This window comes from Sinohyriopsis cumingii, chromosome 1 (assembly GCF_028554795.1).
Source record: "Sinohyriopsis cumingii isolate HCF-2022 chromosome 1, ASM2855479v2, whole genome shotgun sequence".
Classification (NCBI taxonomy): domain Eukaryota; kingdom Metazoa; phylum Mollusca; class Bivalvia; order Unionida; family Unionidae; genus Sinohyriopsis; species Sinohyriopsis cumingii.
Genome location: NC_142961.1, coordinates 67808592 through 67918308, shown reverse-complemented (window position 1 = coordinate 67918308; position 109717 = coordinate 67808592). Strand labels below are relative to the sequence as shown.

Genomic DNA, 109717 nt, shown 5'->3' with positions numbered 1-109717 from the left:
ACGTCACCGTACTGACGATGAGCAACAATGTTGCAAGGGGTTGACCCAAATCGGAACAAACAGCGGCGAAAAAACAAAACAATAGAACGCTTGGCGGGAACGGGACTGGCGGGACAGAGACAGAGATAACTCAGATAACAGGCACGGAAGTGAAGGAAAACATCCCGTACACTAATTTCACATATTATCTGCTATCCACACACAGGAAGAAGAAACAACAAATCCTTACTATACTATCCACATAACCATTTTATACTATCCACACACGGGAAGGTGCAATAACAAACCACAAATATACTATCCGCACACGGGAAGGTACCATATCGAAACACAAATATACTATCCACACACGGAAAGAAGGAAAAAAAACCCACAAATAAACTATCACACACGGGAAGGTGCCACAGCAAAACAAAGATGAACTGTCCACACTCGGAAAGGTGCCATAACAAAACACAAATATACTATTCACATACGGGAAGGTGCCATAACAAACCACAAATATACTATCCACACACGGGACGGTGCCATAGCAAAATACAAATATACTATCCACACACGGGAAGAAGAACAAAAACAAACTCAAATATACCATTCACACAGAAGGTAAGCTAAAAACCACACTCTACTATCCACACAAACGTACGTGAGCTTATACAAACACAAACACACACACACACACTCACACACACACACACACACACACACACACACACACAGACTCTTTCTCTCTCTCTCTCACACACACACACCCACACTATCACATCAGTAAACGAGTTAGTGTTTATAATCGCACTACTTCACATACACACGAATAGGCAACTTGAATAGTTTCTTTTTTAGAGTATTGGGGTAACCCTGAAAAGGGCTGCTTTTAAAGTTTCAATTCTCTCCTACTTCTTCTCTTTCTTTAAACCTGAGGATGTTGTGGCCAGCGTGCTTCGAGCTGCAACTCCCAATCCCAATTCTCTGCACGAGGCACCGTGAAGACTGGCGGTTCTTTCTTTCTTGTTATTGGCTTGATATGACAAATCGGCCTCATCAGGAGGATTATATCATTCTCCTTCTCCTTCTCTTCTTCCATCTTCATTTTTTCCTCCTCCTCCATACGTATCTCCTCTAGGAGACTCCTGGCACTCTCCATTGAAGTTCCAGAAGCTTCGTTAGTCTGCTGCTCATTTTCGTAGTTCAATTGTCAACGATGGGTAGCCAGACTGACGAGCATTTCCCTTTATATTTGTCAAGCGCGGACGTGAAGGAAAACATTCCCTGGCACCAAAACTTACATAGCCCATATCATTACCCCAATAAGCATGGATCGCGCGGACTTAAATGAAACACTCACTCACATTTTACTGACAAACATTGTTTAAAAGTTTGACAAGCTACCGAAAACGAAGTGCTTATAGATGCACTTCGAACAAAGATAAAGAAATGATGTGCTTATAGACGCAAAGATAAAGAAATGATGTGCTTATAGACGTACTTCTGTTTTTTCTAACTTACTAACATACCATTGGCAATTGAATTAGTATCTCTTTCCTAGAGTATTGGGTAGCCCTGAAAAGGGCTGTTTTTTGTGGACGAAGAGGTATGTCAATCTTGTATTGTCTAAGATTGCGTCCCCTTCTGGCGGCAGGCTTTCCCACAGGATAGGGTCTGCTTCTTCGGAAAGAGAAGGAGAACTCTCACGATTCACAGCAGAAAACTGCTTGTCAGCTGCTGAGATTGTGCCTTAGCTGTGGACAAGGCATACGTACCAACAGTGCCAAGTTACACGTATGTTCAGGAAAGAAACGATGTCACATTTGTCACCAAATCGTGGACCTGGAACACGAATGCTACATTGAAAAATAATAATAACAACAAGAGGAAGATGACCAGAAGAAAGGCAATTTAATCTTTTTCGATTTCGAATGCATGCAAGAGACTGGCATTCACATTCCTAATTTCTGTGTGGCTCATTGAGCGTGCGAGAAGTGCATCCAAGAACCTATCTTTAGTCATTGTGCTCATTTCAGCAAGATTCCTGGAGGACGTGAAAAAATATTTCGAGGACCGGACACGCTAACTGATTTTGCCCAATCGATCTTAGACCCCATCGGCGAAACGTGGAGCCAGGAGGACTTCGAACGTTACGGAGATTGTCATCGCCATGCCACAGTAATGGCTCACAATTTTCGGGATACGAAGGACAGTTTCGTTTGAGATAATATACGGAACAAGACACCGAAAGTCCGAAAGTGACTTTGAACAGAGCCAAAATAATTTCCATGCAAGTGGGACAAGTACAGTTTAAAGATTTAATGAGCTACTTGGCCATGCCTTTGAGAAGAATGCCTAAAACGTTTGTAATGACAGAAATGGCCAAAGGCTACTTTCCACATTTTTTTCAATACCGAAGCCAATCAACACGCCGTTCTACACCATTTGCCTGAGGCTCACGACTACGACCCCGACAACATGCGTACCGAACAACGAGAAGCTTTCTACGCTTGGTACCAGGCTCACGCGAAGGACCGCTTCGACTTTCAGGAAGAAATGTTAAAGTATTGTCGTTCCGACGTGGACGTTTCACGACGTTGCTGTGGAAAATTTCGAGAATTATTCATGGAACACGGAGGAATCGATCCTCTGAAAGAAGCCTGCACTATTGCCAAAGCGTGTTCCTTAGCATACTGCAAAAGATTCATGCTGAAAAACACCCTGGCTTTCATCAGCCCTCAAACGACGAACTTTGTCAAACATCAGTACTCGGTCAAAGCCGTACGCTGGCTACATTACTTGTGTGATAAGGAAGACAAATGGATTCAGCACGACCGCAACGGAGGAGGCAAAAAGACCATCGGAACGTATTCAATGGATGGCTAAGACTTAGAAAACCCCAAGATCGTGTACGAGTTTAACGGATGTTTATTTCATGGATTTCCCCTCTGTTCCCCTGAACGTGGTATTAAAAATCAGATTTTACAACGGATCATGGAAGACTTGTACCAGGCCACTTGTCAGCGGCGCTTGAAATTAGAACAGCAAGGATGCCAAGTAGGGGAAATGTGGGAACACGAGTACGGTCACCGTTTGAAAACTGATCCGAGTTTAAACGCACCGTCTAAGATAACAAGCTGGTGGACCCACTGAACCCGCGAGACAGTTTGTATGGAGGACGGACGAATGCCACGTGTTTGCTGTACCACGCTGACGAAGAGAAAGGAGAAGAAATCAAATACTTGGACGTGTGTTCGCTGTATCCTTACGTGTGCAAATATTGTCGCTTTCTTGCAGGGCACCCGCAATTACTGACCAAACACATCGAACTGGACAACATTCGACAATACGAAGGCTTGATCAAGTGCAAAGTCTTGCCTCCCACGGACTTGTACCATCCCGCGTTACCTCACCATTGCCAAGGAAAACCGTTGTTTCCCTTGTGTCGTACCTGTGCCGAAACGTGTAACGAAGACCAGCCTTGCCAGCACACCCAGGAAGAACGTGCCTTAACGGGAACGTGGGTTAATGTGGATTTGTTCAAAGCTCTGGACATGGGATACCAACTGTTAAAAGTGTACGACATTTACCACTTTCCCAAGACAGAAAAATACCACAAGGGCGACGAGACTCAGAAAGGCATTTTCGCAGACTACGTCGATGCCTTTTTGAAACTGAAACAAACGTCAGCGGCTATCCTTCTTGGTGTCACACTCCCGAAGATCAAAAGAAATTTCAAGAGAAATACTGGGAGCAGGAAGGCATCACTTTAGACCACATCGAGAAAAACGAAGGAAGGCGATCGTTTGCCAAAGTGATGTTAAACTGCTTGTGGGGAAAAATGGCACAACGACCGTGTTTACCCAAGACGGAGAATTTGACAGAACCTTCCACTACTTCCAGATGATTCTCGACAAAACCAAATACATGAAAGACGTGGTCGTCTTTCGTGAGGATTTGATCTTAGTCAATTACGAAGAAGATCTGGACTTTGTACAAGCCGATGAATTTGGAAATGTGATCATTGCGGATTACGTGACAGCCCATGCTCTCTTAAAATTGTACAAAGCTTTAGAACTGGTAGGAGATCGCGTCCTGTACTTTGACACAGACAGTTGCATCTACATCGAGCGCCCGGGTGAACGTCACCCTAACATCGAAGGAGATCGTTCAGGAGCCTGGACAGACGAACACCCCGACGCGAAGATTTTAAGTTTTGCTAGTGCGGTCCTAAAAATTACGGCTACGAATACCGGGATAAACAAGAAGTGTACACCGAATGTAAAGTGAAAGGATTGTCTCTCAATTATCGCACCAGTCGAGCGATGAACTTTGGGGTATTGAAAGAAGCCTTGCAGTCTGGACATAATGGAAACGTTAGAGTCACCACCTACGATCCGCATAAGATTGTACGTTTACTCACTCACCAAATCGTCAGTCGGCCTTTTGAAAAAAGTGTATCAAATCGTGTACCAGAAGCGAGTGCGACTTCCCAGTCACTTCACTTTACCGTACGGACATGTCAGTATAAAACAATGGTTCCAAGAGGATAGTCACCAACAAGAAAGATGACTTCGCCACAGCAATAATCGAGTGAGAGACCCAATGAGAACTCCACGTTCAAACCATACCATGTTCCTGTCTTCTTGCCTGACTATTGTGATTGTGGCCGTCGATTGGAAAGTTTCAAAAATGGCACACGGATAGGGAATGATTACCTACTTCGAATGTTTTAGCTAGAACAGGATTTGTCTACTTGGGACCTGAGACTAAATTGGGATACGAAGTACAGTGTTTCAGTTGTGGCCTGAAGTTGCTAATGGATCAATGTATCTATAAAAATTCAGCTATTCGGGGACACACTCGATGGTCTCCACACTGTCCTTAACATTATATGGCCTTTTCACCTATCACACTGCGATACATTTATGACGGTATCCTAGAGAAGGTAGTACCGTTGTCCAGGAAGAAAAAAAGGAAGTCTTCCAAAACTAGACACAAAAAGGTAAGATGTACAAGCTCGAGACTTCATTACGGCTAGTAGAAAAAGGGACAACGTACAAGATCGATAGATCATTGTCACTACCAAGACCAAGCCAGAAAGATGAATCGTTTAAAACAAACATCATTCAAGTTCGGTGATTCTCAAGTGGAGTGCAATGATGTACCTTACCATGACAGCGATGTAGTAAAGCATTATGGGAACTTTGTTATTACTACTAAAACCACTACGCCTACCATGGCAAGTGACGCTGTGCATGTCAAACCTGACGGATGCGAAAGTGATGCCACTCGTTATCGTGGACTCTTTACTGGATTTTATTTTGGATGATCCACCTTCATGCGAGGCCATGTGTCTACCACCTACGGATGTCATCCAAAACTGAGCAAACTCCTGTCGATGTCACCCTGCCTTCATCGAAACTAACCAGTGAAAGACGAATATTCGTTCCCTGTGTGTTTGCCTGAATATTGCGACTTTGAAAATCGTCTTCAAACCTTCCAAGGAAAATGGTCTCAATATCAGGGATTACCTACCCCAGAAGAATTAGCCAGAGCCGGAGTTTTCTACTTGGGCGAAGGGGTTAAGTCAAGTGCTTCAGTTGCGGTGTGTCACTTCACCAGTGGGAACAGAAAGATTCGGCATACCTGGAACATGCTCGATGGTCCCCGAATTGTCACTACCTACCATTAGTGGGATGATATCAGTAATCCCTGAATGGATACTTTATAAGAGAACATTCGTGGTTTACCAGTGGAGTTGAGAGAACGCATTTACCGAGAGCCGGTCAAAATACAAGTGAAACGCATACTCAAAATCATTTCTCGAGTTTTAAATTATGCTCTTTTCCAAAGTAAACGAAGACTGATTATGGGACGACACTAATTCAGTCACAAATATAAATCAGGCTATTTGCCACTATCCAGTGATTCCTGATTCTTGGAGGACATGATCATGGATACTTTACAAGAGAAGATTCGTGGTTTGCCTGAGGAGTTGAGAGAACGCATTTACCGAGAACTGGTCAAAATTCAAGTGAAACGCAAAGAACAATTGTATCCGTTACGTCACCGATCTTTAAATCACTGGTACCTGAATGCTATAAGAGGACTGATTCAGATGAAAGTGTTCCAGTGGTCAGACATTGTTAAACTCTTCGTGGACGAGAAGGATCGATATGTTAATATTTTTTTTTACTATGAGGTACACATACTGCAACGAATTCCAGAAGAAGAGTTAGATCATTACCAAAATCTTTTACACAACGTAAACCTAGTTGAAGAGGAAACCTCTGAACGAAGTGTAATGTGTATGTTAGTGACCGAACCATTTAGATTCGCTACTGAAGTACGGTTATCTCTGTGCTGAAAATACATTTATTGCCTCCGAGAAAAAAGATATATAAAAACAGGCTACCATGCCACAACCTTTATCACTCGTGATACAACAGATTCCGTAGAGTGTAATCAATGAGACTATTTAAACAGTGGAAGATTACCAACACTTATTACGAGGACTGTGTCCATTCAATTGGGGTCGACGTGTGGTTTGTGTCTTAGTGACTTGTTTTCTGGGATTTCGTTTACCAGCTGATTCCTTGTGGACTCTTTACGAACATTACTTGGCACCAAATAAAACATGAAAGTGGTTCCATTAAATGTCCACGAGAGACTCATTTTGTTCAAAGCCTTGCGTTTTCATCTGGATACTTCTCGACCTCTACGGGGAAAAATGAATCGTCAACCTTTAGGTACCAAAGATATGTATGACGATGTGTGTGTGTAGCTTGTGACTTACACCCTCATTGGACAGATTCACATGACTGGAAAAATTGGGGCTTTGAGGCTTGGACCAAAGAAGTGTCTCATTATACTCAAGAGTTGTGATCCTCTATTCAAACCTCCAAGGAAAAAGGTCACTTTTAAACCTGTGTTAGTGACAGTGCTAGAAGAACCCGTCACTGAGGACAACCACTCCCTTCAAGACAGGACTGTCATGGACATTCCCATAAGACCATTCCGGGAGGACAACTGTGTGACTGTACCCCATATAGAGGCTGTAAGAACATTACACAGTAACCGTAGGACATCTTGGTTACCATAAATATGTTGTAGAGTGACTTTGTTACATTCCACTTTGATCGTTTTTATGTGTTTTTTTTATCGTTGTACTTAACCATTTGGCTTTTATGTATTTTTGTCTTTCGTGTTTATTTTTAAAAAATCAAAAAACGTGTCCTAAAAAAACTATAAAAGAAACTCTTGTCTTGTCTGTCTTCGTGTCAAAAGTGACATTCCTTGCACTGTGGCTACCTCTGTTGTCTCTGCTCCCTTTCCCTCGACTTTCAAAGTCATTGACGAACACTTAGATCGTGCCAGTTGATCGAAAATAAACATCATTTGATTGATCGTCCACCTCAACGAATCGTGTGGTGTTACAAAGAGGGGCAATCGGCGTTCAGACGCTTGCGAGAAAGTCAAGGCGATTCCATCGTGTTGGTGGAAGGCATTAGAAGCCAGTCTGAAAGAAGTCTTACGATGGTTTACGGTGACAGCACGTCAATTACTGCAAGGCATCATTCAGATTCCTCATCAAACCAAACGCTTTTTTGACAGAAACAAAGTAGCCTTGACACAACTGGCCAATCGCCTCATCGACACTCACACCGAAAACAAATCATTTTGAAACCTGGAGGGAGCGGTTCTCTAGGAGGTGTCATCATTCGCTCCCTCTTAAAATGGGATCCTAATGCCCTCAAAGTTCTCCCCAAGAAAAAACCCACTCCCAAAAAAGCCAAGCTAAGCCCAAAAAAGAAAAAGAGCAACGGTGTCAAGACCATGTCACAACCCCAGAAACAGAAAAGCCCACGGAAAAAGAAAAAGAAAAGTCCTCACTGGCCAGGACGCAACCTTACATTCGCAAACCACGACCTGCAACGACGGTGACCGCGTCTCCAGTAGCCTCAAGTTCTTCCACTTCTCCGTTGTTCGTGATGGCATCGCAACCCAATTTGACACCCGTTCTTCCTGAGTTGACGAAACAATGGAAACCCGCGTCTCCAAAAACTTTTCCAGCGGTGACACCCTCCTCCTCTTTAGCTGCAGTGGCAGCTGCTCACAAAGTACCTGCTCCCAAAATAAAAGTCCAAAGTCGGGCATGTTACAGAGTTCACTGGATTTGTCCAAGCAGAAACTGTCCCTATTTAGTCCGTTGAGAACCCCTCCACGACGCGTGATGCCTGTCATCAAGGTGATATGAAGTAAAGACAATCAGTGGCGACGCGTTCCAGTATAAAATAGGCCTGAGACAAAGCATTGGTATCAGCGTTTTCGTGCTCCTGAAAACCCAAAGATGTCACCCCCACCCCCAGAAAACAGCCCTCTTCTAAACCCAAAGGAAAGAAAAGAAAAGGACTGCCTCCTCGTTTAGTCAAACATGGGGACATGTTGTCCGTCCTGTCCAAAGCTTCTCCAAACCTGCGAAAATTTTCTAGAAGTCGCACTCGAGTGGAGGACATCGATCATCAATGGCAAGCCGATTTAGCCGATATCTCTCATTTGTCCACCTACAATCATGGCTACAAATATTTGCTTTGTGTCATCGATGTCTTTTCCAAATTTGCCTAGGTCGTGCCATTGACTTCCAAATCAAGCAGTGAGTTAGTGCGAGCCCTCCAACTGGTGTTGAAACAAAGCGGTCGTCACCCTCTTCGATGACAAACTGATAAAAAACGAATTTCTGAACCACGCTTTCCAAAGGAATTAAAGAAACGTGACGTTCATTTTTTAACCCCCGAGAATCCCGAAACAAAAGACAGCATCGTGGAACGTTTACAACATACCTTGAAAGAACGCACGTGGAAATATTTTACCACACTCTGAAGTACATCGACGTCTTACCGCACCTGGTTCAAGCGTCCAACCACTCTTACCATCGAAGCATTGGACGTGCCCCCAAAAGAAGTGACTCCCGACAACAAAGTGATCGTTTCTGAACGTTTGTTCGGTACGTCCCCGACGGTGACTGTCCCCAAGAAAAGTAGACTGTTGACAGTAGGAGATTGGGTGCGCATTGGCAAACCAAACGTACTTTCAACAAAGATTACTTACCCAACTGGACCAACCGAATCGTTTCGTGTCACTGGACGAGTGCGTGGTCGTCGTCCTACCGTCTATAAATTGGAAGACATGAACGGGGAAGTGTTAAAAGGAACGTTTTACTTGCTCGAGTTACAACGTGTCACCAAAAAGGAAGACGACGTTTACGACATCTCAAGCATTCTCGAACTAAAAACCCGTAAAGTGGGAAAACGAAGTGTCAAAGAAGTGAGATTGCGTTTAGAAAGGATATCCTCCCAGTTTTGATTCTTGGAACGACGCTTCGCAACTCATCAACTATAAAAAGAAGTGACCATCATGCCCTTCCACACAGCCTCAGCTACCGCTATCACTACAGCTACCAATCCTTCACCCAGTTCTTCTGTGCAAGATCTACAAAAGCATTCTTGTGGGTGTGGTGTGGAGAACGTGTGCATGAAACGCAAATCGTCTTTTTCTGACAAATCTCTGTGGTGTATTGTGTCATCGGTGCGGCCATCGCCAATTTGAGTTTGTAACAAGGAGACAAACAATAGTAGGCCATTTTATTGAGCAGTTACATCGGTTACCTTCTTCCAAATCCTTCCATGATATACTCCTCGAACGGGAATCTTGCATCCAGTATCAGTCACCACTCCAACAACAATCACATTTTGGGCGGGGACACTCCTCTTACTTCCAGTGACCAATTTTACTTAACCTTACCCAGTGACAGTTCCATGGAGGTGTTTCCCCATAACACTTCGTGTAGTTACACGGCCAAAATACCTCAGGTCATCCAATTAGATCACAAAGCCCATTGGGAAGTGCCTTTGATGAAAATGATTTACCCTACACAAATCAAAAAATCACTCAAAAGCAAAACACTTTCCAGGTCGAAATCCTGAATGTACAATTGCAAGAAGAAATAAATAAAGTCGGGTTTTCGGGTGACACCAAGTCAGCAAGCAATCCATCGTTCATCATCTACACGTTGAAAATTCCGTCAGGCTATTATTTTATTGGTGAACATTTGGTGGACACCATTGCGGACAGGTTCGAGTTAGCTTTTGGCAAAGCCCTGAACAGAGCCAAAATAAGTGTTGAGTATCATAAAGCGGCTCGTCCCTAATGATCAAATTTCAGGATACCGACACATTGTCCCTCAGGTTTAATGGTAGTTTGTTTGAAATTTTGAGTAGACATCCACATGTGGTAGCACAGAATTTTAGTCCCAAAATCAAGAGTAATGAGAATTGTTACAGGGCTGTACGAAGGATTCAATTTGATCTTTGTGTACTCCGATGTGGTGGGGTTTAACGTGGTGGGACACACTTCCGTACCATTACTGCGTGTCATTCCTTTCAGAGTGGATAGTACCACGAGCAATGACCAGGAAGGTGGAAATACCTATCACGTACACATGGAATTTGTACATCCTCACTATTTACCCATCAGTAAGTCGTATTCGGACACTGTCAACATTATTATAAAAGGAGATCTGGGACAAAATATTCCATTCTCCAAAGGAAAAGTCACGGTGAAACTCCATTGTCGAAAACGATTCTACAAGAAATTGTAAGTCATGTATCCAGGTTACCGAGAAGTCGCTCAACAGCGAGGACATGGTTTAAGAGATATGTTAAAATCAGCCTTCCGTTCGGCGGCTTCGATGTTGAAACCGATGGTGACACGAGGATTGCACGCCTTGAAAGATACCGCATTGACGCATGGCAAAGACTTTCTCCAAAATGGCATCATCGACAAACAAAACCCTAAAGAAGCTTTTTTTGAGAGCAGACAAACATGTTTTGCTTCAAACCGGCAAAGACATGTTGGGCCGACGAGAAACTCATATTAATGGCTTGAACGCTACCGAGTCAGGCATTCACGCTTCCCTGAAGCCACAGAAAGGACAAGGCAGAGAGAGACCACGAAGAAAACACCCCTTCAGAAGATTTCACACTCATGAAGCTAGAAAGTCTAAAAAAAAGAGGAACCGTCCGAGCCTTAGACGTTTTTAATTGTTAAATCATAGAAACAAAAACAAAATGATATACCGAGAGTCTTGCCCCTGTTCCAAGTCGGAACTGGATCCGTTTGCCATGCCACCTACTATAATGGCAATGCAAGAATCCCAATGGGCCGAATTTCATCCCATCTCCTCTGTCAAAGACTCAGTGTCAGCTCCCATCGAGTTTGAAATCAAAGGGCAGCCCAAAGATTACATCGATCTGAATAGCAGTTACTTCTACTTGAAAGTACAAGTTAACTACACGTCATCGGACGGTCGTAATATCAAGGACGAAGGTAATGTAGACCCCGTCAACAATGTCATGGCTTCTTTGTTCAGTGGAGTGGATCTTTACTTGAATAACAAACTGGTCAGTAGCAGCATCGAAACGTACCCTTACCGAGCGTACCTGGAAAATCTCTCAACGTACGGAAAAGAAGCCAAGAACACCTATCTGTATGCTTGCGTGGTATGGAAACCTAACACAGCGCGGGCAGGTTTGACGATACCGATTTGATTACAGATAAAGACACCAACCACAATGTGGGATTCAATGCCCGACGAAACAAAACCAAAGGCCCTAACAAAAATTCTGAACTGATGGATCGTTTGCATTTAGACATGTGGTTGCAAGAGAAGTATTTCCTGAAAGCTGTGGATGTTCGCCTGAGACTGAATCGTTTCAGTGCCGCTTTCCATTTGATAAGTGAAGTTGTCTATTGCAAAACCATCATCCAAGACGCCAGGCCCTACGTACGTCGTGTGGAAGTGTTATCTAAAGTAGGAAACGACACCAGTCACACTTTGAAAACTTTCATCATTCCCGCTGGACATCAATCCATGATCGAAGATCATCTGTTCCAAGGGCATTTACCCAAACGTTTGATCCGTGGTATCGTCAAAAATACAGCCTTCAATAGAGTCTTTGAGGAAAATCCTTGAGTTTCAGCACTACAATGTGTCCAAGATCGAAGTCAGTCGCGATGGCACAGCCTTGTGTACCAGACCTTTCGAACCTGACTTTAGTGACGAGAAGAAGAATTACTTGAAGTCGTACTTGTCCCTGTACAAAGCCACTGGTCAGTTAGGAACCAACACTAGTCCCGTCATTACGTACGAGGATTATGCAGAAGGTTACACTTTGTGGGCTTTTGATTTCACCCAAGACAAAGGCAGCGACGAGGGACATTTCCACCCTATAAAATCCTGCCAGATTCGTGTGGAACTTCAGTTTGCAAAGCCAATACCTGTAAACAACACAGTGAACGTCATCATGTATACAGCATTCGATAATACCATAGAAATCAACAGTTTGAGAGAAGTCATTCTAGACTATTAGAAGCAATGGAGGACTGTTATCCCTCTTTTAACAGTGGAGAATCTATGGGCATGGAATGGGAGGAGACCATGGAAGTAGAACCCCAAGACAAAGACGAAAAGGACATAGTGATGAAGTCCAGATGGCCAGAACAAGAACAACATTTAGTCTCCTGTTTTGCCAAACATTTGATCGAAAAAAATATGGAATTGATCAAGAAAGATTGCTATGGATGTCACAACGATCATCCCATTCAAATTCAACAAGATAAATGTCTGATGCTGAGTCAAGAAGAAACATTGGACGAGTATCTGGGCGAAGCTTGGAGTCTCATCTCAAAAGAAACCGTGTTGCATTAGTGGTATAAAGGCTTGCGTGAACATTCCTTTCCTCCATTAATGACTCTAGAGATCTATCGCATCGAAGCTCTCTTGGCTCAGAGTACAGAGAGAAAACGAAGAAATGGTTAATAGTCAGGCAAATTCAAAGAGAAAATCAGGATTGAATTGATCACTTATCATTACCTGTGAAGAAAAACAACACAAAAATGGATACCTGGGAACTTTATTACCTTTTGAACCACAGTTCGTATACTGCTTCTTGGAATTCTGTCGTGTGTGCTAAAGATGAACGATCTCATCGCGCACCTAAAGACCATCAAGCTTATGTCATCAACACGGACGACAGTCATTTCCCAGGAACCCACTGGGTAGCCGTCTACGTTCCCCGTGATGGTTGTGTGGAGTATTTTGATTCGTATGGATTACCACCTTTGGAAGATGAGATCATAGACTTTATTAGAAGAAATGCACAGACAACACGATTCATTAATGTGGAATTACAAGGCACAGATTCCATGGTGTGTGGACAATATTGTATGTATTTTCTTCATCAAAGCAGTCTTGGATATTCTTTAGAAAATTTAGTGACTTATTTTGATCGTCACTCTAGAAACGATGAGGAAGTAGATCGATGGTCTTGTGACCATTATGGTTATCTTTTGTCTTTAGCTAGGAAACGTAGTGTACATCAATGGCCCAACCTTGTCGAAAATAGATTGTTATTAGAAAAAAATGTTGGTTGTTTATTTAATTGTTAATTTAAAAATTTGTTAATTGTTGGTTGTTAGTTATTTGAAGAAAAAATGTTGTTTTAAAAAAAATGCGTCTTTCGTTTGTCTTAAATTTTTATCATGAACCATGCTTTTTGACTTCCCTCTATCCCTCAGATCTAACTATTCTAGCGTAGAATGTAGGAATGTTTTCTATCTCGTCCGCGCTTAAACAATTTAAAGCGCAGTAGACTCCAGTCTGACCATTGACTGTTGACTCATCCTCCTATGAAGATGTGCTCAAGACTTGCCAAGTCGAACGAAGCTTACGTGAATTTACATCGTGTCAGGCAAAGCCAGCAGAGATAGAGAATGTGAGAATACTAAACGTAACCGAAGACCTGATAGAAGAGCTCATCAGAGAGGAAATCAAGAAGGAGAAAGAAGAATGGACGAAGAAGTACAGACTTCAGAAACAGCAGAGAGAGCAGCAACAGCAACAGCAGCAGGAACCAGACAGATGTTTTGTTGACTGTCGTGTAGACACCAAAGAGTTCACCTTCTCTTTCCGAAGAAGCAGACCCTATCCTGTGGGAAAGCCTGCCGCCAGACGGGGACGCAATCTTGGACAATGAAAGATTGGCATACCTCTTCGTCCACAAAAATAGCCCTTTTCAGGGCTACCCAATAATCTAGAAAAGAGATAATAATTCAATTGCCAATGGTATGCCAGTAAGTTAGAAAACAAAATGAAGTGGGTCTATAAGCACATCATTTTTATCTTTGGTCGAAGTGTGTCTATAAGCACTTCGTTTTCGGTAGCTTGTCAAATCTTTAATTAATGTTTGTCAGTACAAAAGTGAGTGTTTCAATGGCATCTGGAGAGTGCCAGACGTCTCCTAGAGGAGATAAGCATGAAGGAGGATGAAAAAATGAAGATTTAAGAAGAGAAGGAGAAGGATATAATCCTCCTGATGAGGTCGATTTGTCATATCAAGACAGTAACAAGAAAGAAAGAACCGCCAGTCTTCACGGTGTCTCGTACAGAGGATTGGAATTGGGAATTGCAGCTCGAGGCACTCTGGCCACAGCATCCTCGGGTTTAAAGAAAGAGAAGAAGTAGGAGAGAATTGAAGTTTTAAGACAGCCCTTTTCAGGGCTACCCCAATACTCTTGAAACGAAACTATTCGAGTTGCCAATTTGTGTGTATGTGGAGTAGTGTGATTATATACACTCGTTTACTGATGTGATAGTTTGTGTGTCTGTGTGTGTGTGTGTGTGTGTGTGTGTGTGTGTGTGAGAGAGAGAGAGAGAGAGAGAGAGAGAGAGAGAGAGAGAGAGAGAGAGAGAGAGAGTTTGTTTTGGTATACTTGCGAGGACCTGAGTTTGGATGCACACCAACATCTTGAGGACTGGACTACATTGTGAGGACTTACACACCAGTCCTCGAAATGTTTTGTCGGCAAATGATTGAGAATGATCATAAGAGATGAATTACGCATTATTGTGAAAGTCCTCACAAAGTCGGTAATGTCTGACAGATACTTACACTCCGTGTGTATAGTTCACACAATTTGCGACCTTGCTTGGGCTGTAGACTGGTGTGCAAATGCTTAGCCAATCAGAAGGCGCGTGACTTCTGATTATTTGTCATCGAATGAGAACATCGCTTTTGTGCAGTGTCACTGTAAATTTCGTATACCTATAAATACGACTCATAAAATGATCACTAATATTATTAGTTACTTTTAAAAAGAAATAATTTTGTAAAATGTTTAACTGGTGATGCTAGCAGAAAGTGCGTTATTTTAAGCCCGGTGCGGCTGATATAGTGCGGTATTTGTGGCGCGTGACTTTGAAGTGTAAATGGATTTTACTGCTTCGAGACTTAATGCACCGAACTCTTGAGTCTTGGAAGATGGTAAGACGTACTAGATCAAACTGTTAATGATTAGTTATTATATAGTACGTGTATGACAAGTCACTTTTAAGCAACGATACGAGCCCTTGTGGTTCCACCAATGAAGCACAGGCCCTCATATCATTGCTTATATTTAAAACTGTGAGTCATACACATAGGATAAAAAATATTATGACTGACAGTGAAATTGTAAGCAACGATACGAGCCCCTGTGCGAAGGTCTCGATTATTATATTCCCATGTCAAAACAGTTCACATTGATATCATAAGAGTTGGTAAAAGAAGAACCGGTTCTCTCTCTCTCTCTCTCTCTCTCTCTCCAGTTCATTTCAAGTTGATTGTCCAGAGAGAAGCTGCGCAAAATGAACTCTATAGTACAAGAAGAATATTGTGCTTTTTTGGGTTTTTGTATTCCAATAAAGACCAAAAAAGAAAAAGTATTTTTTTTAAAAAAAGTCAGATATGCAAGAAAGGAAAATGGAATACCCCTGTGTCAGTACCTGATACCCTTGAGAAGTAAATGGCTGGTCCCTTTCAAACTAGTATATTTCTCACTCTTGATGAAACAATATATCCCACAACAGAAAATAAGACTCTGTACACGACAGACTCGTTGATAAACTTGGTTACTATAGTCTGAATCCTGACTTGGTATCGCAGGAGTGTTCCAAAATCACGTTCTAATGAACTAGTCAGCTACAAGTAAGACCTAGTGATTCTCAGGACTATGCTAGTTGGAGGTCCTTCTCTCATCGCTGCTACTGTAGCCAGATTGGTATGACTATTAAGGGGCGAAAACATACACTGACACTATTTACTTATTTCTGCCCTTCCTATCATTACTCTTCTGGCTGTCCTATCACTTCCGTCTTTACTTTATCTTTGATCACACGCCATCCGTTGCTTAACAGCCAAGTGTGACTGTGTCGGCATATTTATAGGTGGATAGAGCTTCCCGTTTGTTTGTACCCTGTCAATAGCAAATCTTTAATGTGATAAAAATTGCACAGAACTTTAGTCATTTCATTCAGTGAATTTCTATCCTGACTGTGACCCGAGTGGCAATAACAGTAGTATCCTCCGCACCTTTCAAGCTTAACGGTCTTTCCATACTATCATGGCAGCATATTGCATACACTATGGGTGAGTCTCTTTTCCTCAGACAGCATGGTGATGTAGTTCATCCTATTCGGTAACTGCCGGATAATTCCATAAATTACCATAATGTTGAGAGTTTAGATTTATATCTTTTTCCACTCATGAATATAAAAATTGCACCCTTGTTAAATCCACAGGAAAGGTAAATTTGTATTTGTCATTTTTGTGTGTGCTTGTTTTGACTTGTAAATATCGGAAGCAGACAACATAGTATTTTCCTTCTATGCATATACATGTGTAGTCCTGCATATACCACTTCAATGAAAATGGACTTGTCCAGGAACCAGAAATGACTGACAATCATGGTCGTCTTTTAAACTGAAAACTTCGTTTGAAGTGAAATGCTCAGAAGATACCTATGTTAGGGCCACCCTTGACATAATCAGGTTTGAAATTATAAATCAATAAATGAACTGATTAAGTTCTGAGCATGTCTGATCTCATTTGTACCTTTTGCTTTTTATATTGGAGGGGGGTTACAAACAAACGGGGAAGTATATTTAGACTTTAGTTTTAGCTCGATTTAGTGGAACTTACTGTTGTTATTGAATGGGATGGCCATGTCAGCATGTGATATGTCAGAGCACTTTCACATCAACACGTATATTCCTGCAGAAAATTAATTCTCAAATTTGGAAAACTCTGCATATTGCTATTTATACTTCTACACTTCCACACTAAGCCTTAACAAACTTTAGGACTATCCCATACATATATACAGTAGTCAGCAGCATCGCTATTGCTATGAGTCAGCTGTGACACTGCAACTCTAATTAATGGCCACCATATTGCTTACATCAGCGTACAGTGTTGACAACAGCTTTCTTGGGCAAATAAGTCTGTTGTAATATTTGTTTCACTGATTTTCTGTTACAGTGATGCAGAGTTATTGACTGTTATTGTTAGCACATGATTAATAGTTGGCCTAGATTGGACATCAGAAAACGTCACTGTCCTGTGCCATAAACGTATATACGTATTATCCATACACATAGCTAGGTGATATTTGACCAAAAATATATCCTTCCCACATACAAATCTTGGTGACGTCATCCATAAATATATGGCTCCCAAACTACCCGAGTTAAGATTTGTCAAACTTCGCACCTTCACACAAGTCTACTGCTACCCGTGCCACCTTTGTAACATATGCTCCAGTAGAAAACAGTGTTTTAAAGTAACAACATTAGTACATATAAAACTAAAATTTACCAGAAAAATGAGACAAAAAACTCACTTTAACATTCCTAAAGGTTTTCTTATATTTATCATAATTTTGATTGTGGAGAGATTTTGTCTCGAAAGGAAAAATAATAAAATTTGAGGGTAATCATGATGGTATTATAATAAAATTGCTTACTTATTAGTAAAAAAATAGCCTAGAAGATTTCACTTGTGACCCGTTTTTAAAAACATTAATGGGCAGTGGGCATATGCATCCATCATAACTCATTCCTCGAGAAGTGCAGATAATCACAGACAAAAGACAAAGTTACAGGAGAAGATTTTGATTTCAATTTATTATCATTCTTACCATTATCATGATTATCTTCAAAGGAACTAAAGTATATATGTCAGATTAAGTTAAATATCAAAATTCTGTTAAATGATTATTGGAAATTGACTTTTAAAGTAAATTTACTTTTATCATCAGATTTAAGATCATAGTTCTTTCAGATCTAGCAAATGTTGTTTTTGAAGGATTTAATGCCATTTTTCAGCACAAGATAGGCGATACATGGCGGCAAGTGTAACTCGTGGAGGAAGTACCCTGGAAAACCTTAAGAAGAACCATCGACCCAATGTGAAATTTGCCCTGAAATCTTTTCAAAGAAGCTTAAGTTAATAATTCAATATAGGATTCCAAGGATTTAAAAGAACCATCAAGAACTGAAGTAGTATCAACATGAAACTATGACAGTGAATATTCTGTTTCCTGTAGCTTGACACCTATATTTTTGTTATATTACGCCTCTATAGTCGGAAAATGAGTAAATGAGAGAGAGAGAGAGACAGAGAGAGAGAGAGAGAGAGAGAAGCAAGATGCTTTGTAAATTTTAAAAAATAATTTATTTCCCAAGAGTACAAAAGTGAAAACTGTAAAAGGAGCTTACGGTATTGCGAAATAAATCTCAGATAATCCAAGAAGTACGGACAAAAGTCCTAATGATTAATTTTGTAATAAATTTAGTAGAAACCCAAACTAAATCCAACGCTGCAAGTGTGTTTGTCCCTGTGGAGCCCCGTTTTGTGGTGTTGTGCCAACATTCTTTTGTTGACTTATAATAATACAATCTAAAAAAGAAACCCTTATTTAAAATTTACTATAAATTAAAGTCTCTATTTCCAAGAATTTTATTTTTGAACATTTTGTATTTCCAGAGAAGAATCACTTTAAAAAAATAATTTGAATAAATAATTTCAGACCTAATGAAATACTGGACACAACAATAATACAACTGATTTTGCCTCAAGATCTTATAACATGAATTAATAATTTCTAGATAAACAAGATTATGTAGTCCTCTAATTGACCTCCGGTCACAATTAATATTTTCTAACGAAAACTTTTATCTAATGCAAACATTCATTCTGGACGGTTCCCAAAGTGTACTAAATAAAACCTTAGTTATAATTCGAAGGCCTGTTACTAAAATTATAATACAGAATGTGGAATAGAGCAGGTAGACCAGGTATATTTATAGGGCAAATTCAATTCTCCAGACCCATACCCAAATAAGATATGTTTTCTTTTAATAATAATGATCCTAATATTTAATCCATACTCATAGAAAAAAAAACATTGGCTATGTATTAGTTGTTTCTGGAATGTAAAAAAAAAACAACATGATTCAGGTCAGGTAAAACATGAACTTGATTTAAGATAAGGTAAAGTCCAAAATACAATTATCCATAGCATATCATGAAATTCTTATATGTTTGTATCAAACTCTTTTTCAAATTCGATTAATAATGCATACAAGGAATGTGTAACTCTTCTGTAACATATGGCATAGTATCATAATATCATACAAGATCCTTGTATTTTTGCCAATGTGTCTTCCTTTTACAAAACCAATTTGATCGTCCGATATTTTTTCATTCAGTATTGACCTAATTCTTCTAGCAATAACATCCTGATTCTAATTTTTGTATACAACATTAAGTAAAGAAACTGGACGCCAGTTCCTCAGATACTGTTTTGGTTTATTCTCCTTGCCTATGCAAGTTATAATGCCTCGTCTCAAAACAGATGAGAATGATCCAGTTTCATATGCTTCATTAATTGTTCGAACAACAAATTCCCCAATGTCAATCCAAAAGACTTTAATCAATTTAACTGTAAAACCGTCTGATATTAGACATTTTATCTTACACACTTTTCAGTGACTGAAATACATCTGTTTTGAAAAACGTTGCTCTCTAATCTTAAAGATTGCTCTCGGTTATGCCTAGAAATTTGATAGTTTTTTCATGATACAGATTATTATAATATATTTTTTACTTCGATTTTGTACAATTGCCGATTAAATATTACCATAAAATGTTTTGGTTCAGTGCCTTGGTCCACAATGTAAACAAGTTAGAACATTGTGGTGAATTTCCACAAAATTGGATAAAATAAGAATTATTTATTTCAGACTACATAGTCCATACATCTAAATTAAAGTATAGAAATAAAGTGAAAGCATTCTAAACATTATATATATATATATATATATATATATATATATATATATATATATATATATATATATATATATATATATATATATATATATATATATATATATATATATATATATATATATATATATATTATGTACAAGGATACATACACTACACACCTACAACAATGAACAGTGCCCTGCATTGCTAAGGATGAAATTATGTAGCACATTTAAAGAGTAATTTGTTCCATCTACTAATAATACAAGAATTTATATAAATGTCATAGTTCCACATAGATTTCAAGATACAGTTCGTACTATTAGATATTCTTGTTATCGTTGAAAATATAAATTTCTCATTAATTCATCAAAACTTAATAAATTATAATTTACAAACTTGTTGGAGACACTGTTCCATCTAGTAAGGCCTAATAGAAAATGAAGACTATTATTATAACCAATAACTAGTTTTCTTTTCATACATTCACTAAAGCATAAAACAGTGTGCAGCAATAAGATTTGAATAATCTAATTTTGATATTCAATGAACAATTCTTAAATTTACGTAGAAGCATGTTTGTTCGAATACACAATAATCTGTAATGTCTCATCGTTTCTTCATCATCTGACCCATTGGATATTTAAAATATGGTTAATGGTTTGTAATCAATAAAATGGTGGAAAATATGGCTGAAGGTTTGTGATCAATAAAATGGTGGAAAATATGGCTGAAGGTTTGTGATCAATAAAATCGTGTAAAATATGGTTAATTATTTGTGATCATTAAAATGGTGTAAAATACGGGTAATGGTTTTTGATCAATAAAATGGTGATAAACACCACGTATACATTAAGAAACTTTACATCTAGATAAAGAAAAACATCAGTGATTTGATATATGCAAGGAAATATCCATTTAGGACTCCCTCCATAATGGAACCGTCTACGGTGTTCAAATACATACAAAGAAATGCACCTCAAAAAATATAAACCTAGAGGAGTGTAATGATTTGCCATGACGATTTGGGTGGTGGGAATCCCAGTAATTAGAATTATCAGAATACCACACACAAGGGGTGCACATCCTTTTTCAGCCAAGGGCCAGATTGCATTTTCTAAGACCACTCGAGGGCCGCAAACACTAATTTCTTTTACATAATTACTGTTCATTGGCCAGATTTCTGGGTTGTTTTCATTTGCCCTTAAAGCCGGAAAGAACAAGTTGTACACCCCTGCCATACAATTTAGTTTTGGATACCAACGTATACTAGAAAACAAGGGTGAATACGCGTTATGATAAAACCTTATTCTATGATAACCTAATTCATACCTATAAATATAAAAAAATATTAAAGTTATTGTGTTAATGGTAATCCATATATGTACATATGCAAATATATAAGGTTGTACAATTATTTACAGGTATTTTTCTATTCATAGAAAACCTCTAATATAGGTCAAGTTACTTTGGTAGTAAGTGAAAATAAAAGCAAATAAAGTAAACCCTTTATTATATTGACCTGTTTGAAGCTGAGATTGCTCTTCTCAAACCAACCAGTAACATGCACAACACGAATTTCTTACCCACTATCATAGTACCTAAGACTTAGAGCTATTAGGTGCATTGAGCTGTCTTACTGTGTTAACTGTCAAACTAACTTTCCGTGTAATATGTATAGATTATTGCTCTTCAACATTTCAAGGAGTTATCGACCTTGACTATCAAGAGAGCCAAGCTAAAGCTCCAGGGAATCCGCAAGACTGAACATATATATATATATATATATATATATATATATATATATATATATATATATATATATATACACACACACACAGAGTAAATATTGGTACTATACAAACAATTTTGAACATGTCGCGATGTGTACCAAAGTACCAACGTATACAGGAATTACACTAAGTTTTGCGAATGTTAAATAATATTTTTAAAATATTTTTCTAATTGATAGCAAATGACACCATGTTATATTCATTCCATTATCTGAAACAAATTAATTATCTTGAGTTAACGGAAAATAAAGTATCTGGGCAAGAAGGAAATCACAACCTCCTCAACCCCATTCCACTCCACCCGCCGAAAGTAAGTATTTTATAGTAGAATAATGATAACTGTTCTTAAAGTTGTCATCTGAAAACTCATATTAGAAACCTTGTTGATAGAAATAGGAAATGTTGACATGAAGTCTGCAATTTGCTAGCTACATTTTGATATTATTGGCAGAGAAACTCTGGGTGGGATTCTAACATCCGGGCAATCAGAGATGGCCAGTAGACATAAAACATGATATAAATAATATGAAAATTCAAGCATAAAAATTGCTTTCCTAAAATTCTTAGAATGATCACCGGTCTTACAAAAGGAACATGTGTATTTAACAAATTAACATACGCTAGTAAATAATTAATAGTAATGACCTTTTTCCCCTTTTTATCTTGAACTATTTCGAAAAGTTGAATTTCAACCGGATATCATTAGCATCACATTCAATTTCCATGACAACATAGGCTACACTTGTCAATTGAAAGGTCACAAATATAATTATATTTGTACTTATGTTTCAAGTTTCACAAATATAATTATATCTCTAATTTTTCTAATAATTTTTGGAATTATTTTGTTGTGAAAAATTAGAACATGCTTTTAAAGTTATTTTATCGTCACCTGATCCCTCAGGAATTTCCATACGTTCTTTACTGATGTTGTATCTGTACAGTGAAAATGTACTGTGGTACGTACCAAAGGGAAAAATACAGTGGTAAATCGGTGTACCACTAATACAAACCACCATCTCGCAGTAACTCTGTAACAAATTATTCATCTCTCTCTCTCTCTCTCTCTCTCTCTCTCTCTCTCTCTCTCTCTCTCTCTCCACAATAAACAATATGTATCCTGTCCAATCAAGTCTTATCTGCCACTATTAATACGATATAGAATGATGGCTCTAAACTTGTATCTTTTTCTGAATCAGAATTGCTTTTCACAACAAAAGATGATTTCTTATACAGTGGTATGTGTCTTTGAGGAGGTTCATAAAAAGGATTTAAGAGACGACAAAACATCCTGCTAAAATCATCCTTGCTTTAAATGGATTAAAATTTAATAACCCTTTAGCACAAATATGAAACTGCATTGACACTAATCTTCACCTTTAAGCATTGAAAAAATATAAAGTTACCTACTACAATATCGGTGATCGAAGTGAACAAAATTGTTCAATTTTGTACCAAAAATGTCTTGTATTTTCACCTCAAACATCCTCCTTTTGTATTTAATATCTAGATTATTACTCACGTGTCTTTATTGTTTTTAGAGGGTAAAATCCGGAAAATGATATAGTTGGGATTATTATTGATTTTCATATTCCCAAAATGTCATACTTGGTATGCTGTCTTTCCCTTCCAGTGGACCATATTTACCTGACATCTGAAATATTTAATAGTTTTGAGACGAAAAAGGGTATCCAAGGCGCTGTTGGTATTGGTCATGATTGGAACTACGCATCTGAACTATGTGAAAGTTTTCTCTGTTCTGACACGTCTGTTCATGATTTCTGTTTTCTTTATCTATGATTTTTCCTTCCCGAGAATGTTCAATATGACCTTCAGAACTATGTTGAGTTTGACCTTTTGAACAACACTTATGGATGCCTAAAGCACAGAGTTCAATTATGAGCTGAAATATTTCACAGAGAGCAAGAACAGAAAGCCCGATCCAGAGTCCAATTGCTCCACCCACATCTGACATAAACTGGGCAAACTGAAATAGAACAGCAAACATTTTAAAGATGCATTTGTGATTTCTGACACAGATTTTGGGAGCTAATATAACTATTGTACTTCTATTGTAACAAATATTGTGATCATATAAAGAATAAAGGACAATGACAAATTATGATGACTCCACATGCTGTAAAATATTATGACACCGACATAACCATATGACGTTACTGGTACTGTGCTTCATCTCTGCAAGTGAAGAATTTTTAGGATTGGGAAGGTGGTTCTCACACATCTTTTAACAATCTGAACACAATCTCCATAGTAGTCAAAATATGACAAAAACTTGGTAGCATAATGATGGACACTTGACGCTAAGCTCACCGATCTGGTTCTACACCTTCTATACCACATGACTTTAGTCTTTTTCCACTTGTGAGTGTAGCGGGCATTTGTGGGTACATGTCCGTTGTAGTGAGGCTCGCATACCACTCCGTGGCCTAGTGGTTAGAGCGTCCGCCTCAGATGCAGGAAGTCGTGGGTTCGATCCCCGGCCAAGTCATACTAAAGACTTACAATAATGGTACTAACAGCTGCCTCGCTTGACACTCATCATTAAGAGGTTAGTGTTAGGACTGGTCGGCCTGGTGTCAGGATAATGTGACTGGGTGGGACATCATGCTACATGTCTGCGACATGATGCCCCAGTGTTAGGCATCACTATAAACTGTTACACTGCAGACATCATAGCGGAATGACTGAAAAATTGTTAAAGCTACGTTAAAAATCCAAATCACACACACACACATACACACGCGCACACACACACACACACACACACACTCACACGAGAGATACTCTGTTGCTCATCGGACTTGAAGCGAAACGTTTCAACAGTCAACTAGAGTTTTACTTCTGGCAAATCACATTGTTACGGTTCTCTCTCTTAACGAATGTTTCAGATTCATCGGAAATTTTCCATTTTGGCCAGCACGGTTTTGAACTCAGTTGTGGTAATGATTTTATCTTCATTGGCCATCGAGTGCAGCTTTGTAATTGTTTTGAGACTGTTTTGTACGACCACATCAATTTATCAATTTATTATTCAATGCGTACTCATTGATACAGTTGTAACAACAATATTTTACCAGCTTCGACTGCTCACTAATTGCTATCAATATAGCCACGAAAGCAAACTCGACTGGTGTACCTATAATGTTTTCAGCAGTTGCAATTCCTGCAACAGCCAGAACAAATGGGGATCATAGCGGCGAATCTGCATATGCATCCGGACAACACACTTGCATTTATATTTCGTGAGTATTGCGGTTCTCTTAATGATTTCATCAAGCAGCTTTTGATCCGCTTCAGTCATTTTTGCACGTCGGTAACTTTGAGGTGCATAACGCATCTTCTGTTACAGATGTGACCGCATAGTATATTGCTGTACATTTTGTATATGCTAAGCGTAATTTCTAAGTGCAGCTTCAACAAGCTCTTGATGTATTCGTGAACGATTGAGTACATGAAGTACTTCAACGACGAGGTGTCCCCTCATTGCGTCATCGGTCGTCTTTCGTTTGCAAGGCAGCGTTGAATATGATCAACGACTACACGACACTCAATCAAGATAAAGGAGCAGCGTGTGGATTCCATCTCAATCAAGCTGATTTTTAGATTGTTGTCAGTAAACATCGAAACTCTTACTTGGAACTCAGTTGAACCACCATCTGTCGAGAACACTGGAGAGTTATTTGTTTCATATCCTTCCAAAAGGTGATAATTGTTTATTAAGCGAACTGTTAATACACACACAACGATGCTACATCAATCTCGATTGTGCAGAATTACATCGTGGTGGATGGCGTCAGAAAAAACACGCAGAATTTTGGTTCCATAGACGTAATCATTGAAGGGACAATCGGGGTTGTATTGGCAGCTGAATTGCGATGCTGATTTTGCGTAAGACGCCTAGGGTAGAGATTCCTTCAGTACTCATAATCGATGTTGTGCACCATTGACGACTTTAAGGATTTCACGTATGAGTGCGCGCAAGATCTTCGCGTTAATAATATAGATGAATACAACTACGGGCACATCAATGCGCACTTACTTGTGACTTCGAACGATATTGATGTCAGCGTGTACTGACCCACGAGGGTTTCCAACCTATCTACAAATTATCTACAGACACAGATTTAAGCCCCGAGCCATGTGTGGTGAAAATAGCAAAAGACATCTCATGTTTGAGTCCACCATCATCGAAACATTTTCCACATGTGGGTGGTTCCTGCCGAAGAACCTAGTGTGAGGTGTCTTTGACGTCAGCATCCACATCCACCGAAGGCAGATCGTTTTTGGGAGGGAGATCTTCCTCCACAAAACGAGCCCAGTAGATTATTTGCAAACATCTTTTGTTGTTTTTTTGCATCTACAGAGAACATTATTACAGTATGGCTGAACCATTTATGCACCTATGATTGTATCTACCAACTATTTTATCAATATCATCCCACTTATTATTATAATAGTGTTTTAAGAATGAACCACTCACTTTATTCCCATCTGGGCATTTCCCTTTTGATATATCTGGATGTTCCCACGACCTCAGCGTTGGTTTCTTCGACTGTCTTCATCTGTACCATGGTATCCTTAGAGGACGTATACGTTTGTTTCGAAGCCAACTGTGAGGTCTTAACATCCGGTCAAACCTGACCTCAACATATGCTTGACATGTGTGAGGACATCTATGTGATCGTAGAGAAGTTTCAGCTGTTCATTAGTTCTGTTAAGGCATCGATCAGAATTCTCAACTATAACATCGCTGACGGCTTGTTCTATACATCACATGTTAAATTGCATTGTCAGACAATTGTGTGATAAATGTTCATGCATCAACTGCGATATTTCCCACGGTGGAGCTAGTGAAGTAAATTGTGAGGAAACTGTATGGGTACCGGGTGACTTCCGCAAACATATTTTGAAACACATCGCACGTGTGGTTGGCGGCACATCATATTCAATGAATCTTTGTGAGATCGTAATCATCAACAATTATGCGTGAGTGCCTTACCGGTTAAGTATAACATCGTGGAACACGACAAGATTATTGTGCTTTGCATCAAGGTTGTCAATGGCGGGGGCTTCACCGATTGTAGGAAAGAACAGGATAGCAGGTTCTCCACTGGCAGCTTTGCGTCAAGTGTGTCTGCAAATTCTCTCAGTACTTTATTACATGGTAGGTCATTTATCAAGATCTGGCTGGGCAAATGATGAGTGTGGAAACCGATCTTGAAAACACGGAATGGATTCCATTGCCTTGCTTTGACGGCTGACCCTTTTTCCACCCCCAGAGATCAATTACCATGAAACATTTCACGTTGTTTTGTTTTATTTTATTTTATTTTTCTGGTGGGTAGGTGGGTGGGTGGTTTTTTAATTTCATTTTAAGTTCAGTAGCAATTGTTGTATAAAAATAATCATGGTTTTATGTTGTGTTGTAATGCCGCGCACGAAACAACTATCATTAATCTTACCTGGGTTCAAACACGTTATATTCCAGCGCAATTGAGGAAACTTGTTGCCGGTGTAGCGTAAAGACGTTTACGTTGGAGAGAACCGTCAGGCTTAGAAAAGTCTCTGCTATAATATCGCTCCTGCTTTGTCAAAGATACCAAGGGCACATCGGAGTAAAGACTCTGACCAATAAACGTACCTTAAATTGATAGGACTACTTCAGACCTAGGACACGGTTGGATATACGACTGCACGATATCCGATGGAAGGCAAGGAAAATAGTTGTGTCAATGTCATATGTTACAATGATCTCGCTTTTAAAATATGAAGTATAACCATGCGCATCAATGCACCTACATGGATCTTATCAATGACTTTAATGCAATTAATCCAATACTCAGAGAAAGAATCATTTGATGAATCACAGTGTGAGGCATGAAGGCGAAGACTGTACTTGGAAGCAAAACCTCGATATAAGAAACATAGAAACCAAGCATGGTATTTTGTGCAGGAAGAATTGCTAGTCATTAGCAAGAATATGGAACTGCTAGCAGAAGCAATGCTTAGCACACAATCGTGTGGAACCTGTACGTATAAGTGGTGAATTGTTTCTAGGAAAATTTATTTAATTGGTGTCCAATGGTGACAAGCTTACCTTGGTGTAAAGGTACACGCAATACCTGAATTCGCACCGGTCTCGTAGAAATTCCATGTACATGCTAATGCAGTGATCCTTTTGTGCAACCATGTGTGGGACTCTTTTTTCTTTTTGATGTTTTTACTGGCTATACATCAAGTATAATTTCAGTCAAAGGTCCACGTATTCCTTAAAAGACTTGCCTGCATATTCTTTCTTGAATTTCTCCACAAAATTCTTGTTGGCGTTAATGAACAGATGATGGTTCTGTGGGTATTTGCTGGTATCAAATTCATTCACAAACGATGTGTCAACCAAGCCCGCATAAACATCACCGGTGGTCGCCCATTAGAAACACCCGTAGTCGTTTTCACGTTATTACTGCCATCAGTTAAACATACGAAGGTGTTGCAATAAGTTGACCCCGCGTAAAGTGGTGCATGTGGAAATATGATGATTAACTTCAACACATCTGAGACGAGTGCATCTGAAACATGCTCGAGTTTGTTTTTGCAATGATTCTAGAATCTTTGAAAAAGCTTTATCGATTTTATCATTGACGGCTTGTTTGTCTTTACGCTTCATGATCACAAGTGCGCATGATGCAATGTTGATATTATTCCCAGACGCATGTTCAAGAGAAGCTTCACAGAGTCAATGCCTGGTTGGTATGTGAGTGGAATGATTTCCCGATAATTTTTTGGAATCACCGATGCAACTTAAACTGCTAACTTGATCTCATTGATGAACATACGTGGAATCCCAAGCGGCGATAATGGCTACGATCCAGTGATGGTCCAGCTCATATGGGAACAAAGGTATAATTTCAGCTGGCTTGGCCTGTAGAAGACTTTTCATATGCATCTAGCTGCTGTTACAATAAGCTGTCTCCCGGGTGGATGTGATTTCTCTGGAGAAAATCCAAATAGGACAAGTATGTCAGCTTTTCTGTTATTTCTTGGTATCATTTTCTCACAGTTTGGACGAATCATAAAAGCTGATACACAGTTAGCATTGCAACCAGACGTGGTTCATCACTACTAGTCATGGTTCAAACACGATTCCTAGTAGTGCAAGTAAATCTACTCTTCTTGAAACTCCTGATATTTGTATTTCACTGTAGTGAAAATGGTTTGAGCTGGTTCTTGGTACAATTACATCTAATAATAATTATGTATTAATTGTTTCTTCGGCAAAGAAGTTTCCTTTATATAAAATTGTAAAATTATTTTTACTTTATCAGGATTTAAAACCACAATCGATTCAATCCTGAATAATATTTAACTGTTTTCTGTCTTTTCAACAGGGTTAACATCAGCAACATTTTCCACATCTGCATTGTAGAGTCTTTGCGTAAATAACACTAGCGTACAGTTCCGTATGGTCTGCACAGCTGATTACACGACTTGGCTACGGCACCGTATCGAGGCTTGGTCTAGTGCCACCAGCAACACGTAATGCGAACGCGTATAACTTACAGTATTCGCAACTGAATGTTCTGCTGCAAAGGTTGTTGTTGTTGTAGGGTTTTACGCCATTTTTCAGCACAAGATAGGCTATACATGGCGGCCTGTATAATTGGTGGAGGAAGAACCCTGGAAAATGCTGCAAACGTTACTTTATCCAAAGTATACGCCTTTGCATCGACTGCGTACTTGTGCCCTCAAATGTCATATATATATATATATATATATATATATATATATATATATATATATATATATATATATATATATATATATATATATATATATATATATATATATATGAAGATTCTTTAATATTAAATACTGTTCGTCAATCCTCAGTTGGTGTTTCTATCCAAAACCTGCAAGTTATCACATCATACTGCACTGGATGGTGAGATCTTATGCCATTCATAAACCATAAAATGTTGCATTGCCAATGGTGTTATTAAAAGATAGGAATACATTTCTAAGCAAGATATTCTACCAAGTGGCAGCCTCCGCAGATTGGTTGAAACAAAATTTTCTTCAAGCGGGTATTTTGTCAAATCACTGCACAATTACTGTTAAGATAATGCACAGCAACGACTCCGTAAACACTGGCTGAGAGAGATAACCTAGGTGTAGGAATAAGATTGCAGAGGATAGTTTTGTAAATTGGCCCCTGTCAAATTTCTTAAGTCTTTAATGTGACTTTTGAGCTGTTATTATTTAATAATTAAAGACATGGCTATAAGGTATTTTGGGCTTGTACTGTTCTCGAAATTGATGTGATGTATGTGCAACTCTCATAGTTACTTCGCGGTACGTACTAGACAGTGAAATAACAATAGATAGCTGTAGACACGTAAGTTCAAGACATGTAGAATATCTCAAACAACGGGTTTGATAGCAGCTATTTGGAATCAAGCTTTCTAGTACACAGTGTTTTCCTTTTACAGAATTATCACCTAGGAAAGGGGCTCTTGTTTCCACTGTGAGCACCACCTGGTGTCAAAAATGACCTTGACGTAAACAAATGCATGTATAAATTTGGGATTGGAGTGCAATTAAACATCGTTTGCTTTGAACTGCCATTGACTTCTCTAGCCAAATGATTAATATTCTTATGTTTTATTTTAACATAGTTTTCCATTTTATGGATTTTTTTGACCTCACTTGTGTATTTGTTGTGATTGTTTTATGTTAAGGGGTGGATGCATCATTAAATTTGTACATCAAAACTGTCCCTTACACATTAAATCTTATTAATGTCGATGGAAAACACTGTTGAAAGGATTGTGTAAGATAATAATAGCTGGACAAGGATTTTTGTATGACTTCACACAAAATGAGTTCTTAAATTCATCAAGTAGCAATAATCACATCAACCGTCAGCTCTGTTGCTAAAATTGTGTTATTCGAAAATAAAAGAGGAAACAAACAAGACAGATTTGACACAGGGGTCATTATGGACCTACGGTTACTCAGCATCACTAAAATCAATTTCCACCAGGCTATTACGATAATCTAGTGAATAACAACCGACATCATAGGAGCTCTGTATTCACATAATTCTCCAGGTAGAAAAATGAATTGCCCGGGCCGTTTTTAACTTTTCAGCATGATAATAACATCATGTAAAAGTATATTTATTCCAAATGCAATGAAATTAACAATACTAGTCAGGATTCAAAGACCAAAGAATTTGAGCACTGACATTATTCCGACTTTATTTGGAGCAAAGTAATTCTATGCAAAATGTCTGATTTTTTTTTTGTGCATGTTCATTTTTGTTTGTTCCTAACAAAATCGTTTACTCAACAGAATGAAATATATAGATATATAGATAAAGCATATCGGGTACTGAATGGACACATAGATTGTATAGATATATAGATAAAGCATATCAGGTACTGAATGTGTAGATGTATTGTATAGATATATAGATAAAGCATATCAGGTACTGAATGTGTAGATGTATTGTATAGATATATAGATAAAGCATATCAGGTACTGAATGGGTAGATAGATTCTATAGATATATAGATAAAGCTCATCAGGTACTGAATGGGTAGATAAATTGTATAGACATATAGATAAAGCATATCAGGTACCGAATGTGTAGATAGATTGTATAGATATATAGATAAAGCATATCAGGTACTGAATGGGTAGATAGATTGTATAGATATATAGATAAAGCATATCAGGTACTCAATGGGTAGATAGATTGTATAGATATAATGATAAAGCATATCAGGTACTGAATGGGTAGATATATTGATAAAGCATATCAGGTACTGAATGGGTAGATAGATTGTATAGATATATAGATAAAGCATATCAGGTACTGAATGGGTAGATAAATTGTATAGATATATAGATAAAGCATATCAGGTACTGAATGAGTAGATAGATTGCATAGATATATTGATAAAGCATATCAGGTACTTAATGGGTAGATAAATTGTATAGATATATTGATAAAGTATATCAGGTACTTATTGGGTAGATAAATTGTATAGATATATAGATAAAGCATATCAGGTACCGAATGGGTAGATAGATTGTATTGATATATTGATAAAGCATATCAGGTACTGACTGTGTAGATAGATTGTATAGATATATAGATAAAGCATATCAGGTACTGAAAGGGTAGATAGATTATATAGATATATTGATAAAGTATATCAGGTACTTAATGGGTAGATAGATTATATAGATATATTGATAAAGTATATCAGGTACTTAATGGGTAGATAGATTATATAGATATATTGATAAAGCATATCAGGTACTGAATGGGTAGATAGATTATATAGATATATTGATAAAGTATATCAGGTACTTAATGGGTAGATAGATTGTATAGATATATAGATAAAGCATATCAGGTACTGAAAGGGTAGATACCTTGTATAGATATATAGATAAAGCATATCAGGTACCGAATGGATAGATAGATTGTATAGATATATTGATAAAGCATATCAGGTACCGAATGGGTAGATAAATTGTATAGACTTATAGATAAAGCATATCAGGTACCGAATGTGTAGATAGATTGTATACATATATAGGTAAAGCATATCAGGTACTCAATGGGTAGATAGATTGTATAGATATATAGATAAAGCATATCAGGTAATGAATGGGTAGATAGATTGTATAGATATATAGATAAAGCATATCAGGTACTGAATGGGTAGATAGATTGTATAGATATATAGATAAAGCATATCAGGTACTGAATGGGTAGATAGATTGTATAGACATATGGATAAAGCATATCAGGTACTTAATGGGTAGATAGATTGTATAGATATATTGATAAAGAATATCAGGTACTGAAAAGGTAGACAGATTGTATAGATATATAGATAAAGCATATCAGGTACTGAATGTGTAGATAGATTGTATAGATATATAGATAAAGCATAGCAGGCACTGAATGGGTAGATAGATTGTATATATATATATATATATATATATATATATATATATATATATATATATATATATATATATATATATATATATATATATATATCGTTATGGTAAAATAATTACGATATGGCTTTAAGAACCCAAATAACATGGTTTAATATTGATAAAAAGTGATATTTTAATGTTATCTAAATTCAAGCCAAGGTCAACATTAGAAAAGATCTAACAGCTTGAATTAATAATTATGTTTTGAACTTAAACTTTGCCTAGGAAAACCAACAGAAGAATGGAAATTGCTTTCTTTTTTGTCAAAAAAATATCCAGCGCGGACAAATATGTTGATGGTTTATTTGAACACAAGCTATTATAATTCTGCAATTGTCTGGTCGAATGTGACGAAACCCGGATAAAGTCCCAGCAACTGGAAGAATCACTGATTAGATAAATAAATAAATAAATCAAGGTAGGCTATTTTCAATATTATTTTACAATGTAGAAAACCATCCCCTAGTCTACTGTATGGCTACATAGTCATAAAAACTAGAAGATGTAGTCTGAGGGTACATGTTCTGTTGAAAAAAATTAATGTAATAGATATATCAATATATCATCTTGCTTGTGATTTGTACGGATTCTCTTACACTAAATGTCTCATCTCTAGAGTCTGTTCTCACTCTAAAATAAAATCTCCATATGCCATATAAATATCTACAAAATCAAGCTGTGACAGTCATCTGAACTTTAACATTATCCATTATCGTCTTACCCTTATGTGTTTCAGTGTGAAAAAAAATGTAAAAAGTTTTAAATATTTCTGTTTTGGGTGCAAAATCACATGTGTTTATGTTGTTTTTTTACAACATTTTTTAAATAAAAGAATGCTATCCATTTACCCATAGGTTGCGCTTATCCCGCTCCTAGCTTAAATTACAACGAAACCTGGTTGAAATAGATATTGTCCTACATAGGTTCTTCCGTTTTGGCACGTGTATTTACAGTGTGTGTGTGTGTGTGTGTGTGTGTGTGTGTGTGTGTGTGTGTGCATGTGTGTGTGTGTGTGATTGTGTGTGTGCATGTGTGTGTGTGTTTGTGTGTGTGTGTACGTGCGTGTGTGCATGCGTGTGTGTGCGTGCGTGCGTGCGTGCGTGCGTGTGTTTGAGAGAGAGAGAGATATGTACATACCTCAATCTCTGGAGCTTCGTCAATCCTTTCAAAATTCAAATCTTCAAAGTACACATTTAGTTTCAAGAAATTGTAACTGAAATAGATATTGAAAGAAGCAATCTATCAAAAAAAATCCAACAGAGAGAAATTTTAAGCGATGTTTCACTAAAATATTGCTACTTTGGTTGAAGAAAGGTATCATCAGGGGTTTAAAAATTTACAATGTTTAAGTTTTCGGAATGTCATATGTAACTAAACGTTTCATACAATCCCGGTCTTCTTCCATTCCCTTAATAAATATGGCCACAATTTAAACAGTATGTTTAACAAATACTATGTTGGCACTTACATCTTGAGTACAGATAAGATGTGGAAATGCATACGATGTGAAATGATCTGAATAGAGCTTCCATTCCAGCGCTAGTTGTCAAGGAATGACCAGCTTTGGTGTTCAAAAGACAGTGAAATAACTGCATTATTTCAACAGGAATTAGAAAGGAAAAAGTAAACGAGCTCCTTTATTTCAATAGGAATTAGAAAGAACAAACCGAAATAAGCTCTAGTAATTCTTTAGGAATTGCACGATCTTTAGAAAACTATTTTGTGATCATCCTTCCATTTTTCTTATTCATATTTTATTGCAAAACTGAGCCACATTTCTCATCATTATTCCTCTCTGCTATTTACAATTGATTGCAATTACACAATTGAATTACCAGGATGCATGTCTAGTCTAGTGCTGTATACAGCTGAATTAACAGGAAACAGTACACAGCTGTATTAATAGGATGCATGTACAGTCTAGTGCTGTATTTTGTATTACCAGGCCGCATCTCTAGTCTAGTGCTGTACACAGTTGCATTACAAATGCATGTATAGTCTAGTGCTGTACACAGATGTATTACCAGTAAGCATGTATAGTCAAGTGTGTACACAACTTGATACCAGGATGTGTATGGTGTAGTGCTGTACACAGATGAATTAGCAGGATACATGTCTAGTCAAGTGTGTACACAACTGTATTACCAGGATGTGTATGGTCTAGTGCTGTACACAGATGTATTAGCAGGATGCATGTCTAGTCTAGCGTGTACACAATTGTATTACCAGGCTGCATCCCTAGCCTAGTGCTGCACACATTTGTATTACCAGGATGCATGTACAGTCTACTGCTGTACACAATTGTATTACCAGGATGCATGTATAGTATAGTGATGTATCCAGTTGTAATACTAGTATGGATATCTAGTATAGTGCTGTACACAGTTGAATTACCAGGATGCATGTACAGTTTAGTACTGTGCACAGTTGTATTACCAGGATGCATGTCTAGTCGAGTGATATACACAGTTGTATTACCAGGATGCATGTACAGTCTAGTGCTGTACACAATTGTATTACAAATGAATGTATAGTCTAGTGCTGTACACATGTATTACCAGTATGCATGTCTAGTCAAGTGTGTACACAACTGTATTACCAGGATGTGTATGGTCTAGTGCTGTACACAAATTAATTAGCAGGATGCCTGTCTAGTCTAGCGCGTACACAGTTGTATTACCAGGATGCATGGAGAGTCAAGTGCTGTACACAATTGTATAACCAGGACACATGCATAGTCTAGTGCTGTATACAGTTGTTTTACTAGTATGCATGTCTAGTCTAGTACTGTGCACAGTTGTATTACTAGGATGCATGTATATTTTAGTTCTGTATGCAGTTGTATTACCAGGATGCATGTACAGTCTAGTGCGTACACAGTTGTATTAACAGGATGTATGTACAGTCTAGTGCTGTACACAGTTGTATTACCAGGATGCATGTCTAGTCTAGTGCTGTACTTGATTGTATTACCAGTATGCATGTGTAGTCTAGAGTTGTATGCAGTTGTATTACCAGTATGCATGTCTAGTCTAGTGCTGTACACAATTGTATTACCAGGATGCATGTATAGTCTAGTGCTGTATGCAGTTGTATTACCATCATGCATGTCTAGTCTAGTCTTGTACACAGTTGTATTACCAGGGTACATGTACAGTCTAGTGCTGTACAGTTGTATTACCAGGATGCATGTCTGGTCTAGTGCTGTATGAAGTTGTATTACCAGTATGCATGTCTAGTCTAGTGCTGTACACATTTGTATTACCAGGATGCATGTACACTCTAGTGATGTACACAGTTTTATTACCAGTATGTATGTCTAGTCTAATGCTGTACACAGATGGGTTACCAGGATTCATGTTCAGCCCAGTGCTGTACACAGTTGTATTAGCAGGATAAATATCTAGTCTAGTGTATTACCAAGATGCATGTCCTGGCTATAGTGATGTACACATTTGTATTACCAGGATGAATGTCTGGTTTAATGTGTACACAGTTGTATTATTACCAGGATGACTGTCTAGTCTAGTGTTGTACACAACTTTATTACCAGGATGAATGTCTAGTCTAGTGTTGTACACAACTTTATTACCAGGATGCATGTTTAGTCTAATGCTGTACACAATCGTATTACAAGGATGCATGTTTAATATTGTGCTGTACACAGTTGTATTTTCAGGATGAATGTCTAGTCTAGTGTGTAAACCGATTTCTTACCATAATGCATATTTAGTCTAGTGGTATACATTTACTATCCCCGGATGCATGTTTAGTCTAGAGCTGTACACTCTCTGCAGATAAGGTCACATGGAATAGTAGTCTATAGTGTATAATTTGATGTTTATTTTTTACCTGTCTTCAATTTTGAAATTCTAGTTTTAATTATTTATTCGCACATTCAGATAAGTAGGCGAATTAGTAATTATTTATTTTAGTGACATTTACTACGACAGAACAAAGGTATAAAATCTTCACAACAATACACTGATAACATGAAATATGTCACAAGCATCCGAACAAAACAACACACACACACACACACACACACACACACACACACACACACACACATACATACATACATACATACATACATACATACATGTTCTAGGGAATTTTTGCATTAACTGTTGCAACTTTAACTCAGATTCATTTTTTCAACATAGTAATCACTGGTATGTCAATAAAACTGTAAGTTATCTTTAGCGAAGTTTAATCATTGTATATCATACATAACGACTTTATCATTACATATCATACATAGTGACTTTATCATTGTATATCATGCATAACGACTTTATCATTACATATCATACATAACGACTTTATCATTACATATCATACATAACGACTTTATCATTACATATCATACATAGCGACTTTATCATTACATATCATACATAACGACTTTATCATTACATATCATACATAACGACTTTATCATTACATATCATACATAGCAACTTTATCATTACATATCATACATAACGACTTTATCATTACATATCATACATAACGACTTTATCATTACATATCATACATAGCGACTTTATCATTACATATCATACATAACGACTTTATCATTACATATCATACATAGCGACTTTATCATTACATATCATACATAACGACTTTATCATTACATATCATACATAACGACTTTATCATTACATATCATACATACCGACTTTATCATTACATATCATACATAACGACTTTATCATTACATATTTTTCAAACTCAGTTTTCTACTTTTTGCACTTTTAATTCTAATGGGAACAAGAGTATCCTTAATCTAGGATAAAATGGAGCCTTCATGTCTATTTAATTAATCTGAAAGACGTGTATGGATGTCTTCTGAAACTAATGTGTTCTATATATGGGAGTCATTTCCTCTTTTCCTACATATGAGTTTGTGTAATTGCAATAAAACTGTTGTCTGCAAAACTGTACATAACAAATGAAAAGTTAATATGTTTGATGTTTTAGAAAATTCAGATCATATTTTATCATTGGATGACTTTAATGTATCTGCATTATGATCTGTGACATATAAATATTTTTTGTTAGTCTAAAACATACCAACAAGACGATTTAAACATATTGTCATATTTGTCCAAGGTTAGTGAATTGGTAACACAGACTTAGATCACCATTAGTTTCTAAACTCAGGGCCAATCTTTGGACGCCTAAGAAATACCGTAAATTCAGTGCTAATCTCTGGACACCAAATAAATACCGTAAATTTGGTGCGAAGCTGTGAAGACCCTTAAGAAATACAGTGAAGTCCGACTTTGGAGCATGTCATTACAATAGCTATTAAATATGTTTTAAACGTTATATATTCAGTGTCGTTAGTTGAAAGAAGTTTTGATATAATTGCTCCAAGTGTGCTCAGGAGCCTGATTTAGCAAAATCATCTGCAATACAAACAAAATGGAACATAACTCCTAGATACTTGTATTTATTAATGTAGACTATGTTATGATTACCCACATCAGAATAACGTCCAGGAATATTTATCTATTAGTGTAGTCAATGATACGAAAACAAGTCCTAGGTATTTGGATGTATGTTACGATGCTCCACTTTAAAACAGCTCATGGGTACTTGTATTATTAGTGTACTGTATGTTACAATGACCCACCTCAATACAACCCCTAGTTACCTGAATTTATTAGTGAAGTCAATGGTACAATGACAGACTTCAAACACAAGCCATACCAAGGTTTTAGTTTCTGCTAAAATTGCATTGTCTTTGACTTCAAGTTGCTGACAACAAGTTACTATTGTTGACACCATTCACATATTATGTTTTCAAATTATTGCATATCAGTTTCGCCCTCAGAATGTAGTACAATATCGTCCGCATACAGAATATTACAAACGTTGTCACGTTTAATCAGAATACTTTTACCTAGGTTTTCAAACATAGCGTAGTTTGGAAAGGCTGGAAACAACTTGCAATCTTGATTAACCCCACACGACTGAAAAGTCACGGAATTTTGTGTGCTCAAAATTTATGCATTATTCCTAAACGAAAATGTGCATGGGATTTTTTGCCGCGTACAGCATTACTTAATGGTGTTTAATTTTCCTCTTTTTCTAAAATGTTCGAGTTCTAGTCACCCAATCACGCATAAGAAAAGTACTTGCAGTAAGAAAACCAATTACGTTAATCTCTCTGGCCGTAGATTTCACCATAATCAGATACTTGTTGAGTCAATGAGTTGTATCAAGTAGCTGTACACATTTTGGATTGCAGCCTCACCAACAAATTATTTTACAGCGGGTTCAGCCCAATCCAACCAGGTATTAATTGTGTGTTGAAATGACACACACCAATAAATGGTACATGAGCAATATTCAGCTGTAGAGTGATATGAAATAAAAAAGACTGCATTCTTTCTCAGTATCAGCTCTTGTATGTGATACAATTGATTGATATATTGGATGTTGCAGTATTTATTTTAAATTTTACAGAGAGTCAGACCATGTTATCGTATAGACTATAACATCAGAGAGAAGAGCCTCGTAGTAACAATAGTAGAAATGATCCCGCAGAGCCACCGAGCACACTTCTAGACATAAAAAGAACCGACCTGGAAATACGATGTTGCGAAGAAAGCCGAATCCTGTTCATCTCCAGAACGCTGCTGAATACCATATATGATGTACAAGACATGTCTGAAGCTTTTGAAACGTTTGTAGGAAGTTTTTCTCACTGTGTGGAGGAAGGGAAAGTTTCATGTTGTTGGCAACTGGCTGAAGGTTGCTTGGCACGAAAGGAGAAAGAATCCAGATCCATTGGGCAATTCAAGACAATCTCACTGTTAAACGTAGAAGGAAAGATCTTCTTTTCCATCTTGGCAAGACAGATGGCAGCATATATGACAGATAAGATATATGTAGACACATCTGTCCAAAAGGGTAGAATTCCAGGATTTTTTAGTTGTGTTGAACATACCACCGCCTTGACATGGCTGTGTCAGGAGGCTAAAATAGACCTGACAGCCAAACGGAAGTCCAGGTGTTTGGTGGTTAAAAAGGGTTGTGTCATAAACTAGTTCAGACTGACGAAAGAAGGCTAAGACTTACCTACATTATCAGATGATTCCATCAAATACCCTGGAAAATGGTCCGACTCAACACTGACAGACAGGAACAATTCAGGTAGACTCAGAAAGCAGGTGGAGGTAGGTCTGCGGAAGATAGAGAAATCAGGAATTCCACGGAAGTTAAGGGTCTGGATCTACTAGCAGGGCCATTTCTTGAGGGTCATATGGCCACTGGTAGTTAACGAGATCACTACCAGTGCAGAAGAGAAGTTGGAACAGGTGACAAAGAGGCATTTACGAAGATGGTTTGGTGTTATTTCATCATTTACCATCATCGAATTATATGGCGAACTAATAAATTACAGCTGCCCCTGACGTGGTAAAGGAATACAAGGTAGCAAAAACAAGACTTGTTGTGACCTTTAGAGATTCGAGAGACAAGTAGTAACTCCCCTGTGCTGAAATTGTAGCACAAACTGAAAGAAAATGGCCACTGAGCCAAGCAGTGAACTAGGCAGAGAGCAGTCTAAGGCATAGGGACATTGCAGGCTCAACAAATTTTGGGAGGGAAGAACTAGGGTTAAGAACAACGCAAACATGGCAGAATACCAACAAAGTTGACAGGAAAATATTGTCTAAGAGGACATCCATAAGGCAAAAGAGAAACCAAGATCAGCCAAGGCAGTACAAATGGGGATCAAAGCAAGTTGGACTATGTGGTCAAGCCAGAAAGGAAACACACATGGACAGATATATGGCGATATGAACCACTGCAGCTGCAGTTTCTGCTATCATCTGTACATGACCTCCTACTGACACCAACCAACCCAGTGAAGTGGAAACTCATAAAAGATCCATCATGTCAACTGGGTCAAGGAAGATGATCACTAGCTCACATATCATCAGAATGCCAGTTTGCACTGGCCCAAAGTCGCAACAGGTGGAGAAATGACAGAGTACTGAGACTGATATCCTTGAAAGGGAAAGGGGGAAAGAGAGAGTCCATAAGAAGACAGGTCACCAGTTTATCAAGATTGTTAAAGCGGAACAACATCAAAAGACCGTCATGGCAGATCTGCAACAAAATTTGAGAAAAACGCGACTGAGTCTTATCCCAATGGAGACTTTTCTGAAAACATTAAAAGAAAGATTAGATAATTTAGATATTACATCAGTGAAAACGACTGAGCCGTCGACGTTGAGTACTTTACGCTTGGTGACACGTAGAAGGTGTCAGGTCAAGATCGAATATCATGGCATGTCCACCTGTTGATATTTGACAAGCTTTTCGAAATTGTCTTTGACTCCCTGCCTCCCACATGTGGGCTTGACATAAGTAACATGAACATTAGGTCAGGATGCTGCAAAATTCCCCCATAGCAAAATAGGAATGTAACACAAACATTACAAGGTCGACAAATTTCTACATAAACCGCACTTTGGGGGGGGGGGAAGCAGAGGCATTCTCAGTTGGAACGCAATCATGGGACGTATTCCTAGGCTAAGATGCTGTATCCGTACCCTTTTAGCTACTTAACTCTTGCCTGGAAGTAAGTAAACATAATTGATGTGACGTTCAGTGCCATACATACATGCATACATACATACATACATACATACATACATACATGCATACATACATACATACATACATACATACATACATATATACATACATACACATTACATACATACATACATACATACATACATACATACATACATACATACATACATACATACATACATGCATACATACATACATACACAGACATTACATACATGCATACATTCATACACATTACTTACATACATACATACATACATACATACATACATACATACATACATACATACATACATATAAACATACATACATACATACATACATACATACGTACGTACGTAAGTACATACATACATACATACATACATACATACATACATACATACATACATACATACATATCACTTCTGACTTAAGCATGGTATACTGGTCAGGTAATTCTTTAGAAGTGCAAAACATGTTCTATCCTACAACTCCATCCTGGCTAATCATTGCATATAATCAAAGACCTCTCCTCAGGATTTACATTATTAACATGTTGGCGGTCAAGATCTACAGGTTGTCGATTCATCTAATTTAAAGTTGTTGAACCTTGAACTCACAATTGAAAAAAGAATTAAATGACTTGAGATCTTGGTCGAATGCTTTCACATTACTGTCATGTATAGGAATTGATAATTAAATTAAAACCGAACAATTATGAAATCGGAAACTCGGGGAAAAAACAAAAATACAAATCCAGTCTACCTGAGTGATCTGTTTTCTGTGCAACGTTGTCTCAGTGTTGCACACGCCTCTAGGTTATCCTTACATAAGGCGTACAGCAAACTTTTCTGCCAAGAAGAAATGAATGCTTTGTGAAGGGATACATACTTTCGGGTATGCTCTATGAGGTGTACTACATATTTTGTGGTATGCTCTACTAAGCCATACTACATACGTTGTGGTATACTTTATGAAGCGATACCGCAAATTTTTGACGTATGTTGTAATGAAGCGATGCTACATATGTTGGGGAATGCTCTATGAAGTGATGCTAAATACTTTTGGGGTATGCTCTGTGACGTGATACTACATAATATGTGGTATATCTATTGTTATAACACATACCTTAACCTATGCTATGAAAAGTGATGTTAACTACTTTGGGTTATATACTCTGTGAAACGATGCATCATAGTTTGAGGTATACTCTATAAAGCGATTAAAAATAGTATGGGGTGTCCTCTTTGAAGTGATACTATATACTTTGGGGCATGTTCTATGAATTGATACTACATACTTTGGGGTATGCTATGTAAAGTAATAATACATACTTTGAGGTATGCTCTCTGAAGCTATACTACATACTTTGCGGTGATTCTAAATATTTGGGGGTATGCTCTAATAAGCGATATGACATACTTTTGGGTATGCACTATGAAGCTTCACTACATACTTTGGGGTCTGCCCTACGAAGTGATTCTTCATACTTTGGGGTGCAGTATATGAAGCGAAACTTCACACTTTGATGTATGCTCTGTGAAGTGGTATTACGTACTTAGGGGTATGAAGGGGTATGCTTTATGAAGCGAAACTTCATAGTTTATTTTATGTTCTTTGAAGGAATACAACATACTTTAAGGGTATGCTCTGTGATGTGATGCTACATAATTTAGGGTACGCTCTATGAGTAACATTTTTTATAAAGTGATACTACATACTTTGGGGTGTCCTCGATAAAGTGATACTTCAGTACTTTGGGGTGTCCTCGATAAAATGATACTTCAGTACTTTGGTGTGTGCTCGATAAAGTGATACTACATACTTTGGGGTGTCCTCGATACAATTATGCTTCAATACTTTGGGGTGTGCTCGATAAAGTGAAACTTCCATACTTTGGGGTGTCCTCGATAAAATGATACTTCAGTACTTTGGTGTGTGCTCGATAAAGTGATACTACATACTTTGGGGTGTCCTCGATAAAGTGATACTGTATACTTTGTGGTGTCCTCAATAAAGTGATACTTCATTATTTTGGGGTGTCCTTGATAATGTGATACTTCAATAATTTGGGGTGTGCTCGATAAAGTGATACTACATACTTTGGGGTGTCCTCGATAAAGTGATACTTCAATACTTTGGGGTGTGCTCGATAAAATGATACTACATACTTTGGGAGTATGCTTGATAAAGTGATACGACTTACTTTGTGGTGTGCTCAGTAAAGTGATACTTCAATACTTTGGGGTGTCCTCGATAAAGTGACACGACATACTTTGGGGTGTCCTCGATAAAGTGATACTTCAATAATTTGGGGTGTGGTCAATAGAGTGATACTACATACTTTGGGGTGTCTTCGATAAAGTAATACTTCAGTACTTTGGGGTGTGGTCAATAGAGTGATACTACATACTTTGGGGTGTCTTCGATAAAGTGATACTTCAATACTTTTGGGTGTGGTCAATAAAGTGATACTACATACTTTGGGGTGTGGTCGATAAAGTGATACTTCAATACTTTGGGGTGTGGTCAAAAAAGTGATACTACATACTTTGGGGTGTGGTCAATAAAGTGATACTACGTTCTTTGGGGTGTGGTCAATAAAGTGATACTACGTTCTTTGGGGTGTGGTCAATAAAGTGATACTACATAATTTGGGGTGTAGTTCTTCATTTACCGCTCTTACTGATTTACAATTGCTATTTTTTAATAGTTCTAATTATTTGGACAGCATGTAGGCTTTTATGGTGAACCTTTTCCTTTGATAAACTCGAAATGGGGGCAAACAAGTAAGGACTTGAAGCAGTTGAAGGCTACTACTACTACTACAACTACTACTACTACTGCTGCTGCTGCTGCTGCTAGTGATGTTACTAAAATTACGATTAAATGTATGTCGTAATGTATCATCAATGCAAAGTGTTTAGTTAATTGATTATGTTTTAATACATAAATGCAAAATATTTAGTCAATTACTTCTATTGTATATATGTATGTTTTTATCTATCATGAATGCAAAGTCTATAGTCAATTACTTATATTGTTTATATGTATGTATTTATATTTCATGACTGCAAAGTATATTATCAATTATTTATTTTGTTGATACGTCACCGTAAATACCATGTTTTAATATACCATGAATGCAAAGTCTACAGTCAATTACTTATATTGTTTATATGTGTGTTTTAATTTATCATCAATGCAAAGCCTTTAGTCAGTTACATTGCAAGTCTGAAGATTATCAGCTGCAAGACAAGGTAAATATACTAATGTAAAATGAGCGAGAAATTCAATGCAACAAAAGCAGAACATTTTGACCATCTGATTGTGCTTATTAATATTGATGCATTTTGAATCTAAATTATTTGATTAACTCATAACTTTTAACGTTAAGCACGCGCATTTCCTTTATAAATTGCCTAAGAATAACAATCCGGTTTAATAAACTTGGTATAGCATCCATAAGGCAATGTCTCCTTTAAATTTAAAAAAATTACCGCGTATTCGTCAGTTGGCCACGGTCTGCTGGACATAGTCTTGACATAACCACTCTCGCTGAAAATGAATAAATGTTAATTATAAATAGTACAAAGTTGGTTATATATATATATATATATATATATATATATATATATATATATATATATATATATGCATGCCTAAGTATTTTCACTTTTGATATCGGATTTATCTTGATAGTTATAGTACTCGAAGAAGGTTTGATGGTGGCAATCGGAACCAGCTGTTTCCTTCTTTTCAGCTTGGGATGCACAAGAAAATGAGACTGAAAGAGAAGAATTCACAGGTTTTGCGCATAAAGTTAATAAAGTCTTCTAAGGCCAAGAGTAAAGTTTGGTTTAAACTACACCGTGTTCAGTGATCGTGTGTTTTCTTCCTTGGGTGACTGCTACCTTAAAGAAGGCGAATGCCTTTAGATAGAAACATGGCAATTTGGCAACTCAAGAGCAACTTTATCAAAAGTGAACATATGGTGTCGAATTTTGATATACCTTTCACATCATTAGGCGCAAAAGAACTAATCATTTAGATAGGTGAGAAATGAAATTTCTGGATAATTTGGCAAAGTTTTGTGATATTCTTTTGAAAGCATTACCATTTATAAATAACACTTCTATTTCATTCAGTTTTCATCGTCTATTTCATCTGGACATTTAGATGCAAATTTTTCACCAAGAGCTCTTTTCTGCACTATAGAACATTCACTGCTGTAATGCTCAGATATTGTAGATTGCTGACTTCCATTACCTCGTACGAAGTCAGGTCAGGCTACATTGGCCACCATACGTAACAGTCGATGGTTCTGCCTACGAATGTTGACATAGAGGGGACAGTTACATCTATCTCCCTCTTACAAATCACATGGTGGATCAGGCTGATGAGCAGACATGCTCATTTTCCCAGCAGTGAATGTACAGGGGATCAGTCCACGTGCAGTAGGACCTGATAGCCATCCACTACATCTAGACTCGTTGTTAGACGTATCAACATTGTCGTGCCAGTGGATTCAGACAGGACAGAACAAGAGAGTGTGTGACTCGACTCAGGATCAACTCAAGACACTATTTCCCTTTTGATGCATTCAGATCCTGTCACAATGTGCTTACGGTAAAGTATGAGGCACCGTAGCGGACAAAAGCTGGTCCAATCAGAATGTTGCCATAGAAATTTTAATGTCATATGTCCAGAATTCCAATTTCACATGTTGTATCAAAATGCTTGTTCTTAAAGTTCTATTTCCTAGGTCGAGATTTTAGATTATATCTGTTGAATTAAACAGTAGTTGTTGAAAGTTATATTTTCTATGTCGAGATTTTAGATTGTGTTGTTTGAATTACATGGTGGTGGTGGAAATTTTAATCTCATATGTCGAGAATTCCTAATTTTCATATTGGTTCAAAGAGTTTATGTTGTATGTTCCATTTCCTATGTTGAGTATTTAGATTTCAGCTGTTGAATTACACAGGGCTGGTTGAAAATTCGATGTCCAATGTCGAGTGTTTAGATTGTATCTTCTAAATTACATGACGGTTGTTGATATTTTAATGTCATATGTCGAGAGTTTCAGTTTAACATGTTGAATCGCATTGATAGTGCTGAAAGTTCCATTTCGTATGTTGAGTTGTTAGATTGTATCTGTTGAATTACACAACGGTGATTGGACATTTTATTGTACTTGTCAGAAATGTAACATTACACAATGTCCACTTTAACAATTCCAAATAATATCGAGTATTAAGATATATCATTCGTGTGTTCAGTTATGAGGTGCCATTACAGTTCATATATTTACAGTTTGAAAATTACCATTCACAGGTAGAGACTTACTAGACTTCCCTAGAAGTCGCTCTCGTTAACAGACCGCGTTAATTTTAAACAAGGAGGCTGCTTTTCGTTTCTGTGAAATTCAACAGATAAAACAAATAATCCCCATACGAAATGGAACGTTCGTCACAAACAGTTGCATACAACGTGTGAATTAGGGATTCTCGACATGTGATATTGGAATTTCAACCACCGCTGTTTAATTCAAAATATACACTGTAAAACATCGACATAGGAAATAGAACTTTAAACCACCGCTGTATAATTCAACATATAAAATCTAAAATCTCGATCTAGAAAATGGAACTTTATGGACATGCAATTTGATCCAACACGTGATATTGGATTTCTCGACATATGACATCAAAATTTCAACAGCAACTTTCTCATTGGACCAGCTTTTGTCCGCAATGCACCTCATATTATAACAGCAGGTGTGTATACACTGAGAGCTGTAGCTGCAGGCCTGCACACAGTTAGCTTAGGGCACGGGGTCACTTTTTTGCTGGACGGAAGCAGCAGTGGAACTCATCAGCCATATGAGTGACTAAACAGGAATAAGTTTTTGTTTAAGAAACCAGGGACTTTATTGTGAACACATGTATATTTAAAATTATATTTATTTCAAGTTATATATCGTAGATAATGTAGCCATAATTAATACATTCTGACCCCAGACATCATAACTGATAATTTGCATACTTCATAGAGTCGTAGAAAATTGCTTTTAAGTTCCAAAATGTCACATTGTATATAGTGCCAATTTTGACACTCATGTTTCGGGAAAATCAGTTGCGAGAGAGAGAGAGAGAGAGAGAGAGAGAGTTCTGTGTTCATCTGGATGGAAATTGACATCGTTATTTGTTCTAAACTCTGTCTCCAATCCCACTGTGTTATAGTTAAAAATCTGACTTACTTGCACGGATTTAAACAGTCACAGGAAATTTCTTTATCCCTATAATCTTGAAGGACTTTACTATAGCATCGAATCTCTGTAAATAAGATAGTGGAATCAGTAATTTACTTCAAAGATAAGACAAACAAGAGAACTATGAATAAAGGTCAATATTTATGAGTCTCTACTTTAATTTCATTACAGTAGTTAGGCTTGTTTTGTCAATTGCTAATTTGCAAGTCCCAAGTTGACAAAATGTTTTGGAAATGTAATTTTTGAAGAAGCATAACTCAAATGAGCAATGGATATGCATTTGAAGACAAAACCAAGAAACCTCTTCCGACAGCAAAGATACACCAGACATGTAAGAAATGTTTAATGACTAATTAGGAGGGTTCATATAATTAAGAGGCTGAAATTTGCCATATCTTTGATTATTAGAAAAATAATGGCTGATATTTTTGGAAACGAGTAAAATGTACCTTCACATACTGATTCAAAATTACCCTAAGACAGAAAGTTCACAAAAAAGAAAGAAATCTGAGATAATTAAAGTTTCCTTTGTAGAGACACCCATATAAAGTCACATGCAAATAAAGGTCAATATTTATGAGCTCTTTTTCTTAATGTGATTACCTATTTATTTGAATTTTCGTCATCTATTGTAAGAACACCTGCCCATAAATGACACCTTTTATTATCTGATGAATGTCATTATTAGCAGTTTCACTGCACATTCCACTTCACTAAATATGTCCACAAATTTAAATGTTTTTAAAATATACATCCGGAGGAAGGGTCATTGTAGCTGCTTCCGATCTTATTGCTTGAAAGCATTGTGAGTAGGAAATCTATATCACCAGTAGACCATTCGTCATATCCCACTGACCACATTAAAAATGAAAATTAGGAACACAAGTACTAAACTAATGAGACTTGAGGTATTATGAAAAAGATCAAAATTTGCTAGACAAGACTTTAAAAAGCATTAACGTAGTGGAATGGTGCTGTCGACAGAAACTAATAATTTCAAATTCTTGGCACAAAATACACAAAAGCACCAAGCCATGTTACAATGCCTTCAGACATATTTAGAAAAGTGAGAGCAATATTTCACAAATTCAAGATGATGGCTACAATTTCTGTGAAGGGAGAAAATTACCGATTGTTTAAAACTGTACACAGTAAAAAATATGGTCAAAGGTGGATGTGTTGACAGGACATCAAGAAACTAAGTATTAATTTGATGAATTCCAACATAATAAATACACTTCAATGTTTCAAAACTTTGCTAATTTACAGATAACATCAAAATGTTATCACATAGAGATAAGTAGAAGTAGCCTTGAAAGTTAGATGATTACAACGCGATGCAAATTATTATTTGATGTGAGTAAATAAAAAAAATATATCCTCTGCTTCATGTACAGTGCAACTTTAAGATCTCGTCAATTTTGCGAGGTCAGTTTTGAACGGCTTGATCACAACAGAAGTACAATTTATGAAAACTAAAATTAGAATAGTAAAGAACGTATAGTGATTCAGCATATGAAAATACGTAACTAAAGTTAGAATAGTAAAGAACGTATAGTGATTCAGCATATGAAAATACGTAACTAAAGTTAGAATAGTAAAGAACGTATAGCGATTCGGCATATGAAATCATGTAACAGAGTCTGCACAAAAATGACAATCTTTTACAGTAAACTAAAATCATTTTTACTTTTGAAATAATTAAAGAAACGTTAACAGTTTGCTGAAGCTATATATAACTGCTGGGATCTTCATCATTTTGGCGTGTTTATAACACCTAAAGCCATTTTATCAAGCATTCATTGATGTTTTCATTTTAAATGACAGACAACGGCAGGATTTAAGACAGCTTTACTACAGAATGAACAGGCAAAAACAGACAAAAACAGACTGAAATGATAAATTGATGAACCGAACAATCTACATACATAATAAACAAGCCACTGACAAATACAAATGCACACAAAACGTTGTATGTATGCTAATGAGCATTTGCAGACATATATAGTTGATATGAAAGCATATGGAAAGGACAACTATATATGTACATGCATTTTTGAAAGTGATATATCTCTACTCAAACACTTATGACTGAAATGTGTAAACAAGACATACATTATACATTTAGTGGAGCTTTACACGAAAACATGAAAGAAATTATATAGCTTAAAATTAAAGATATGCTGGAAAACGTAATCATTGAATACTTTCACATTTACTCTGACAAAAAAAAGTGTTGGCAGTGGAAAGGCTAAACAGAACCATAAAGCCTAGATTTCGATCATTTTTATCCAGAATGAAACTAGCCAATGAGATGATATTTTACCAAAGCCAATTGAGAGTTACAATAACAGTAATCACAGACTCGAGCTCGGTTAAAACGTGCAAAGAATGTAACCGATGAAATGACCACATATATATATATATATATTTGAAAGACTTAAATGCAAAATAGATGACATAGTTGGAACTTCAAGATACAAAACATTGGTTTTAAAAGGACTGTATTATTATCTTAATGAGAAAATATTTAGAAGCATGCAAATTGTTTTAGATGATCGAGTTATTTTCAGACTGGAGGACTTAAAGGGAGAAGATACCAAAGGAATGCTTTACAATCGAGCGTTATCTCTGTGTAAGAGCATGATATATACAAAGTTGAAAAGATTTCATAAATAAAAAGAATGAAGGAAAAGGTGTGTACCTAAAAAAGGAAAACGTCTTAATAATTTGAAATATTTTTATTACCATAAATGGAAGAAGCATAGTACATTTCTGAAAGTATCCAGGAGCATGCAAACTTTGAGGTTTCAAAACGCTAACGAATTCACAGACTGTAACATGGATGTCAAAGAAAACTGAGTATTGGAGCCAGACATTATCAAAAGTTGTATGATATGTGAATGAGTCTTGATAATTAGAACAGATGGAGGTGGCATACCCAAATGTATCAAAATATTATACTTGAAAAACTAGGTATGACAAGTACATTCTTCCTCGTAGGAAATAAATGACATTTCAGAAGAAATAGATAGAAATAACATTCAAGAAAGAAAGTAAAGAAAACAAATCACAAAAGAAACAGATGACGATGTTTCTAACTACATTTTCCCAAATCTAAACAATAGATTGAATATAAAAGAATGGCAGTTGCGCTATAAGCTTAAATAAGACGCGATGGAATTCACATAAAGGTTGATGCTATAATGAAGATATTTACTTTTCTCTTGAATTTAATTTAAAGAAGGTATAACATACAATGCTACAGCATCCGCTATAAATTGATCCTGTATGTAGTGTTTATAATTTGAACTGTAAAACCTTCCGGTAGTTCCACAAATTCAACTAAAGTCAGTTAATGGTTTCTTCATAGCAACGATGTAATAAAATCCATTATAACCTTTATAGTGTGTGGATAAAAAGATCTGAAAATAGCATTTCACAGAAACTTCATTTTAAATCAACTTCATGAAGTTAACCTACAGTATACAAACGGTAGAATGAATACAGGTTCTGCAACAGAGAAACACCGAGACATGTAATGGAAATACAAAATACCGGTACCAAAATTGTGTATATTGTTGCAATTACAACCAACTTCAAAATAACTATTCCACATAAAGAGAATGCATTTAGTTGATGTGCTGGATATATATTTTAATAGGCATTCCATGGTTGATAAAAAAATAAATATATAATCTCAAAGCTCATTTCCATATTGGTACAATGTGCAAAAACAATTACCAATATTTTAAATGAAATGGAAAACTTTTGCCAAATTTAATAAAGACCAGTTCAAGTTCTTGAAATAGATTTCAGATTGTTTTTTAAAATGAAGGGTACCTGACCTTAATATAGTGTGCTTGACTGTAATAAATTTGGTAGCATATTTGAAAACTGAATATACATTTATGAAAATCAAAATCACACACTGAACGTTCGCTTGATGTTGAATTTTACAACTTAACTTTCTTTAACCATTAACTATATCGATTTACCTAGATTGTAACATAGTTTGTCGTGTCATGCTAAGATTCCAAGTGTACTGGAAAAATAGGCTTTCTTCTTTTTCCTTTATTTGCATGTTTATCAGTGCAGATATTAACCATGACAATTTTTTTTTTCTTCTTTTTTTATTATATAATTTCACTCATTTCTGATGCCTTGCCTTATTATATTTTATACACATTTATGGATACGTCAGATGTATTTTCAAATTTTCCTATGTCCTCTTTTTGTACAGAACATTTATTAAATTAATGACTTTATATAACCCGTATTTTGACGGCATATTTACTACATCACTTGGGGCATATAACACATGTTCGATAGCATAAAATAAATATCGTGTTTATTTTACACACTGATAAAAACTGTTACTGCCAATGTCAATGAGTACCACGGTGATTTTCTAAATGTTTCTTACCTACTGTAACATCTTCATAACTAGCCCGTACATGAAAGTGTATTTGAAAAATATGCCCACACGGACACATTTTTTTTGTTTTAGCTAAATAATCGCATATTTATGCACTATTTAAGGACAATCTAACTGGTTACCTATACCTAACAGTTGTTTTTTTTTTAAATGTTATTTCTCGAATCAACCATACTTTACGAGGAGTAATTTAAAAATAGCAACCAAGTGTAATTATAGTGTTTTTACAAACAATTGTTTCGCGTAAAATTCAGTAACAATAAGTGTATAAACAAGTGTTTATGCTTAACGGAGGTTATAAGGAACTTTCTTTCATTAAGTGACTCGTAATAGTAAAATAAACAAAACACAGTGGTTTATCTCCCTTGACAATCTCGGAGGATATATTGTGTCACCATTTATAACGAGCCAACATTTTTAAAATTGTTAATTTTGTGCTGTCTCTGCTATTTCGCTGCGCTAAGTCTATTCAGTGTGTGACACGTATACTAATTTATAATGGGTTGTAAAAACACTAGTTAGTCGTATTCGTTAGTACCGTTTTAATTATATGCTACGTATCTTTGGTAGCCTATACGTGTGTAAAAAAAAAAAAAAAAAAAAAAAAAAAAACATGAGTGGTCTAAAAGCATTATATATTTACTGCCATATTTGTATCTCTGCTTACAACTGGTTCAACGACGCCCCTTTACTCCAATCAAATTCTCTCAGTTTGGATAAAGCCTTTCAAACCTCTAAGGTATCATCTGTCTAAACTGTGCAAACGTGATTAAATTATTTGAAGTTTCATAAGAATTTTATCCAAAGAAAGTACCTGTTTTAGTTTGGCATCGCCGTGTTGTCTCATGCATTATCATGACCAATTCTTCATCACTGTCACCATAACAGCCACAAATGCGTATGACTGTAGATGTGAGGCATATTAACTGGCAAGACTGCAAAGTATGAAATGGCAAGACTGCAAAGTATAAAAGGCAAGACTGCAAAGTATAAAATGGTAAGATTGCAAAGTATAAAATGGCAAGATTGCAAAGTATAAAATGGCAAGAATGCAAAATATGAACTGAAAAGACGGAGAAGTCAAGGCATTTTCGATATTCATATTCCTACCAAAATGTGTTCCTTAAATCGGCGCAATTTTGAAATATGTTATTTTTTATATAGCAACACTGATCTGAATTGTCATAAACCTGTTTCACTTTTCCGACATAAACGTATTTCTGGTATCATATTTCAAGGTCACACAAGTGAAAGCATCCTGTACATCAACGTTTAAATTAAGTCATTTAACCATTTTGTTAAGCCAAAACAATTTATTTTTCCTTGGTTTATTGAACATAGATGATGTTAAAATTATGTACAGGACTGGCCAGACGTAAATTGCACTGATATAACTTCGGTCTGGACTTATGATGAAGTCTTGAAGAATCTAGGAACCTGACTGGCTCTAATTTATATCTGACTTTAAAATCACAAAATAAATGTATTAGACTTAACTTCAAGACCGATATGATTAAACTGGAACCAGGTAGTAGTATATGGGGTCACCCTAGCGTCAACTGGAACCAGGCTGAAGATGATGGTAAATTCATTTTCGGCGTAGGACTGATAGACAGAAGATAACGATATTTCTTGCAAAGATCGTCAATATATTGACTTAAGCACGACATTTTTCTTATTTGGAACAAAGGGGCTTCACCTCGCTTTTATGTGGACAGGCGGAAATCTAATCGAAAGAGTAAATTTTTTGCAGGTAGCTCTGGTAGTTCGGTTGATATGGCGTCAGACTCGTAATGCAAGGTTCGGTGCTCAATAAATACCATTTCCCAGCCTGGGTCGGATGCCTGGACATGTCATTTGGAAAGACACTTAGCTCTTATTTCATCGGCACGATATAGACAATAATGTTTAAGAGTGCGGTTAAACCCAACAAAACAACCAAAGAAAGAAACATTTCTGCAGAAGTGTCGATGATAATAGTGTTCATTAAATAAAATTGGTATTCATCATTAGTTTTATTTGCACTTGGTAGGTTTGAAGCCTCTGTCTTATTTACTAACCTGTTAAACATGTGTGCCTGATCAACCCTCATACTAGTGAAAAGAGTATTTCCAAACGGAAAACATTAGTGGTTATGGCTTCATGAAAGTTCTCACTGGAGATATATTCTGGCAGCAGTAGCGTATTAACAGGGGGACGGACGGAGTGGTTACCACGTGTGTCAGGGGTCCTGGGACGCCAAAACCCCTCTGAGCCATCATCGTCACCCCAGGCGCCATTTACCCTTAATACGCCACTGTCTGGATGAGATCAATATTAATACCCATCTATTGTTAATATACATACATTGCATCATATTTGATAATATACACAGTAAAGTAATCTTCCTTTTGCTGAAGACACTTGTCTTTATATTAATATTGATGGTACTATTTTGATTTCGAAATAAATAAAATAGTGGTTTAAATGGTTTGTCAAAAATATACACCTCCACCAACCCCCTCAAAACTGAATTAATGCTTATTCTTAGAAAACGCAACCAACCAGTCTCTAATATTAAACTCCAAAGATTGTTTTCAGTCTGAAATTAATGTGAAGATTCTAAATTACTAAGTTGCTTTATGTTGCACACATAATGTTTTTCTTGGAATCGACCTGTTCTTTAATATGTTCATATAATATTTGATTGGTTAAAAAGAATACCAATTACAAGAGATATTTACTTTATGTAAAAGCAGCAGAAATGGCCATTATGGCAACTGGTCTACTGACTTTTTGCTGACTGGAAAAGGGTTGGGATAAACTTTAATTTGGAAGGAAGAATCTCATGTATATTCACGTTATAAAACTGTATCATGAAAGATTCTTTCGTATGTGCATATCATACTAAATCAAATGAGGTAACAATTAAGGCAAACGATAACGTGTAGAAAACAGTTTTGCAATTCATCATTTCTTCCAACAATCGTTGTCGTTTTCTTATGACGACACTTTTAATATATTATTGGCTACATCATGGGATTGGGAGCTAAATGCCTTTAATAAGGGTTTAAACACATTTTGAGGCCAAAGTATGATACAATAGTATTGGGCTCAAGATCTATAAACTTAAATTAGCCCTTTTCCTAAATAATACAAGTAGTGCAACATATTTCAAGAGTGACTAATGAAAAATGAAGTGAGTGAGTGTGTGTGTGTGTGTGTGTGTGTGTGTGTGTGAGAGAGAGAGAGAGAGAGAGAGAGAGAGAGAAGCACACATTACGGTAGCCGTGCCGGGATGGAGGGAGCGGATATTGAACCAGCAACCCTTGGATTACAAGTCAGGCAGGGCCTTTGCAAGGGTGTATGGTGCCCCATGTGAACCTTCCACCTTGCGCCCCCAACCAGCCTCAGAGGGCATCGCTTGTTATAAACTGTCCATTAGTATTAATACACGTTCGGCTTGATAGTTTATTAACTTCATTATTTTGTCTACAAATTGAATAATAACACTGGTCTACAAAATTTTTAGAAGTCGTCTGCTTCTGAGATAAAATGTGCTATTTGTTATGGATTTTGATGTGCCTAATTCAAATATGACAGTTAAAACAAGTGATTGGCTACTATTTCCAAGATATTGAAATTTTTATAGTTTACGTCTATGTATATTGTGTAGAATGTAGATAGTAGAATTTTAACCAGGAAATGTAAATCTAGGTGCTTCATGTGTTCAAGGTTGTTTTACATGATAATATTTCACCTGTCCTGTTTATGTAATACTCTGAAAACCAGCAAAAGGGTAATATAAATAAAATGTATTATGAAACAAAAGGCGAAAAAACTATTATGTATATATAAGTACATAGTTTAGTCCTTATTCAGTGCTACTCGGCGCTTCTTGGCTTATCTCTTGTATTCGTTAAATGGATCATATCTTGTCACTGCCCAGCAATAGTCTGCAAGCATTGATTGGCTCCATTTGCCCTGATAGCGTTTCTCCATTGTTGCAATGTCCTGGTGAAATCGCTTCGCTCGCCGTACTTGTCGCTCATTGCTCCGCAGTTCAGTAGAACAAAATCTAGATGAGAGTGCAAAAAATGTATCTGTAGTGACATGTTGCAGCCAAGGCTTTGTGTCATGAGGTTTTCCACCAACTGCCTGTAGTTGTCTGATTTGTTACTTCCGAGATAAGTTGTTGCCACTAACTGGAAGGCTTTCCATGCCGTCTTTTCCTTAGCACGTAGGGCACGGTCAAGTGTATCATCTCGAAGAAATTCATGAATCTGAGGACCAAAAAGACACCCTCATTTATCTTAGATTCGCTTAACCTTGGAAAGGCTGCACGGAGGTACTTGAAAGTTGCTTGTGTTTTGTCCATGGCCTTGACAATATTCTTCGTCAGACCCAGCTTGATGTGCATTGTGGTAACAAAATCTTCCTTGATTAAACAAGTGGTGAATGCTGAACTGTTTTTCTCCCAGGCTCCAATGACTGTCGGAGTGGCAAATCTCTCTTGATGTAGTGAGGTTCTCTCGCACATCTATCCCATTCGCAGAGAAAACAGCAGTACTCTGTGTATCCAGCCTGCAGACCAAGCAAGAGAGCAAGAACCTTCAAATCGCCACAAAGCTGCCACTGATGTTGGTCATTGTTTATGGACCTCAATTCATGTTTTCATAGGTTTCCTTCATTTGGACTACATGATCAACTGAACTTGATGGCAAAACATTACCATAATGCAGCAAAACAGATTTAAGACACGTTTTTGATGAATCAATGAATAGTCTCCACTCATCTGGATTATGAACGATGCTGAAGGCAAGTTACAATATCACCTTCCATAAAGAAGAATGGGACAACATCCTTTTGACTGTCACAGAACATGGAAACCCTAATATCACCCGCTAGAGATTCCGGTGCTGTAGTCTAGAGCCCAACAGCTCTGCCTTACTCTTGGATAGTTCTAAACCCTTGACAAGGTCATTCAGTTCACCTTGTGGTATGATGTGTGGTTCAGAGGAGGAGAATGGGAGAAAATATGGGTCATGTGAAACTGATGGTTCAGGACTAGAGTTTAATCATCTTTCTCTTTCTCGTCTGACTCAAGTGTGAATGATTCCGGTGCTTGTCCTGATCTATTTTGCAGCCAAAATAAAGGTTATAGGCTTTCTTAACAATAGTGGTAATACTGCGCTTTTGTGATGAAACGTCACTTCACCATAAACATAGCAGACGTTATCTGCATTGTTCACATAAGTACGAGAAATATTCAGACTGCATCTTTCATTGTTTTGCCTACAAAGCAAGTACTGTCCAAACCCATTCATAGATTTATTCATAGATCCAGTCAAAGATGTGTTTTAGACATTTCTGGTTATAACTGAGACCCCTTCCCTTTATAACTCACTTATCCTCCGCCATTCCCAAGTCAAGGGTCGTATATACTAACCCAGTATCATATATTTAACACTAGAGACAATCAACAATTTTAAGCATCAAGTTCGTTCTTAGTGGCCCAGAATTAGTAACGTTTGACTACATTTATTTCAGACGCATTTTAGTTGCAGACTGGTATAATAAACGAATAACCTGACAATGAACTTCGTTATAGGCTGCCCACAAATCTTGCCCCGGCCCCATCCCCCACCTCAGGCGTCAGCCTAGTTCACCTAGCGGATAAAGCGGTCCTGAAGTCAGGGGCTCTATCGACTGGATGTACATTCTATTTTATATTTTTTTTTGTTGCTATTTCTAACAATACTGGCAAGTGATTAAAATGTTGAGACAATTGAAAAGTAGGGTGAGTCAAAAAATATATATATTTTCTGATCCCACTTATCCTGGACAAGTGGGCGGAAGCAAAAATTCATCAACCCTGCATGAACACCACTCAGAAAGTCGACTTCTTCATATATATTATATAGGTACTGATAGTATAATACTATGAACACCAGCCAGATAATCAACTGCTTGATATATAAATCTGAATGAACTTGACAGTGTAATACTATGAACACCAGCCAGATAATCAACTGCCTAATACATAAATCTGAATGAACTTGACAGTGTAATACTATGAACACCAGCCAGATAATCAACTGCCTAATACATAAATCTGAATGAACTTGACAGTGTAATACTATGAACACCAGCCAGATAATCAACTGCCTGATACATAAATCTTAATGAACTTGACAGTGTAATACTATGAACACCAGCTAGATAATCAACTGCCTGATATATTATTCTTAATGAATTTGATACTATGAACATCATCTGCTCCAGTTCTCCATATATATTACATAAGTTTTGATGGTACAATACTTTGAATAAAAGGCAGATAAGTTTTTCACGCACTCTCTTGGAATCGTCATTTTGTTGACCACCCAGTTCTCTATCTTTTCTTATCAATGACACTGAATGGTTTCACTTGGATTTTACACTTATTTAACTAGTAATTACTAATAATGACATTTAACAAATACAGTCCTATCTGTAACTTAAGTTTACTAAATTATTAGAAGAATATATCACTTTTATGTCACAATATATGTTGATGTTTAAGGTTCGTGTACAATTAAATCAACCGTACATATTTTAACCCACACCATGGCAAATGTATGTATGTGCTCAGTGTGTACTGGGCGTTGATTTGCACACATACGGTGATTTCAAACTATAAAGAGATTAAAAAATACACATGTACTATGAACACGTTTCCAAATCCTACACTGAGTGTGGGGGTGTAGTGGTTGTTTAGGGGTGGGGTTCTTCTTATAGACTTTAACGAATTATGAGAAGTTCCCCTGGTCCTTATTCAGAAGGTTAATTCTGGACACTATATTATTTATTGACTAAATATATTTTTGGCTACGAGCCCCCAGTCAGCAATGCCGACAGTTAAATTAAAAGAAATACAAAGATGAAATTTAACAATAACAATTTAATAAATGAAATTTAAAAGAATTTAAAGTAATCAATGTCTCTCTTTCACCCAATGATCCCTTTGATCATCATTTGAGTTCACAGTGTGATGAGATTTTTCCCTTCTTGAGTGCTACTCATCTAAATCTCTTCGTTCCCTTGTCTTTCTCTCCTTTCGTGATCTCCCCTTCCGCTTCCTCTTCTATAATCCTTGTTCCTTGCCGTTATCTTGACTTCCGGTTCCTCTTCTAGTATCCGGAACCCTTGACGGTATCCCTTGAGGTCACCCGAAATTCACTCGGTATCTCTCACCGTCCCCCGAAATTCTCTGAACTTCTCTCGTCCCCCGAAATTCTCTGAAATTCTTTCGTCCCCCGAAAGCTTCCTGATCGAAGCTATTTCATGAATTTCCTAAATTCCGCCAATTTTTACGAATGGCTAACGGAGTGTGTGTCACTGCGACTCTTAAACACCAACTGACGAATTTCAGGCTTGTACAAGTCTTATGCCAGTTTCTCGAATCAAGTCCCACCTACAACGCATCCCGATTGGATGGCGACGGACTCTGGTCATTTGATCGAACTGTCAATCATAAAAATGTCAGTCTGTGTGTCCCCATGTACTGTCCAGCCTACCATTGTCGGCTTCCGGCTCTTTGAAGTTGTCTACGTCACGTGTTCCCATGTACAAAGATTCCCGCCAGATTTCCACTCAAGAGCTCAAACAAAGACTGGGTTACGTAAGAGGATTAGCCAACTTAGGTACTTGGAAAAACAAAGCTTACCTGGCTCCACTTACAGACTTATAAATACATGTATAATACAAGGGGTTGGGGAAAACATCACATCCCCCCACGCTTGAGAATAAAATCAGGATTTTATTCACTCAAACTAAAAAAGCGAAAGTGTTACACGATATAAAGAACAAAATCAGCAAAATGAACTAAATGCTAAACTGAGTATGAACACGAAAATATAACAAATGATCTATATCATTTCGGCGCTTCTACTCATGAAATCTGCGCCTACGTTTTCAGATCCTTTCACGTATCTGATCTGCATCTGGTACTGCTGTAAAAACAGCGACCATCGCATCAATCGACCATTGGACAACTTTGCCTGCGCCAGATAGGTGAGTGGTTGGTGGTCGGTCTCCAATATGAACTTACGTCCATATAGGTATCGCTCGAACCGTGATATGCCGAACACGATTCCGAGACATTCCCTCTCCGATACTGAGTAATTCTTCTCGGCAGCAGACAACTTCCGGCTGCCGTATGCGACAGGAAAAAGCGTCTTGTCATGCTCCTGGAGCAGTACTGCTCCCAGTCCCGTGTCGCATGCATCGGTGCGCAGAACGAATTCTTTATCCAAGTCCGGTAGACGAACAACTGCGTCGGATGTAAGTCTATCCTTTAGCGTTTGGAATGCGTGCTCACACGCATCTGTCCAAACGAACTTACTCGGGGTCCGTTTCTTGGTTAGGTCAGACAACGGGCCCGCAATCGCGCTGAAATTAGCGACATACCTCCGGTAATATCCGGCCAGTCCCAGGAATGACCTCACTTCCGTTTTCGTGGTGGGGCGTGCGGCGTTTCTCAACTGCTCCACCTTCGACTTCTCTGGAGACAGCGTGCCTTGGCTCAGGGTATGTCCTAAATAGTCTAATGTCCTGAAACCAAGGTGACATTTGGAAGGGCGGGCTGTCAAGCCCTCCTGACGTAGCCGCTCCAAAACGTCAGCTAACAGAGCGAGTTGTTCACCCCATGTCTCTGTAGCTAACAAGAGGTCATCCATGAAGTTGTGGACACCCCTATCGCGCAAGGGCTCCAACAACTTCCGCATCATTCTGGTAAAGACGCTGGGCGCGTTTTGTACCCCGAACGGCATCACCAACCATTGGTATGTCCCGTCGGGAGTAGCAAAAGCAAGCTTCGGTCGGTCTTCTTTCCTTACCGGAATTTGCCAATACCCCTTGGACAAATCCAGTTTGGAAAAATATTTCGCTTTCGAGACCGAAGCGAAGATATGTTCGGGGTCAGGTAGCATTTCAACTTGAAATTCTGTCACCTGATTCAGCTTCCGGTAGTCGACGCAGAACCGATGGGTGCCGTCCTTCTTCTGCACTAAGACTACTGGTGAGCTGTACGGAGAGTCGGCAGGTTCGATTACTCCCAGAGCAATCATCTGCTCGATATCTTCCCTTACAACTTGTCGTTTCGCGTGGGGCAAGGGGTAGGGTTTACGCTGAACTGGTCGGTCGTCCACCATCTTTAACCCGAACTCGACAAGCGTCGTCCTCCCGGGTTTTTCTGTTAGCACGTCGGAATATCCGGCCAGCAAGGTCTCTATCTCGTTCCGCTGCCCTTCAGTTAACATGGGGTCACACTCCACGTCCGACGGAGTCTCGGCCCTCGTTAATGGACAGCTCGGGACAGTGTTAGCACCTTCCGTATCGCCTTCGATATCCTCGGTGACTATCGCTGCGACAACAAAATCGCTGGCGGTCTCCCTTTCCCGGTACCTCTTGAGCAAATTGGCATGGTACAATTTCTCTTTCGTCGGTAGCTGTATCCGGTAGGTTTGCCCTCCGACCTTCTTGGTGACGACGTATGGACCCCTCCAGGAAACTTGCAACTTGTTGTGTTCCTGGGGCAACAACAACAACACTTTGTCCCCTACCTCAAACTGACGTGGTTTTGCGCGCTTATTGTAATTTTTCGCCTGTTGCGCCTTAGCTCGTTTGAGATTTTCTTGCGCGAGAGAACAAACCTCTTCCAGTTTGTTGCACAAGTCCGCGACGTACTGGTAGGTAGTGCGTACTTCCTCTACAGCGTGGTCGTCTGTCCACAGCTGTCTCAGTACGGCGATTGGGCCGCGTACGGTTCTCCCGTACAAGAGTTCAAAGGGAGAGAACCCCAAACTCGCTTGCGGTACTTCACGGTATGCAAAAAGCATGGCCGGAATATACCGGTCCCAATCCTTGGGGCGGCCTTCGCACATTTCTTGAGCGTGTTTTTCAAGGTCCCATTAAACCGTTCGACCAATCCGTTACATTGGGGGTGATACGGTGTAGTCGTGAGGTGTTTAATCGACATGAGACGATTCACCTCCGCCATCACACGACTCATAAATTGTGTTCCTTGATCGGTCAAGATCTCGTCGGGCACTCCGACTCTTGACCAGATCGCAAACAGAGCTTCCGCGACGGTTTCCGTGTCAATGTTACGCAACGCAACGGCCTCCGGATAGCGTGTAGCATAATCGACAACCGTTAAAATATATCGATTTCCGTGCGCAGACGCGGGTTTTATCGGTCCGATTAAATCCATGGCAACACGTCTAAATGGTTCATCGATAAGGGGCGTACTCCCCAAAGGGATGGGTCGCTGATCCGTTTTCGGTACCATTCTCTGGCATTTGTCACAGGAGAGACAGAACCGTTTTACGTCTCCCTGGACCCCTGGCCAGTAAAACTCTTTTACAAGACGGTCACGCGTCTTAGCAATTCCCATGTGTCCACCCATGAGACTCTCGTGTGCAAGTTTCAGTACTTCGCAACGCTTTTCCTTTGGCACGACGACTTGCTTGAAGTGTTCGTTGTGTTTCCTGGCGTGGCGATACAAGATTCCCTTCTTGTAGACAAACTTCACCGCGCCGTTCGGAGTTTCCCTTTCTGTTCCCGCTTCTGCGTGTTTGTGCAACTGCGTCAGAGTTGCGTCCTCCTGTTGAAGCTTCCTTAACTCCGCTGGAATAACATTACTAACCGGTGTCGATGTAACTTGGATTGGCTTTTGTTTCGGCTGTCGACTCATGGCCCTGGTTTCAACAGCACTCACTGGCATAGGTGTGCAGGTTTCGGGGTTCGGCTGGGGTAACACATAACGGCAACCCAATATGACGTCATGTGATAGCCCCTCCAAGCAAGCAGCTTCAATTTTCCCCTTCACGTATGGTGAATCGAGGTCAATGACAGCTACTGGTAATGAGTCACGCGCGCAGTTCGCGTACTGAACTTCTATTACCCCCCCTTTATAGTCCTCCGGCTTGACATATTTCTTGTCGACAAGCGCGGGGACGCTGCACCCAGTGTCATACAAGATGGTGGCGCCTTCACCATTGACAGTTGCGGCCGCAAGGTTGGCTGGGTCGCGACTCGCTTCCGGCACACATTCCTTCTTAGCTACGACATTCACCTGGGTCTGCCTGCCCTTGGGACAGTCCCTGGCAAAATGCCCCAGGCGCTTGCAATTAAAACATGTCGGCGGCCCTCGCCGACTTGCAAGTCCTGGTTTCGTGGGTGAGGCCTGTCCAGGTCGATAGGCGGCAGCCCTACCTGTAGGTGCCCCTCCGACCTTCCCGTCGCCCTGACGGTTACGGACAGCCGGCTCAACCTCCCCCATACGACGCGACTCAGAGGGTCGGGGTCGGTCAGCAACCCCGGAACCTCCACTCTTCGAGTGCGCCTGCTCGTATCGCTCCGCCATGTTAGCGATCTCTTCGAGCGTCCGGTGTTCTCTTTCTGCTAAGAAAACTGTCAACTCGCGACGTTAAGTACCCAGGACATGTTCCTTGAGTATTACCTCGCGTAGCCCTTCGTACGTGCGTTCGACTTCGGCCATTTTCATCCACTTCTCAAATAAACCTCGAACACGGTTGTGGAATTGAGAGTGGGTCTCTGTTACCTTTTTCACCGAGTCCCGGAAAAGTTTCCGGTAAGTCTCGGCGGTCAGCCGGTAATGGCAGAGAAGCGCCTTCTTGAGGGCAGTGTAGTCATCAGCCTCTTCTGCAGTTAAGCCGTGGTAGACTTCCCGAGCTGCACCTTGCAAAAAGGCTGAGACATTAATGGCCCAGTGCTGTTCAGGGACCTGATGAGCACGTGCGAGTTTCTCAAACTGGACGAGAAAATCGTCAATAGCCTCCTCCCTATCATTGAAGCGTGACATGTTGATCTGGACTATCCGGTGGTCGACGAAAGGTCGGCCGGTTGTTCCAGAGCTTGTACTGGCGTCGTCCCGTCCGTTGGTCCTAGCTTCAACTCTGACCTTTTCCATCTCCAGAGTGTGAGCGAGTCTGGCTAGCTCCAGCTCTTTCTGGGCGTCTCGGTCCGCTTCTATCTTGGCTAACTCTTGGTCCGCTGCTATCTTGGCTAGTTCTCTCTGGGCTTCTCGGTCCGCGGCTATCTTGGCTAACTCTTGGTCCGCTGCTATCTTGGCTAGTTCTCTCTGGGCTTCTCTTTCCGCTGCTTTTTCGGCCTTCCATTCCTTGATCCTTTCTTCTATAAAGGTTGCCAGGCGATCTCCCTCGTATCCAAGATCTTCCGACCCCATGGCGCGGTATTCCTTTATCATTTGTCGTTCGGTAGCCATTATACTAATGTAAAGTGATACCTTGTCTCAAAATTCAAACAATATACAGATATTTGTAATACCAGTTTAAATACTTACCTGTCGACAACAACTAGTTTCGTTCAGGTAAGATATTTGTTCGATATCTGCTTCACACGTACTGCTATGAATGGAAGATCTACAAAGCCTGCACATATGACAATAAAAATACAAGATGAGAAAATCACAAATTTTCAAATACAAAGAATGGAAAATATCTCACACTGTTCACTAATACTTCTACCAATAACTTTAAGTCCCAAAATAATATATATGTCTAATTCATATCCCGGACGAAGCGCCCACTGTGGGGGTGTAGTGGTTGTTTAGGGGTGGGGTTCTTCTTATAGACTTTAACGAATTATGAGAAGTTCCCCTGGTCCTTATTCAGAAGGTTAATTCTGGACACTATATTATTTATTGACTAAATATATTTTTGGCTACGAGCCCCCAGTCAGCAATGCCGACAGTTAAATTAAAAGAAATACAAAGATGAAATTTAACAATAACAATTTAATAAATGAAATTTAAAAGAATTTAAAGTAATCAATGTCTCTCTTTCACCCAATGATCCCTTTGATCATCATTTGAGTTCACAGTGTGAGGAGATTTTTCCCTTCTTGAGTGCTACTCATCTAAATCTCTTCGTTCCCTTGTCTTTCTCTCCTTTCGTGATCTCCCCTTCCGCTTCCTCTTCTATAATCCTTGTTCCTTGCCGTTATCTTGACTTCCGGTTCCTCTTCTAGTATCTGGAACCCTTGACGGTATCCCTTGAGGTCACCCGAAATTCACTCGGTATCTCTCACCGTCCCCCGAAATTCTCTGAACTTCTCTCGTCCCCCGAAATTCTCTGAAATTCTTTCGTCCCCCGAAAGCTTCCTGATCGAAGCTATTTCATGAATTTCCTAAATTCCGCCAATTTTTACGAATGGCTAACGGAGTGTGTCACTGCGACTCTTAAACACCAACTGACGAATTTCAGGCTTGTACAAGTCTTATGCCAGTTTCTCGAATCAAGTCCCACCTACAACGCATCCCGATTGGATGGCGACGGACTCTGGTCATTTGATCGAACTGTCAATCATAAAAATGTCAGTCTGTGTGTCCCCATGTACTGTCCAGCCTACCATTGTCGGCTTCCGGCTCTTTGAAGTTGTCTACGTCACGTGTTCCCATGTACAAAGATTCCCGCCAGATTTCCACTCAAGAGCTCAAACAAAGACTGGGTTACGTAAGAGGATTAGCCAACTTAGGTACTTGGAAAAACAAAGCTTACCTGGCTCCACTTACAGACTTATAAATACATGTATAATACAAGGGGTTGAGGAAAACATCACACTGAGACTATGCCCTTTGTTTATTTGTCCCAATATGTGTAATATATACGGTTACACCAAATTATTTTTTCAACTTCTTTTATCGCAGTACTAGTACAGATGACTTTACTCAGGTCAACGGATCCATAATATAAGAGTGTCAGATTAAATTTGAAATATATATATATATATATATATATATATATATATATATATATATATATATATATATATATATATATATATATAAAATTCCTAATAAACTCGTTAGTAATAATTGTATACAACCGTTTTAAGCAGTTTATTGAGTTTCTAGCTTACATCCTCCTCCCACTGAAGTGATGACCTTCTGCAAAACGTACGCAGTGAAGCCCAAAGTGCAAAACAATTAGTGTGGTTATTTCTTTAGCTTCACCAATTCGGCTGACAATGCGAATTACCGAAGAAACTCGGCTGAGAACTCCATTGTATGTTGATGGCATTTGGATCACATCAGTTTCTTTGTATTATCTTCAAACTTCAGTGTATTGAAACAACTGGTGACCTTGATAAGGCGATAAATTTCTAAGAAGCCGAAGCCACTGAGACAAGAAAACCATTTTTGATATTAAGTTGATTCATTAATATCTTTGGTGTTTTACATCAATTAAAAAAACTATTCAATGGAAAATTAGGGATGGGGGACGAACCTTTAATAAAATGTATTTTTCAAATCGATGGTTTCGATTTGAAGTAAGTATTGCCAGAAAATGTAATGTAAGCAAGATTTCTTCAAACAGATGATATAATCCAAGGACACTAACATAGTAGCTATTTGTCCCGACTGTGTTTCTTGTCTGAGCGGATTTAATTTCTTCAAACTATGCATGCAATTGATGCGATTAGTTGACACACACAACCTATGCCAAAAATCCAGAAATATTATGTTGGCTTGTGACGTAGGATGACAAAATTATTTTATTTACCTGTCTCGTATATGTTACTCCATAGCGTTCCTGAAATGTTCTTCCATCGTCACATTGTGAATAAGGCTCGCCTAGACGACTGACGGCCACCTGGAAAGATATAACAAAAAAACTATGTAAAAATATGGATTTTGTCATATGCGAAAAAAAGAGTGGCAGATGGACAGACACAAAATTGGTGAAACTAACAGAAAAATTAGCTTATAAGAACGATCTCAGTTTATGGGAATAAAACCAATAATTTGGTATTTGTATAAAGACGTGTCACATGAATGTAATACAGGATGTGCTTTTTTAGTTGTCTTGTAAAGATAATATTTTATTTTACTGATTTATTTTATTTAATTGAAGATCAAACCTGTTGAACAGGCCTTAATTTTACATGGTTGCTAAGAGATACATGCTTTGCCTTTCTTAATTTTCTTTACTTAATTTTAGCCTTTGCCAACATCTGTTATTGAAAAGTAGCTTACATTAAATGTTGTTCAGTTGTTTTTTCAGTTACCATAGAAACAATAAGTGCGTTGCAATGGAAATATTATTTTCTTTCTCTTATAATTATAAAATCATCTACAGTATTGAACAATTGCAACAGTGTCCAAGTAGGCTAAATTGTATGTTAATATACATACCCTACGAAGTCCTATATTTGTCTCGAAAGAAGACGAAATAAAGATTCCTTCTGTCGAGGGGAAAGGAATGGTTCCGGGTTCATGAACTACGAGCCTGGCTCCATATCCCTGCGATACTCCTTCCAGAATCTCCCAGTTTTGCAGATTTAACGTGAGGGTCAACCCTAATAAGCAGGTGCATAATAATACATTTGTTACATTTCAAAAGAGGCGCCAATTAAACAGTATGTCTCCAGCATTTATGACTCGTTATACACTTATACACATATAAACATGATGTATCCTGTATATATGAGGTTATACGGTTATACACATGATGTATCCTGTATCTATGACTGGTTATACGGTTATACACATATAAACATGATGTATCCTGTATATATGACTAGTTATACGGTTATACAAATATTCACATGTATCCTGTATATATGACTGGTTATACGGTTGTACACATATAAACATGATGTATACTGTATATATGACTGGTTATACCGTTATACACATATACACATGATGTACCCTGCGTATATTATTGATTATATGACTATACATTTATAAAAATGATGACTTGATTCAGAACACATATCCGGCAATTAATATCTCCATTATTCTTCAGCGATTGGAATGGAAGCGAAAATTTTGGTTTCATTCAGTAAGGAAGTAATCGATGAAATGGACCTCTTTGAATAGTCAGATATTCTTTTGGTATAAGAGAAAGGATTAAAAATGGTTGCTTAATTAAAAATAATAGTTCTGTCCCTACTTGTAAAAGCTGTACCCTCATCTTCCTGGCCCATAGAGATAATTTCGAATATGACCACTTTCCGTACTACTGAGTGAAACAAAAATAACAAAAGCCACTCGAATCTCCAAACCTTTGTGCGCACACACACACACACACACACACACACACACACAGACTGAAAATCCAAGCACAATCAAGACATCAATGCCGAGATAAGTCTGAATGTGTTATTTATCCTTGTACGAGTTGCATCCCTTGTCAATGGTGTTTTTTTTTTTTGTAGCAGTATGAAATTTCGATTAACAGACCACGGTTTTCTCTCCCTTACATGTTATTTAAATTAAAAAACGTATAATGTATTTAATCTCCTCTTTCTTATTTAACTGAACTCTTTTTTAAAAAAAACATACTGAGCATATACGTATGTATTTAAATTAACCTCAAGCCATTTTAGTAATAAACAATGACGATCACGGTATATAAGAAAACTAGCATCCTAATGATTGAGCTTACCTGTACTCTTTTTGATTTCTAAATACTCATATATGGTATGAACGTAAACGGAAAAAAGATAAATAAATTTTTAAAAAATATTTTCAAAAAGCTATGATGTAATTGTTCTACAAGAAACGCACAGCACATATGTAAATTAAAACAAAGAGAGCAGTGGTGCCACTAGGATATTTGGGTCTCTATGCCAAGGTTATCGATGAGCCACTGCCTAATATATTGTTAGGTATATTTAATTGATTTTTTGTTTGTTGATTTTAATTTTTTTAAATTTCATTACATGTTATTGTAATTTAACATTGTTTGCTGGACTTGATCTTGTCATAAATTGAGTTCGTTTCTGCTTGACCTGATTGACTTTTCAAAAAAAAATTTTTTTATTTTATTTATGTAAACAACTAATAATAGCTTAATTATTCCCTATGTGTATGAGATTATTATCAGGAGTATTATTCAGGTAAACAAAGAAGGAGTAAATTCGTTGATCATCGTCAGAGGTTTGGAGATTCTTAAGTGAATTTTGTAGGCTATTGTGTTGTAAATAAACAAGGCTCATTCGATCAGTTAGAAGGTTAATTTCCATAAGTTAATGGTTGTTTTTAGAAAATGTTAATTGTGACCTAAGGTCAAACAGAGAACTATATTATCTTGTGACTGTGAAGATTTTACCAGTCGTGCTTTAACATCTAATATTTATAGTTGTATTATGTTGTGGCCAGTTTGGGCTGAATTTTATTTTCTTCAAATTATTGAATTCAAGTGATTATTCTCTCTGGAAATACAAAAGTGCTCTGATAAAATTCTTGGATAAAGACATTCATTAGAATTTATACTGAATTCAAACATGTAATAATATTTCTGTGTTTCAACAAGAGACTGTTGACACATCAGTACTTCGTAGACTATAACAGACACGTCAACGCCTTCAGTCTTGGATCTCTTCACGACTTGAACTGAGTTTTATTCCGGACTTTGTTTTTACTAGGACTTGTGTCTTTAATTCTTTGATTATTTTTGGATTTAATTAGCGATACCATAAGTTCTTTTTCTTCTCATTTTTTTACTTTGTATTCTATGGAAATAAATTATTTGTTAAATTTTACCAAACTTGTGGTCTTCACTCTTTTCTGTTACTTATTTTAAGAGTATAGATTCGTAACAGTATAGTGTACAAAAACAATTCATGGGCGTCTATGCTTTGCATACTCTTGCTATGTACTTCAGAGTTAGAGAAGCCTATGTCGTAATAAATAATAGTACAATGTCAGCATTCTCCGGGATTGCCATTTTCATAAAAAATGCTATAAAAATTTTAAAAGGTAAAAATCTACAAATTAAATTTTAAATTGGAAAATCATCCACATAGAAACAAATGAATAGCATATGATACATGTGTAGTTTCGCATCGTAATGGTACATTTTAAAAACAAGTTACTGAAGATATTAATAAATATATAAAGAATTATTCAAAGGAAAACATGCTTAAAGGGAGACGACTTTAACTATGTAGACAGAGGAAGAGATATAATGTGAGGCTTAAATAAAGAGTATAAGTCACATTTGAAATGACTAAATACATTTATTAAGGAAAACAATCTAAAGAAAACATATTAGGGACATAACTTATTTCTAGTTTCACTTACCATTGTCAATATATGCCGTGGTTGAACGTCTAAGAGACAAAACATATTTTGCTAAGAATATGCAGATAGGATGATGCTGTTGTTGAGTTACGTATACATTCTGGAGACTGTCACTCAGCTCCATGTCTGTATAAGGTACTTATACCAAAGAACACTGAGTTCTACGTGTACTATTTATCGCAATGAATGTCGTATCTCTTCAACATGTTAAACTTTGGGGCAAATAGTCAGATAAAGCTCGTATCGTTATTCTAGACTATTAAAAATTATGGAAGCCTGTAATCCCTCTTTGAATAGTGGAGAATATATGGAAATGGAATCGGCGGATACCATGGAAGTAGAACCCCAAGACAAAGACGAAGATGACATAGTGATGAAATCCAGATGGCCAGAACAAAAACAACATTTAGTTTCCTTTTTTTGTCAAACACTTGGCAGAAAAAAATTACAGAATTGATCAAGAAAGATTGCTATGGATGTCAAAACCATTAAGTCAAATTCAACACGAGAAATGTATGATGCTGAGTCAAGAAGAAAACTTGGACGAGTATCTGGATGAAGCCTGGAGGACTCACGGTACTAATTCCACTCCAATGGTAAACATATGGAAACACTATCATATTCAAAATTCAATAACTTAAAATTTATGGGTGCTGATAATGACACCTATAATTTTTCGTGCACATCTAACCTTGGTGCAAGCTTATGTGTGGGGAACACCATATGACCCGCGGCAATTTGTTTACATACAGGTGCATGAAACACATGTTATTGATTCTGCACCAAATGAATCAGGTGCTACTTTCAGTATTGAGTACTCCTGAGTCAAGCCTGTAAAAATGCTAAAATTGCATCAGTAGAAATTTGTCAATATTTTTTTACATTACATATAGGATAAGCTCTCAAAAGATATTTTTCCTAAAATTTTAATTTTCATTATTAACCAATTAGGGACCACCAAACCTGTAAATACTCTATTATTTCTTCACCCATTTCTAGACTGGTTCACAGTTCTTCCGTATAATTAGTACCGTGTGTCCTGGAGTCTCATCTCGGAACAATCCGTGTTGCATCAGTGGTATACAGACTTGCGTGATCATTCCTCTCCTCCATCGATGACTCTAGAGATCCATCACATCGAAGCTCTCTTGGCTCGGAGTGCGGAGACGAAACGAAGAAACTGTTACTTGTCAGACATTTTGAAGCAAAAATACAGGATTGAATTGATGACTTTTCATTACGTGTGGAAAAACAACAACACAAAAAAACAACACAAAAATGGATACCTGTGAAATTTATTACCTTTTTTTAACACAGTTCGTACACTTGTCTTGGAATCCTGTCGTGTGTGCTAAAGATGAACTGCCTCATCGCAAACCTCAAAACCATCAAGCTTATGTCATCAACACGGACGACTGGTATCATCCAGGAACCCACTGGGTAGCCGTCTACTTTCCCCGTGATGGTTGTGTGGAGTATTTTGATTCGTATGGATTGCCACCTTTGAAAGACGACATCATCAACTTTATGAGAAGAAATGCCCAGACGACACGATTCAATAATGTGAAATTACATGGAACAGATTCCATGGTGTGTGGACAAACTTGTGTGTATTTTCTTCATCAACTCAGTCTTGGATTTTCTTTAGAACATTTAGTGACTTATTTTGATCGTCACTCCTCTAGAAACGATGACAAAATCGATGGTTTTATGATCATTATGGCTATCATTTGTCTTTAGTTAGGAAACGTAGTGTACATCAATGACCGAATGACTTCCATCAGTGGAAGACTAGCTTCACTTCATAACGCAGTAAACCTTGTCAAAAATAGTTATTTGAAAATATTTGTTAATCATTAACTGTTGGTTGTTAGTTATTTGAATAAAAATGTTGTGTGTTGAAAAAACTGTGTCCGTCGTTTATTTTCTATTTTTATCATGATGCATGCTTTTTGTCTTCTCTTTATCCCTAACATTCAAATCAAACTATCATAGCGTTCCGACTCTAAACATTGTATGTATGTTTTCTATCACGTCCGCGCTTGAACCGTATAACGCGAGGTAATCTCCAGTCTGATCAAGAGAGCAGCAAGCATCACATAACCACTAAGCGTATCAGATATGGATGTACGTATTACCCAGCAAGCCGTGAATGCGATACGAGGGTCAGGCTTGAATATCGTCTCAGGATGGAGCATACGAGCTCAAGCAAGGCGGACTACGCTCTTGTTAATATGGGAAGACGGTTCACACATCAATAACTGGAGAAGTGGCCCTCAGAGACGATCGACGTACAGGAGACCAACTAACATTCAACATAGCTAGAGAACGAGGGATTCGCAGAACTAAAGTGCTAGTAACGTCGATACCACTAGAACCCTTACTAGAGTTGCAACAACAGAGACGCAATATATCAATGGAAAAACAACTATGGAGGCTAGCCCCAACTTGCCAATAATAACATCAACATTAACCTACTCTGTGAGCAATACTCAACACGCAGAGACACCCCAAAGAGACAAAGAGGTAAAACAAACAGAGGCAACTAAGGGGGCAGAGACAATGGAGGTTTACCTGATCGAAGGAAACACTATGGACAATAAAAACGAAAATCCGACAGACATTAACAAAGAATCAAGGAAATTGTTTTCAATAATCCCAGCTGTAAGTTTACCCATTCCAACACCACCACCACCATCATCATCGATTGAGATAAATCAAATCATCGCCATGGCAAGGCAAAACTTACAAGAGAAACCAAATGTCAACTGGAGGGCAACAATGCTACAGTCACATATGTACTCAACAACAACAACATCAACAACAACAACACCAGTCGTAAATGTGGCACTAAAGAATATCAAGGCACTTACACCAAGTAAACCTTAAACATCAAAAACAACAATGAAGCTAATGAATCTACTGGAGCCACTGGAACTACAACTACTAAGAGAAGGCAGCAAAAGAAAAAGAAAACCCAAGAAAAATTGTCTACCTCTCTAGATTTTCTAGAACAGGCCATACCAAGACAATTGCAACATCATCAGCAGCAGCAACAACAACAACAGCAACAGCAACAACAACAACAAAGACGGAAAACCCGACATACAGCCAAACAAGGTGCAAAGGTGGTCAACTACATATTTGACCAGGCAGAACAAATTGGAATTGGCTATATGATGGCTGACCGAATTGCTGCACTAAACTTCGTTGAACACCTAGGACGGGTGGTGGACAAATACCAAAAGACAGAACGCCAGAGAAAGTTCATTACACCACGAGAATTACCTTTTCTTAAATCAGCATGCACCCTCCACAAACTAAATGATGAATTTCATCTGAATCCGATGCGACTATTGATATTGATAACCAACGAACTGAGGTACATAGCATGTCAATTCCAAAATTCAAAGTAACACCTGAATCTGAAAACCTGTCCAACGGGGATATCATCCGCTTGCATATCATCGAGACAGAAGAAGAAGCCAGATGGAAGTTTGCATCACACAAGCATCTGAAGGGACTACTATTCCCAGATAAGGATTAGCCTCAATCCTTTTTAGGGCTACCTAATCATTGCCTCTCATTAAGAGATTTCAATTTGGCTTGAAATCTCGACTCGATAATAATATTGTAAACCTAATACGATCCTTTGGCCACTGTTCAAAATTAAAACCATAATTCCTAACTAGACTCTCAAAACTTTGTAATGGTCTCTTAGGCCTAAATTTCTTTTGATTTAAATAAATTAAAGCACACTATGTGCTTTCGGAATTAAACTAAGATAGGAAATTTTAAAACTTAAATCCGAGACTCTAAATACGATTGTGGCTAACACAGAATTAGTAATAGGGAATACCCAATATATAACCAACTGGGTTGAATTAGATATTATTAATTTTGGCGTTTTTTCCGGCGACATTTGGTCCTCTCTTCCGGGTTCTTCTCCTCTCTGCCTGCTCGAGCATGAAAAGACGAGTGTGTGGGCTGATTCCCACTCGTCTATGGATCAGGTGCCTCGATGAGCTTGTACGCACGGAACCGGAGTGACGTCATAAGATCAGTGCCCAATCCCGCGAGATGACTTATCCGGCAGTAATACAGACACACAGACATTTATTTACCTTGAGTGCGCGTTAGGTCCAATCCCACTCAAGATAACCTCTCATACAGGTCGAAAGGGGCTTGTTGTCCCACGACCTGTCAGCTAAATCAAACAGCACTCTATGAGTGCATTAATGCGTTGGGGAAGTAACACCATTCCTTCCCCCCCCCCCCGAAAAAATCAATCAGCCCCATTTGGGGCATTAACTAGTCGTATATGCCCGTATGGGCGAATACGATTCTAATTAAAACGATCGACCGATCAGACTGACCATCCATTGTTGACTCATCCTCCTATGAAGATGTATTCAAGACTAGCCAAGCTGAACGAAGCTTACGTGAATTTACATGGTGTCAGGCAAAGCCTGATACCGAAGCCTGAAGAGGAAGAAAATGTCCGAATGTTCATCAATATATGTCTTTATGTTGTATGTGTTATATATGTCTATGTCTTTGTCCATAAAGAAGTTATATGTGCCGCCAGTCCCGCCCCCACCAAGCGCTGTTTTATTGGTATAGTTTATGAACTAGCTGAACCTACCCGCCACCCGCTACCCCCTGAAATAGCTGAACTTACTCGCCACCCGCAACCCGCTGAACTTGCTGAACTTACCCGCCACCCGCTGACTAGCTGAACTAAACCGCTACTCCCTGCCATTGTTTGCTGTTTGGCCCGATTGAGGTCAGCCCCTTGCCACATTGTTACCAATCTTCAGTACCGTAACGTCACCTCACCTGTTTTATTCCTATTGGCCCTATACAACAACCCCACTTTCCCTTGTTCGTATAGACACCCAATATTCCCCATGTTCAATTCCCATTGTCCGTTAACGTGCCCAGGATGATCTGAAAAGTCGTGTCCGTAAACGTGGGGGATTTGTAATGTATTTTCCCACTGTCCGTAAAGTGCCCCTCCTCCCCCCCCCCTTAACTACTATTGTTTGCATTTGGTAAACGAACAGAATGTACTCTGTTGATTGTTTGTTTCTTATTCAACAAGACATGATTGAAACATAACAATGAAATTTAAAAACATACTCTCTTTTGCGTTACTTGTGCTAGTGGAATCGCCCTGAGTGTATATAACTGTGGACTGGGAGATATATGAAAAGCAATATCATACCTCCCATATCACCAGACCTCTTGGCAATCATTTTGGTTGCGTTCAACTCCCAGCAGTTTCCATAGTCAGCCGTCTGATGTAGTGTGAAGGCACTGGTGATAGTAGATAAATACACATTGTAAAAACAGGTCAGTTTAATATTGATATAACTTGACTTGATCTGTTTTCAGTAGTTTTATATTACACTACTACATTTACGATAAACTATTACCAGTAACTATTTTTTTAGCTAGTATTACTACTTCTCAGTTCCTCGATATGCAGTTTGCCTGCATATAACGACCATATACAGAAAAGCATACACTGTATGATTCGCCACTCCTCACTACTTTACAATACTATTACATTACTCTTTTACAGTCATGTCTGCATTTAATACAATTTAAAGACTCCTTTACAGTCATGTATGTATGTAATACCATTACAAGACTCCTTTACAGTCATGTCTGTATGTAATACCATTACAAGACTCTTTTACAGTCTTGTCTGTATGTAATACCATTACAACACTCTTTTACAGTCATGTCTTTATGTAATGCCATTACAATACTCTTTTACAGTCATGCACCATTACAAGACTCTTTTACAATCATGTCTGTACGTAATACCATTACAACACTCTTTTACAGTCATGCACCATTACAAGACTCTTTTACAGTCATGCCTGTATGTAATACCATTACAACACTCTTTAAAGTCATGTCTGTATGTAATACCATTACAACACTCTTTTACAGTCATGTCTGTATGTAATAACATTACAAGACTCAGTCATGTCTGTATGTAATACCATTACGAGAATCTTTTACAGTCTTATCTGTGTATAATACCATTACAATACTCTTTAACAGTCTTGTCTGTATGTAATACCATTACAACACTCTTTTACAGTCATGTCTGTATGTAATAACATTACAAGACTCAGTCATGTCTGTATGTAATACCATTACGAGAATCTTTTACAGTCTTATCTGTATATAATACCATTACAATACTCTTTAACAGTCTTGTCTGTATGTAATACCATTACAACACTCTTTTACAGTCATGTCTGTATGTAATACCATTACAACACTCTTTTACAGTCAGGTCTGTATGTAATACCATTACAACACTCTTTAAAGTCATGTCTGTATGTAATACCATTACAACACTCTTTTACAGTCATGTCTGTATGTAATAACATTACAAGACTCAGTCATGTCTGTATGTAATACCATTACGAGAATCTTTTACAGTCTTATCTGTATATAATACCATTACAATACTCTTTAACAGTCTTGTCTGTATGTAATACCATTACAACACTCTTTTACAGTCATGTCTGTATGTAATAACATTAGAAGACTCAGTCATGTCTGCATGTAATACCATTACAAGACTCTTTTACAGTCATATCTGTATGTAATACCATTACAACACTCTTTTACAGTCATGTCTGTATGCAATACCATTCCAACACTCTTTTTCAGTCATGTCTGTATGTAATACCATTACAAGATTCTTTTACAGTCATGTCTGTATGTAATACCATTACAAGACTCTTTTACAGTCATGTCTGTATGTAATACCATTACAAGACTCTTTTACAGTCATGTCTGTATGTAATACCATTACAACACTCTTTTACAGTCATATCTGTATGCAATACCATTCCAACACTCTTTTTCAGTCATGTCTGTATGTAATAACATTACAAGACTCAGTCATGTCTGTATGTAATAACATTACAAGACTCAGTCATGTCTGCATGTAATACCATTACAAGACACTTTTACAGTCATATCTGTATGTAATACCATTACAAGATTCTTGTACAGTCATGTCTGTATGTAATACCATTACAAGACTCTTTAACAGTCAAGTCTGTATATAATACCATTACAAGACTCTTGTATAGTCATGTCTGTATGTAATAAAATTACAACACTCTTTTAGTGTCATGTCTGTATGTAATACCATTACAATACTCTTTTACAGTCTTGTCTGTACGTAATACCATTACATGACTAGTGTACAGGCATGTCTGTATGTAAAGACAAAATGCAATTTTAATAGTCTCATAAGAGGCGATATTTTTAGCCAGTGCAAGTTACTAAGCATTATGTTCTGTAATTAACTTCGTAGTACTTGATAGTGGCTAAGTGATAAGTCAATGGCATATAATGTACAGACGATATAATCTAGTTGTAATCTTAATATAATCTTGTACTGTGAGCAAGAGAGTATACATGAAATCACGAAAGAGGCAATATATATATATATATATATATATATATATATATATATATATATATATATATATATATATATATATATGTGTGTGTGTGTGTGTGTGTGTGTGTGTGTGTGTGTGTGTGTGAAAATCAACGCTAACACGCATTGCAAATGTTTTTCATAATTGTTTACATAAAGGTTTGAGGACAAATGTAATTTACATATAGTTTAGTGTTAACGTTTTTGATCATATACTTATGTACAATTTGATTGACCCATACCTCACAAAAAATAACGAAACAAGAAAGCCTTAAATGTGAACATGTCAATTGGAAAATAAATATTACTTCGCGGTGCATTCACGGCCAGCAAAACTGCAAGACACGATCATGTCGCTCATAAAATGGCCAGCATCCTTGCGGACTTCCCTGGAATAACACAGAAATTAATTTCTTGAATGAAAGCCAGACCAAATAGCAAATAGCATATACGGAATATAAGATTTTTAGTGATCACGCCAGGATAGCGTTAAATTAGTTGTACTTCTATAATATATAACTATATAACTATGTAACCTATTAACGGATGAAAATAATGATAAAATTCAATAAAATATGCATTAAAAACATTTGGATCATCTCCATCTTCATCAGCTTTAATTATTACGTCTCTTAGTGTCACTATTGTAGTTACAGTTAGTGCTATTTCATCTGCAGCAGCAACAGCAATTAAAAAAGGAAACAACAGTAATAAACTCAGAGTGAATCGAAAGGTATTATCGTCATCATCAGCAATAAATAATAATAATAATAATAATAATAATAATAATAATAATAAAAATAATAATAATAATAGCAAGAAGAAGAAAAAGAAGAGAAGGAAAAAAAACAACAATAACAGCAATAGCAACACTAATGTTAGATGAGACGAATGGAGTTTGCGAGAGAGGAAGTAATGTTTACTATATGAATTTACCTTGGCAAGTCCATGTAGGTATATTTGAAAAGTTGGTCGATAATATAACCATTTTCATTTTTATCTCCATACTCATCTTCATAATAGTAACTTTCATCATAGTAATACTCATCATAATTCGAAATATTGATATCCGAGTTTCCGTCTACGAAACGTTTTCTTCTTTCGGACTAAAATAATGAAAATGAAAACAGACTTTAAACAGCACGTCTATTCAGTTGGTATTCATTTTACACCAGTGTCGAATATCTTTGTAGCCTCAGCTATGAAACTGCGAAATAAAACATTCATATAGTTGGCTTACGAACTCCCATAAAGTGACTACGTGATATAAATGCTCCGGGTGGAAAGCAGCAAACACAAAATGTTATACCCACCCACTTACTTACCCATCTAAAAACATCAACCGACATAAACAAAAAAGATCAATATAAATTTAGAGATCACTTCCTACAGACTTCCTCTATGTTACGCCAACAGTTGATGAACTAAGAGAACAGAAGAATGGGATGAAGAGAGCGATTAGAAAAGGTAAAAAACAATTGATAAATGGACAAAACATAGAATCAGTGCATCGCCAAAAGTGACCAATAATAATAATAATAATAATAATAATAACAATAATAATAACAACAACAACAACAATAATAATAATAATAATAATAATAATAATAATAATAATAATAATATTATTATTATTATTATTATTATTATTATTATTATTTTATTGGCTAGAAAATTAAATATATCTAATGCAGATTTCAACGGCTCAGCACAAGTATATTTCTAGCGAGGTATGGGGAAGACGGTTAGAAGCCACAGATATACCCTCACCAGAATTATTGGACAATTTACAATGAGCGGTTTATTTATGAACCTACAGTATACAACGAAAGTGAAGAATCGCGCGCACACACACGAGGAGAGAGAAAGAGAGATAGAGAGAGAACACACACACACACACACACACACACACATACATACATACATACATGCAGGAAAAAAAGGCTAAGGCCATAGATATGTACTTTAACCATCGAAGTAAGGTTAAATAATTATACTATAAAACATTTTGACGATGGCCAGTGTTAAACTTTCTGAACAGTAGCTTGTCATAATGCTAGTAAAAATTCTACTTGCTCGTCACACTATTTACACACACAAACAATCCCAAAAGGAGCCAGCATTGCCGAAAGAGGTGAGATGAAATTCAAGGATGTCTGTAACCTTCCTCAAGCTATGTATAACTTCAATTTTAAGTTTATTACTCTAATAATTTGAAGCAGTAGAGATACACACAGACAGAAGATTGTACATAATCCCAAACTGCCAACCTTGGGGAAAAAAAGCGTGAAAACAAAAACAAAATAAAATAAAAACATTAATACAGATTCCATCAACATGCTTAAGTTAATTCGAACTTGGCTCTCTTGTATCTCGAACCGAACGCTAAACCATATAGCGTTATGTAAATAAGATTTTCATGGCTTAGAAGTCGCTGAGTTTATGAACTCTAACTTCACAAAGTCAAAATTAGTAACCGCATTTAAGTGAAATGTATTGATAAATAATGGTAGAGAAAGATTTCTCGAGAACTTAATTGAATTAATATAATGCAACCATAATAAAAAGCTAAATAAAAAATTAATTTAAAGCAACCACAGTAAAAAAGGTTTATTGACATCTAAAGTCGTGTTTCCCTCTGGACAGTAACTGTCCTTCACCCGAGTAAGACGTTTTACTGATTTGGAACGTGACCACATTTTCTACTGAACTTAGGCATGACTGTCTGTTTTATTTATGGTCTTGTTATTTGTGTCTATTTAAAGTTCAGAATAAAATTGACAGCGTTAAGTTCACCTGATTACATGGCTTTTTAAGTCAATGTACGTATCTTATGTAAAGACAATACACTTCAATTTGTGGTGATTTTTTATGCTACTGTATGAGTTTTATTATTAATTGTAGGACAGAAAGTTGAACAGGTGATGCCACTTAACCCAATTTTTAACAGTACCAGTAAGCAGTTCAATGTTTGATTTAAATCTTTCTCACGGACAAATTATCTTAGTAAGATTTTTCATAAGCAGGCCTACTTTCTTTAATATAGGTCGTACTGTTAGGTCTAGATTTGAATGGACAAACTTCGATTTCAGCAAAGCAGATCACTTGATTACAGATTTGAGTTCTATGTTAACGCTCTGTTTGCGAAATTCAATTCGAACAAACAATTAGTAGCATCCGCTTTTCTTCTTTGGTGTCACTAATATTCAGTTGCGAATGAGCTACATATATTGAAGAACAAGTTTTACCTGTTTCACCTTCAAGTGCATGTTAAGGGATCCGTGGTGAATTTAACGCACATGATTTGAACCAACATGACTCTTTACTTTCCTGTTCGAGCATCACATCACCAGGCAATTATTTTATTGTATTTGTATTATTATTTATTTGGAGTTGGCCGGGAGCGGATATAGAATGACGCTTGTCATGTAGGTAACGCAAACGCATGGTAAATACTGAATAGGAAGATTCCTTATTTCATAAGTAGTTTGAAACATATTAGTCATGGACCACTTAGTATCTTCTTTCTATATTAAAACAGTTAACAAGTTTTCATCCACTTGAAACTAGTTTTTAAACCAATATTTGTCTTTCCGCCATATTTTAGTTTTGAAACACCTTAGGCTACCCACATCTTCATAGTCTCCAAGTTTGTATGGAAAACTTTAGCGCCTTGTCTTTCAGGACTTTCATTAAAAGTCTGGGTCACGGGTCCGCAATATTGTTATGAGAAAGGCCAACCCGTTGCTCTTCACAATTTTATTAACAAACACAGGTAAATGATCGTCAAAATAAAAAGCAACGTAACTAAAATGCCTGAGCCATAGATCTTCGAAATTTAATTAGAAACTTTATTTGGTCCACCATTAGCCAAAACTTTGCACAGAGCCTGGGTAACTGCACATCAAATTTTACCCAACACCTTGATAGCTAGTCTTCTAAATTTTGCTAAAAACCCTGGGCCATTGATCTTCAAAAATCACTGCCGCTGACAATTTTTTTATAACAGGGCCACACACACCAAATAACACGGAGAATAAAACTTTAGCGCCTATTCCTAAATTTTATATCGAATAATCAGGATTTTAAAAAGTAAACAACAGTATCTTACCCGTATCCTGCAAAGCATTCTAATTCACCAGCTGATGCACGAAAAGCAGATCTATTTAACTAGACAAAAACAGATTGTACAAATAAAGCCTTTCCGTTACACCGATGACATTAGATACTTTCCAATTAATACTATTTTCAACTAGATGATGATGATACACTGAAATGACATAATGTAACGTGGCAAATTCAATTAAATTGAGCAGTCTTGCGTGCAACTGCAAGGTGTGAAATGAGTTAAAAGAATGTATATCTTGCACATGGTTTGATAAAATCAATATATAAGTTTCGCATTTATTTGTAGATAAGAAAACGTTTAATCATCAATATTATCTCCATATAAAAAAAAACACTTAATCGAACAGTCAACAGCATAGATCTAGGGAAATTTCAGTAATTTTTTAACAGCTTTAATAACTTATGTAAGTATAATTGGAAATATCTAAGAAAGAAGGTTATAGCCGATGTTTCTAAAAGATATTGTGTAAATCTAACAGGTTATAGCAAAGATGAAGCATGAATATAGTTGAAATAGATAAATATGTTTTAAGAAGATAATTATGACCTATGGTAATATAGGAAATGCAATGCAAAGCCCGATCATGAGTTTCAAAACATCCAGTCATTACAAGAATAAGAGGCAAATGAACATGCTGTATTAATGTCAGCAGCGGACGAAGAGAGGATGGAAAATTATGCCTAAATCTGAGTCCGTTGACGTCTATTTTAGGTGATTAAGTAGAAAATAGAAAATCTGTTATTGGCTCTGTTCAAAATGCCGTAACAATAATTTAAATATTTTGCTTAGGTGAAGCCGGTTGAGACGAAAATGTCACGAGAACATTTTAGCAATAGGTAAAAGTTCAAAAGTTAGAATAAACATTGCAGTTGGTGGGGATGATTCATTTTTGAAACCCATCGATGTGGTGATAAACGTTGATACCATACAAGATTATGCTAATTTACTAAACTTTGAGTACACCCGGACGAAATTACTTGCTTGCTAACCTTTACAATAAAACAAAATTGGAAAATCGCCAGTAAGAATTCGTCAGCAGACATACAACAAACCTATTTTTAAAAAAACCCACTAAAAGGAACAAAACCAAAACAAGAACACAAAACACAGTGTGAAATTAGATTTCGTGATGTGTGGTCATTAGGTGATTAAGAGCCCATTACTGTAGTATTTGCACATTTAAGAACCTTTCAGTTGATAACGAACTTGGTAATAAGGTAAGCATAGACAATCACGCCACGCTGATCCAGGTATGTGATTCCCTCGTTATAAGACGCCCTGTGTGTATCAGTATTATGTGAATAATACTGAGGATCACATAAATGCCTAAAGCTAACAGCATGCAACGCAGATAACAATACATCTACAAGACAGAAAAAAATGTAAAAAACCAAACATTAAACAAAACTTATTTCATACTGCTAGTGTATGAGATGCATGACGCAAAATCTCGTGTGTGCAAGTCAAAGAAAGCATAATCCTGTACTGCTGAAATATGCACAGGATGGTACAAAATCTCGTATATGCAAGAAAGGGGAGACACATTTTAGATTGCGGAAAGAAGAGTGAAGAAAATAAGCATCAAAAAGAGATCCGGTCTCTCTTCTATGGGCAAGGATTTTCTTTCCTATATCTAACCACAGGGTAGACACTTTCCGCAGTAGGGCGTGAATTTTGCACGAAAAAAAATCATAGCTATTTTTTAGTTATCAAAACCGCTTGTGACGGAGGCAGGAAATGCATTGATTTATATTCTTTATTTTTGTTGTATGTAGGTGGCCCATTTTTTAGCTCAGGACACAAGTTTTGAAGGTAACAATAGTCGTACTATTTAATAGGCCAATAGCCAGAAATTAGGCGGCTTTTGGGGGGGGGGGGGTGTGGATTCTGACGATCTTTGGCCTCGGATATTTTGTAAACGCTTTTTACAAGTGGCCTTAAGTTATTTAGTACCATTTTGGTAAACAGTGGCGTTGGTTTCTTTTGCCAAATTTTGCTGATCAATGGCTTCGGGTCTCGAGTAAAAGTTTGGTGAACAGTGGCTCCGCACAAAGATCTTACAAAAGGTTACCTAAAATCCACCTAAATTTGGTAAAAATTCAAATCTTTGGAGAAAATATATTTTAAAACGTGTTTTCGTATAATGATTTAATAAATCTAAATCTAGCAAACAGTGAGACAAATTCCCCAAAAAATCTTACAAAATAGCTCCCAAAAAGGAAGCATTGTGATAAAAAAATATTTTTTTAAATGTGTGTTTTTGAAATGTTTTCAAAAACGACTGTAAAAACTAGGCATAATTTAGGCAAGTTCAAGAACTCACGCCCTTTACTACTTTTATAGTTACAACGGTAAACGAAAAACTGATGAATTCTACCAAAACAGGATACCTCAAAAGATACTCAGTGTCATTGCATTTTAGAGATACTTGGGATGCGTTTTTCCAGCAATTCTGAACAATTTTGAAAAAGGTCCATTAATTGATCCAACTGTAGCAATCCCCAATGATAACATATTTATAATCTTGATTTTAAGCTGTCGCATGTGTTGATGTTGGTAATTGGAGTTATATACATAATATTTTGGAAAAATTCGGCATTGTTTCAATATACTCACAACTGTTTTCGGATAAAAGAATTATTATTACGTAAGCAAAGCAAACTTTTTGGTATGCTGTGTTTTCCTCGCTTTTAATAGTATTTTAATCACACTACTATCTATATAATATAGAGGAAATGGGACCTAACTGTTCTACCCAAGGATACACTGAGGTAACGAACCCAAGTTGGCCTTGGAGGTTCAGTGAAAAGAAAGACACTGAAAGATTTGGACCGAGAAAAAGATGAAGAACCAAATAAACATAAACATATACATGAGAGAGAGAGAGAGAGAGAGAGAGAGAGAGAGAGAGAGAGAGAGAGAGAGAGATACATGATCGTCATCCAATGGTTTCGGTGCCATTTCGTGTACAAGGTTTCTCAGCGTCTCCATTTCTGTTGAATTTGTTTCATACATCTTCGATTTGCGTAGGACATTTACATTACAAATGGTCATTGCGGGTAACTGCAGATTGCTAAACCCCAAAGATACCTTTGTCTGTACCGGATAGTCATAGTACTGACTCATGATATGGTACAAATGGAATGTCATAGCCCCTATTGCTGTAAGCGTCAGAATAACCCAGATCAAACGGGACCCCCAAAAGGTAGCGGCATATATGTATGGAATCCCTTGCATTGAGCACAACTCTGCGAAGTTCACAAACACTTCTCTAACCGACTTTCCCTTTCCCATTGAATCAGTGCTGGCCATCCTTCAAGACTGTGTAGTAAATTATTCTGAGAAAAAGAGAAAAAAATAAAGTTAAAACTTCAACCTTATATCTTGAAAAGATGTAGTAATCATCAAGTGAAATCGGTTTTGCACTAGAAATCAATCCGAAATCACTACGATTAATACAACACGTTTAAACGACGCTGAGATACATGTATTTTAATGTTTTGTTTGGGTCTTCTCTTTCTTGCATGCCTACATTGGGCAACTTTGAGAAGTATGACCGTTGCTTGAGATTAGAATCCTGATAAAACAAAATTATGGACATCGGCTTGAATAATGCAGCTCTTTAAAAAAAAGATTGCGTACACGACGAGAAGGCCAACCGGATTGGTCCTTGTCGCAAGTCATAATGCACTAGATTTTAAAATAGATATTCCAAACTTTGCCCCAAGTCTAAGTAGATATGACGTCGAAATTGTTACTTTATTTTGAGAGTTTGGAATTGGATCCGCTAATAATACTTTGCAATGTTAGCTGAGCAATGACTGAGTCATGCGCGCTCACTCTTCGATTCAGGTCTATACGCTATTTAGTTGTTGTATATTCCTAATTTTGTCGATCATCTTGGAAATTATTAATTCAGCAGGTCTGCAACTAGACCAGCTTTGAGTATGGAAAGCCGCAGGTAAGTGAGTAATAAATTCGGACACTGTCTCTACAGTGAATCTGATTTAACGTGAAATAAACGCACCTGTGCTGTAAGTACGACTTTCATTCCTGGGATATCTTGACTTTTTCGACCATAATGGTAATGCACTGTCTCATCCTCGAAATGAACAGGATGCACTCGTAGGAATGCTGCACTACTCGTTTTTAATACATGTAGGATTATTTTAAGTTCACCGTTTGGGAGTAATAGGTAATGTGTAGTGGGCGACGTCCATTAAACAATCCACAATTCTCTCAGAAGTTACTTCTGATTTTGTCGAATTTTTTAAGAGTTTTTTTTTTCTTCTAAAATTGTTCGTTTTCTTTAATACTAGTGGCTACGACTGGTAAAGGATGTTCACGTGTTCTCACTAACCGACATAGTAAGCCAGTAACAATAAAGGTTCCGTGTGATTTTTCCGTATGTGTTTGTTGATGTTGTCGACTTGAGAACAAAATCGCGAGACATTTAAACTGATACGTCGTCAATTTCGGTGGATTCATTTTCATTAGTATGCGCGTGCCTGTCTGATGAATTATTTTCATTTGGATTTACGCGTAGGCCATAGCTGTGTGATGTATCATTGCTATGTGACTGCGATTCGTTTTCTCATGCATGTGTAATGAAACACCGCCATGCATGTACGAGGGAGTAAGTCATGACTGTGTAGCCTTTCATTTCCATGCTTCTGACTGTGAGTGTCATCATTGCGTGTTAAATCACTGGTATTCATACCAGTTCGAGTACCATCAATATGTGGTGTTTTATTAATGTGAGACTTGAATTATGGGTTTCAAAGTGGCAAGATGTATTATGCAACGTTAGGTGTCGCCGTTACACATGCGATCAAGTTACAATACTTATAAAAATTGCAACATTTGTTAAATGTAATGTTCCTCATGAATATTGTGCAAATAACTTTAAAAACTAATAAGTAATATCAAGACGATTTATTAGTACATCCTCATTGGCTATATCGTTGCAATATTTTAACTGGATACTGTATATTTCTTCTTGTATACGGAAAATTAAAAACAAAATCATTTGAAGATCCTTTGTTCTGCAGCATTTTTCCACTCTGCATATCGATTTGTGCATCAAAATTATTGCATATTATTATCATGACGTTTATTTTAGCAATGCCGGTACACGTATTCATTGATTTAATTTTAATGTTCACCACAATTATGTGATTTCCTAAAAAAGTATTAATTACATGAAAGAAAGCGTTACATTGGTATGATAATGCATGATCACAACGAAATTTAAATGAAATTTATGCATGTTATTGTAAACATTTTTCAATAGAACAATGTAACAGTATAAACATTAAAAATATTTCATAATAGTTATTTTCTTCATTTCTTCTGCATTATTAACAATACGGACTTGAGGGAGGTCCTTTTCGGTAATTATATCCACTGATCAAGTGCACATTACACGAAGCATCAGTTATAGTGTCTCTGTTTAAAAAGCATATATTGTGGTCTCTAAATTTAAATCTAACAGCAATATTTATGTTTAAAAAGTATTTTGTTATTGGAAAAATGAAAAATATTGTTTTGTTCAGGTAATCTCATCTTTGTTCCGGTAATTATGTTTGTTTTGGTTTGTTCTGGTAAATCTAACAGCCTATTCAGTGTATGATTAGGCTTTCCACCAAAGGGTGCACATAATAATATCTGTCAAAATTCTTCCATATCTGGCGATATTAGTAAAATATGTGTCCTTCAATGTCCCGAGTGTGTAATTATGGGTGCTATTCGCCCATTCAGCAGTTACCGGTCTTGCTGGGTTCCGGTTAAGGTACATAAAAAAATATTGAGAAAAAAAAAAAAATCTCAGTTCATTAAATATAATAGCAAGGTAGACTAGCTACTACCAAAAAAAATGTACTATTCTGGGACATTAATTAAACACGACCGTTTGAGCGTGTCTTCTCTCGACAAATTTCCGACCACTGGTTGACGATACAGTGTTTTATTGATACTTTATTTCTAAGACACGCTAACAGTACTGACAATAATAATTCTCCATGTAGTTTCAGCTTTAGCTTTCTCCTAATACCCTATATAAGTTTCCACACATTGATTCAACTGAAAACACTCCTTTTGTCGTCATCAACGTCGACGTTTGCTTACCACTGAAAAAATCTGATCCCAATGGCCATGATCAAGTTTCAAGCTCAGATGGCCCAAGTGGTCAGAGCGTCCTCTTCGGATGCAGGAGGTCGCGGATCGAACTCTGGGCGAGTTATACCAATGTCTTATTAAAACAAATGGTACAAGAAGCAGCCTCGCTTGGCGCTCAGGATTAAGATGTTAGTGTAAGGACTAGACAACCTTGAATCAGGATAATATGACTGGGTGGGACATTATGCTACATGTCTGCGGCATAATTTTGCAGTTCAAAACATAACTATAAACTCCCCTCTGCAGTAGCGATATGATTGAGATTGTTAAAGCTACGTTAAAAATCCTCAACAAATAAAACACAAATGTCTATCTTGATTCTATTTTGCACATTGAAATAAAAAAAGTACCCAGACTATTTTTATATGTATGTCGATTAGTGCGAATCTACCTGCTTGGGGGACACTGTAATATCAACCACTGCACACTTTAGTATATAAAAGTGTTGGGATACTATTTATCTTGCTTGTTGTGAAAAATTGTTCAAGGGATGATGCAGATCAGAGCGTCTGCTACTTAGTATGCACTATGGTCGCAATAGACTCAAATAGTCCACGAATTTGGATTAAGGCACGTCTTAAAACCATCTATTAAGATATGTAAAATACCTGTCGTAATACAGACATAGAGGAGTTGTACTAATTTGAGGCTGTACAGTAATGTACATAATGTTTAAATCTTAATCGTATTCGTGAATAGCACCTCTTAAAAGACTATCATCTAACACAGCACAAAGAATAGAAAATATCCACGTCTCTGGTTTGGGATCATCCACAATACATACGTTCGATCAGAGATGAAATTCTATAGGTGGAAATTGATGACATTTAAAAATATATAAAGTACCTGTGATGGTATCACTTTCAACGACTCCAGTGACAATTGAACTCGATGATACGAGAGGTTAAATCTATATCATTTGAAGAGACTAAAGAAGATAGAACATTAATACATGTAAATGCTGGATTTTTTTAAAAATAAAACTGACGGAATTGCTGAGTCATTACAAAGAATTGTTTAAAACTGCAAAGGTTTGTTACACTTCCTACAATCTACTATTTAAAGCGCTGTTTGAAGGTGTTAACGAAAATGTTACACTACTAACGATGATTACGACGCATGTTCGTGTAAACATCACGAATTAAAACTCTTCATACGCTCATGTATGTCAAGTCAATGAAGTGGACATCACGGACGTCACCATATTGAAAACCTAACCGGTCAAGTAACACGCTTTGATTAGTTAATTCATTTTGCTTGCTATAGATTTTAAAGTCGGAATATGCCAATTGTTCAAAACAATATTTTTGGTAGCTACATGTATCAAGCGTCGATGGGAAACGAAGTGGATGGATTCTCCTGGCAGACAGAGATCGCGCCACTAGGTTAATGATACATGCCTAGACTTTGTATCGTTTTGACTCAGTCGGACGAAGTTCCAGGCCATGTTAAGACTAATAAGACTTGAACGAGTAGCAACATTTAAACCATGAACCAAAATTATAAGGTTTGCACGTTGTTAAACCCGATATGAATAAGATATTTTTATTTTTAAAACAAACAACAAAAAATAACCTCGGCTCTGATCGTAACTCGTAAGATTTCTACTGTAGCCATTAGCACTTGTACATTTTTATCCATTTAATTTCATACACATATTCATACCCCTATACAGATGACAAGAAAATACAATTGCTCCGTCGCAAAATGTCATGGCAATTGAAGTCGAATTTTTAACCGGCTATATTTGATTAAAGAAAACTGCATCATTGACTGATATGTAATAATAGTAGTTAAGTGGGCCACTATACGTACAATGGAAATTAGCATTACGGAGACCCCTGGGCGAATATACGTACAATGGAAATTTAACATGGCGAAAAATCGTGGGTTAATATACGTACAAGGGGAATTAACATGGGAAAAAATTGTGGGCCGATATACGTACAAGGGGAATTTAACATGGGGAATAGAGTTTGGGGGTTGTTTAGGGACAAAGGAGAATTGAATATGGGATTTTTTTTTTTTAAAATTTTTTTTAAAAAGGGGTAGGCAATGGAAAGGCTATCTCTTTTCGAGAAATATGGCTGGCCCTGAAAAGGGCCTTTGGGTTTTCTTCTTCTTCTTCTTCTGCTTCTAGTTTCTTCTTTTTCTCCACCAAGTTCTTATTTTATCTCCAATACTCTTTATCTTCTTTTCTTTCTTTTTTTTCTCCCGTTCTTCTTTCTTCTTCTCTTCCTCCTCTTCTTTCTTCCTCTTTTCATTTTCTTCTTCTTTTTCAATTTTTTCATTCCATGCTCTCATCCTTATCCTTTCCTCTTCATCCTCCTTCTCCTCCTTTATTTCTTTCAACAGATCACTGATGATTACCTTCATTTTTCGTAAATTGTTTATCTCCATCTTCACTCGATGGGGACTATAAGAATAGTGATCCTCGTTTAGGTTAAGCAACATTTGCTCTATCATTCCTAAATTGTCGAGGACGTTTTGCAATTTTTCCATTTTGTCCATTTGGTTAGAAGCCATCTTCTTGTTTTATTCTTTGCAGAATGGTTTGAACGACGAATACTGTGGGTTCTTATACGAAAAGCGCGGACGTGAAGGAAAACATCTCCCTACTTTTTCATTTCATATAATAAAACCCTAACTATACTCTCCACATTCGCTAAGAAACAATAAACAAAATCCATAATCTACTATCCACACAATCTTACGTGAGCGGTTACAAAACCCAAACTATACTCTCCACATACGCTAAGAAACAATAAACAAAATCCATAATCTGCTATCCACACAATCGTACGTGAGCAGTTACAAACACAAACACACAAACACATACCCTCGCACTATGAAAAAAGAGTTAGTGTTTATAATCACACTACTCTACCTACACACACACACACACACACACACACACACACACACACACACACACACATTGGCAAATCGATAGTTATTTCTTTTCTAGAGTATTGGGTAGCCCTTAAAAGGGCTGTTTTTTTTTAACTCCAGATGCACCTATCTAATGGTTGCACCTTCCTGGCCTGGCGCCACACACGCATCTTCTTCCCCAGTCTCCTTTCACCTTTCTTCTGGGGAGCGCAGAGGGAGGATGATTCGCTTCAACACCCCAATCCTCTGTCTCGGGAATATTGTACGACATCCTCTCTTCTAGTTTCTTTTCCTCCTCTTCCCTCTGTCTTCTCTCCTCCTCTTCGTTCTTCATTCCTTCCTCTTCTACTATAGCCTCCGCGGCCAGTTCATTTAACAGGCGCCTGACATATTCCAGATGTATCTGGAGTTCAAGAAGTTTGCTTATTCTGCTATTCATTCTTGTGTTAAACAATCAACAAGGGTAGCTAGACTGCCCAGCGAGTTTCAATTTATAGTGAAAGCGCGGACGTGATGGAAAACATCCCCCTAAAAACATAAAATTGATCTTACCTACATCATGACCAAAAAACAACAACGCGCGGACCTGAAAGAAACACTCACTCACTTTTTATGCTACCCATCACTATTTTAAAATTTTTTTATAAATCACTTCAATAGACTATCCACATACTCAAAGCAATCCAATCTAACCCCAAATTTACACCTCAAACACCAAAAAAAGACATCATTTTAATCTACTATCCATACCAACTTACTTAACCACTTACAAACACAAACACACAAACACATACCCTCACATTTTTTTTAAAAAAGAGTTAGTGTTTATTTTCACACTACTCTACCTACACACATTAGCAAATGGATTGTTATTTCTTTTCTAGAGTATTGGGTAGCCCTGAAAAGGGCTGTTTTTTGTTTGCTATGGCATTCTTTTTTAGTTTCTAAGAATGCGATGTCCTCTGAGGATAGACTTTCTGGCGATAGGTCTGCTTCTTCGAAAAGAGAAGAAGAACTCTTTGGTGTCGATACGACAATCGACAAAGCCTCTGTCAGCTTCAGGTTGCTGCTGCTGTTGTTGTTGTTGCTGCTGTTGCTGCTGTCTCTGAAGTCTGTACTTCTCCGTCCATTCTTCTTTCTCCCTGTTCATTTCTTCTCTGAAGAGCTCTTCTATCAGGTCTTCAGTGATTTTTAACATTCTCACATTCTCTATTTCTTCTGGCTTCGGTATCAGACTGTGTCTGACCCTATGCAAATTCACGTAGGCTTCGTTGAGTTTAGCTAGTTTGGAACACATCTTCTTAGGAGGATGAGTCAACAATGGATGGTTAGACTGGAAACAACCCCGGTTCTTAAAGTCAAAGCGCGGACGTGAAGGAAAACATCCCCCACACGGTTTTCGAGCCGCAACGTTCAGTGAGTGTCATGCGAGGGATAGTAAGAAATGAAAGAGCATCAATCCAACATTCTTATAGCTAAACAAACCACAAAGGCATTCTTTTTCAAAACACAACATTTTTTATTCAAAAATCACTTAACACTAAACAACAACTCTAACATTTTTAACAATAATCCAACATGATAACATCAAACAATTTTTTTCAAAACACAATATTTTTTATTCAAAAATCACTTAACACTAAACAACAACTCTAACATTTTTAACAATAATCCAACATCATAACATCAAACAATTTTTTTTTTCAAAACACAACATTTTTTCCACAGTCTCCTCACATTCCATCTTTAAAGTTTCTCCACTAGGTAAAGAGGGATAGCAGTCTTCCATGGTTTCTAGTAATCTAGGATGACTTCTCTCAAACTGTTGATTTCTATGGTATTATCGAATTCTGTATACAGGATGACGTTCACCGTTTCATCAGGGTCTCGGTCTTTAAACTGAATTTCCACACGAATCAGGCCGGATTTTATAGGGTGGAAATGTCCCTCGTCGCTGCCTTGGTCTGGAGTGAAATCGAAAGCCCACAAAGCGTAGCCTCCTGCATAATCCTCGTACGTAATACCGTGACTGGTATTGGTTCCTAACTGTCCGGTGGCTTCGTACAGGGACAAGTACGATCTCAAGTAATTCTTCTTGGTAAAGTCAGGTTCGAAAGGTCGGGTACACAAGGTCTTGCCATCGCGACTGACTTCGATTTTGGACACGCCAAAGTGTTGAAAGTAGAAAGGATTTTTTTCGGCAGCTCCGTTGAAGGCTGTATTCTCGACGATACCAACGATCAAACGTTTGGGTAACTGTCCTTGGAACAGATGATCTTCGATCATGGATCGCTGTCCCTTGGGAATGGTGAAGGTTTTCACTTCCACGCGTCGTATGGGATACTTGGCAGTCGTTCTGCTCAACGTCTGACTGATGTCGTTTCCCACTTTAGGTAACACTTCCACACGGCGTACGTAGAGTCTGGCTTCTAGGATTTTGGTTTTGTAACCGTCACTATCAGCCATCAAATGGAAAGCGGCACTGCTACGATTCAGTCTCAGGCGGACATCCACCCCGTTCAGCAAATACTTTTCTTGCAACCACATGTCCAAATGCAAACGATCCATCAGTTCTAAACTTGTGTCGGCTCCCGTGATTCTCTTTCTTCGTTCTACAAATCCATCATTGTTGTCTTTCTTTTCATCAGTTTCCAATATTTCAAACTTGGTAGGTTCGTCAGCTTCCCATACCACACAGGCATTGAGATGAGTGTTCTTGGCATCTATTCCGTACGTCAAGAGATTTTCCAGGTAGGCACGATAAGGGTAAGTATCCATGCTGCTACTGACCAGTTTGTTATTCAAGTACAAGTCCACTCCACTGAACAAGGAATGCATGAAATTGTTGACGGGAGCTACTGCTTCATCGTCTATAGCACCTCCAGTCTTATCTAGAATTTTGACTTTCAGGTACAAGTAACTGCTATTCAGATCGATGTAATCTTCGGGCTGTCCTTTGATTTCAAACTCGATGGGAGCGAAATCGGTCAGTGAGGAGACGGGGTGAAATTCCACCCACTGGGATTCTTGCATCGTCATCATCGTGGGGGGCATGGCAAACAGATCCAGTTCCGTCTTGGAACAAGCGCAAGATTCTCGGTGCATCATTTTTTTGTCTCTTTTCTCAATAATCGAAAACGTCTAAGTCTCGAACGGTTCTTCTTTTCTTGGCCTTTCTCGCTTGAAGTCTGGTGAAAGGGTGTTTTCTTCGTCGTCTCTTTCTGCCTTGTCCTTGCTGAATGCCTGACTCGGTAGCGTGCAGGGCATTTATAGGTGTTTCTCGTTGGCCTAAAATGTCTTTGCCCGTTTGCAGCAAGACATTTTTGCCTGCCCTCATGAAGGCTTCTTTAGGGTTTTGTTTGTCGATGATGACATTTTGGAGAAATTCTTTGCCTTGCGTCAGTGCCGCATCTTTCAAGGCGTGCAATCCGCGTGTCACCATCGGTTTCAACACCGGGGCCACCGAACGAAAGGCCGATTTTAACATATCTCCTAAGCCGTGTCCTCGCTGTCGAGCAACCCCTCGGTACACTGGATACATGACTTACGAATCGTGAGAAAACCGTTTTCGAAAATGGAGTTTCACCGTGACTTTTCCTTTGGTGAATGGAATATTTTGTCCCAAATCTCCTTTTATAGTAATGTTGACCGTGTCCAAATACGACTTACTGACAGGCAAATAGTGAGGATGGACAAATTCGCGGTGGACGTGGTAAGTGTTTCCACCTTCCTCGTCAGTGTTCGTGGCAGAATCCACTTTGAAAGGAATGACACGAAGTAACGGTACGGAGGTGTGTCCCACCACGTTATACTCCACCACATCGGAGTACACAAACATCAAATTCAGTCCTTGGTTCAGTTCTACCGGGGCACGAAATAACTTGCTAAAAGACTCGTTGTTGTAAACGATGGGTAATTCGCTTTTCTTCATCATGCTCATTCTCAGGTTCATGTCTCCGCCCAACATGTCATACAATTCAGGACAAAATAAAATGGACAGGATTTTACTCCGTTCAAATTTCATTAAGAAGCGACGAGCTGTTTTGTGGTACTCCATGGTGACACTTTTGTTAACATGCTCCAAAGCTTTCAGAAACACGGCATTAAACCTGGAGGCTATGGTGCTGACCAAATGTTGACCACTAAAATAATAGCCTGGGGAAATGAACAAGTGATAGGTGGTGTACTTTTGTGTACGGGTTTTCTTGTCATATTTGACATTGCTATCCATCCACTGTTGCAATTGTTCGTCATGAACTTCCACATCAAAAAAATTTTGATTGGGAAGGACATTGAGGACTTGGGTCGGGTGAATCATTTCTACTAAAGCCACTTCCCAATGGGCTTCGTGATCTAAGGGGATGGCTTGAGGTAATTTGGCCGTGTAACAGCACAACGTGTTCTTGGGAAACACCTCCATGGAACTGTCACTGGGTAAGGTCAAGTAAAATTGGTTTTCGTGACTCATAATTCTAGAGTTCTGTGGCTGTCCGAGGGGATATTACTGGACGTCAGAGGCGTGTCTCCACCCAAAATGGGATTCTGGTTGTGGTTGTGACTGACACTGGCACTGGACACAAGGTTCCCGGGGTTCCCGTTCGAGGAGAATTTCAGGGAGGGATTGGGAAGCAGGTAACCGATGCAACTGCTCAATAAAATGGTCCACAATTGTTTGTCTCCTTGTTGCAAACTCAAATTGGCAATGGCTGCCCCGATGACACAATACACCACGAAGATTTGGCAGAAAAAGACGATTTGCGTTTTAGGCACACGTTCTCCACACCACACCCACAAGGGTTGTTTTTGTAAATCTTGCACAGAAGAACTAGGGGAAGAAGGAGTGGTCGACGTAGCTGCGTCTGATGTGTGAAAGGGCATGATGGTCACTTCTTCTTTTTATAGTCGATGACTTGCGAAGCGTCGATCCAAGAATCGAAACTGGGTGGATATCCTTTCCAACGTACTTTGACTTCTTTGACACGTCGTTTGCCCACTTTACGGGTTCTGCGTTCGAGAATGCTTTCGATGTCGTACACGTCGTCTTCTTTTTTGGTGACACGTTGTAACTCGGGCAAATAAAACGTTCCTTTGAGCACTTCTCCGTTCATGTCTTCCAATTTATAGACGGCAGGATGACGGCCATGCACTCGTCCAGTGACGCGAAACAATTCGGTCGTCCAGTTAGGTAAGTAACCTTTGTCAAAAGTGCGTTTGGTTTTGCCAATGCGCACCCAATCTCCTACGGCCAACTCTCCACTTTTCTTGGGGACAGCCCTCGTCGGGGACGTACCAAACAGGCGCTCAAACACCAACACTTCGTTGTCGGGAGTCACGTCTTGCGGGGCACGTCCAATGCTTCGATGGTAAGATTGGTTGTACGCTTGCACCAGGTGCGGTAAGATGTTGATGTACTTCAGAGTGTGGTGATGCGTAAAATATTTCCACATGCGTTCTTTCAAAGTGCGTTGAAAACGTTCCACGATGCTGGCTTTGGTTTCGGGATTCTCGGTGGTAAAAAAATGAATGTCACGTTTCTTTAATTCTTTTTGGAAAGCTTGGTTCAGAAATTCGGTGCCTTTGTCCGTTTGCCATCGAAGAGGGTGACGACCGCTTTGTTTCAGCACTCGTTGCAGGGCTCGCACTAACTCGCTGCTCGATTTGGAAGTCAAGGGTACGACCCAAGCAAATTTGGAAAAGACGTCGATGACACAAAACAAATATTTGTAGCCACGATTGTAGCTGGCCAAATGAGAGACATCGGCTAAATCGGCTTGCCATTGATGATCGATGCCTTCCACTCGGGTGCGACTTCTGGCAAACTTGCGTCGAATGGGTTTGTGTAAAGTGTAGGTAGCTTGTTCTTGTAACCATCGTTGCACTTGAGGTAAACGGAGACTTTTAAGTCGAGTTTTGGCAGCACGATACAATTTTTGAACTCCTGCGTAACCTGCAGGATGGGAGGGATCGTAGTAAATGCTGGCTAAGACTTTTTCCATTTTGTTGTGTTGGTTGGTGTGTTAATAAGGCACCCACTCTTGGAGGATGCTACTCTTTTTCTCTTGGGGTATTTTCTTGGATTGCAATGCTTTGCGTGTGCGACCGGCAATAGGTGTTGAAGAGGAGGAGGATGTCTGAGCGGGGGATATCGGTTCTTGTTTCACTTCTGTCTTCACTTCTGTCTTCACTTTCTTTTTCTCTTGTGATGAAGAAGGGGTGGTCATCATCTTTTTAATCCATCCAATTCTGGAGGTAGGTGGTGTTGTTAACTTGCGTACTTTTTCTGGTGGAGTTTGAAACCCTTCTTCTTCTTCTTTTCCTTTTTCTGCCTTGGTCACTGGTACTGGTACTGGTACTGGTGATGGTGCTGGACTTGTCATCAAGGTCTTAAAATCTTTCAGAGTGGGTAGAGCTGTTTCGTCTAAAGCTTTCTGGTGAAAGAGTTGCAGTCGTTGCAAGAGTTGACCGTACTTTTGCGATTTTTCTGTTTCGGACAAATCTTGGCGATCCATCAAGGACTGCAGTTTGTGTTGTAACTGGGACATCTCGCTCAAATGGGGATTGGGAGGTAAATGCGGGGTGTGTTGTTCTTGCCACCGATGGTATTCCATCCATCGTTTGTAAGGCACTAAAGCTAGTTTTCGTCCTTCCATGTGGTTGTCAGCAGTCGATTCTGAGATCTTGGAACTTCCGAGGCCTTTTTATCTTGCTCCCACCAGTCCTCCCAACATGGTTCCCAAGACACCTTTCAGTATGGGGCCTAACAAGAGAGGTAAAATACCTCCACGTTGCACTAACATCTTCTTTTTTTGACGAATGGGAATTTTCTTTTGAACCATTTGGCGAAGAACGTGACGATGTTTGCCTAAGCATTGTTTCTGGTGTTTGGACAAAGGGATCGTGCGTTTCAAGACGTTCAAACAGCATTCGCACACGGTATCGATGACCTCTTTGGAGGCTGTTTGAATGAGTTTTTTTCGTAGGGGTGGAGAAGCTTTGGACAGGACAGATAACATGTCCCCATGTTTGGCTAAACGTGGTGGCAGTCGTTTCCTTTTCTTTCCTTGGGGTTTTCTGGAGGGTGACATCTTTGAGTCTTCAGGAGCACCAAAAAACACTGATACCCGACTTGGTCACAGGCCTTTTTTATACTGGAACGCGTCGCCACTGATTGTCTTTACGTCGTATCAGTTTGAGGACAGGCATGACACGTCGTGCAGGGGTACGTAACGGACTAAATCGAGCCAGTTCTTGCTTGGACAAATCCAGTAAACTTTGTAACATGCCCGATCTTTCTTGAACTTTGATTTTGGGAGAAGGTACTTTGTGAGCAGCAGCCACTGCCACTAAATTGGAAGGTCCTGCCACTGGGGAAGTTCTTTTGGGGGTCATCAACGGAGAAGTTCTTGGTGTGATCAACGTCTCCAAGTACTCTTCAGTTCTGGGTGTCATTAACGGAGAAGTGGACAAACGTGAAGCTGCCGGAGACGCAGTCACCGCCGTGGCAGGTCGTGGTTTGCAAGTGTAAGGTTGCGTCCTGGCCGAAGTGCCTCTCTTGCGACTAGTTTTCTGTGGACTTTTCTTTTTCTGGGGGCTTCTTTTCTTTTTCCGGGGTGGTGGTGGTGTCTGGTCAGAGGAGGGTCCTGCCACTGGAGAAGTTCTCCTTGGGGACCTGGTCTTTTTCTTCTTGGGGCTTCGTTGGACTTTTGTCTTGGGTATAACTTTGGGGGCATTAGGATCCCATCTTAAGAGTGAGCGAATGATGACCCCTCCTAGAGTACCGCTCCCTCCAGGTTTCAAAATGATTTGTTTTTTGGTTTGAGTGTCGATGCGGGGATCGGCCAGTTGGACCAAAGCGACTTTGTTTCGATCGAAAAAGCGTTTGGTTTGATGAGGAATCTGAATGATTCCTTGGAGTAATTGACGTGCCGTCACCGTGAACCATCGTAAGACTTCTTTGAGACTAGCTTCTAAGACACGAGCTCGTGTTTGTGGATCTTTTTCTCGACTGATGCCATACAAGGCACGAATCAATTTGACGGGAAGATGCGACTGAAGGGACGTCATGTTCGCACTGAGAGTGAGACAGACGAAAAAGGGTCTGAGGTTTTTATAGATTTTTTTTATGGGGAGTGAAATGAAGTCGAGGACGGAGACGTGTACAGGACATGCCCTCCGTCTTGGCACCAGTGGTGAAACAAGTGGGTACAAAATCGCAAATCTTCGGGAGTCGTAGGTTTCAAATCGACGAGTAAATAGGCGTGTGGAGTTTGAGTGGCATCGTCGTACGCCTGAGTCAGCCAAGGTGTTCCTAACTGTTTGGCTAAGACTTGCACTTGCGATTTATCTCGAGGGCTTTTAAACAAGACCACGTAATGCGCATTGAGACTGATGGTGCGATGGGCTTTACTTTGTTGAAACAAATTTTGGGTGATGTAAACGACACTGGCATTACGGTGATGCCCTTTACGCGTGAACCACAGTTTAATTTCTTCCACGTCTTCTCCTAACATGTCGTCGAAAATGACCAAATGGGTTAGACGGGAGTCAGAGACGATGCCATCGTCTTCTTTAGGAATGCCTTCCACAAACACGATGGAATCGCCTTGACTTTCTCGCAAGAGGTTGTACGCCGATTGCCACTCTTTGTAACACCACACGATTCGTTGAGGGGGTCGATCGATCAAATGATGTTTATGTTCGATCAAACGTTTGACGAATTCGGTTTTGCCTGAACCGCTAGGTCCAGCAATGAACATGTTAAAGGGATGGCGAAGATACAAAGCCTCCCAACTGGCACGATCTAAGTGTTCGTCGATGACTTTGACAGTAGAGGAAGAGGGAGCAGAGACAGCAGAGGTAGCCATGGTGTGAGAAATGTCACTTGTGACACGAAAAACAAACAAGACAAGAGTTTATATACTTTTTCAGAACACGTTTATTGAATGTTTTTTTCAAACATGAATACGAAAGACAAAAATACATAAAAGCCAAAGGCTTAAGTACAAGAATAAAAGGCACATGATAACCATGAACGTGGAATAATCACAAGTGTCTGTACAACATGTTTTGGGTAAAGTTCTAACCAGTTCTATACTAGGGTAAGGTCACACAAGTGTCCTCCCGAAAGGGTCTTTCAGGCCTGTCCACGACAGTCCTGTCCTGGGTGACGGGTTCTTCTGGCACCGTCACTAACACAGGTTGAAAAGTAACTTTTTTCCTTGAATAACTCTCGTGCATACTGGGCCACCTCTTGTGTCCAAGCCTCAAAACCCTGGTCTCGGTGATGTCCAACATTTGACTCCTAACCAATCTGGTTTCTTCTTCGTCAACGACATGGTAAGTTACTTCAATGAACAATGAACTATCGATCTTGCCTAGGGTTCCTTTTTATATACAGACCAATACCGACGTGACCGTACGGTAAGGTGAAGTGATTGGGAAGTCGCACTCGCTTCTGGTATACAATTTGATAGACTTTTTCCAAGGGTCGACTGACGATGTGGTGAGTGGGTAAACGTACAATCTTGTTCGGTTGATAGGTGGTCACTTTAAAGTTTCCATCCTCTCCCGATTGCAAGGCTTCTTTCAATACCCCAAAGTTGACCACTCGACTGGTACGATGATTCAGAGTCAGTCCTTTCACTTTGCACGTCGTGTGCACTTCTCCTTGTTTGTCCCGGTATTCGTAGCCGTAATTTTTGGGACCACCACTGACGAAACTTAGAATCTTGTCGTCGGGATGCTCGTCTGTCCAGGCTCCTAAACGGTCTCCTTCGATGTCAGGGTGCTGTTGAATCGGGTGATTGATGTAAATTCAACTGTCCGTGTCAAAGTACAGGACGCGTTCTTCTAACAGTTCTAAAGCTTCGTACAATTTTAAGCGAGCATGAGCTGTCACGTAAGCCGCAATGATGACATTTCCAAAAGGGTCGTCATGTACAAAGTCCAGATCTTCTTCGTAATTGACCAAGATCAAATCCTCTCGAACGACGTCCACGTGTTTCATGTATTTGGTTTTGTCGTGAATCATCTGGAAGTAGCGGGAAGGTTCTGTCAAATATTCCGTCTTGGGTAAACACGGTCGTTGTGCCATTTTACCCCACAAGCAATTTAACATCACTTTGGCAAACGATCGCCTGCCTTCGTTTTTTTCGATGTGGTCTAAAGAGATGCCTTCTTGTGCATAGCATTTCTCTTTGAATTGTATTTGGTCTTCGGGAGTGTGACACCAGGAAGGATAGCCGCTGGCTTCTTGTTTCAGTTTCAAAAAGGCATCCACGTAGTCGGCGAAAATGCCTTTCTTAGTAGGGTCACCCTTGTGGTACTTTTGTGTCTTGGGAAAGTGGCAAATTTCGTACACTTCTAACAGTTGGTATCCCATGTCCAGAGCTTTGAACAATTCCACGCTGACCCAGGTTCCCGTCAAGGCACGTTCTTCCTGGCTGTGATGGCAAGGTTGGTCCTGGTTGCACGTTTCGGCACAAGTACGGCACAAGGGAAACATCAGTTTGCCTTGACAATGGTGAGGTAAGACGGGATGGTATAGGTTCGTGAGAGGCAAAACTTTACACTTGATCAAGCCTTCGTATTGTCGAATGTTTTTCAGGTCGATGTGTTCCGTCAACAATTCCGGGTGCCCTACAGGAAAGCGACAATATTTGCACACGTAGGGATACAGCGAACACACGTCCAAGTATTTGATTTCTTCTCCTTTCTCTTCGTCGGCTTGGTACAGCAAACAGGTGGCATTGGTCCTTCCTCCGTACAAACTATCCCTCGGGTTCAGCGGGTCCATGAACTGGTAACTTTCCACGATGCGTTTAAACTCGGGATCGGTTTTCAAACGGTGATCGTACTCGTGTTCCCACATTTCCACCACTTGGTATCCTTGCTGTTCTAACTTTAGGCGTCGCTGACAAGTGTCCTGGTACAAGTCTTCCATGGTTCGTTGCAAAAACTGATTTTTAGTGTCACGGTCAGGGTAGCAGACGGGACATCCGTGAAATAAGCAACCGTTAAACTCGTACACGATCTTGGGGTTTTCTAAGTCCCAGCCATCCACCGAATACGTTCCGATGGTCTTTTCGCCTCCTCCGTTGCGGGCATGCTGAATCCATTTGTCTTCCTTGTCGCACAAGTAATGTAACCAACGTAGGGCTTTGACCGAGTATTGACGCTTGACATAGTGGGTCGTTTGAGGACTGATGACAGCCACGGTCTTTTCAGGCATGAATCGTTGGCGGTACACTAAGGAACACGCTTTGGCAATGGTGCAAGCTTCTTTCAAAGGATCGACCCCTCCGTGTTCCATGAACAGTTCTCGAAATTTTCCACAGCAACGCCGTAAAATGTCCACGTCGGAACGACAATACTTTAACATTTCTTCCTGAAAGTCGAAGGGGTCAGAGGCATGAGCCTGGTACCAAGCGTAAAAAGCTTCTCGTTGTTCGGTACGCATGTTGTCGGGATCGTAATAGTGAGCCTCAGGCAAATGGGGTAGAACGGCATGTTGATTGGCTTCCATATTGAAAAAGTGTGGAAAGTACCCTTTAGCCATTTCTGTCATTCCAAACGTTTTAGGCATTCGACTCAAAGGCATGGCCAAGTAACTCATCGAATCTTTAAACTGCACTTGTCCCACTTGCATGAAAATGATTTTGGCTCCGTTCAAAGTCACTTTAGGAAGTTCGGTGCCATGTTCCGTATAGTACCTCAAAAGAAACTGTCCATCGTATCCGGAGAAATTGTGAGCCATCACCGTGGCATGACGATGACAATCTCCGTAACGTTCGATGTCCTCTTGGCTCCACGTCTTGTCGATGGGGTCTAAGACCCATCGGGCAAAATCGGCTAACGTGTTCGGTCCCCGAAAGATTTTTTCACGTCCTCCAGGAATCTTGCTGCAGTGAGGGCAATGACTGAAGATAGGTTCTTGAATGCACTTCTCGCACGCTCGATGAGCCACGCAGAAATTAGGAATGTGAATGCCGGTCTCTTGCATGCATTCGAAATCGAAAAAGATGAAATTGCCTTTCTTCTTGTGACCGTCCTCTTTCTCTGGTGGGGGTTGGTATTTTTGCACGTAACATTCGTGTTCCAAGTCCACGATGTGGTGACAAATGTGACATTTTTTCTTTCCTCGACATACGTGTGCCTTGGCATTGTTGGTACGTATGCCTTGTCTACACGTAGGGCACAATCTCAGGAGTTGACAAGCACATTTCTTCTGTGAACCTTGTGTTTTCAAATGTTGTTGGTAACAGGTAGGGCTGACAAACGTGCGCAGACAAGTCGAACAAGGCACTGGTTCATCGCTCAGGCAGGGTGGAGAGGCCAAACATCCTGGGCATTTCCATCCACAATGCTTGTGTTGCTCTCGATTATTATAACCATAGTCACATTTCTCACAGTAATATCTGTATCCCAGGAATCCGGTGATACTGGTAATGGTATCGAAATGGTCATCGTGATGATAAACATGAATGTATTTTCCGTCCTTAAAGTCTTGGCCTCGAAACAACAGAGACCCGCGCATTTCTTGAGGGTGCACTTTCAAGGTGTAGCGTGGAGCTAGGGCATCTTGCAATTTTTGCATCTCAGGAATGCCACAGGGTGTGTCTTTGGACAGGCCAGCTTGTTGCAACAGGAGTTCTGCTTCGTTTCGTTGTTTGGCTCGATCGGATCGTTGAATAGTGTTCCAGGTTCTTTTCCATTCTGTCGTGTCGTTCTTGTTGGCATAGGTTCGTCCCACCACGATGGCACGGGCTAAACACATCTGGTCATGAGGATTGTGAATTTGGACAAGACTACGCTTAATGCTGCGAAGCTTGTTCACCAATAACATCTTTTTGCGTCCTGTCCCTTGAGGAAGAGAGACGTGGGCCATTTTCAGTGTGGCTTTACCATCGGTGATGTCAAACTGGTCATTAGATTGTTGTACGTGTTGAATCTTGTCCATGATTTTGGAAGGGGTTAGTTCTGCAGGTCTGCTAAACTCGATCCAAACAGGGGATTTCAAACCGTCGTGATCTATGGATAGTGTCAAGCGATCGTCTTCTTTGGGTTGTCGCTTGAGTGCGGTGAGCAAAGAATCCCACATCTCGGTGATGAACCCTTCTGCTTTCTCCAAGGGTACGTCGGCCTTGAAATCTTTAAACTTCACCGTGTAGGTGTAAGCCGTGGTTCTAAATTTTCTAGAGGAGCGCTTTTCCGTCTCTCGAATGGAATAGTATTTTTCAGGGTTGACTAAGGGTGACGAACTTGGTTTAGAGGTTTCAAATTCTGGTTCACTCATGTCCTCTTCAAAATCACTGGCATGAATTTGTGCCAAGATTTCAGCCCTGGTACGAGGCGATAGATCACGTTTCTGCCTCTTACTTTCTTCTTCTTCTTTCTTCTCGAATGAATGGGATCGTTTCATCTTGAGTGCAAAACGTCAAATGACTCAAGTTTAAACACCACAGACTAATTTATAGTCTTGGCAAACCAGCGTATATAAAAAGGGTGTGTGTCTTGTCCTTTCACTATTCATTTCACTCTCAAGGCGAGCACAACGATGGAAGAGACTACCCAGATGGAACGTTTCGTCAGAGCTTTGCGAGGGGTCATTAGAAAATTCTCTTCAGACCAGCCGACGGACTACTCTCCTTCCTTTCGAGATAAAAGTCAAGATACTTGCTATATCTGTCAGAAGAAAGGGCATTGGTCTTCAGAGTGTCCAGACCGTCAAAAAAGAACAAAAACAGGGACTAAAAGAGACAAAAGTCAAGATACCTGTTATTATTGTAAAGAAAAAGGACATTGGTCTCCAGATTGCCCAAAAAAGAAACAAGAGGAGTCAGAAGAAAAGAAGGATTCTTCAGAAGAAGAGAGGGATTCTTCGGAAGAAGAGAGGGATTCTTCAGAGGAAGAAGAGGAAGAAAGAAGACAATTCTATTTAAAAGAAGCAAAGAAACAGGAGAAGAAAAGAAGAAGGGAAGAAAATGAGGAAAAAACGGTGAAGAAATTCAAAAAACAGAGAGACTAAACAAGGAGAAAGAAGAAGTCAATGAACTTTTAATTAAAGTGTTCTGTGGTGAATTGTGAATTGGATTGTAAAAAAATGGATAAAAGAATACATGAATGATATAAGGTAAGTGTCTTTGAGTTTTGATTTTAAAATAAGAAGCTACACTCACGCACTCATACACAGACACGTACTATAAGGGTAAAATAGGTGGGGGTTTATTTTTGAGTTATTGACAAATTGAAATTGTATTTCTTTTCGAGAAATGTGGGTGGCCCTGAAAAGGGCCTTTTTATTTTGGTGTAGGGGGTGAGTTTAACCAATCGACTTTAACTGCCTTAAGCCTTTGCCACGGCCAAGGCCTACTTCTGATGATTGGGTTGAAATCACTAAGGGTGGTACGACAGGCTTAGTCACAGGTTTGGCGTGTTTAGCTCGGGAAGGTCGTATTCTCTTCGGTCGTGATAAAGAAGTCTGATACATTTGTTTCAGACTTCTTAACTCCGCTAAAATGTCCAACAGTACCGTAGCCGTTTGATTTTCACCCTCTTGTTTCTTTGCTGCTACTTCTTCTTGCTGTTGTTGCTGTTGTTTTTTTCTTACCTCTTCTTGTTGCTGTTGCTGTTGCTGTAGGAGAAAAGCTTGTTCCGCTTCCTTTTGTCGTTGCATAAATTTCTCCAATTCTTCTTTCTGTCTCTGTCTAAAATTCTCCACTTGCGGTAATGAAGAAGGTAACGAAGGTTCCGGAACAAATTCTTGCGAGGTAAGAAAATCCACAAAATCCCAATGTACCTTTTCTGAAAGTAAGTCCGGGTTCCCTTGGGCAGTCTCCCCTGCTGGTGCACCCCAATGGATCGTTTTCTGAGTTTCCGTCATGTTGAATCACTGTCGCATAGATTGACTGCACACAAGCGCTAACGAATCTATATAGACCACGTGACGTCACAGACTGCTCTCTTCGGATTGGATGCGAGCTGACTGAATTTTGTAACGCGTGTTCGGATTGGTGAATGAATTCAATCCGTTTCAATCCTTCCTGTACCTATAAATAAGCGCAGTTCACTGCATTGATTCATTTGTTCTCGTCGCTTCAAGATGTGGACCGATGTGCAATCTTCTACGCTTGTGTCTTCCATGATGTTCCGGACGGACATGCTCATGTATGTCCGATCCAAGTGGACCGTTGTCCACAGGACAAACACCAGCCTGTGGATACGTAGGATCTACGTTGAAAGACAAGGATGCCTGAAAAGAGTGCTGATTTACGGACCAACAGTGAGACGTAGCCTAAGGACAAGAAGAAGACCAATGCGGTACCCTTTATGTTAATGAATACATTAACATAAACCCAAAGGCCCTTTTCAGGGCCAGCCATATTTCTCGAAAAGAGATAGCCTTTCCATTGCCTACCCCTTTTTTAAAAAAAATTTTTTAAAAAAAAAAATCCCATATTCAATTCCCCTTTGTCCCTAAACAACCCCCAAACTCTATTCCCCATGTTAAATTCCCCTTGTACGTATATCGGCCCACAATTTTTTCCCATGTTAATTCCCCTTGTACGTATATTAACCCACGATTTTTCGCCATGTTAAATTTCCATTGTACGTATATTCGCCCAGGGGTCTCCGTAATGCTAATTTCCATTGTACGTATAGTGGCCCACTTAACTACTAATAATCTCTGTGTCTGTAAAAGTAAAGCTTCACTCACAAGATCGTCGTGTACAATTTATTTTTAAAAGTCAACACAGACTGATACAAAAGCAGATTTACTGTAAGTCTGATGATACTTTCTCTTTATTTCCATGCGCAAATGAAAAATCCTAAGTACTGTACTATCAAGCTTTATTGCTATAAGGACACTGGAATCCTGACAACAGTTTTAATATTAGAAAGAGGTATTAAAAAAAAGTAAAAATGAGAAAGAGAGACAGAGACAGAGAGAGATGACGAACCTTAATTTTCCGAGAGACTCAGTTCTCAATGACGTCTTCAAAATAAACCAAGCTTTAGAAGTTACAGGTTGCAAAGATTTATCGCCTACATTGCTTTTAAAGCCAACGAACTTACTTCACCTATATAACACTCCTAAATTTGAAATCTTCTTAAAGCGTGTCGGGTTAGTTTTCCCATTTCCTCCATCACTGTTCAGATTTGACGTTGTTCCAGTTGACGTACGTTGAATAGATTCCTGCTGAAACCCAAGTAGGCATGAATTAATTACTCTAACTAACGATGTGTAAATTTTCCAGAAATATTTTTACGAAAATATGGGTACATACATTTAGCAGAGTTTTGTACTTGTGTCATTGTGTTCTGAGTCGCCAGCCATAGTTTATCTTTAAAGGATTCTTAATGTGTGAAATAGTTCGTGGCTAAAAAATTAACAAACTTGTACTGCATACTTTTGAAAATAAAATTATTTTAGACTCCCCCTTGCCTTTCGCCCTTCTCAAACGAATTAGGTGTAACAAATGCATATCGAGGTGAGTAGTGTACATGAAATCCCACCTCGCCGAGTATGAAAAATCCGAGCTGCCATTTTGTTTTAGTTTTCCTATTTGTTGAACTTCTTATCCTGGTGATACGTTATTATAATGATTTCATTATCAATTTTGGAGTGTCGTGTTGCTAGTAGAAAGGATCTTTCACAGAGAACACTTGAGTTTGTTCATTAAAAGCATGGGTGGAATATATGGGTTTAACGCCATTTTTTAACGCTTTAAAGATTATACACGGCAAGTCAGTACATTTGGCTCAAACGAAACTGTGTAAACCCCTGAAAAAAAAACACATACTTAAGGGAAGATACTGGCTTGTTTTTGTACAGACCCACGTTGGTGAGCCATTGACCACTTGACCACCCGAGGCCCCTAAAGCAGTTTGTGGTTATTTAAAACAGATCTGATGTCCATCGATTAGTGACCAATTGGTAACCTATAATCTGGTGATATAAAATATGCTAAATTTTAAATTACACGTCTATACCTGAAGTTTACAGCCAGGATGTTTCAGATCTATATGAAACTTTCTTATCAAAACAGATAATCGACTGTCCTGTGTATGGCACCATCATGCTGTGTATTATTGTTTTGTTTTATTTCACTAATAGCACAAGGCCAATGACGGATTGTTTTGTATGTGATGACTCTCTATGTAACGAGCCACCATTATAGATGCATATACTAATGACTTAATAGAATAAATCCGCTTTGATGATTCGATTTAGCGAATAGCAATCACAGACACGTGGAATAGAAGATATAAAGGATCTCAAATGGGTAACGATTTAATATTCAATTTATGAAACGAGTTGAATAATGTCCAGCTTTTGCGAGCCATGGCTCGCAAAAGCTTTTCATTAATCAACGAGTTAACCATTGTTAATCTCATTGTTAATCTCAATAATTTCATAAATTTTGGAGTTTCATCTCTTTGAGCACATGTACCCATTTGAGATTCTTTTTTTATTTCAGTAAAAACAATTTAGATAGAAAGAAGAACGAATAATTTAGTTCATTCTGACAGACACCTTTCATTTGTTGTGCATAAAATATAGTCCCCAAAAAGGTTAAACTAGTAAAAGTAAATTGTACTTTTTCACAACCTATAGATCAAAGAAAAAGCTTCCATGCGAATAAACAGAACATTTTATAACGACAAAATCATTTTTCAGAACAGAATGATCATGCGATGTGATGCCACATTGTTTGATACGGTAAACCGTAGGCCTAGAGTACATGTTTACCCTAAAATGTCACTTTCAGAACTAAACATTACATTGTGGCGATTTTTATGTGGAAATAGGATTACTGGATGCAGAAATTCCCACATTTGCTGCAATGCATTTGTGACCGGATATTTGCTGTATTTGACAAGAACAATAGACTGCACAGAAGACGTAAACAAATTTCTTTTTGAGTCGGATTTGCATAACATATATACTGCGTAAAGATGCTGTGGTTGGATAAAGTTGTCAGGAGACCCATTTATGTCCAAATTATGCTTGAACGGAGTTGAGTTTATTTACTTCTGTAAGTTTAAATTTAAACCACGCTTGTATATACGGTGGATTATATATGCTACAGATATTCCTCTCCCCCACCCCCCACCCCGCCGTCAAATAAGCAGTACCCTTAGTTGTACTTCTTATTGTTGTTCTTGTCTTGTAGTTTTACGCCATTTGTCTTATTATGATATTGTTATACATGACATAGCAAACCCCTGTAGGGGTAACATATCCATATTCAGACAGCCGAGATAATTTTTCCTCAGTTTCGTTTCGCGAGTCGAGTTCAAAAATGGCCGCCAAAAATGTTCATTCAAAACCAAACATTCCAGAAGGCGGGGTTAAAGACGTTTTCCCATGATCCCAGCCAATCAGTGAAGAGGATACTGCACAATTATTTCATGGGCTTATTTAGACCAATCAGAATCACATAAAGTGATATTTTAACGTTTGGTAATATAAAAAATATTAAACTCCACATACGATAGGAAAACTATACCTACTATGTGAGAAATCCACGTATATGGTTTCTGGATTTTCCACAATATATACATTCATTCAACAGCGCCAATT

At 38.3% G+C, this 109717-nt stretch overlaps 1 protein-coding gene across 1 annotated transcript; it reads right to left on the bottom strand.

Moving 5' to 3' along the window:
- Positions 1-20355: 20355 nt before the first annotated feature.
- LOC149807060 (epithelial sodium channel subunit alpha-like) lies at positions 20356-107303 on the bottom strand. The gene is made up of 13 exons (XM_089961347.1): positions 107091-107303; positions 84994-85400; positions 78870-79039; positions 78242-78322; positions 75678-75769; positions 67553-67716; positions 66921-67010; positions 53165-53285; positions 47901-47976; positions 45139-45196; positions 42404-42489; positions 34169-34244; positions 20356-23975 (listed from the first exon to the last, which is right to left on the bottom strand). The coding sequence occupies exons 2-13, from the start codon at positions 85372-85374 to the stop codon at positions 23652-23654; spliced, it is 1719 nt and encodes a 572-aa protein (XP_089817473.1). The 5' UTR covers positions 85375-85400; positions 107091-107303; the 3' UTR covers positions 20356-23651.
- Positions 107304-109717: the final 2414 nt, after the last annotated feature.

What these genes read in the sequence shown, in the direction of transcription:
- LOC149807060 (XM_089961347.1), bottom strand. Translation starts at nt 85,374, where the DNA reads ATGGCCAGCACTGATTCAATGGGAAAGGGAAAGTCGGTTAGAGAAGTG. An exon ending in GCGATGCCAAACTAAAACAG is followed by an intron (nt 47,977 to 53,164) that starts GTACTTTCTTTG and finishes TCTTATTTACAG; the next exon opens with AGATTCGATGCTATAGTAAA. An exon ending in ACAGAAAACAGATCACTCAG is followed by an intron (nt 34,245 to 42,403) that starts GTAGACTGGATT and finishes TATCTATTTCAG; the next exon opens with TTACAATTTCTTGAAACTAA.